We start from the raw sequence: 144,179 nt of genomic DNA on the forward strand, positions 1-144,179 counted from the left end.
AGAGAAGATAAAAGTACTTTAGTACTTTGAGCTCATCTATTCTTTGAAAGTGTGAAATTTACCAAAGCAAAATGCCTCCTAACTTTGTAATAGAGTTGGACTTATAAAAAGTCATACCACTATTCATTTTGCTTTTATCAACCTCTGAACTATTAAAACTTAAAAAGCCATTTAAACTTTCTATTATGTCTATCTGTCACTGACTGCTGTAAAACATAACATTTTAAGAAAAGATTTAGTAAGAAAAGTGACAAGGCATAAAATAGTGAAAAAGTATAAAGTACATCAGGAGATTTAAAAAAAAATCAGTGACAGAGGAAGGGCAAACTGCTTGCTTAACCAGCAAGCTTTCTACGTTAGTTATCCATTGCTGTGTAACAAATCACCTCAACACTTAGCAGCTTAAAAGAATGAAGACTTGTTATCTCACAGCTTCTGGGGTCAGGAATCTGATGTGGTTTGGTTGGGTTCCTCTTGGCTCAGCATCTCCATAGGCTGCAATCAAGGTGTTGGTCCAGCTTCAGTCACACCTAGATTGGACTACAATGGGATCCACCTGCCAGCTCACTCAAGCAGCTGTGGCCTCAGTCTCTCATCACGAGTCACTTTCCACCAAAACTGTCTCAGGATACAGCAGGTGGTTCTCCCCATAGAGAGTGAACTGGGAGAAAGCAAAAGAGAACCACCAAACGAGAAAACACATTTGTTGGTACCCTAATCTTGGAACTGATTCCCTCACCTCCACCACATTCAACTGGTTAGAATTAAGTTTCTGGGTCCAGCCCACACTCAAGAGATTGTGGCTATACAAGAGTATAAATATCTGTCAAAGAGGATCATTGGGGCCCATTTTAGAGACTGCCAACCACACTGTCTAAGATGGAAAATGTTGGATCAAGGGTTAAGTGCTATATTCATGAATTATTGGGCAGTTTGCATTTCGGGTGCCCTAATTCAGGCGTCCCCAACTCCCAGGCCACAGACTGGGACTGGTCCCCGCAAGCCCCCTGCTGTCTGTGGAAAAATTGCCTTCCATGAAACTGGTCCCTGGTGCCAGAAATATGGGGGACAGCTGCCCTAATTATTTCTTCTCACACTATCACTCTTTTTCATCATGAAAATCATCCAGATTTATTGGAAACTTCTCTGTTTAGAATTCCTTCATCTTTCTTCTGGATAATGATCATTTCCTCCTAAATGGTGTATCAGCAGCTCCACTAGCAAACCCATCAGATCATCCTTCACACGATAACCAGAATGATTTTTTTTTTGAAACTCAATTGGATCATCCACTACCCTCCAACCCCCACTCTTACCCTTTGTTTTAAAATTCTTCGGTGGATTCTTATTGCACTTTGGACAGTAGACCAACATGTTTAATATGGCTTATATATTCTTATATGGCCTGGCCATAGGCCACCTTCTCAACCTCAAATGACAACAGTTCCGCAGGCTTTGTTTCATCCATACCATGCTGGCCTCTATCTTATCCTTAAACTGCCTTTCCAATCCCGCTGCTGGTGTCCACATTTGTTATTCTCTCTGCCTGGGTTGCTTTGTCTCCTCCTCTTGACCCCTTATCCTCAACTCCTTTACCACTTACCTCTACATCTGCAAATGGAAAATTTTTCCACTTCAGCAGAACTTGCCTGGAAGATATCAAAACTAAATTTCATGACAACTCTAACTGGATGTTAATTTCATCTCTAACTGGATGAAACTTGTAGAAGACCATGAGCTTTGAGTGACCTTGGTATACCAAACCATTACTGGATCTAACTGAAGACCCTGCACTGGTCAATAAGCTATGAGGGTTTTTTTACCCAACCATAGATAGACCTTGAATTCCTTCATCATCTTATCCAGAGAGCTAGTTTTTAATCCTGACTTATCATACGGTCAAGAATACCCTTTAGCACTCAAAAACCATAACTTTGCCCTGTCCCTGAATGACCTAGTGAAGTTCTTCATTGGTTTGCATTCCCTTGTTTTGCAAGTTAGGAAGACACAGTCTTGACCTTTTTTCTCCTTTTTATGAGTTCTGGTGGTCTACCTTTTCCTCTCTAGGCCTTGACTTTAGAGCTCTCTATTAGCAAATTTTGTGATGAGTATTTTTCTGTGCCACTCTACTTCAGGTACCCAGGAGGTGGGACCACTTACCGTGATACCACTCAGCACTCAACAAAATGCCAGGAAATAAATAGGTTCCCAACACATATCTGTTGAATGGAAGAGTACACAACTTTGCATTTTATGACCTTGCATTCTAAACGAAGAAACCACATACCGTGAACTTATTCATTTCCTTTTCCACTGGTTTAGGTCTTCATTTTCAGGCAACAGCTGTCATTTTTTAAATTTAATCAAGATTCATCTATCTTAACTGTTATGTTAGTTTGTGTTTACCAGTTGCAAAAGGCATTTAATGGTTTGGAGAAGGTGGTCTCTCCTCCCCTTCCTTCTGACATGCCCAGTAATGTGCTTGGCCAGCTGTGCAGTGCTGTCCGTGTACACAGAAATTCTTTTCTGAAAAGCACAGGTGATCAGGTTACACCCTGAAGCCTGAGATCTGATTACTCTTATTATAGTAGCTTGAAAAGTAACACATGTTATTAGGAGTCCTTAAATTACTCTCTTTGGCTCTCTAAAAGGAGCTCTGGTATTCGACTCAGCGATCTCACATGGCTGTAAATTCCACATTTTAAACATGCATTTTCATGGGACTTCATATTCTTTGACAGATTCTATGTGTTATTGCTCTGAAAGTGACTCTCAGTAATGAAAGGAGAAACTGAGCCCAAGTATTCTAATGGAAATTTATGGAAACCCAAGTCTTGGAATTAAGTGTGTGTGAGTGCCGGCCTGACCAAATTGTCTTCTCCACCCCTTCAACTACCCTCTTCTTTTTTGCTGTGTTCAAGCAATTTAATTCTGCATCTAATTTTAATCTGTAAACCATATCCTCTCCTGGAGTTGTAAAGCATGTTTTAGCACTTAACCAGCAGGAGGGGTTTGTCTAAGGTAGGAGGACTGATAGCACAGAACAGGCATCTAGAAATGGCTTTGTGTGATTTGGCCCCACTAGCAAAGGCTTATGTGCCTGGGTCCAAGCTGTCTGTCCAGGGCTTAGAGAGATTCAGGCAGGGAATATAGTGGAATCTTTTATTCTTATTATTTGGTGTTGATTTTCCAGAAAACTTTGCATGGGGAGGGGTGGTTTAAAGGACTCTGAAGGTATTCACAGAGGGAGCAGGAAGAATGAGTGAATTTGTCTGAAGAGGAAGTGGGACTGACTTGGAAAATGTGATTAAGACCTGTTAAAATTATATTGAATTGTGATGGTGTCGTGGAAGGTAAAAGAAAGGATTTGTAAAAATAAAAATTTAGCTGCTAGATAAAGGCTAGCTCTTCTTACTACCTATAATTTATAGTCTTAGAAATTAGGAAAAATTTGTTTATACCTAGGAGTTATTCTTAGCTTAAGGTCAAGGGGAAAGTTAGATTTTTAAGTCAGCATCTAGGATAAACATCATGTAGAGATCAAACAACCCTTGGAAATTCTTAAAAACACTTGTAATCTTCAAACTGTGCATTTAATTTGTGGTCAATGGTGGGGAAAAATTAAACCCATTCCCAAAATCTTTCCATCATTTTTTTCTTACTTGCATTACCTTTTCAGGTTTGTGTCTATTTTTTAATAGAAGGAATGCAACCCAGTGGACTTCTGGGAATAAATATTCTATTTCATTGATTCTAGATGCATGTTTTATATTTTAACATCTCTTAAATTGAGATGTGTCTTATAATTGATGACATTTTAAAATAATGGTTAGAGTTCTTTTTCTTTCTTTCTTTCTACTTTCTCTTACTACTTTATACAATGATGGTCTGTGTTGCCGTTATTGGTCTATTAGCTGGAAGAAATATTGTAGTTAAATTCATATATGGTAAATATATAAGAGAATGTTAGGAATCCACTCTGGAGGCTAGAAATTAATGCCACTGTTGTACATGTAGTTTTCTGAAAAAAATTACAGTCTCTTAGCCAAGACTCAATTTTGACCCGTAGTATCTGGCATAAAGCATCGTATCATATGAGTCAGTCATTGAGGGCTTGGCTTGCTATGTAGCCATGCTTATGACTCATTCATTCACATAATATTTGTTGAGCTCTTATCATGTCTTTGACATTGCTCTTTGTGCCAGTTTGAAGCAGCAACCAGAACAAGTAAGTTTCACTGATGAACAAGAAAAACCAGGTCTCAAATCACTTAAATTATAGTGCCATCCTTCCAAATATGGAGTCTGAGAGGACACACCTTGTTCTCAGACTGTATCTTTATATTTCACTTAAATCCCAGGGATACTTAACTTGGGCTGAATTATTGTCTTGAAAGGAATATACTATTCTTTCTTTTCTTAGAAGTTGTTATGCATTAACGGCTAGATTCTCAAAAATTGGATATAAATGAAACGGTAGAGTTTAGTGCTATCACTCCACCAGTTATGACAACAGATATATGATTTATTGTCTTGTCCCCACCTTCAAAATTGTATGTTCTTCCTCAAACGGTTCCTATGAGGATTAAAGAAGACAGTATACCTAGATCATTGTGTGAACTTAGTAAAGTAAATGATAATTCTATTTAATTTTATTTCTTTTTGCAGTTGACTAAAAGTTAAGCATAATTTGTGGTGTGACTTTTTTTGAAACAAGACCTAGAGTCTTTTAGGATAGTAAAGAGGTGAATGTTGTCAGCTTGAACAAATCAAAGAAAAACAAAGCAAAAAAAAAAAAAAGAAAAATTAAAAAAAAGATGTCATGCATATGAGAAGTAAAAGGACCACAATTTCAGCAATAAGAGTTAAATAAAAAGAATAAATTTTACATAATGGGATCCTATGATACATAGGATAGAGTTTACTACCCTTACTACTACTGAATGTTTATTGTGTCAGGTATTGAGCTAAAGTCATTGCATAAATTATTCCATTTATCCTCAGAAAACATTATCAGATAGAAAATATTATACTAATTATATAGTTAAGAAAATCGAGTCTTAAGAAGCTTAATTAATTTTGCCAAAGCTGCTTCTTTAGTAAGTTGGGATTTAATCCTCAGTTTGAGTTTTACTTAATTATAAGCAGGCTCTTCAGTCATGAAAACATTCTTGGGTTATTATTATTTTCTATCATATTCCTGTTATAATTAATTGCCGCATTCCCCATTGTTGGACATGTAGCTTGCTGTCATCATTAAATTTTTGAAAATAATGTTGCTTTGAACGTCTTCATACATACATACATTAAAGAGAATCCTAGAATAAGAATGAAAGATTCAAAGTTTACAAACATTTAAATTTTTTTTAATAAATAGTGCCAAATTGTTTCCATAAAGTTTACATGAGTTCATATTCTCATGAGCACTGTATGGTTTTGAAGGCAAAGAATAAATACCAGTGTTAGCTAACAAATAAGCTAGGGTAAATTTCAAGGCTTCAATCAACTTGTAGATATGTAAAAGCCATCCAAAAGCATAGCAAAGACAGCTGGGAAAATGAGTGCTGGACTTGGAATTTTGTGGATGAAAGCTGCCCTGTCCATCTTTCAGGGAACTGCTGTTCTTCACTAATTACCCTCTGCTTCTGACTTACTGACACATAAGTAAAGTAAAATGAAATCTACCCCACATCTTCATGACATTATAGATCTCTTACACACCTACTACCTCCTGACTGATTTAATAGATTTTAGCTCAAGTTCCCAAGGGAAAAATTATGAAAGTCGCTGCCAAGCTTATGGATTAGCTCCCCTTGGGACAGGTGTGTGCCATTGGTCCAATCAGCCATCAGTGGGGAGGTCACAGTTTCAAAAAAGGCAGATCAAGCATAAAGTGAGTATTAGCAAAAACCAAAGATAATCATACATTATACAGTACGAGTACATTTCTTTCAGCATTAGTGGCTTCTATGTTCTTTTGTTCATCAATTAACTTTACTAAAGATAAATTACATCTCATTGTTTTAAACTTGAATTTTCATGAGTGAAGCAGAATTTTACATCATATATGTAAAATTTACCTCTCTCATTTGCATTTCTTTTGTGACTTCTCTGTTCAGATCCAATGTTCTTTTCTCTCTTGAGGTGTTAATTTCTCCTTATTGAATTTTCTATATTAAGAACATATATTTTTAAATTTTACATATTAAGCATATTAATAATTTGTCTTATTTATTTCTCATATTCTTTTTCATTTGGCAACTGCCTTTTCATTGTATGTTTTTTTGACATGCTAAAGATCGAAGTTCAAGTAGTCAAATCTTCTCATTATTTTGTTTTCCTTTTTCCCCCTTCTTTGTCATTAATATTTTAAAAGTTCTTCACCATTTTAAGAATAGTAACTCTTCAACCTCACTTACTTTAGAAAAATTTTTTAAATTGCAATTAGCTCCTTAATGTACTGAAATATAACTTGAGAGCTTCTGTGAAGTTTCAGGTAAAATTTCACTTTTTCCCACTAGGCTAATTTTCACATTTCCCACTAGAACAATCCATCTATTAAACATATTAGGACTTTTTATTCAGAGTGCATTAAAGGATTCTGTAACACAATTAATTTTTTTAAGGATTTTTTTTTCAAATGCTATGGGGAAAGTATATTGACCAGATGGCTGATTGTAGACAGAAAGTTAGTTAGGTGACTATGGAATAGTCCAAGTAAGAAGTGTGAGTTTCTCAATGACACAGGAGAAGTACATAGAAAAATTGGACTCTTAGCAGGATAGTGAGAAGTGGACATCTTTAGGACTTCATGATTATATGTGCATGGAAGAACAGAAAGGAAGAGTCAGGAGCATGTGATGGTGTCCAGATTTCTGGCTTTGGTTGCCCAGGAGATGAAGGTTGTTATCCCTTGGGGAAAAGACGATGAGTTTGCTGTGGTCATGGATGGACAAGGGTCTATGGGAAGAGCAGAAGACAGAGCTGCAGATTTGGGATATCTTGACTGGAAATAAACACTAGAGTATCAGCAACATCTAAGCAGATATAAACATCGTACAGGTGACTGAGATCCCTTGAGAGATTGTAAAGCATGGGAAGAGAAGCAACTTTGAAAACCAATGATGTGTCTCACAAAGAAACTAGTTATGCTAGGTTAGGCAGATTAAGATGGGCCTCTAAACAGTAAGACTTCACTGTAATAAAGACAGAAAGAAATTCCAATGAGAATAGGCTCACATCAATGGAGACTAGAGTTTAAAAAAGGAACAAATGTCAGTAGTGACAGACAAGAAGGGGTGTTCAAGTGGGATCACTGACAGAAAAGTGTGGTTTGTAGTATTCGGCTCTATGGAGCTTGCTGGTGATTTGGTCAAGAGCAGCTTCAATAGAATAATGTTATGCATGAGTGAGAGTAATGTTAGACGCAGACAAATTACAGACAATTAAGGTGAAATAGAAAGTCATCAAGTACAGAAAGTGCTGTAGCTGCCACATCCTATGTCCAAAGACCTAGCTTGAAACAGCAGGAAAGAAATGGGATGATTATTCGGAGGATGCAGCGGTACAGAGATTTTTCTTAACTTTCTTTGTTTCTATTTGAAAAAGGAGAAAACTGAACTGTGTTACACGTTAAATGAAAAGAACAAATATGGCGACAAAGGAGAGAGATATTAGGGAGGAAGACCTGTCCTGAGCAAGGAGAAGGCAGTAAGAAAACCACAGGGCAGAAGCCTGGGCATTCAGAGACCATGAATGAGGAAGTGGGGGAACAGTCAGATGAACTAAAGCTTCTCGGTGAAAACCAGAGGTCACTATCTCTGCTGCAAACAAGATGGTGGAGAAGAGCAGTTGAGGAAAAAGGAGAAGGTTTAGGCTAATTCCTGGGGAGCAGGCTGGGAGAATGCAAGGTCGGAGTTGAGGGACCAAGGGATTTGGAAACCCATGAATACATCCAAACACAAAATCATAGGATTGTGTGATTGTTTTCAGCAACGCTGCAGCTGAAAGGACAGTTGTTTTGGGGATAAGAGAATGAGAAACTAGAATAGTAGGAGATGATAGGCTGAGAGTGGACTACCACAGTTTAGGTACTGGATGTGGTGAAATATTTGATGGTCATGACGAGATCTAGAGCAGAGGCTCAGGAATGGGCTTCTGCAGTGAGAGTTGAAGGTAAATGGAACTGAAAAGGGCAAGAAATGGGAAGAATAATGTATGTGACAGATTTTTAAAAATAAACATTGAAGCCTTCCAGATATTCCTAATATGGACACTCTATAAGTATTTATATTGTGAGTATTGTAACAAGAATATAATGGTTATTATCATTACAAATGATAAGCTTAAAACTGCTGTGATCAAATTCAAAGACAGTTGTACTAAATAAAAACAGAGCCAAACTAGTTAGGAGAACAAAACCAGGCTGTATTATAAGCCCCACAGACTTATGAGGCTGTGGTCCTAAGTCTAATGATATAGATAAGGTTCTTAGAAGGGAAAAACACAAAGAAGGTGGATAAAATTTCATCTTCAAGCTGGATTTAATTATGGAAATTAATCTGCTCTCTGACTCTTAGAAGTGTTCTGACAGATATATAGTTATATATATTTTCTTCCCTCCTTAGCAAATTCCATGACAAGAGCAAGTATTCTTTGAGTCAGTCCCCACCCAGAGCAGCAGAAATAAAATTACCTGGTGATTATGTCCCAATTTATCAGGAAATCTAACAAAAGATGCAGAGAATGGATACTGTTAAGTGTTGCTGTTTTAAGGGCATCGGTACCAATGACAAAGATGCTGATGGACTTCTCATGCTTTCTTTTACACCCCTGTAGGAAGATGTGCAAACTTAGATGGTTATGTTACAGATTCCATGAGCCAAACAGTTTACCTTTTTAAAAAAGTGCTCTATTTATAACTTACAGAAGTGTAGAAGTGTTATTCTTGTTTAAACTAGTGCCTTTTTCATCGAAATCTGATCGTATGGTATACATTGAATAAATAAACCTGAAGACTCTGCAGATTGGAAAAGTTAAAGTAAACCATATTACTACTTTCAATGCATCTTTCAAGGATGAACTAGCTCTTGACTGCAAAATGCGGGGCCACAGTTGCATTCATCGTTCAGTGAGCTTGTCCACACAGCTCAGCCCACCGACAGCAATGAATGTTGATTGTGACCTTTTAAGAAATAACCTCTGCCAGGGGAAGAGAAGGTCCTGGTGTGTCCTGTTTTGGTTTCCTGTCTTCAGCAAATTCTGAGGCCACGGTGGAGATGGTGGTTGGCCATAGGGTACAATCAACGGTCGATGGTTTTGATTTTAATTCCAAACTCACCGACAGCGTTGAATGTTCACTGAAGCAACCTCTAAACTCAGAATTCTGTTGACTTTACAGGATCTGTGAGTATCTGGAGGGGGTGGGAGGGGAGACAGAAACAACAGAGTAGCTGTAGTCATACATTTGATGCATTTTAAGCCATTTCTAAAGAATCAGAAAGAAGCAGCGTGATTTCTCCAACGGAGACTTTGGCAGGTCTCCACGTCACATTGTGAGAGAAGGATCTGTTTTATTGAGCTAAAAAAATGCCTATCCTGGATTAGTTCCAGGGATGAAATTATCTCACTATTGATGACATGGAGAATTTGTTATTCAAAGTAGCTTGAGGTATCAAATCAAAACAATATCTTCTAATTTAAATATGGTTATTCTTATAGTAGGTAAACATGATGTATTTAGATTATACAAATTAAACAGAATTTCTTACATTTCCTAAAATCATATTAATGTTAGTCAGTGTTATCCTTTTATATTTAATGTATTTTTTCCTAAAATAAGGTTGTAAAATTAGTATCATTTAGAAACTACTGAACAAATAATAAATGAAGAAACCAACTCAACACATTTTTCGTAGCTTATGACACAAAGACTTCATTAATACTATGAAAGGTACAATCTTGGTATGCTTCAAAACCATTCATTTCCAAGGTTTTGGATATGAATATCCTGTTTTTTGTTTGTTTCTGTTCTTTTCAAAACCATTCATTTCCAAGATTTTGGATATGAAAATCCTGTTTTTGTTTGTTTTTGTTCTTTTCATATCTCCTTTCTCCAAGAGTTCTTTGTGATTTATACTTATTTTTAAATTATTGTGAACTCCAGTGAATGTATTTTTAGGACTGCTTTCAATAATTTTCTATCATCAATTCAAAAAGTCACTTTGCATGTATCAAAACCAGGGTAAAAAGTCACTATTTCATGCATTAAACTGGCATCCAATGTGGTTCTAATTATCTGTGGGTGAGACAACACACAACAATTTGGGCTACTACTTTGAAGGTGACCATAGTCTATTCAATTAAGACAATTGTTCTTGAAATATAAGTGAAACATGTCCTCTAACCTTTTATACATTCTAATATTCACTCGGTTAAAATATTTTAAAGCCACTAATTGTTTAATACCTTCTAGACAATCTTTTTTAGGGGCAGAGGGCTTAATGATCTATTGGGAGTTCATACTGAGGTGACAAAATCTTAGAATATAAAAACAGTGACTAATCTGGATTCTGTGGTGTTTATTGCTTTTGAAATAAGCAAATTTTTCCTATGGGATAACACTCATTAGGAAGGTGTGCTTTATCAGTAGGTATTTCTGTGTTGCTGCTGGAAAGAATATTATCATGGGCCTGGGGACTCACTTGTTTGCATTATCAATTACAAATGAAAGCCTATGACTCCTGCTCTGTTGCCTGTCTGTTGCAATATTAGTGTCAGGTCAACATACAACCATTTTCAATCATGCCTATTCATCTCTTGGTACATCTGCTAACATTTGTATAATAGGGGTGCTATGAAAAAAGGCTCTAAATTGTGTATTTTGCATTAACACAAAATATGCATTGGCCTACTAATAAGCAAATCTCTAGGGCAGTTGGAATGAATTGCAACACATAAACTTGTTTTTCTTTGTATTCCAACATATTTTCCTAGAAGTCCTTAGCAGAATATAATTAACTTAAAATTCTTAAATATAAAAATGATTCACTTATAGCAATAAGAAATTCCATTAAATGTCATATACACATAAAATAACAGTAGTAAATTCAGTAATGAATTCTTTCTTCTTTCCTTGGACTAAACCAGATGTTTCACACAGTTATAGTTGGTTGAAGATAATACCTCATCTCTGAGTAGTTTAACTTTTCCACAACTGGAAAATAGGATCTTATTCTTGCTTGCAGGTACCTAGTGCCAAAAAAGAGAGTAAACTTTAGGGCCATATATTCTCCGATATTTTTGTTCTGTCCTTGGCTTTACTTGCTGGTTCAACTTACTCTTTCACTGATTCAAACGTGGCTTTCAGTCAGTACTTTACATCTTCCTATGTCTTCCACATCTTTATTTTCATGACATAATCTTTAGTTGTCAAATATTTATATTTAAAACATTGAGATTCAATGGTACCGAGGTTTTACATTTTCTGTAAGGAAGTGTGTAGTGTCATTCTGGGGAGAACACACTGTCCTAATTCCAGAACTCTAAGTGGATGGCAGCAATCTGAATTCTTGCATAGTTTTCCTTGAATGAAAAGAGCCACAAGCAATAGGTCATTTATGGACAAATATCTTCCTTTCCACTTTCCCATAACTTTGGAGGGTCGTGTGGGCAGAATAAGACCAACTTGTATCAAGGCCAGATTTATTTTAGCCTTTATTTCTCCATTCCTAAGCTTGTGAGAATATTAAGTATTTCAGTTTTCCTTAAGCTTAGTAGGTCATAAATAAACAAAAGCAATTTCTTTGCTTTGAGCAAGAGGGTCACAGAATACATGAAATACCACTTTTAAACACAGCCAGTCCTAATGTGAATTGACAGAGGAACACCAGGAGGTAGTGTGATGTGCCCCGCTAAAAGGCCATAGGGATTTGGGATGCTCGAGTTGTCTGTTTTAGCAATAGATTATATATCTTGCCTGATGACCTGTGTTTAATTTAAGTGACTGTTTCTGCCAGTCCTTCCAGAGGGCAAGTGTGTGAAATAGAGCATCTCAATGTCAGTCTGCAGTTCTTCCCTCTGCCTGACGCCTTGACCTACATTGAGCACCCGGGCTCTGATCTGGACAAACGAAAGGGAAGGAGACTTTCCTACCGCATGAGTCTTACCCTTCATTCTACTTTGTTTGAATGTTTTAGGGGAAGCTCATATTCATGAATATTTATAGTTTAATCAGCTTTACTTTCTGTTCATGGAAATGAATATTTTCAAAATAGAAAGAGTGAGAAATGTTGCTTCAGAAAAACAGCCATTGCTGTTCCCCCTCCCCTCCCCTTCCCCTCAAAGGACATAACGCTCTCTCTGAAACCTATAAGACATTGAGAGGCCACTTAACTGTTATTTGGGGGCCCCCACCCCTTTCTTAAGTCGATTTCCACTTTCTTAGAGGATTTCTTCCTCTTTCTCAGATATGAAATCTTATGAAATGTTTCAGCACTGGTGCTTTCACCTTACCAATTATACAGTTAAAGTGAAATATAGATCAATGGAACAGTATAGAAAGCCCAGAGATAAACCCATGCACATATGGTCACCTTATCTTTGATAAAGGAGGCAAGAGTATACAACAGAGAAAAGACAGCCTCTTCAAGAAGTGGTGCTGGGAAAACTGGACAGTTACATATAAAAGAATGAAATTAGAACACTCCCTAACACCACACACAAAAATAAACTCAAAATGGATTAAAGATCTAAATGTAAGGCCAGACACTATAAAATTCTTAGAGGAAAACATAGGCAGAACATTCTATGACATAAAACACGCAAGATCCTTTTTGGCTCACCTCCTAGAGAAATGGAAATCAAAACAAAAATAAACAAATGGGACCTAATGAAACTTAAAAGCTTTTGCACTGCAAAGGAAACCATAAACAAGAGGAAAAGACAACCCTCAGAATGGGAGAAAATATTTGCAAACGAAGCAACTGACAAAGGATTAATCTCCAAAATTTACAAGCAGCTCATGCAGCTCAATATCAAAAAAAACAAACAACCCAATCCAAAAATGGGCAGAAGACCTAAATAGACATTTCTCCAAAGAAGATATACAGATTGCCAACAAACACATGACAGGATGCTCAACATCACTAATCATTAGAGAAATGCAAATCAAAACTACAAGGAGGTATCACCTCACACCAGTCAGAATGGCCATCATCAAAAAACTTACAAACAATAAATACTGGAGAGGGTGTGGAGAAAAGGGAATCCTCTTGCACTGTTGGTGGGAATGTAAATTGATACAGCCACTATAGAGAACAGTATGGAGGTTCCTTAAAAAGCTAAAAATAGAACTACCATATGATCCAGCAATCCCACTGCTGGGCATATACCCTGAGAAAACCATAATTCTAAGAGTCATGTACCACAATGTTCATTGCAGCACTATTTACAATAGCCAGGACATGGAAGCAACCTAAGTGTCCATCGACAGATGAATGGATAAAGAAGATGTGGCACATATACACAATAGAATATTACTCAGCCATAAAAAGAAATGAAACTGAGTTATTTGTATTGAGGTGAATGGACCTAGAGACTGTCATACAGAGTGAAGTAAGTCAGAAAGAGAAAAACAAATACAGTATGCTAACACATATATATGGAATCTAAAAAAAAAAAAGGTTCTGAAGAACCTAAGGGCAGGACAGGAATAAAGATGCAGATGTAGAGAATGGACTTGAGGACACGAGGAGGGGGAAGGGTAAGCTGGGACAAAGTGAGAGAGTGGCATGGACGTATATACACTACCAAATGTAAAACAGATAGCTAGTGGGAAGCAGCCGCATAGCACAGGGAGATCAACTCGGTGCTTTGCGACCACCTAGAGGGGTGGGATAGGGAGGGTGGGAAGGAGATGCAAGAGGGAGGGGATATGGGGATATATGTTTATGTATAGCTGATTCACTGTGTTATAGAGCAGAAACTAACACAACATTGTAAAGCAATTATACTCCAATAAAGATGTTAAAAAAATTAAGTGCCTATTACAGATGCTCATTCTGGGTAATTATCATGGTAATTATTGGGACTTCTGGCTACTTCAATAGAAAAAGTGGAAGCATTAAAGCGTCAGAGTCTGAGTCAATGCAGAGAGAGCCAAGTTGAATACTTGGACATGGTTCTTCACCGAGAAAGCAGAAAAAGCAGGGCAAGTCATGCCAAAGCTTGGCTTGGGTTAGACAGCTTTTACTACTGAAACACTGACACCCCAGAGGGGCTATAATTTTGTTTTCCAACAGACTCATAATTACTGATAGCCCTTACTCCTGTTGACGGCAAAGGGCCAGAAACGTTTCTCGTTTTCCTTCTCCTATAAACTGTGGAAATAATTCCACACTACTCACTTTGTAAAATGTCTTTATGAATTTTTTTTGGAGAAGAGATGCATTTCTAGCACTACCTTTGTACTATTTGGCAAAGTTATTAGGAAGGAGGAAAAAAGTGTTTGATGTTTAATATATATATTAACTGGATATATACATATGAAACCCATACTGTATATATGTTCCAAAATACACTGTAAGTCATTGAAAACTATTTTTTTCACAGGTAAATCGGTCTAACTGACATTTATGGAGCCCTTATAATTTTTTTTAAAAATTGTATTTTCTGGAAAGATTTGTAAATCTACTGATGTGATGTTTGTTTTTGGAAGTATTCACAAACATATTTATGTCTTTTGTATAAAAAACATATACTACCTCAAATATTTACAGTTTCATTTAGTAGAGAAGGTTAACAAAGAAAGAACCAAATCGAATGTTTTAATAAAAGCCTAGAATTATTGATATTTTGTGCTTATCTTACTTTCCTTATATTAACCATTTATTATTACAAGTTGGATTAAAACTGTTTTTTTATACAAACTATGTGTATATGTCTAAAGGTTTTCTCTGCATGGGAATTGCAGCAATTTAAAAGATGTACCTTACTGGGAAACACAATATAATAGTTAAAAAAAGAGCAAAAGAATTGGGTCATTGTTCTGGGGTCTGCCACTCACCGGCGTGGTTACCGAACCTCCCCGAGCTTTCATTTCCTAGATCAAACCTGGATAATAAAATCATCCTCATGTACACTAGTTCACTTTATTTCTAAACAATCCTGTATAATAGATATTCTTCAGGGGATAGTGTGATACTTATTATATAAGGGGTAAAAGATTTAAATCTAGGTCTTGTAAGATTTTAATGCTTCTTCCCTTCAGAAACTGCTGCTTTCCCACTTCTAAGATTAAAAAAAAAGAGAAATATTAGATTTATTTTCTAAATAGCCTCCTAATATGTCATTCTTTAAAGACCAACACAATGACATTCCCAGTAAGATCAGCCCTTTGCTCTGTCACCCTCTTACCTGGTAGGTGGTACTGCCTGACAGGTAGGGAGAGCCCTTCCAGGACACGTGGTTCTCAAGAGAATCGATGTTGACCTAAAAGTTAAAATTCATCTCAAACTCTCCTAAAGAACCATTGATTAACCTAATGTGTCTTTGTCTTCATCACCAACGTTAACACAGAGAGTGGGGACCAGAGCACAGTCAAGATGGCTTTTCCTGATCACCTTTTAAATTGTTTCTTGTCCTTGACCTCCTGTCATAAATCATTTTCAATCGAATAAGTGTGTCATGGGCTCTACATAGAATTAGACCAGTGTTTCCATATTGTATATTTAAACAGTCATCAAATCTTCATATTTTTTAATGTTTCAAAGTTTGTCTACTGGAAAAATATGTCAGCATTTCTTTGCTCTGAAATTTAGACTTTTTTCTGAAGCAGAAAAAGGAAAGAAATATATACATTACTACATTTTTCCAAAAACCGTGAGCTTATTTTTTAGTTATACTGAGCTATCAAAACTATTCCTTTATGAACAATTAATCATTTAAAGAACCAATTAACAAGAGCATTTTAAAAAATAGACTAAACCTTCTTTACAGAAAAAGGAACAAGGATGGTGTTCATTTTGGAGTGAACTGAATATAGTGAAAAATTCAAATCATAGTTGAAGCTAGATTGTTGTTTGTTTGTTTTTTTTCAGAGTGAAGAACCATTATGTCAATAGTACAGCCATCATGACTTCAACAAATGTGCCAATGTCATGTTCAGAATGTTTATTTTTAGCAAAGAAATATAATGTCTGTGATCTCAGACTTTGCAGGAATATTTGATGCATCCTTCAGTTTGGAAAGGAGATATGTGTTGACTGGTATTCAGAATAATTTAAAAATTAACTCCCAGGGAACACTATCATGGTAGTAACTCAACTTGTCTTATCCTGGTTTATTATTAATCATGTGAATTAATCTTGGAAAATTAAGAGCAATATGTGTGTTACAGAAAATAAGTCTTTTTCTAGGAAACATGCTAATTTTTGAAAAGAGGTAGACCTTTTGCTTACACAGATTGTTTAAAGTTTGTCAGCAGAAGAGATCAGATATGCATAATAAAAAAAATGCTAGATTTTTAGTTTTCATGTAAAGCAATCAAATACTACTTTATAATTGTATCATTACATTATAAACTGAGATTACAACCATATTTTTAGATTATTGATAGCATCTTTTGAATTGTCTATGCTCCATTCAAAATAAGGTCTATGACTTCGAGTCTCCCAAGCTTTTTGACTTCATTCCCCACTAACTGTGTTATTAGAATATCTTACTATTTTTGGAAGATATTGTGAATGTATTTCTGGCTTCATAAATTATACAAGCATCTGTTCTGTTCTTTCAATCAGGTTACCAAATGTTTTTTACATCAACCTGTGTGAAACAATATATATAATACAATTTTATTTCCCATGAGTTTTTAGTAAGCACTGACTTTGTAGCAAAAAAGAAAAAAATCTTTGAATGATTAGGAAGGTGAAAGGGAGATGAAAAACAGTAAACAAAATATGTATTATAAAGTAGGATCCATGGGAATTATAAAAAAGAATTTATGATATAAAAGTGGTTTATAATAGTTTTCTAGGGGTCCATTCTACCTAGAAATTTTAAAATAAATGAGATCAGCAGAACTCGATAATTTTTAAGTACAAGCTGTATCTCTATCAAAAGATTACTTCTTGTGGCTTTAGTATTATATAAAACTCTATATTTGGAAAATATGAGAGTTTATAAAGATTTTTTTATATCAAGTTCTGATATGCAGAACTTGATATAAAAAGTTTTGTTGTGCCATCAAAATCACTTTTTATTTTTTCTTTTTGGCTATACCTTGTGGGATCTTAATTCCCCTACCAGGGATCTAACCCAGGCCCCGGCAGTGAAAGCACCAAGTACTAACCACTGGACCTCCAGGGAATTCTCCAAAATCACTTTTATTAGAATTTACCCTTAAGAATGAATAATCTAAAGGAAACTTGAACATGCAAGAACATTACCTAACTTGTGGCTGAGAAAAGATTCCAACCAAAAGTCAAGAGTCCATTAAAGTTAACTAACACATTGCTCAATAAATCTTATGAAAATGAAATACCTTAGCACAGTTATTCATCAGATAGATGCCATATGATATGTTTGAATTAATTGTCTAAGGAATTTATGCACTGATTTTGAATGCTGATTAATGACCTCTTCTAGACATGAAATTCTATGTTTTAAAATTCTACATTTTAAAAGAACAAACAGGCAAACCCCCAGTATTTAGTTAACAGCTCACAGTACTTTTTTTAAAGAAATATTAATAGATCAGCTTGTTCCTTGAACAATAGGACCATGTGGCAACTCAATTTGTTGAAATCATAATTGAAGAGAGAAAAGACAAAAGACTTCATTCAGAGATTACTTTATGTTTGTACCATTGTAAGAATGTTCCTTATTAAATGTGTAGCAATAATCCAGATATTTTTACAATTTTTAAACTACTCATTGTATTCTTTATAACTGTTTCTCCTCCAAAAAAAGTTACACAGACATTATTATCTATTAAAGTACCTCTCCAGAAAGAGAGGCAGAGACAGAAAGAGAAAGAGAGAGAGAGATAAGAAAGTAAGAAAGAAAGTTTCCTTCTATCCAAATTTTCAAATCTTCACTGTTGGGTTGCTTTCCTTTCATATTGACATATTTACAGAAAATCAAATGGCTTAAATTTTCAAAAAGGACCATATGATAAATGAAAACTTATGAGAGATGGAGTTAAACCATCTTTGATGTTACTAGGTAATAGTGGAAAATTATGATTTGATTTAAGCAATCTTTATGAAATTACTATTTACAACCCTGTAAGGACACCTCACCACCACTAATCCAGGGAGAAACACCTAGTTTCTCGCAAAGATATGTGATAACTGTACCATATTTTTCAGAACTATTCCTTTTGAACTTAATTCACAAGCAGCCTCTCTCCTGTATTAATCATAAATGGTTATTGGAGACTAATGCAGAGGGAAACTGACACAACGACACATTTGTAGAACTGTTTTTAACAACCTTTATTTACCATGTATAATAGAGTGGCTCTAGAGCTTACAAGTTTTTAATCAGTGAGGGTATTAAACAGATAATCTCGGAGCAAAGTCAATGTAGGTGCTTTTTTTAATGTCCTCTCTGAAACTCCAATTAAATACACTACTCTTCCCAGTTTCCTGTCTTAAAACTAGTTTTTAGTGTTGCCTGGAGGCTGGTGAACAGCTGCAACATTCCAGCCATGAAGCTAATGCTTTTTAGTGATGAGAAAATTACACAAATACAAATACTGTTACGTATCTTCTGGAAAAGGATTTACAAATACATAGATTTGGGGGAAAAAAAACCCTTAGATATCAAAGGATTTCAGGCATAAGGGTATACATATGCCCATATGTACCTTAACTGCTTTATGGAAAAGATGGTGATCATTGTACAAATAAACACATCATATAGCCATAGGATGGAGACAAAGTTATTCTTTAAAAACATGAAATGTTATGCTCAATTGACATAGAGACTCAGATACACTGAATAATTGAGGACAAGCTATCGGACAGTGACAGAATTCTACTCCCTACCCCAGCCCCTTTTCATCATCCTATGTATACAATGTATTAGCTTCTATTTTTAACACCTTTTCGTTGCCCAATTATTAGCTACAGATTTTTTAAATCAAAATTGCACAAAAAGACAATATAAATGATTCTGTATATATACTTTGAGACTTAAAGGCCATTTGCTATTTCCCACTGAACTTGAAAATGAGAGGAGAATAAGGAAGGATAGTAAGTTAAGGACAAGTACACCAAGAGATGTAGAATTCTAGTTTCAATACTGAATCTTTTTCTATGTGACATGACTTTCAAGAATAAAAAATAGATACACCCATCATTGCATGAAGGTACGTTGATAATGCTTCTCTTCCTTTGTCTGTTCTCTCACTAGACGGTGAGACCCTTGAGGTCAGAAACTGTTTCTCAATCATCCATGGACTCTGGGGACCTAACGCATCTCCTTGAATACAGTAGGCGTTCAATGTTTACTTGTGTCTTCTTTAATTTTCGAGCACAGGTCTATATCCAGCTGCTCCACCAGACACAGTCTACACCCCATCCATCCCTAATTTACCTGACGATGAAACACGGATGCGAGCAGCTAACTTCCACGTTGGGGCCCCATGCGTCTGGATGATGTAGAACCTAAAGTCGGTCACAGACGCTAGTCATCCTCCAAAATTTTAACACGGAAACATTCAAACAAGTTAGTGCTCATCGGAGATCTTGGCCACCACCAGAATCACTGATATCAAGCAACGCCAAGGGCCAAATTTCAGACAAATAATTCTTTTTGGTTCTTAAATAAGGTGTTTCATTAAGTTAGGAATTCTACTCTTCTATGCAACAGACCATATACTTTCTTCTAACAATATAAAAAGGATGACACTTTTCAAAAACTTATACTCATGAACATGTTTCTAGACCTTGATGTACTTTTTGAGCAACTGTATACTTCTTCCAATAATATTCTCATTTTAGAAAACGTTTCTGTTGTCTCTACTGATCCAGACTAGGGTACTATGGAAAGTATAATAATTTGGGGCCTATTCTTTAAGTTTTCCAAGTTTTATTTAGTGAAAGCCTACATAATGTGCTCTGGGTAGACCAAAGTCCTCTGTAGAAATGAGCTTTTCTGCTTCTGTTCTTACCAAAACATACCTCTGGCTGTGAGTTTTGGGCTCCACTCCCTCTTGTGTCTAAATATTTTAACCACATACTGTTTCCCCATTGAGGAAAGGTCCAGTTAAAAAAAAAAAAAAGATAATCTGATTCTGTCCATCAAAATGACCTTCAGAGTTATTTCATAAACACAGGTGAAAATTCGTGTTAATTTTTTCATTCCAGTCCGTGTGAATTAATCTGATCAACTATTATATGCACCAAACTTTGTAACATTAAGGATATTTCAGCTCTTCTGAAAATTGAATCAGAGGAAAGTTGTCATCTTTCAGAATCTTTAAAAAAGTAGGGTTAAAAAATAAGTGGGGCTGGATTTAAAGACAATTCCAAAAAGTGATTGGGGGCAGATCTCCTGGCTTGTGTTTCCACCATCTAAGGCGATTAATTCTGAAGGCCCAATGGAGTTTGGATTATATACTGGGATACGTTTATCCAAAAATCAGTCGCATTAACATAAACTTGACATTTATAAAAAGTCTCAGCAAATGGAAAATTAGCTCCACAGTCAATTTAAAGAAACACAAAGGTTTACTTACTAATGGTTAAGATGCTATCAATAACAATGTTCTTAAGGGAAAATGTTCCACCCTTCTTGGATTTTTTTTTTCTTTGTTAAAATTATGTTAGCTAGAAGGTATTTTGCCCAAAAGATACCATTAGAAAGGCTTTTAAAAATATCATAATTTATTCTAGAGTCTTCTTTTTCCAACACTTCTTTTGCTGTTATTAAATTCAGCTTCTATCAGTGTCTAAGTTGATAATCACTCCATTGTCATGTTATTACTCTTATTTTATTTTTCAGTACAACTTTCTCAGGGAGATGCCTGTTTACATTGTGATCATCATATTATACCTGAAGTTGCATTTCTTAATGTAACTTTGGATTTCTGCTTATTGCTCAAAAGAAGAAACTCTGAACAGAAATCAACAACTTATATTGCATAGTTACCTAAAAGGCTAAGGATTCCCCAAACAGTTTCAAACATATTGACTAATTTGAGCATTCCAATTAGTTTCTCCCCATACCACATACTTTTCCACAGGGAAGGCATATTTTACATAATGATATTTACAGAGAAAAATCTGTCTTTTGGAAAGAAAGCTATAAAATATAGTATGTTTCAGTCTACTTTCAGCTTTTATTTTATGGTAAAAAAGAAAAATAATTTTGGCAATTACTTGTCAAAAAATCCCTTCGGTTATTTTCACTGTTTTAGGGTAACAAAAATATTTTACTAAATGGGGTTTTTGACCTAAACGTTAATTTAAAAATAGTTTCCTTCACATTTTCAATTCTACATTCTTCCCAGTTATGTTAAGATCACCTGAATGATACAAAGTGTTGCTAACTTATGCTGACTTAAAAGAAACCATAAAAGCAAAATTCTATGGACCGAAACTACACAACTGTAATTCTAATTAACAAGATTAAGTCCATGGGATATTTTTCAATGAGCACTTTTAAGTTACCACAGTTTTCCCACACTTTACTGAAAACCTCTGAGGGCACTGTAGAGAAATATTACCGTTTCTTTGGGATAAAAAATTAGTATCAAAAAGCTAAAACTGTCCTTTGGAGGCAAAAGATATGAACAAGATTTCCTTTCTATTATGGGAAATAGCTTGACGTATATGGCAGAAGGAATGGCATAGGGCTCCGTTTTCCTAATGCCTTTAAATATAACTTTTTCTTTAGCTAAAGCCAATCTTACATTGAAAGTACAATTTTTGTAAACCTCTGTGGTTACTAAACATACATTACTGAAATGGACAGTAAAATTTCAAAATTAGCTGTATACCCATTATCACAAATCTGGAATACTTTGGGAGAAATAGTGGAATAAAAAATATACACCGTACACTGAGAAATCCAAAACAGATGTCTCCTAAAATTCAGTATATTTACATACTTGTAAATAGTATATCTTTCCAAACCATGACATTTCTTCTTTAGGATAGTTTGTGTGTGTCCATGGGATAGTGGGGTGGGAGAGGGAGAATATATTTAATTCAAACTTAAATGCTTGATGAAACTAAGATCGAGTCCTTAAAGTTATTCCAAGAGCAACAGAACATTTCTATTTGAAGCAACATTTGAGTGAATAAAGATTGTTGATTTGATTTAAGTTGATTTATTTTCACACTTTTGCATGCATCCTGTGGAATATTTGCTCAATACCCACTCCATGGTTTTTATATTTTTAAAGATTTCAGAGATTGATACATAAAAATACAAGCCAGGGCTGTTTTCAAACATCTTTCTGCAGGAAGATGGCTGAAATTAGAGGCTTCATCCCTTCTCTTATTTTATGGCTTCCTAGCTTGCTTTGGAATTCTCAGCAGAGTATCGTCAGGTAGTAGTTACAAAACCTTGGAAACATAGGGAAAGTCTTCAAGAATCTGAAGTTAATATTTCCAAACAGGATCAACCCATTTTTTTCCTTAGATTTAGAAGCTGACATGAAAACCAAATGATAACTTCTATTGCTATTTTAGCAACTGCACATCAAAGCCCAAATACAAATTGATAAAGTATTTTTCCATCTAAAGCTACCCTTGCATAAATTGTTTTCTTAGTAAAATAACATAATAAAGAAAGGAAAGAAGAGATGGAGGGAGGGAGGGAGGGAGGGAAAGGGGAAGATTTCTAAATGGGCATGTTACCATCCTAACAGCAATTTCATCTTAAAAGAAAGGGAAAACAAACCAACAAACAAACTAAAAAAACTTTTTAACATTGCTTCATCTTTGTTTTTCTTTGTGAAATTTAAAGTTATGAAAGCCTATGGTTTAGTTACAGGGAATATCAATGTGAGAGGTTGATACCAAATAGAGCACATATTATACTTTAAGTAAGTGGCTCTGCAATACTTCTTTGATTACAGATTATTAACTGAAAGGGATCATAAATTTGGATTATTTCCAGTTTAGCTAAAACACAAGCATACGCTCTCTCATAAGAAGAAATCTTAAAAAGTAACTCTAAAATTAATGATGATTTCATGAAGTAGCGTTGACAAATGATTCGAGCTCATTCTATTGATATTTCTTTTATTATAAAGAATATTCTAGGATTATGTTTCCTATCAAAATAAATTAGTACTTAAACTCCAATTCTTTTGATTTTTTTCTTCACCTAGTCTAATCAAAACACTTTATCTCATAAAAGAGGAAATGGATGCTTAGAAAATTTAAGTGACTTTGCCTGAAACCCACTAAAAATATAGAGTTAGAGCCCGGAGTCAATTCACAGTCACAATCGTGGACCAGTTTCAATCATCATTTCCTCTTCTTTCAGGTGCTCCGAGAAGCTCATGAGGCTACAATTCTTTTTCCAACTTTCAGGACTGTCATTATTGCTCCAGCCTTTTTTCTATTTTTTGGTTCATCATATGAATTTATTTTTATTTTGTTTTAGCCAAAAGATAACACCTAGAGTTTTATAATCTTTCATTATAACATCATGTATCTCCTAATTGTTTTTAATCTCCTTTACCTTTTGGTTTTAAAAAATACATTTAACGGACTTCCCTGGTGGTCCAGCGGTTAAGACTCCATACTTCCACTGCCGGGGAACGGGTTCAATCCCCACCCCCCAAGATGCATTTAAGCACCTAGAACTTCCCAGTTCCTTCAGATCAATGTCATCACACTGGTGCCACAGGGACAGTGAATCTCCTGTCCAGCCCTCCCTGCCCATCCACCCCAAAGCCACTGGCAAGTACATTTGATCTCAAAATGTCATAAAACATCAACCTCCATTCATCTGCATTTTGAAGGGCAAGGATGCTTAATGAATTTTTTTCTTTGCTATTTTTTTTTGGGACTAGGAGTGGAATGCTTTCTGTTTTGTAATAAATAAAAACTTTTAATCCTTTAATCCTTAAACCCCTGGATACTTTTTCTTCCTTCCTTCTCCCCCTCCCCTGACCCTCTCCCTCCTCCTGTTTCTTCTTCTCCAAAAATAGCTACCTTATTTTTCATTATTTGGAAGGAAGAAGGGGAAATATAACTTGGAAACAGAATAAAGCATTACCTGCAGAACTATACATTGGACCTTAAAATTGTATGTTCTCAATATATCTTCCCATTATTGAACTGATATTCAAAAAAATCAAAAGCTCAAGTTCCATTTGATCCACGTGAGAGATACGTAACAATATATTGTGCGAGATGTTTACCAACATGTGTTATTAATATAGACATTTAGGTTATGGAGTAACTATGACAAAAGTTCGGATTTTGTTATTTACGGCTTTCCCTCTTGCCTTTCACCTCCAACCAAATCTGTATACACCAACGTGTAGATCATTGGATTCTTAAAATATAAAACTATTCTAAATATCTAGAAGAGTGGAATATGAGAAGTGGGAAGTCCATAAAAATGAAAAAATAAATTTTCTGAAGTCTTTTCAGACCAGCAACAAAGCTCATCACAGAGGTCTGCGACTCTTCAATAGAGTCTGTGCTTTGTCAGACATCAGAAGCTGTCCTTGGCCCCTGTCCTCTCCTGTGACAGAGTTGTGGCCCCATTTTTGCCTCTACAACTATGAGAAGAATCCATAAACAAAAAGGTGTGTTAGTTTTTTTTTATCTGTGATCCTTGGTAAGAAGATTGAGGGAGTAGGTTTCCCAGAAATAAAAGAAGTACTAGGTGACAGTTAAGTTGGGTTGTTTGAACACATAATTCATTGAAAGTGATTTTCCTGCATCATTTTATTAAGTGAAAGGAAGATACTTAGAAAAGGTCAGGTAGAATACTTTTTTAATTCTAAATGAGAAATAACCAAATTAAAAATCATTTTCCTTCCATTTGAAACAGAGCAGTCACCTAGTAAGATGACTCTGAGAGCCAACTGCAAGGTGACAGCCGCTGACCCTTTGTGCTGTCAAGGCCGGAGATGGCTGTGCTCACCTAACGATGTTCCTTCACTTCAGGCTGCTGTGAGGAAGCAGCATCAGGACCCCGATGCTTGGGTTTGAAAGGGCAGATGTAACCTAAAGGGGCTGATTTGGGGGTGGGTTCATTTCTGTTTCTTTTTTTTTCTTTTTTTTTTACTTCTGTTTCTTTTTTCCCTTATGTATTTATGTTTTTTTTAATTGAAGTATAGTTGATTCACAATGTTGTGTTAGTTTCAGGTGTACAGCACAGTGTTTCAGATATATAAGTATATATAAATTTTTTCAGATTATTTTCCATTGTAGATATTACAAGATACTGGATATAGTTCATTTCTTCTAAGGAATATTCCAAGGGACCTCTTAGCTCTCTTCCAGGGCTCAAGTGACAGTTTTCAGGTGTAGGGCCAAGGGCCAGAACAAGTCCTCTGACCTAGGGAGGTGCCTGGTCCCTGGCCAGGCATTCGTCTCAAGGAGGACTCAGCACATCCATTAGAAACAGAAAGTCTGTCTCCAAGGAAGCCGAGGGGCAGCAGAGTGCGCGAAGGAGCCCTTGTCTGCAGCTCCTGGCTGTCTGCTGAGGGTATAATTACAGGCTGGAAAAATGCAGCCCCACAGAGGTACACGGGCCTGAGTTACAACATAGCAATTAATTAGAGCAGCCCATACTCAAAGTCCTGAAATATGAACACGTTTTCAGGACAAATGGAATTAATTTATAATGTATAGTAGGCAGTGTGCCCATTGCCGTGCCTTTTGGACAAGCAAAATAATTAAAAGCCTACATATTCTACCAACTCTACGTGAATTTTTGGACCAATTTCTAGAACTCTTTTTGGGATTAAATATAGCACATGCTTTTTAAACTTGACAAGTAAAATCTGTATAGCACAGGGAAATATGCTAGATATCTTGTAATAACTTATAATGGAAAATAATATGAAAAAGAATGTATCTATCTATATGTAAACATATACATGTATGTATGTATAACTGAATAACTTTGCTGTACACTTGAAACTCACACAACATTGTAAATTAACTATACTTCAGTTTTTAAAAATCTACTAAATAGATTAGATTCTCGCTATCATACATAGAATTAGACTAAATAATGAAGTATAAGAAAGGCCCAAGACTCCTATTTGGAGTCTTTTGAAAAAGCAGCTTCCTTTCTCTGGTGAGGCTGAAAGGGCATGCTCTGGTGTTACATTGAATCTGTGGGCACCTTGACAATGAATTATTAGGTGATTTGAAAATGTTCTTTTCAGAAATGCCATCATATTTATTGAAAATTCCAGAGAATATGCTGAATGTAGAAAATTATTAATAGAAAATATTGATCAATAAGGTATTTAATAAAGCACAGTCTTTAATGCTACCATGTACCCTCTTGCTGGGGATGATTATAAACATACCCAGAATTGGGGTTGAGATTATCAATAGTGATAAATCATTTCCTCCAAAGGTGGATAGTTTATAGAGGTTACATGATCTGCCTGGTAATGTTTCGGTGTGCTTGTGAGACCAAACAGTAGTTTGGAGTAAACAACTTCTGTGACAGGAAACTATTTTCATTTCACTGATTGATTATTTGATAAAATACTGCTATATATTATGAACATAAGTGCAGAAAAATCCGTAACACAGACTAGGACTAAAATGTTTCTGGTTCTGTTATCTACAAAACAGAAACAGACTCACAGACAAAGAGAAGAGACTGTGGTTGCCAAGGGGGGATGGGTGGTTGGGAGGGATGTAGTGGGAGTTTGGGGTTAGCAGATGCAAACTATTACACATAGAATGGATAAACAACTAGGTCCTACTGTAGAGCACAGGGAACTATAGTCAATATCCTGTGATAAACCATAATGGAAAAGAATATGAAAAAGAATGTGTGTGTGTGTGTGTGTGTGTGTGTGTGTGTGTGTGTGTGTGTAACTGAATCACTGTGCTGTACAGCAGAAATTAACACAATGTTTTAAATCAACTATACTTCAATAAAATAAATTTCAAAAGATGTTTCAGGTTCCATGAGTGGGATGGCTATGCATGATATGCCTTTTAAAAAATAAGCCTAGGACTTCTCTTTTTATTATTCTTTATGTATTTTCTTAGGTAAAACTCTCCTCGTGCCCCTTTCTATCCTCAGTTGCCTTCTGGGTGTTGAGTTGTTGTTGTCATAAGGGCTGTAGATTGGGAAGAAACTTGAGCATTCATTTTGTTGTTTTTCTTTTCTTCGACCTATAACCATGAATCTATCCATGGCATACAGTAAGTAACTTGTACTGAATACTGTGTATACATCAGATATTCAGCTATGTGTGTTAATTCTCTCAACACCTGAATTTGTCAGGCTCTCTTATTATCAAATCTACATCCTCATCAGGGTTTACATCAACAGTCTGGATAATTCCTCTCCCTTTGTCGCCTAGCTCTCTTCTCCTTGTTCACTCTGCTCCAGTCACACGCGTCTTCCTGCTGTTAATAGAATGTGCCAAATACGAATGACCTCACGGCCTTTGCACGTGTGGTTTCTTCTGTCTAGAATATTTAGCCATCAGTTACCCCATGGCTCATTTTTCTCACTTCATTCATGTCTCTTGTCAAAGATGGCCTTCTGAGAGAGGCCTTCCCTCACCACTCTATCAAAATTAGTACCCAAGTTGGCAGGACTAGTCAGGAGCTAAGCTGGGATTCAGTCTTGGCCAGTGTGATGCCACAATCTGTGCTAAACAGGGGTCAGGAAACTACAACCCACTGGCCAAGTCCAGCCCAATGTTTGCTCTTGTAAATAAAGTTTTGTTGGAACACACACATACAAAAAATAAAATAAAATAGTACCCTGGTTACTCTCTCTATCCACTTACTCTATTTTGCTTAATTGCAGATATCACCATAGGACATTATGTTAGATTTGAATGCAGTCATTTAATAAATAGATCACAAACCCCTGATAGATACCAGCTGCATTCTAGGGCCTTGGGACAGAGTAGAGGATAAAACAGACAAATGTCCCTCCCCTCCTGAAGTTTATCCTTTAGTGAGGAAGATGTAACATAAACAAGACAAATAAGTAAAGATAGGGTATGTTAACACTGAGGACCAAAGATTTTTTAAAAATCAGGCAGAAAAGGCAATAAAGATGTGACAATGGTGGAATTGAAATTTAAAGTTGGTATCCAGTAAAGGTGACTTTTACGAATCTTAAATTCTGGGAAGGGGCTAGCCCTTTGTCCATCTATAGGAAGAAAATTCCAGGCAGAAGGAAGACCTCACTATAGGTGGAGGAAGCAGAGGGCCCACGTCACTTATCAGCTGATTGTCCCCTAGCACGAGAATTCACCACCAAGAGAGCAGGATTTATCGTTGTCTGGTTCACTGATAAATCCCCAGAGCCTAGAACTGAAAGCTCCCACTAAGCATGTTTGAATGAATTAAATACGGTAATTACGCACAGTTTACAAGTGAAGAAGTCGAGGCACAGCAGTTCAGTAACCTGCCCAAAGTACCCAGCTGGACATAAGTATCCAGTTGGACATAAGTGGTGATACACACTTTGAACAACACCAAAAATCTAAGCCACAGCCTGAGTTCTCACTATTGTCTTCAGATGTTCTGGGAGTCCCCAGTTCTCTCTGAAGGTAAGAACACAAGGTATGGAGACTAAATGCTGAACTGGGAATCAGAAAAGATGACAAAAAGAAGAAAAGAAAGGAACTATCCTGGATTATCCATTTCATTCCCAATTTTAAATTTAGAGTCAGATAGGCTAACACATGTCCAAAGTTTAATTCGAGAATTATCTGAATTGAAGACTGATGTGATCACCACTGGAGAGACTGGCAAGAGATGGGCAATTGGTTTTGGGCCCACCATATCACTTTATGACTTTGGGCAATATTTTCTCTCCGTGCCTCAGTTTCTTTGGCTGCAAAATGCAAAGACTGGACTAGATAATCCCAACATCTTTTTCCATTTTAATAGTCTCTTTTCTCTAAATATTAAGTCCCTGAAAATACTCTGGAAAGTTTTGAACAATTCTTGTCCATTAAAGAGATAAACAACCCGATTAAAAAATGGGCAGTAGAATTGAATAGACATTTTTCCAAAGAGGAAATGCAGATGGTCAACAGGCACATGAAAAGATGCTCAACGTCGCAAATCATCAGGGAAATGCGAATCAAAACCACAATGAGATATCATATCACACCTGCCAGAATGGCTATCATCAAAAAGAACACAAACAACAAATGTTAGCAAAGATGTGGATAAAAGGGAACACTTGTACACTGCTGGTGGGAATGTAAATTGGTGCAGCCACTATGGAAAACAGTGTGGAAGTTTCTCAAAAAACTAAAAATAAAACTACCACATGACCCAGCTACTACACTGCTGGGTAAATATCCAAACAAAACAAAACAAAAAAAACTCCATAATACTAATTTGTAAAGACACATGCACCTCAGTGTTCATTGCACCACTGTTTACAATAGCCAAGACATGGAAACAACCTAAGTGTCCATCAACAGAGGAATGGATAAAGAAGATGTACATATATACAATGGAATACTACTCAGCTATAAAAAAAAATGAATGAAATTCTGCCATTTGCACCAACATAGATAGACTTGAAGGGCATTATGCTAAGTAAAATAAGTCAGACAGAGAAAGACAAATACAGTATATTACTCATATGTGGAATCTAAAAATTACAACAAGCTAGTGAATATAACAAAAGACAAGCACACTCACAGATAAAGAGAACAAACTAGTGGTTATCAGTGGGGAGAAGGAAAGGAGGAGGGACAATACAGGGGTAGGGGATTATACATGCAAACTATTAGGTATAAAATAAGCTACAGGGATATATTGTAGAAGACAAGGAATATAGCAAATATTTTATAATAACAATAAATGAAATATAACCTTTAAAAATTTGGAATCACTATATTGTACACCTGTAAGTTATATCATATTGTACATCAACTATACTTCACTTAAAAATAAATAAAGAAAATAAAAATGAATAAATAAAGAGATGAGTAGAAATTATCCATAAACAGAAATGGATAGAGGTGTTCCAAGGAGAAAGGGTTTTTTTTTGAAATACATTTTATTTTTATTTTTTAATTTTATATTGGAGTATAGTTGATTAACAATGTTGTGTTAGTTTCAGATGTACAGCAAGGTGATTCAGTTATACATATACATGTATCTATTGTTTTTCAAATTCTTTTCCCATTTAGGTTATTATAGAATTTTGAGCAGAGTTCCCTGTGCTATACAGTAGGTCCTTGCTGGTTATCTATTTTAAATACAGTAGTGTGTACATGTCCATCCCAAACTCCCAATCTATCCCTCCCCCCCGAGAAAGGGATTTTAAGAGAAGGCAACAGGGCATAACAATTCACGTGTTAGGGAAATGGTACCCAAGTATTAGATGGGTAGGGCTGGAATATAAGGCGGGGAGAGAGGCAAAGAGGATGTTTGAAGAAGCTAAGTTCCTGAGCTCAGAAAATAAAGAGTTTTCCACACCGTGGTAGGAAGTTTGGACCCTATTTGCTGGGTAGCAGAAGTATGGACACTTTCTACAAAGAGTTCACGGAGTGTTGTTGTATATATTTCATGTGGTCACTGTACACTACAGCAACAGTTGATCGGTTTCTTGTCCTAAAATGCTTTCTTTGACATGAATTGTTTCAATGAGAAAGAAGAAAGAAGAGACAGAGCTTTAAAGACTGATTGGAAGAATTATACAGATGTAAAAAATAGCATCAGAAGACCACTCTATCTCCCTTCCACTCTGTCCCACGCGAGGTCCTTGTAGACTGTGAGTCATGTGGTCCATACTCTCACACAGCTCATCGCCAAGTGGAAGACAGTGTTAAACAAACACAGAAACTTGCTCTCCAAGTCACCTAACAGTATATAATGTCTAAGACTTAAGAGAGCAATTCTAAGTTGAATATGAAATTCTAGAATGTTCAAAAGGCCACCAGTACATGAGAAAGGTAATTGTTAAAAAGAGTTGCATTTATATGTGGAATCTAAAATAAGACACAAAAGAACCTATCTACGAAGCAGAAACAGACTCAAAGAACAGACTTGCCAAGGGGGAGGTGGGGGGAGGGATGGAGTAGGAGTTTGGGGTTAGTAGATGCAAACTATTACATTAAGGATGGATAAACAACAAGGTCCTACTGTATAGCACAGGGAACTATATTCAACGTCCTGGGATAAACCATAATGGAAGAATATGGAGAAGAATGTATATATATGTATAACTGTGTCGCTTTGCTGTACAGCAGAAATTAAAACAATATTGTAAATCAACTATACTTCAATTTTAAAAACTGGTGTTAAAAAAAAGAGTTGCAGGTCTCCTTTAAATGGTTGGTTCAATGGTCAAGAAATTAAGGAACAAGAAAAGCTGCTTATAGACAGTCCCCCTGCCTACCTCCACCCCCAAACATCATTTATTTTTCCCATCCCTGCCTCTCCCCTCCTCCCCTTCATTCCTTGTCAGGCTTTGCTGCAGCCAGCTGCATGAAAAGCTCAAAAAGCTTTCTTTACAGACTGAGATTCACCAGTCTTTACACAATATTGTATTTCTTGAAGACTTACATGTCAAATAACCCATGTGTGCCCTTCATTTTTAACCAGAAATTGTGCTCTTCCCCCAGAATTATATATAATTCATTTGGTTGGTAACACATTAGCACCTCTACAATATAGGCCAATAAAACATATTAAAATACAGTTTCTAGTAATAGCTTGTAAAACGCACTAAGAGAATTTTGTAGAAATCCATTTCTGAACAGATAAGTCAAAAAGACAAGAAAATACTCTGGGCTTGGACCATATTCGAAAATTCCAGCTACTTTCAAATCTAAATATTTAACTCATAGTGGATCAATACATTTGACTTAGGGCAAACCAAGTTACCACTGTAAAGAAGAGTGACCAAATTCTGGAAATTACTACAATGTCTACCAGAACATTGAATTCAAAAAATGAAGATCATTGTGTGTAATAGTGATTGTTTCAAAGAAGAAAGGGGATTATTGCATTGATGGTTTTGATGTGTCTGTGTATCACATACATCAATATTTTGGTAACATACTTGTATATATATTTTAAAAATAATATCATTGCCTTGCTGTAAGTAGTGAATTCTTTTCAGAAGTAAATTAATGTCATGTATAAGCTTTATCTTCCCCTTCCCATTAGATCCTCATATTTCCTAAGTGATGACAATCATAGAACCCACTTATTTTCCAATATTGTTCTTTCCCCTTCTCGGCCTTCGTGACTACCATTCATAATTTTTAAATTAAAGCCTTCTTTTACTCACCTACCCTCCTATATTTTTTTAGAATATATCTCTTACCTTCAAATTGTTCAAAGTTTTTAAGAACATTCTGGGTCTCACTTTTTGTGTACCTTTGTACAGTGACTATTTGGAAGTGACAAGAAGAGCATCACTATAAAAGAAGAGCCACTTCACAACCTTGAAAACAGGCTCTGGAGAAATGTCTTCTAAGAATCAGAATGTAACCCTTCCACACATGAATGACTATATCAGCGGTAAATGGCAGATTTTTTCTTTTTAATGGCAGATACTTTTTGCAAAGTGGATGACTGAGAGATAACTAGCTCAACCTTGTATGGAAAAAGACTATGCAATTAGTTAATCCATCATAACAAAATCAAATTTTATTATTTTAAATGGAGAAAGTGAGGACAAATAACCATTCTCCTTTGGAAATGAAATTATCCTAATATTTCGGAATGTTTGAATTTTTAAAATGTGTACAATACTAAAACTATAAACATAGGTATGTTTCTATTTTTCTCTGGTGAGCTCTATTTTGCTTGCATCTGAAAATATTTCCAAATTATTATCAACTATCTTTTAACAACAAAATAATTTTTTAATTCCTTTATTTTAGGTTTAAGTAATGATTAAGCTCTGCTCTGTTTTATGCTAATAAAACTGAAATGTGGAGTAAGTGAAATCAATTGGATAAAAGTAAAGCTTACTTAATAATTCATACTCCAGGAAAGAAGGACCATAGGGGCGTGGATGAGAGCTTGTTCGGGCACAGGCATTAGTGGCGGATTAGTATACAGGAGTCTCTAGGCTGAAATGAAGCCCCATGGTGGGAGAGGTGATAACAAATACACTTGTAATAAGAGGATATGATATCCATTTTCTTAGCAGAAACCTAGGAAGGTATGGGTCTGGATTTTTTAAAAGCACCTCATTGGGCTTCCCTGGTGGCGTAGTGGTTGAGAGTCCGCCTGCCAATGCAGGAGACGCGGGTTCGTGCCCCCATCCAGGAAGATCCCACATGCTGCGGAGCGGCTGGGCCCGTGAGCCATGGCCACTGAGCCTGTGCGACCGCAGCCTGTGCTCCGCAACGGGAGAGGCCACAACAGTGAGAGGCCCGCGTACCGCAAAACAAAAAAAAAGAAAAAAAAAAAAAGCACCTCATTTATACAATTATGTATTTTAACATTTACAGCGCATTTCTCCCCTTTCTTTTTGGAAGGACATTGCACTAAAAGGGGCAAAGATATTTTGATGAAGTGACTACAGGGTGAAATTTTTAGGCCAGACAAAATGAAAGTTCAATTAATCACATTTGTACCTGTTCATTTGCATACGAGTGTATGGAAACTGCTGTCCAGTTCTTTGACACAAACTGGATTAATCCAAAAGATAGTGAGTAGTTAACTTTAGGGGATTTCCCCCTGTGTCGCACAAATGACATTTTTATTCACTATAATTCAAACCTGGCTAAATTAAAAATATATCTAGTGATAAGCACTGAATTTTTCTGTGGATAGATGATTACCATGTTGGAAACTACTAAAAAGTGATATTACTGGGAGTTGCTAATAAAAGTGAGCTGAGGTGGCAACTCCTTAAGGGATCCAGATTAAAAGCACCCATGAAATTCCTACTATATCAGATCAGTACTAGCAGGATTGTATCTAAGCTTAAAAATATGTTTAATACTACAGAATACACATGTGCTGTAAGCTTATACTTAAGGAAACATCTTGCAGTAGATTGTCTTAAGTGTAATGAGATTAAGGTCCAGATGATGGAGATCCGCTCTCAAACTCAACAAATCTAAAATGTGATACTTGTTCTCTAGGTAAAAGAAGTATGGCACAGGGCAGGTTTTATCCTTTATGTAGTTTCAAAAATATCCATTCTATGTAGAGGGTTCAGACTTTATCTCTGGGGGGAAAATGCTGTATATTAACTTCAACAAAAACTGATGGCACCCATGGGATGCATAGGTTAAAAAATGAACCAGAGGACCTGAGTTTTTGCTATACCAGCTATCAGCTATGAAATCCTTATCAAATGATGGAACCTCTCCCCTCCTACACTGTCTGTGGGAATGTAAATTGGTGCAGCCACTACGGAGAACAGTATGGAGGTTCCTTATAAAACTAAAAATAGAGCTACCATATGATCCAGCAATCCCACTCCTGGGCATATATCCAGAGAAAAACATGCACCCAATGTTCGTTGCAGCACTGTTTACAATAGCCAAGACATGGAAGAAATCTAAATGTCCATCGACAGAGGAATGGATAAAGAAGATGTGGTACATGCATATAATGGAATATTACTCAGCCATAAAAAAGAATGAAATCATGCCATTTGCAGCAACATAGATGGACCTAGAGATTGTCATACTGAGTGAAGTAAATCAGACAGAGAAAGAGAAATATCATATGACATTGCTTATATGTGGAATCTAAAAAGAAATGATACAAATGAACTTATTTACAAAACAGAAATAGACTCACAGACTTAGAGAATGAACTTATGGTTACCAGGGGGGAAGGGTGGTGGGAAGGGATAGGGAGTTTGGGACTGACATGTGCACACTGCTATAGTTAAAATGGATAATCCACAAGGACCTACTGTGTAGCACAGGGAACTCTGTTCAATATTATGTAACAACCTAAATGAGACAAGAATTTGAAAAAGAATAGATACATGTATATGTATAACTGAATCACTTTGCTGTACACCTGAAACTAACACACATTGTTAATCAACTATATTCCAATATAATATAAAAAGTTAAAATTTTTAAAAATTTAAAAAAAGAAAAAAAAAAGATGGAACCTCCATAATTTCATTCCTCAAGAGAAAATGAAAGTCTGCCAACACCCCAGGAGACCTCATGGTGTTTGGGTAGGGATTAGGTTAGCTAAGGGAGGACAGACTCTATCACAGTTAAATGGACTTTGGTACCAGGAAGACCTGAGTTTGATCTTTGACTTTGCTGATTTGTAATCAAAGGACCTTGAACACTTAACCTCTCAAAACCTCAGTTTCCTCTTCTATAAAATGGGTATGAAAGGGTTGAGCCAGTATTACTGACTGGTTATCTGTCTATCTATCTATCTAACTATCTAGCTGTCTTCCTACCTACCTATCATTTTATGTATCAAGTAATCATCACATTGTGAGTTCTGCTAAATATTAATACGGTAAAGTACTGTGAAGATTAGTATTCCACACAAGTGTAACCTGTTATTAATAGAAGTAGCTTGAGAAAAATTGCATATCTAAAATGCATCCTTCAAAGTATCAACATTATACCTATAGTTAAAACTCAAGCAATTTCATATTATTGGAGTATAGCAACCTGCATATTATATCAATATCTAATTTTTATTCCTAGATGAAACGAATGCATTTAAGTAACAGAAAAATAATGTAAAATAAAAAAAGTATGAAAAGTGTATTTTCTCTATCCTTCCTTCTTTCTATCTAAAGAATGTATTCTTAGGATTTTCTTTTAACACCTAGAGGAGTAGCTGCCCAGGCTGCTGATTCACGGGGGTTCTTGAAAAATCTTCACACCTAAAGAGAATTGAAAGCAGGGGCTCAAGTAGATACTGGTACACCCATGTTCAAAGCAGCATTATTCACAATAACCAAAAGGTGGAAGCAGCCTACTGTCCATCAATAGAAAATAGGTTAACAAAATGTAGTCTATACACACAATTAAATACTAGTCAGCCTAAAAGAAGGAGAAAGTTCTGCTATATCATGGATGAAGCTTGAAGACATTATTCTAAGTGAAATACGCCAGTCACAAAAGGACTAATACTGTGTGATTCAGCTTTCTTGACGTGCCTAGAGTAGTCAGATTTACAGAGACAAAAAGTAGAAGGGTGGTTGCCAGCGGACGGTGGGGAGGGGAGGGGGAATGGGAGTTTTGTTTTTGAATGGGTGTGGAGTTTCGGTTTAGGAACATGAGAAAGGTTCTGGAGATGGATGGTGGTGATGATTGCATAACAATGTGAATATGTTTGAAGCCACTGAACTGTGCGCTTAAAAATGTTTAAAGTTTATGTTATGTGTATTTTACACCATAAAACATCTTGCGATCTAATAATTTTCTCTATGTTTTTCTGCCTCCTTATATTTAAAATTGTAATCGCAATCTTCAGTTTTTGGTACGTATATTCAGTATCTCCAAAAATAACTTGAATGGATTGAACAGGGCATGGAAAGGGGAGTAAAATAGGTCATTTTTGCCTTGGCTGAATCCTCTAATTTTAATCCTTCTTTCCTAAATTTAAAATAAATACATTTAATCCATGTTAAGATAACCAAAAGGGTTTCTGGCTTTGCTTCCTCTTCTAGCTGATGGATCTGGATAGAATGATTAATTGATTGTTTCAGCAAGCCAGGCATTTTATAGAACCACCCAAATAGCTACTTATCAGTGGAATTGATGCAGAGCCACAAATAGTACTTGTACACATATTGCAAGTATTAGAAACTTTTTGTGTCTTTTAAAGAAAGTCCTATCTAGCCCAAAATAATAATATTATTTACATAGGAGTTTAAAGTTTTATTTTTCACATATATGACCTTAATCCACACATAAATCTTGCGACTCAGAAACCCCTATTCTAGTACATACCTTAGAGCATTTCTTGCCCATGCATACCAAAAGACATATACAAGGATATTTACAGCAACAGCGTGTGTAATTGTCAAGCAGATAACAACCCAAAGTCAAAGAAGAGAATAGAAAAATAAATTGAGGATATGGACATAATGGAAAACCACACCGAAGTGAAGTACAAAAACATTCAACTATATGCAACAATGTATATAACTCTTAGAAACATAATTTTGAGTAAAAAAACAAAACAAACTAGTTCTAGTAAGACCATATAGAAAGTGTTACTTTTATAAAGCTCAAAAAAACAAAACTATCAGGTATATGAAAAGAATCTCAAAGCAGCCCATGAAAGTGGCAGAGCCATTGTGCAAATCTGTGTAGGTTACACACTGCACACTTCAAGGGGCATAATTCACATGAGGCTCAGCTGGATATGAGAGTCAGCATCTCTTAAATTTGTAAAGTGCACACTTTGCACAACTTTCTGTGGCAGCCTTGATAATAGCAACTTCTGGGGAAGTAGGGGAGATAGAGGAGAGGCATCATTTTGGTACTTTTCTAGTTCTCAAATTGGATAGTAGTTTTACAAGTGTTCATTATATTGCATGTAATCTTTTGTATTTATCAAATAATAGACTCCCCAAGGTATTTCTAGGCTATATCTTGGGGTTTGAGGCAGAAGAGAATGGGGATATATAATTAACTACTTTACATATAAGGAGAATTTTTCATTCTATTCTGTTCTCTTGCCCCTAAAAATCATTATACTTTTGGCCCCAATACAAGAAAAATATATATTTCAAATTAAAATGGCCCCATTTAGCTACATCAAAATCTGATGGGAAAATATTTGCCATGATTTTTTGTCAATTGTCAACAAACTGTGGAGACATCCAATTCTGATTCCATGAAAAAGTGATATATTAAGTTGTGCCCCTTCTCAGTGAATCAACTGCAGTTCCTCAGGTAAATTAAAATATGTTGAAGAATCCCTGGCATTTCCAGGTGGTGAAAAAGACCTTATTCTTCAAAGCTACCATATGTCCAGTGATTCCCTTCCTTCCTACTCTATGTGTAGCATACAGAATGTGTGATTTTCTACACAAAAATATTAGGAATAAAAGTTGGTCAAAATTGTTTGGAAGATTAGGAATCAATTTATTTGCAGTAAATGGCTTTTCCCCAAACAGATACATATTAAAATATATCTATCTGTTTGGGGAAAGTTGAAGCTTAACTGAAGTACTGTCACTTAAATTAAAAAAAAAAAAACAAAAAATAACAACATAAATGTCTCCCATGGGCACATTAAAGTCACTTATTCTCAAACAAGCATCTTGCAACTCAATCTTAATATGATTTAAAAGTTCATTATCTTTTCAAATTATTTAAATCTGCTTGAAAATGCTTGAAGCTTCATGTTGTATTTTTGAAGCATGAAAGCGAAGTTAGCCATCAGTTACCAATCAAACATATGCTCCTAGACAAAATAAGTTTCACTTTTTTGAATACCTGTAATAACTATTTAACAATATATATAACATTGGGTAGCAAAAAAGGTATAAGATCACTGATTGCATGTTCCTGCTTATATCTATATGTAAGAAAAAGCTCACCACTTCTGTAGAAATGTAACATCTCATTTTTATATCTGCAGGAATATTCTAAGTAAACTGCTAATTTTATTGTTAAGTCATTATAATAAACATTCTATTAAAGTACACATTCAAATTAAAACTTGTCTCTCTGGTGACATTTGAAACACACCATCTGCATTGTGTGCTACAAAAGAATTCAGATTACAGCCCCTTTCACTTATATGTAATAGTCACTCTCTTATATATCAGTTTAAACTGATATAAAACACTTTGCTTTGGGGAAAAAATATTTTAGCTATAATTCCCTAATGGACACGCATTCTTGATGTTCATTTAATATGTGTCTATAGTATACCATGCACCATGTCATATATAAGAAAGATGATAATACTAAAAACAAACAAAAATGTGGAGGAGGGGCTTCCCTGGTGGCACAGTGGTTAAGAATCCGCCTGCCAAAGCAGGGAACAGGGGTTCGAGCCCTGGTCCGGGAAGATCCCACATGCCATGGAACAACTAAGTCCGTGCGCCACAACTACTGAGTCTGCGCTCTACAGCCGGAGAGCCACAACTACAGAAGCCCTCGCACCTAGAGCTTGTGCTCCGCAACAAGAGAAGCCACCGCAATAAGAAGCCCGCGCACCACAGCGAAAAGTAGCCCCCGCTCACCGCAACCAGAGAAAGCCCGCGCGCAGCAAGGAAGACCCAACACAGCCGAAAATAAAATAACTAAAATAAAAATAAATAAATTTATTTTTAAAAATGTGGACGAGGTATTGCAGAAAAAAAGGAAAACAATCTATAAATTGGTTTAAATTAAATTAACATAAAGCAAAGTAATCTTTTTGTCTCGCTTGACTAGGTCAACTCGTAAACCCAGTTTAAAAGACAATTTGTTCAATTTTTTTCTAGCAAAAGAGAAAAATGAGGACAAGTACAGTATGGAAGGGTTTTAAAATGACATACTGACAGATTATAATATGGTGTCTCATCAGATGACGTGGTGTTTTGACTGCATGGCTACAGAAGGGCTATAATTTAAATGCCATTAAAGACACATAAACTCTAGCATGGAGACAGGAATACTGAAAAAATTTTCGGTCTATAGTCACAATGCAGATAAAATTGTTTCTTTGATCTTGCAGTGCCAAAATCTGTTGTCCAGAAGGGAAATGTCTTTGTGTTTCTCTCTTAAGCTAAGACAGATTTCATTTTCCATCTAAGTCGTTTCGTTAACACCACATAAAAAGTAAAGTGTATTTTATCAGCAGAACTTAGTTTTCTTCCATTGTTATTTTAGGTTACTTTATGATCACGTAGTGCTCAGAAAATGTACCCAAAATACACGCATCTGGGTTTAAAGTGACAAAACTCTAACCTCAAATGTTTTCATAGGGGCAGTTTAGTAGCATTTCTATCTGAGGAATTAAGAACAACGCAATCTTCTTCTTTAATACATTTTTCTTTTTAAAGAATAAGGACACATTTTGTTTATAAGACTCAGCAGAACATAAACACTCATATTTGACCTTTGTGAGCAATGTTAGCAGCTAATAATCTGTAATAAAATATATACTACAACCATTTGCAAAGCAGAGTGAATTCTCTCCTGAGCAAGTTTCTAAATTATTGAAAATCTTGTGAAATTTTAAGATTTTTTTGGCTTTAAATTGTAATTGTAAATTATATATTACATTTTAAGGGAAATATTTCGTGTGGAAAATTTTCATAATTGATTTATTATGTCTTATTCTTTGGAAAACCAGACAAAAGAAAGCAGTCACCATGATTTTCACTTAGCCTCGATGGCTCATTGTACAGGACCTGATTACATTTATGTCAAAATCATATATTGTTTTGGGACCACAGTATGCCAGTGATAGTTTCTAGAATTTAGTGAACTTTAAGACTTAAGGATTTATATTTTGATTCTTTTATATTAAAATATGAGGAATAATCTTTTAAAATATAGATACTGAGTTGGAAATAGTTTTGCCAAGATTGAATCTAATATTATAAATCTAATTTGTATCTATCTCTCTCTATTCTCATTATACTTAAGAAGTAGATCCAATTTCTCTTCCAGGTGAAATTTTGGGGATGATTGAAAGCAGTATGTTTAATGGCCAAAAATAACATTTTTATCCTGTCAAATTTATGCCATCAAGTAGGGAAAATCTTGATAATAAACTACCAAAGTCAAGTTTGAAAAGCTTAAAGGCAAAATGTCTACTGCACAAACAGTGCTTCTTGAAATTTTTTCTGCCTTGATACATATTATTATAACATGGCATAACTAAATTCTAAAGTCAATTTTTTTGATTAAGAATTCTTTGGAAAATTAAAAGTTATTTAAAAAGTGAAAGAAAAATGTTGAAAAGCTTAATCAGCACTATTTCCGGCACCTATCCTGCTCAGGGTAAAACAGCTCAAACGCATTGGGCATTTCTGCAAAACACCCATCAACAAGCAAGCGAACAAAATCAAAACCCAAGCCTGTGACTGAAGTCTTCCTTAATGCTGTTCTTCTATATATTTGAGAGAGTGGTTTGTATTCAGTAGAAATGGGGGCTTCTTTCTTTTGCTGCCCATCCCAACGTGCAGACTAGGGGAGAGGTTTCTGTGTAAAACTCTTTCCTAGCGTTTACTGTCACCCACCTGCAGCACCTCATGAGGAAAGACTCTAGATTGTGATCCCCTCACCCGGACCCCACGCAGTGTCCCAGGCATCCTTCCTTGCAAAGCCCCTAGAGCTCATCAGACCTGGACCAAAGGATGAAGTCGCCACCTGCTGAACGGTGGCCCAACCCTCCTTTGTGCAGATCGATTCCTTGACAATAAAAAGCACATCACTGGCATTCTACGCAAACCTCTGCGTAACATAAAGGCTGTGTTAAAACTCCATCATATAAAAATAACTATGCTTTTGAAACTATTTCATCTGCCTATGAATGTCCAGGAACAACCCAAGATTGATACAAAATGTTCTATTATTCAGTGCCTGCTGATGAAAAGTGAATTCTAGTTAACATCAGAAGAAAGGCAAGTGGCGTGGATGGCAACAAAAGAACAATCCTAGGGAATATATTGAATATTATGTATCTGATTTTGAAATGTTATTTTTAAAAAATTTCATAGCAGTATCTTTCTGGAATCCATAATTGTTAACGGTTACAAGTATTGGCCCCAGGCAGATTGCCTAGCAAGGTTTTCTAGAGTAGTAAAGGTAAACAAGCCAATTACTATGCAAACAAATATTGTTTTTTATGGTTATTTAAACACTCAGTGTACATTGGAGTATTAAAATACTAAGAGGAAGCACACTATCTTCTGGTCATCATAGGAATGATTGGATAAAACAGAAAAATGCTTAAGCATACATAGGATCAGTAGCATAGGGAAAATACATTAAACACAGATCAAAGACATTTCTAACCAGAGGGGTATCAGAGATTACAGTCACTAGAATTGAAGGCATAAGTAATTATTTAGAATCAACTCTTAAATTACGAGAGAGAGGACTGATTTCATCACTATGAGTTTAAAATTCCACAAGAAATAGCTAAGCAAAGAGAAATATTTTATTAAGTTGGAGTTGAATGCCAACACAAATATACAGTGGTAAATATTGCTATGTTTTGGAGGAAATGTAAGAAAGAGAAAACACATTATAAAATGTGTAAACTAAATACAAATCATCTGTCATTGTATTTTTGCAGAGTTCTGCTCTGAATCAGTGCAGTCTTGAATGAGTTCTGCAGCAAACCAGTTTGGTTTCAAGGAGATCACTGGTAATAATTTCGATTAATAAGGTAATTGTAGGGTGTTACTAAAATCCATTTCATTCTCAATTTGATGAGTAAAAAGCACTAATGTTCTTACAATGAAGGTAATAATTATTTGTAGCCATTTCAATGATAAATTCACAGTAAATCCATCTAGTAGTTATTCCCTTTGATTCTTTTAAAAAATTAAAGCACCGTGAATAAACAATATATAGATCTTATCAGCTCAAAACCAAAATCATTTCAGACATTTAGTGAAGCCAAAATACAGTTGGGTTTGCCCAACATTGAGTGATTTTGCACTTCTTTGGAGCTCTCTTGATTTCTAGAAAATTGCCAAGTACCTGAAAATCTCTGTTAATGGAGTATTATGAGAGCAAACCCAGAGCATCATGATTCTCACAGTACTGCAAGAATCGATTTCTAGACTATATTGATCCATTTTTCTTCCAAAAATTTAGATTATTACTTGAGAAAATGATAGCAGAGGGAGGTCATCAAATAAACCATGGAGAGTACTGTATGAACAGAATCTCTATTAATTCTCTCACAAAGCACTCTATATTTAACATGGTTACATTTGGAATTTGATCACCATATGCAGCTATAGGTCATTAAGAGAAAGACAATATCCAATACCTATAAGTAGTTCAGGTTGTGACAAGTTACGCTTTTGTGTATGGTTCCAAATGTGGTTGGTACAGAAGAGTGTGTTCTCCAGGATCCAAGCTTCTTGAGCTGCCAGAAAATATCAAAACAATCGGGGCTCTTTGGAATGCGTAGTTAACTTCCTGCTGTAGGACAGGAATGCCAGCTGCTCCTGTAGCAGTGGGTTTCCAGATGTCAAGGCTGTATGGATAGTGAGGTAATTGCAGGAAGGAAGGGATACAATTTTGTTATCACAGATTACCATCCCCATTGAAAACCATGGCTACAGCATTAATGTCAGTGCTTTGGAGACACACAGTATGAATGGGAGGTCTCTGTGTTGAAGTGTAGGGGTTTGTACATTTGCTTCTGTGGAAGAGGATAGGCCCAAATTATTAAAATGCTTGGCAAACAAAGAGAAGGAGCCTTCTCAAAGCTGTAGTGTCGGAGTGATAAAGCATCTGTAAGGCTACAGGCCTTATCAGCTAAAGTAGGTCCAAGAACAAAATAACAAGGTTTAACTATAAGTGTTCTGGAACTATGGCTTGCACATTGCGTTAAGAAAAATAAAATGTTTGGATGCAAATGAATTCATCAACAACTCTATTTAGGGCTGTCTTTTGGTATTAGTGCCTGAGTAGGGGAAAGTGGATGATGATTTTCCAGTATTCAACCAAGAATAACTTATTTCTCAATTTCCCCTGCTGTGTTACCAATAGACCATAAGTTATCAAAAGCCCTATAAACATTTAAAAAAACATTTTTATTGGCACGCAGTTGATTTACAATGTTGTGTTAGTTTCAGCTGTACAGCAAAGTGATATATATACATATAGTTCAGATTCTTTTCCCTTATATGTTATTACAAAATATTGAGTAGAGTTCCCTGTGCTATGCAGGAGGTCCTTGTTGGTTATCTATTTTATATATAGTAGTGTGTATACATCATTCCCAATATAAACTTTTATTTCAAAGCCAGAATCAAGATGCCACATTTCTATCTGGGAATTTTAAAGGCTACCTTATTTTGGCATATTCCACTGGCAAAACCAGTCCATATTTGTTCCCAAATTATGGATATTAATTGAGAAAATTTAATGTAACAATTTCTTGGCTTTCTGTCTGAAGCTCCCGATTACCTACATGCTGAATGTAGCACATGTGTGTAATGTTGTTTGTAAATGAACAGAAGAGTTGGTGCCTTGGTTCTCCTACTAACATAGCAGGGTTGAAGATGATGTCTGAAAAGTCCTTGATTCTGGAGTCATTCTACCATCCACGAAGATAAGGGACTTCTCATTTTCCCTCACATCAGAAACTCTGTCCTACTCAGACACCAAGATGTGCATGGTTCTTCTGGGCAGTTGCGTATTATGATTGGCTTAACACTGAGCTAAGAGCAGTCAACTAACTAGATATAAATCGCATGTGCAATTCTTAAGCCAGGTCTCCCCCACCCTGCAGAGTTTTGTGGTTATGCCTGTCCTGTTGAACCTGCCCTATTATATCTGACTAAGGCACACCTGATGGCACAATTCCAGGAGTTCCATTTACATCATCACCTCTGTCAACGGCACCTCCTGGAGTTGTACTGTGCACAGTTTCTATGGCCATAGGTGACAGCCCTGCATACCCTTGAAAATATTTTTTTGAATCCTGAATAATTTATTCAATATATTACACATCCCGGAGCTTAATGACATCCTAAATATCATAGGATCTTGCCAAGTGCAGTGCATTGAAGCTACGAGATATATAAGGACAAGAGCTGTTGCATACATTGGGAGGGGGGACGTTGAGGGTGGAGAATGATAAAATCTGTTTCTGGCAGGTGGGAAAAGAATGAATAGGGAAAATATAAACAAAATATGGATAGCTAAGTGTTTGCTGGTGTAGGAACATAAACTTTTACTTTGTAGTACGCATTTTAAAAAAGTTTTTAGCTCCTTTAAATCCCTGTTTGGGAGTAGTTCATCAGTTTTGTTTTTCTTTTAAAGTTTCCTGTCTTTCAGTGGTATGTGAAGACTCTTGTATTAAAAACATGTGCTCTCATAAGTCATTCTTTCCAGTGACAAAGCCGATTTGGTCTATTGCAAATGAGTAAACCCAAATTTATCTTTTATGTCTTTGTATTTATAGCCTCTGCCATTTTCAATAAAGAAAAAAGTTATCAAGTCAGACTAAGAAGCTACATCTGAAGTTGAACTTGTCTCTAGGGCAGTGGACATCTCTGGTTCTGGATCACCTGAGAACTTGTTAGAAATGTTGGTTCTCTGGCCTTGCCTACTAATCAGAAACTGGGCAGGAAGCCCAGTAATTTATATTTCAACAAGCCTTTCAAGTAATCTGATACAATGAAAATTTGTGAAACTTTGACCTAGAAAATCTGTGGTAATAAAAATGTTTCTTCAGTAATTAAATAGCAAGCAATAGTCGCAGAGTATGTAGGTAAAAGAAATGGTAATTTCTTTTTAATTTCAACATAGTTGCTCTAAAAGTGTTTTATATTTTTCAAAATTCACTGGCAATGATAATTTCTCATATCCACTTCTCCCCTTGTTTTCATCTTATATTATTTATTACCAGGGAAAGCTTCCTCTGTTGTTAAAAACATGCACATGGAGAAATAAAGCATTATCACACTGAGCTCCTACAGTCTTATTTTTTGTATCTGCAGAAAATATTTGCATTACAGAACTGTTCTTCTCTTGGTACACATGAGTTCTTTATGCAGAGTTTCTACTGACGGTAAAGTGAAGAACCAACGTAACTCATTTTGCAGTGAGATAAGGGAAGAAATGAAAAATGTTTAGACAAGTGGTTCTCCACCAGGGGCAATGTCTGGAGATATCCATGTGGTGGGGGAGGGATGCTGCCCACATCTGGTGAATGAAGGCCAAGGAGGCTGATAAAAATCCTGCGATGCCTAGGAAATCTCCCACACCCATAATTATCTCGTCCAAAATATCAATAGTGCTTCTGTTGAGAAACCTTGTCCTAGAGAAAAATAAAGTCCTATTTCATCAAGTTAAGTTAGTCATAGTTACTATAATTTCCATGTTACCCACTTGGGAAGCCAAAGCCTTCCATCATAGCTGTAAAACCCTAGAACATGAATTAAATTCCCTTTCTTATAATCAAAAGCCCCGCTTCCAAACCAATCCTCAAGCCCTGAAGAGAGCTTTCCTTCTTAGTGCAGAAGATACGGCTAATTATTACAGACCAGTATTGAACCCTCTTTTAGGAGCTCACATTTTCGCACTGGCATTTTGAGTTCCATGGCACATTGCCTTGTGGGAATGTTCAGCTCTTAGTCAACTTCTTTTTCTGAAAAACGTTGCTTACTTGAAATAAGACTTCATCATGAGAAAACAAGCATTTATTTCACTATCTGCACGTTTATTGCTCCGCACAAGATTCCTTTTTACATTGCATCTTTTTCTCAATTTCTATTATGATTGAACCCTATCGATCAGGTTGATAAGATACTAAAGCACAGCCCAGTTTCTAAACAAAACATATTTTCCATTAGTAAACATCTTTCAGTGGTCCTTTCAGCAACTTCTACAACAGCTCTGAAAATGTTTTCTGAAGGGCATGTGATGACTTTTTCCTTTCTTAGCCAAAGGATGTTTTGGGGCTTCTCTGGCTAAAGAAGCCATTCAAAACTTGGTAGAACTGTGCAACATAAAATTTAACAAAGGACAAATGTTGTGTGTGTATGTGATTTATCTGGAAATATAAAGAGCAGACTAGGAATACTGTATTTCTATGCAATCTGATTTGAATTTTCATGAAGTTACATCCTTTGGGCACTGTCTGTAGAAAGCAGGCAGGTGACACACAGCTGCATCCCCCCTGCTCCTGAAGATTCTAAGAGAGGCAATTTGACACGAAGCCTAATTAACTCGGCAACGTTTGATCACAGATATTTTTATTAAGAGCATACGTACCACCCACCTGCAAACTCTAATGTTAGCCATGGATCTCTTCACATAGCATTAAGACAAGAAATACCAAACTCCATTGTAACAGAATTGTCTACAGAAGTACCGGGAAAATAACCATGCAAATCCTCACGTGTGCTGATTCCTCTCACTTTTTGTCTTAGGGAATAACATTCTACCCTAAATCCGCATTCGTGATACTACACTGCTCTGTGTTTTCCATACTATTATGTAAATGATGACAATAATAGGGGCAATTCAGATCTTGATGCTGTTTAGCTGTATTTGGAGTCCCTGAAACATATGTCAAAATTTAACATGAAGATGATCACAAAATAGCTGTTTAATTCTTTTTCAAAAAAATTAATTTCTCCTAGATGTGTCCTCGATATTTGGGGACTGAAATATGCCCTGAATAAGGAGCCAGTGTTTAATAATCTCCTGATTTTTCCTATTTCATTAAAATGTCCACCTTTAACTGAGGACGTGGCCATCTTTTAAATATTTTCATCAAAATGTACTTCAAACTAAAAAGTTAAACAGCTTCTAAGATCTATGTAAGATTTGCATTTTTAACCTTAAGGCAGCGGGTCAGGCTTTTTGCAGCCAAGACCTTCTACATGTTTAATTTATAAAAATACTCATTTCTAGTAAACATCACTATACACATTTCCATATGACGTTTCAAACATTAATCTGAGTAAATATTTCTTTTTGAGCTGTTTGATATCCTAGAAAAACTAGAAAGCCAGTTTAGGGGTATAATTAAAAATTTAAAAGCTTTGTTTCATAAACATACTTTAGGGTGTGTATAATATCTTGCTTGTTTGTTTATTTTAACATTAAGTCTACTATGTCTTCAAGAGCAAATTTTATTTTCTCTAGAATACTACTGACTGCCTTTAATAATAGGATCTAGCTGTTTATCTGCAGTAGGTTTCTTCCACTCTTTCACTTCTGCCAGTTCTTTTGAGAATACTCAGAAGTGGAAGATAGGGATTTTTCTTCTTCATTTTTTTAAGAGTGCAACGTTAGTGATGGAAAACAACTTCTGAATTTCCAATATGCTTAGGACAACTTACCTTCTTTTCTTCTGGGTGATCCTTTTTGTTCTAATTATAACTATAGAACTATGAGTAATATATAATTGTAATACAAAAAAGGTCAAAAAGGGGGTTGTACTTGTATACAAAAATAATATTCATTCATGTGCATCATTTGTATATGGTTTACATACTTTATACAATGATTAAAGGATGTTTTGCTATATGAAAATATCCCCAGGTAATTTCAATATATATTATAGCCTATTGAATAATAGTGATATTTTACTGCATATATATTTTCATGATGCTGTCTCTTCTCAAACATTTCTAACCAGTTTTGGGGAAAATATATTCTTTATCTAAAAATACGTAAAACTACAATTGAACCAATGGCACTTATAGACAAGCAGAACGACTTAGATTATTTTCTGGGCTTCATTTTCTTTGTTTCAATTTGAGAGCTGTGTTACAAAATTTCTATGATTTCAAAATTTCTATGATTTCTTCCAGACCTATGACTCGGTTAATTCCAATAACAGATATTGGGTTATAAAGAGAAGGCCAAATTATGAATTGAAACACCCAGGATCACAGCGACTGTGGCATCTATATCTCATCATTTTATGAGCGATTTGTTACTATTATAATTTATTCTTCAAATCACTCTACATATGGACGTTTGATTGCCTGATATCCATATGTGCATACGTGTTCTTTAAAACCATTCCAGAGGAGGGACTTTTTCTGAAAATCTACAGCCACAGCATGTCCAAAAATGAACAAGGTCAAGTAAGGATGCTCCTGAGATGCAGTGTCTCTTTTGAAAACACGTTCTTTGTTGCCTGGGAAGCCCCAGCATGGAGCAGTGGTCAGAGGCCAAGCCACTAGTGTTTCAAATAAAAAGTAAAAAAGGTGAAAAAATGGGAGGAAGGAAAGTAATATGTGGAATTGCCAAATACAGGGATGGAGTCAACTGGTATGGGGAAAGGAAACATAGACAAGCAGGAAAAGGACCCAGCAAGTAATCCTGACCGTGTAGTGAGTCTATACTGCTGAGTCATGGGTATACTGTAAAGTCCCCTCTTCCCAGACTCTATGCTTAAGTGACTGTATCTTTAAACTGCCTGATCCAACAGCTGATTCAGTTGCAACCACAGAAATAGAAATTATAGCTTTCAACCCTTTATTTTATCCCTCTTACCTATAATCCTCTAGTTCCAGCCTGTCTGACCACTTGACAACGTTGTTGTTTTTTTTTTCTTTATTTTTTCTTTTTTTTTTAATTAGCATAGCTTTGGGGGACCACTTAAATATGCTTTACACATAGATAACAGTAGACACCCCTGGAAACTCTTGATGAGAAAAAAAAATCCTGCTGGGAATATAAAATGGCACAGAGAACACACAGAAGGGATTCTCATAATTGAGATTGTCATGTGTCTTATTAAAAGCCATCATTTACCTGGAGGTCTTTCTTTAAAGCCTAAGATTCTTCACAGATTTTACATAGGGATATCTTTTCAAAGGCTCACTGATCTACTTTCACATGTGTGTTGTTTGCTTGGGTCCTTCAAAGGGCTTCAAAGTTTACTTTCATATTTAAAACGAGTAATGATGAAGGCTATTATTTGAATGCAATGCCTTCAGTGAGACCAAGATGCTTATTATAATTGCCCTGATGAGACGGTCAAAGCCTCTCATGGCTCGCAGGCTCCTTAATGTGTACTTAGGTGTGCTGCCGGATGGCTCGCCTCAGTGATGTGGCATAGATTTGATGAAAGGACGGTAAACAACATCAATTATAAAAGACATATGTTAATGAGAAGAAGGAAAAGGAAGAGAGAGAGGGACTAGGGGAATAAAAAGAAGAATTATCTGCAGTACAAAGAACAAAGCATTTCAACTGAACTCAAAGAAATGACATACCTGAATCACGTCCTAATTTTAGGGTATAACTATGCTCTTTGGAGTATATGTCTTTGGAGACATAACATATTTCTTCAAGTTTTGTGGGACTGTTATTGAAGGTGTAGATCAAACTGCCTTCAGTTTCCGTTATGGACTTATTGGTAATTTTGCCACGATCCCTGTACAAAACAAAGATGTTATGTAAAACTCAGGTCATGTTAAGCAAATTAGCTAAAATTGATTTTTATCCTCTTATGGAAATGTTTTCCAATCCAGCAATCCATAGAGATCTGTCAACTTTTCGTATACTACATTTTCCTTTTTCTAAGACTACTAATTTAGCCCAGAAAACATTGTTTGCCCACCTCTCCATAAAATAACAACCAGAGACCCCTGAAAAGGTAAAACGAATAGTTTTGCCTACCTCCACTATGCTAATTAATTATAAGGATTACTTTTCCTTTGGAGGTATTTCTCATGTGTAAAAAGGTTTTAAAATATTAAATACTATTAGTACAACTCATAAATAAGTCTAGATTTTATTCCCAAACCTGTTAAATATATTGCTTTATTTTTTATCTAATATCTCTAAAGAGAGTAACTTATCTATCTAAATAATACAGTGCTATATTTATATCATTCTTCTAGTCTATGATAATGGTTGAATCTTCAAAAATAGAAATATTGAATGTGATTAAGCCATGTGGTTTTCTGCCTTTCAATGAAACTAAATGAAGACAAGCTAATGTGGGGTTTTTTCCCCCCTTTTTACTGTAGAATCAGAGAATCCTGGTATTATGTTTAAAAAAAATACTGTAAGAGACAGTGTTTAGAATTTATGAGTTTGTTAGACAATGTTAGACAACTCATTTCTTCAGTTAGACAATGTATTCTCCCCTTAGGAATGTATTTCTGCTTTTATTGTAAAAGACTATCAATATTTTCTGTCCACATAACAATATGTTTCATTCCCGTACTTTTCCTCTGTGCTCCTTGGCACCTGGGGTGAGGCTCTCGAGAGTGCTCAGGGGTACAACTGAAGGTGTGTGAATACCCCTTGACTGAAACTACAAGGGAGAAGAATGTTGAACAGCCTCCCACGTGCCCCCTGCTATTCCCAAACCTTCCCAGGCAGAGGCCGTGGGTGTGTCAGTGAGGGGGGTGGGGTGCTTAGCACAGCTCCTGTTTTCTGGCTGGGGTTTTGGGCATCACTCTGTGCATACCCACTTAGCAGGAAAACAACTGACAAGGGGAGAAAGAGTTCATATAAAGAAATACGTCAGATATGCTTTAAGAAACTTAAAATCACTCTGTCAGTTTTAACATTACAGAAGGTTGAAACATTCTGAAAAGGCCATGCATACACCCATCAACTGGTCTGCGGTGTGGTGATTGCCTAGCTTTTGACTAATTTATTTTCCTGAATTCACCAGGGACTTCCTATTTCTATTTATGACACTGAATTGTTCTCCATGTGAAATTTAAAGTTTTCAAACACAATGGAAGTTGAATACACCCCCTCCCCCTATGCACTCACATATGTCAGCATTTTGGAGTCCATGCTGCCTTTGCAGGTTCATCCCCAAACAACTTTCTATGACTGGCAAAATTCCTCCTATGATAGATAGGGAAACTGAGGCTCAGAGATTCACTAAAGTTACAGAGTGATTGAAATGCATAAAAGGTTATGCTCCCAAGGGTGTGGAGAAAAGGGAACCCTCCTACATTGATGGTGGGAATGTAAGTTGGTGCAGCCACTATGGAAAACACTATGAAGATTCCTTAAAAAAACTAAAAACAGAGCTACCGTATGATCCAGCAATCCCACTCCTGGGCATATATCTGAAGAAAACTCTAATTCAAAAAGATATATGCACCCCAATGTTCATTGCAGTACTATTTACAATAGCCAGGACATGGAAGCAACCTAAATGTCCATCAACAGAAGAAGGGATAAAAAACATGTGGTACTTATGTACAATGGAATATTACTCAGCCATAAAAAGAATGAAATAATGCCATTTGCAGCAATATGCATTGACCTAGAAATTATCATACAAACTGAAGTGAGTCAGAAAGAGAAAGACAAATACAATATGATATCATTTATATGTGGAATCTACAATATGGCACAAATGAACCTATCTGTGAAACAGAAAGAGACTCACAGACATAGAGAACAGACTTGTGGTTGCCAAGGGGTAGGGGGTTGGGGGAGGGATGGAGTGGGAGTTTGGGATTAGCAGATGTAAGCTTTCATGTATAGAATGGATAAACAACAAGGTCTTACTGTATAGCAAAAGGAACTATATTCAATACCTTGTGATAAACCATAATGGAAAAGAATATAGAAAAAAGAATGTATGCGTATATATAATTGAATCACTTTGCTGTACAGCAGAAATTAACACAACATTGTAAAGCAACTATACTTCAGCTAAAAAAAAAATTTTTAAGTTATACTCCCAAACAAGCACTCCATGCACCATACTCCCTTCTCATGGCAAATAAATGGGTGCTGGGGACACTTAGATTATTGTTAATGCCACAAATAAAATCTCAATGTTATGAACTCATGTTATAAATTTACCGTATTTTGATTAGATTGGAAAGGATAGCTAGAAAGTATTTTGACCCGAATACTGTGATGGGAATGAAGAGTGTATGTGAAACATTTTAATGGTCATAGAATTTATCTACTATTCTCATTTTCCACTCAGCCATCCTTTATTAGATTGCGAAGTCAATTTTTGGTTGTTTTTCTCTCTGCTATTCCTATTAACTAAAGAAATGTAAGAATAGCAGGAGATTGGAAGGGAATGGTAGAGGACAAAGGATGTCCTGAATTTTTTAAAAAATAATTTTTGTAAAGTTTTTAAATTAAGTCTTCCCCAGGGCAATGTCTTGGTCTATAGCCCCTGACAGCTACTATTAATTACATTTTAACCTGTTAATGGTCTGACACTTTCCAGTGTATTTTAAGCCCATCCCAAGTATTCCACAAGGATTGAACCCATTTACGAAGAACAGAGAACTGTTGAATGGATTGGGCTGGGGATGCAAGCAGACTCATTTTGGGAGAGAAATATTTACTAAAGGTTTCAGTGGAGCCATCAAAGCCCAGGATATTTGAGTAAGACAAAATTCTATCAAATGGTCCATTTAAATCTTCTTATAGTGTTCTCCTGTTTAAAAGTGGTCCCATGGTCGCTTTTCATATACAACTGAATGTGCCTCTGCATGGTGTATGAAACAAAAGAAGTACAAAGACACACAAAAGTTGACAGGCCAAGAAGGCAGGTGGGAGAAATCTTCCTCCCTTGCTTTAAAAGATTATGATAAATTAAAACTGCAAACTTTGGGGACTTCCCTGGTGGTCCAGTGGTTAGGAATCAGCTTTCCAATGCAAGGGATTCTGGTTCAATCCCTGGTTGGGGAACTAAGATTCCACATGCCACGGGGCAACTAAACGTTTGTGCCTCAACTACTGAGCCCACGTGCTGCAAACTACAGAGCCCACGTGCTCAGGAGCCCTCGTGCCACAACAAGAAATCCCACATGCGGCAACGAAAGACCCTGTGTGCTGCAACTAAGACCCGAAGCTGCCAAAAATAAATAAATAAATAAAATGTAAAAATTTAAAAAAGAACCAACCACTATCTATAAAAAAATAAATAAATAAAAAAAAATAATAAAGCTGCAAACTTTCTCTCTCCCTCTCCCTCTCTCTTGCTCTCTCTACGTATCTACAATACATTTAGAGCATCACTTGAATATATGTTATAAATTAATTCCCTAATTCATTTTGGGAGTTTTTTTTCACACATTTCTCTTTTCACCTGCAAATGTCACCCTGAATTTAGAGAGGAAGAAAAGCATGACCTTCCATAGTCAATGATGATCTTTCTTTGTTTCCCAGTCCCAGCCTTTGCACCTACATACTGCCCCAGCGCAGTATAGAGGCCAACCAGACAGCTCTCACTGCTAGATGCCAGAGAGACTGTGGAAGCCAGAGACCCTGGGCTCACAGGCTGAAACTTGCTTGCTTGGCAAGGCTCAGATGCCATGGTTTGAATCTCTAATAAACAGCTCGCTGCCTCGCCAGTAATGTACCCTGGGGCTGCTGGGAGGGGATTCTTTTTATAGAAAACATAAGGATTTAATATCTCTACGAACTCTTTGATTTAATAGAGTTTTGGGTTTTTTTTTTTAAACTTTCCCCTTTATTTTGTAGACCCTGTGATGTGAACCAGTGTTAATCCTTGATGCGGCAGGAGGATGTAATCAACATCTCTCTACTGGGCTCGAGATCCTTTTTCCTTTTTAACCATGTGCTTAAAAGAAGCATACGATATCTTGCCACCGAATGTCTTTTTACAGACTGAAAAGACTTTTAGGTTAAACAACATTTGTGAGGTTTTTGATGCAATCAAATGCAATTTCAATCTTCTTGAAAGATCCAGCCCTGCCTCTCGAAAACTCCTCATATGTGTCAGCTTTCCATCTTTCTCACTGGTGTTTTACACATGAAGTCTATTTTCAGTGAGAAAATGGAATCTTTGTGTCTTTGTCTCTGAGAGTGCTGCTCTCAGGCATGTTCTGGCAGGGGCTTTGACTGTCGAGGCTCTGGGGGAGGGGCCTGGCAGTCATTTGTCAGCTGTTCTTGCATCTGTAATTTCTGGCCACTCAGCAGTATTAGGGGGTCTCAGAAAGGGGGTGAAGAGGGTTGAGAGGAGAGCTTGTCACTGATGAAAGCCAAACTCCGCATAACTGCCTGAATTAATGACCAAAGAGAGAGAGAGAGGGGGGATTCTGAAGAACTTTTATTGTGCCTTAATGAAAAAGATTTTTTGGAAATGGCTAATTTACAAAATTGCACATGGTAACATTTTCAGATCTCAGTTGAGAAAGCCCCTGTCCATATTCTGTTACCGATTTCATTGCTTTTAGCTTGGCATTGGCTCATGAAACTATTTTAATTTTCCACCAGTGGCTTCTGGTGATTTCTGTCCTTATTTCCTCGTAACGTAACTGACAGGCCAATTAAACATCTGCAGTTTTTTAATCTGGATTTTCCCCCATAACTATTTTGCTTTTCTTCTAAAACTTCCAGATGTTTTGGCTCCTTTAGGATTTGACGGCATGCAACTATACTTGCTCCTATTTCAAAGACAGAGAATCAGATGGACCGGCCAGATGTTTCTATAGGAAAAGCTTGGTAACGCACCAGTAATCGGGTCAGTATTTTTGTCTCTTTATAGATACTTTTACCCTAGTACATATCTTCTTGTCTTTTAGCATTTTACTATTTGAGTTGATCTTGGAAACATTTTTGTAGGTGATTAGAGTTCAGAATTCATGCTGTTATCTGTTAAGTAATTTGTTATGGCCAATGAAGAAAGTATCCAATTCTGTTATCTCAGTGTCTAGCGATGGGAATAGAAGCTGCTGTGATTTGTTTTTTATTATTTCTTTTTTTTCCCCCTTGTGGGAGATAAGAAGTTGTAAAACTATTGGAGGCAACAATGTATTTTAACTCAGTTTCCGGCTTTGTACAAACATTAAAGGAATCACCGATATCTTGCCTTGTCTGGAGAAGAGTTAAAAGAGTCTCTAACGTACTTCAAGAAAACCTGTTTCCCATAATTAATAACAGGAAGCCGGGTAAACAGACATTTGCTGACACGTGAAACTGAAACAGTAACATATACACAGAAACCTGGGAAATGAAACAACGCAGCAGCCCTGTATGGTTATACCAGAGGGCAGCTCGGTTGCGATAGATTTATTCATAGTCACATAAAGTCCAGGGTAAATGATCATTCACATTACATTGCAAGGTGACTTCTGACCGTTCAAACACACGCTCATAGAGTGCAATCATTTCTCCCACGGTTAGTATTTGGAAATGATCTCAAGCTATTCATACTCTTAAGATTTAAGCAGAAAATCATTCTTTCCTGGAAGATAGATTTTCCGGACAATCAAGTAAACATGAAGGAAGACAAGCTTTTCTTTTTTAAATATTATTATGAGATTTTAAAACCCATTCTTGCTACACTTCTGGAAATGAGAACACTTAATGGGATAATCTTGGTGTATGTAAGGTCGCTTTATCGGGGTTGGGGGGTAGTGTGTATTTGTGAGGTCTCAGGAAAACTAAAGGCAGCAGTTATTAATTAGACACATAAAGGATCACTGGGCACCCTGGCCCAGTTGTGATTACAGCTCCAGACCAGCTTCCCGGGGAAGTAATGTGTCTTTATCTTCCAGTTGTATCAGAGAGTGGGGACTGTCTGTGCTCAGTACTGACCTTGAAAGCAGCAAACTGATGCAAACTGATGTGATGTGTGGTTTCCCTGCTTCTTAGAAGACACTGAGCTTGATTTGAATTTGGGGATTTTTGTACAGCGTTAGCCACTTAATGTGCAGTTAATTTTGAGGTATGAGTGGCTTGATCCTTTAAGTGAAACATTTTTTATTACATTTTAAAGTTGACTTTCTGAGAGCTGTTAAATGTAAAATGAAGCTTCATCGAATGTTTATTTCTGGTTTGTGGGATGAATAGGAGAATAAGGAAGGATGGCAGAAGTGAGGAAATGTGTGTGTTTTATGATGTACATATTGCAAACTAAAGGATGTATTTTGACTATTCTAGTGTAATAAAAAGAAACCTACACTGTTTCACACAGAGTTATGTGTCTTCCTGGTAAGCTCCCAGTAAGTCACATCTTAACGCTAGAAAAATGCAGTGTCCTGAGTACCAGAATCAGAGGATTTTGCATCCACGTAACTTATCTCAAAACTGAAAGCCAAATTTATTGTTTTCTTAACTATATCTGCAGCAGATATAAATTTAAGGCAGAGGTGTTATACTCAGGTCCAATTAAAAGTAAACATAAATTGTTTCATGTTTTATATACACATGGTTGAAGAAAAGTAAATAAGAAACACTTTATCTTCAGAATCTTCTATTCGTTGTGGAATTTGGAACCCACCCAATGAATATCTTGAATTTCAAGAAACAATTGAGTTGCAGTGAAGCTTTTTTAATTGCAAGCAAAAAAGGAAGACATTTTCTGAGCTGCAAGATGTTAGTGAGTTTATAAAGGCGCAAGAAAGTATGTAGACATTTAAAGTGATTAAAGTGTACTTACTTATTTGGACTTTTGTTAAATATAGGATGGACTATATATTGAATATTAGGAGTATACCAGCTATCCAGAATATTTTTTGTAAGAGAAACAGAAGTTAATGAATTACAAACAACAACAACAGCAACATTGCTGTTCTCTTTGTTAAGCCTTATGGAAAGAAAAGGAAAGCCCAGCAGGTTTGGTACTAGAATTATGCCATTTGCAAATTGATGCTGTGGAAAATAGAAAATATTTTTTCCAAAATTTTTTAGATGAGGATCGTCTTGGAATACTTTCAAGTATAAATTATAAACTTTCAACTATTAACCATAAATTTTAACCATATGGAAACAATGACGATGCATTAAAAAATGATTTTCACAGGCAGACTCATTATTGTACACTCATGTCATGATATTTAAAGTTGTTCTTGGAAATGGTTCGTCCTAAAGATCCTGTAGATGATCTGAGTTACATTGTTCAGTGAAGATCCCAGAGCCACCTGAGATGTGGTTACTCTTATTCCTCAGGTAGGTTTGGTTGAACAGAATTAGCAAAGTCTGGTAAGAGTAGCGTTTCCCTTCCTTTCTTTGACTCCATCAGAGCACAGTGTCGTTACATGAACCTGATGGAGAAAACCTGGTGAATTTATTAAGAGAACAATGAACTCACAATTGCGACAGAGTCAGTAAATCCTCTTGCTTTTGTGGAAACTACTAACTAAAATTTCTTAAAAATGAGATCTGGAAGCAAAAAAAAAAAATTTTTAAGACATGAACCTCAGTGTTATATTGAGCTCAGACCAATATTTCGAATAAAGAGCTAAAACATATAAAGCAAACTTACAAGTTAGACCTGTGTACATTTTCTAATAGTATCTTTTGGTTCAAGTGGTTTGTGTGTGTATGTGAATTTCGCTCATCTGTTTGCTCTTCATATAAATGTCCACTTGATGGTTGTTCTGTCACACTGTTTTCTAGTTTCTATTTGCTTTATAGGAACATGCCCAGAAAAAGCTGAACATCTATTTCCTGACTTTTGCCTTTCCCTCCTTTATTTTTATTTATGTATGTGTTTACGTATATATTCAGTCCTTTGTGAATTTTCTCTAAGAGGTATTTCATAGAGATAAAATGTATGGATATGAATGGAAGCTGGCAAAATTATTTATTGATGACTTGGTGACTCCTGCTTCCTACAGCTTTAGTAATCGCTGTAGTCTATCTGGTACTTAGTGAGTTTCCAGTACAAGCTTGGAAATTTCTGTTGTGACTGCCAGGTGTGACCTGGGCAGTGCTTGTTACCAGTGTTGACTAGGAAAGAGTTGGGGATATTGGAAAATTTTTTGTCAGAGAATTTAGCAGTTTCAACATGGCCTTTCCTGTACGCCCTTAAGCTTCATTGCTATGATCAAACAAAACTCTAAGCCTATTCCACACTTCTCAAAACAAGGAAGTGCTTCAAACTTCAACCAGGTTTCTGGAGATCTTTCTGTCTTGCGTTTTTGTGTGCTTTAGTTAGCGCTTCTCAATATATTTCCTGTCATTGTCATCTTTCTAAACACTGCAACTTGTGACACACACTGAACCCATTGCTGGAAAACCTATTATTTTGCTAATAGTGAGCTAGCAGCAGAAATGATTAAGATTGAAGGGCAGTTTTTAAACATGTACTCGAGCATGAATAAACGATGGTTTTGATGGGACCTCTATTGAAGTGACAATTAAAAATGTCTTTGTAGTATAAATATAGGTCAGACCTGGACAGGTATATGGTCTATGAATATTAGGAATGCTGATTCCTCTATTAAAAAAAAAACACAGAAATTGCCTAAGATGTAAAGATCAACCTCCTTTTATTTTTTGCCTTACACTAAAAGAGTGAAATATCACTGCCAACCAATTAGTATTCTTCTTTCTTTCCTGTCCTACCACTTATATGTCTTCCTCCTTCAAAGGGAACCAGATTTGCTTTGCTGGAGGGGAAATTATGTTTATAAATTTTAATTTTAGAAAGTAAAAGCATAAAGTTTGCCTTGGTGGTTTAACAGGTCGAGTATGTCTCACGCATAATATATTTGCAAGATGATTTAGTTCTGCTTTACAACGTCCGCCGATATGTAAGAATAAAAGTAATTTTAAAGTGTAAGTTACACTTTAAAGTGAACGTTACTCTTTAAACGAAAACTCTGAATGATGTTGCTTAAGAGAATTCTTAACTTTAAAAAAAACTGTGGATTTACTTATCAGTTGCTTAGAAAATCTAAGCGTGTATCATGAAGTTTGTTGAATTTTACTGGCTTCCAGATAAAAACTTTATTGAAACTTTAAAACCATGGTACACAAATTCTCCATGAAAGAAACCTAGAACAATGCACAGGCAACTTTTAGGAACTGATGCTGTTCAATTCTACTTCTTCTATTCTGTATGGGATAAAATCTCCCTAAAGTTTTCAGCTCACTTGTATTGAAGTGGTATAAACAGGCAAGTCAAATTGTACAGAGAGAATAGGACACGAATCAACTCTGCCTGTTTCTGCCGTTTCTTCAGCAGAATAGTTACTAAATAAGTTGTATCTTATTTAGTATCTGGATACTAAATAAGATACAATAGACACTAAATAAGTATCTATTGCATCTTGTAAACAGGCTGTGTGCCCTTTCATTTAGCAGATCCTGTAGCTTCACTGACCACATTTCACAGGATGGGAATATAATCAACAGTCTTTTATATATCTGGGAAAGATTGATTTATTGAGGAGGAAAACCACAGATTTTTTTTTTCTCTTTGGTATGTTTTCCACTTTCTCTTGTAAATTCAGTGGCAGCCAGCATCATTAGGTCAAATTTGGTTCACGAGTTTAAATTATAATTTCACGTAATAAAAATTCTTGCTTTAACAATGTTTATTAAGCAGAATCATTCAACACTGATTTTTCTTTCAGCATAACATACACTTTTAATGTTAATCAATTTAATTAACATAATGCAGCAATATCTTTTTTAAATAAATAACTCTTACCAAGTTAACACGATCGAATTGTGAAATTTATTGTCACTATATTATACAAAAAGAACTTCTTTAATTTTTATATTATATGAGTAAATTTCTATGTGTAATTGCAAGAGGGATTGTTTGGTTATGGCCTTAAAGCTCTATGAGAAAATATTTCTAATGTGAATTATTGGTTTCATAAACTAAAATATTTGAGGCATTTGTGGTTTTAAGTGGCAAGGTACTTTTTTGTTAATGGGATTAGAAAATGTTGGACCCTGGAACCTAACAAAATGACCAAAAAACCATTGCATTGTACTCTCCCATCATGTTTAGTATAAGCATTGAAAACAGAACAGAACAACAAGAAACAGAAGACACAGAGGATAATACACTGTGATTTCTCCTCTCACATAATCTTTTGAAAACAACTAAAATATGCAAGCAGGGTTGAAGCATGCCTGACTTTCAGACAATCCAGTTTACAAGGGAGTGGGTTTGAGCCTCAGTGCCTCTGACAGGATAAATTATTCTATCCTGCTTACAGGGAATCTATCTACACACATCCATTCTAGCATCTTCTAAGACAGGAAGAGTCACCTGTTCCCCTTAACATATGTGTAGGAACATGAAATATTTTCACGGGACAGAGCCCTAGACACCATCTAACCAATGAGACTATTCCCAACAAGTATGTGCGGCCATCTTGAGTGCCCTGGGAGACTCTACTCACTTAGACAGAGGCTGCTCATTTCTGTATTTTAATAGAGTCTTACTCTAGTAAGTATGCACTGAATGAATACACCCCCAGCACCCCCCCCCACACTCACATCTGCAAATTCTCCTACCATCAAGGTTTAGCACAAATGCCAAGGAACGAAATGAAAAGAAGACTCCAAAAGAAAAATACCTGAGAAGAGATGACAGAACTCATCTTTGATGGAACAGAAAAAAAGGTTAAAAAATTCCATTTGGACCGTTGAAAACATGCTCATTTTTTTTCTTAAAGAAGAAGAAATCGGTAGACTTTAACAAGTATCATTGTTTAGACTTTCAGCTTAACAGCAGGCTTTTCCTCAGATCATGTAACCTGAAGGCTTATTCGGGAGTCAGGTCTTCCGAGAGCAGGGGCTGTGTCCAGTTCTAGATTATTCTTCCTACCTCTTGGCCAGAAGTGCAACCACAGGGACCATCCGCAGATGCACAATGCATTCAATTCAATTTCAGTTTCCAGAGGACAGGGTTGGGGAAGAGAAAGAAAGAAATTCTTGACTCAAGAGGCTGAGAGTTTATTTGAGTCAGGTGTGGGTCTAGGAGAAATATGCAAAAAGAAAAAGTCTTGTGGAGGAAAAATGAGTCACAACTATGTGAGGAGGAAGCATCTTTAATGTCAATGTCCATATTTCTTGATTAAAATATGGGTATTTGCATCATGCTGTAGCATTCTAAATATAATAGCAGCCAAGACTCTCTAAGAATAAATTCTCATTCAAGAACAGGAAGGAAAGAACTGGTTAGAACCCTAATGGTACAATAAGAAGCACTGTCTAGCACAATACTATTACTTCAATAAACCCTGTTAGCTGATTGGTTAATGTCTCAGAGTAAATGCACAGGTGACTGAGAAATTTTTCAGGATTAAAAAAATAGGTCATTGGCTAATATTTCAGAATACATAAATATGTGAATAGTCACGACTAGCAACACACTTACATTTTTACTCTTAGAGTTTCTTAAATGGTATTTTCAGGTAGGCTTCTGATAACATTTACATTTTTAAACACACATATTTAGAAACAGGGCAGCACAGAAAATATCACTAACCAAGGATAAGCACTCCCACACACAGGGTGCTTACTGAAACTGCTCAAATATAAACTGTTGCATTATTGTGGTGGCTACAAAATAAAAGCATTGCTAAAAGTAAGTACACTAATCCTTTGAGAATAAAATGCTAGTAAGCTTTTTATGGAGCTAACCATTTAGTCAATATTCAGAATTTTTCCTAATGCTAAAATTACCTTACATATGGCCTTTTGGATCAAAGCTCCTCTTGGGTTTGCAGAAGAACACTGGCAAAATGTGAAATGTAGTAGAAGGAATAGTAGCTTTGGAGCTCTGGGATCTGGCTTGACTTCTGACACAAGGCCTGTCACCCAGCCATCTCTGAGAACCACCGTTAATCCTAATAGATACTGCCCCTAGAGAATAAGGTGGGGCGTGATTGCCAGGATAAATTAGATACCACAAAGCCTCCTTAGAAAAGAGACTTTTCTTTCATCTACCTCTGGTAGAATCCTACTTAGTAAAAGTCTTAAAGAATAATTTGACCTTGGTTCTAACAAAATATATCCAGAATCCAGCCACTTCTCACCACTCTGCTGCTACCATCCTAACACAAAGCACCCGCATCTCTTGCCTGGGTTCTGACTAGACTGTCCTAACCAGCCACCATGATTCATCACTACTCATCACCACCAGCCTAGCCAGCCCTGCTCTGCACACGGAAGCAAGAGTGACCTTTTTAAACCTGGAGCCAAATAGCATCAAGTCCACTGCCCAGACTCACCCCAATACATCCCCATCTCACTCAGAATAAACTCCCAAATCTTAGCCGTGTCCTGCAGGGGTCTGCCCACCCAAATAATCTTCATACCTTCAGAGCCTTTGCACTTGCTGTGTCCTGGTCTGGAAAGTTCCTCTTTGGATATTTCGACTGCTTCCACGAATGGTTCATCCAAGGCTCAGCTCGAAGACTACCTAACCTAGAGGTCTCTCCTGATAGCCTCTATAAAAATCTCATACCCTGCTTACTGGCACCTTATTGATTTTATATGTTTACTGTGAGCAGGGAATTCATTTGTTTACCATCTTTTCCTCAGCAACTAGAAGAGTGTTGGACTTAAAATATAGGTGTTTTATAGTATAGTTTGAAGTCAGGAGCCTGATTCCACCAGCTCCATTTTTCTTTCTCAAGATTGCCCTGTCTCTTCAGGGTCTCTTGTGTTTCCATACAAATTGTAATTTTTTTTGTTCTACTTCTGTGAAAAACGCTATTGGTAATTTGATCGGGATTGCATTAAATAGGTGGTTTGCTTTGGGCAGTAGAGTCATTTTCACAATATTGATTCTTCCATTCCAAAAACTTGGTATATCTCTCCATCTGTTGTGTCGTCTTTGATTCCTTTCATCAGTATCTTATAGTTTTCTGGGGACAGGTCTTTTGCCTCCATAGGTAGGTTTATTCCCAGGTATTTTATTCTTTTTGTTGCAATGGTAAATGGTAGTGTCTCTTTAATTTCTCTTTCTGATCTTTCATTGTTAGTGTATAGGAATGCAAGAGATTTCCGTGTATTAATTTTGTATCCTGCAATTTTACCAAATTCGTTGATTAGCTCTAGTAGTTTCCTGGTGGCATCTTTAGGATTTTCAATGTATAGTGTAAAATAGATAACTAATGAGAACCTACTACATAGCACAGGCAACTCTACTCAATGCTCTGTGGTGACCTAAATGGGAAGGAAATACAAAAAAGAGGGGATATATGTATGTGTATTGCTGATTCACTTTGCTGTACAGCAGAAACTAACACAACATTGTAAAGCAGCTATACGCCAATAAAAATTAATAAAATATAAAAAACAGGGCTTCCCTGGTGGCGCAGTGGTTGAGAGTCCGCCTGCCGATGCAGGGAACGCGGGTTCGTGCCCCGGTCCGGGAGGATCCCACATGCCGCGGAGCGGCTGGGCCCGTGAGCCATGGCCGCTGAGCCTGCGCGTCCGGAGCCTGTGCTCCGCAACGGGAGAGGCCACGACAGTGAGAGGCCCGCGTACCGCAAAAAAAAAAAAAAAAAAAACATAAAAAATAAAATAAAATAAAAAACATAGAGGTGTTCACTAAATAAATGTTGAACAAAAGAATGAGTGGATAGCAATCAGTCTCAGAGGTATATAAGCCATAAAACGTCTTAGGATTACATCTAATTACATCTATTTCTTGCAGCCTAAGGTCTCCTCTCCTCCTCATCTTAAAATGGAACTTCTGTTTTACGTATTTCACTTATTTCTCAAGGTTTTCTTTGATGAGCTCTTCATCTGTAGTTTTTAATGATTAACATATAGGGCATACTCCCATGTAAAGATTTTTATATTCAGCTTATAAAGAAAATTGAGACTGCTTGATTATTACAATTTAGAATGAGAAAATTTAGTGCTCTTAAAATTATTAGAGTTATTTCAGTCCTAGGACCAACTCATGGATTTCTGAAGGGGTTTTTCTCAGTTCTTACCCATTCATTCAATATTCCAGCAATATTCCCTTTGCACGTATTAAATGAAGAGCACGCTTCTGAGTGACTGAGATCCTACCTTCAAGGATTGGTCCTCTAAGGATGAAAACAATAACACAAGAAACAATGTGCTCAGTGCCCTGAAGGGGTAGAGCTAGGTTATTAGAGTTTAAAGAAAGGATTAAGTCCAGCAGAGGTAGGGGATGTGGGTTGGAGAAGGCGGCGTTTGAGTTAGGCTACATTTGGACATTCAGAGAAGAGCAGGGGAAAGTCATTTCAATAGGAGGAAACAGCATCAACAAACCAGGGAGGTATATGGAAAACAAAACAATAGGCTCACATAATAATGGGAAACCTTGTGCAATGGATGTTTATACACTTAAATTCTCTGTATAGGAGCACACTAGCTCTAATATACAGTATGGCCTAAATTTAAATACACTTCTGGGTGCACTTGAAAATATGCATTTAAAAAAATAAAACCTTGGGCTTCCCTGGTGGCGCAGTGGTTGAGAGTCCGCCTGCCGATGCAGGGGACACGGGTTCGTGCCCCGTTCCGGGAAGATCCCACATGCCGCGGAGTGGCTGGGCTCGTGAGCCATGGCCGCTGAGCCTGCGCGTCCGGAGCCTGTGCTCCGCAATGGGGGAGGCCGCAACAGTGAGAGGCCCGCGTACCGCAAAAAAAAATTAAAAAAAAAAATAAAACCTTTCCATTTTTCCCTGTTGTATAAAGTAAAACAAAAAGAAATCCTCAATGATCAAAGTAGATCAGAAAATTCCGTAAGTAATCATTACATACTATTCCAGGCAATGTATTCAAATCTAGCTTTGAGTCCTTGCAGGAAAAAAAAAAAAAGAAAAAAAAATACATAAATTTCTAAACCATTCCTTATCACCAGTGTCATTAGGAAATGTGCCACATACATTAGATAATGTTTTAAATGTGTTATCGTTGTCAGATCTTTGCTTGCGTGGCAAGATACCTGCCTACATGCGCACATTGAGATGTGTTTCATGCTTTGTACCCAGTGAATATAAACATGGAGAACTCTCTAAGAAACCCTAAGGTAAAACTATTCTTCCATGTCTATATTTTTAGTGAGAATCAACATTTTATCTCCCATGTGCAATTCATGACTTGACTACAACTTTCTTGATCCATTGCATTACTGGCAAATATATGACAAAGGAAGGGAATTCTACTTTGAGTTAGAATGGCAGCTTTGTGTTTTCTCCACATCAAAAGCCTCTTTCAATTCATATAGTTTCATTTTCAGATGACGAACATCAAGATTCCTGTGCAGAGTGGATTTTGAGATGGGCAGAGCAGTGACACTGGTGCTGGGAGCCAGGCTGAGCTGTCCCTTACGTGGTTTGTGTTTGCTTTTGACATTTCCAACCTTAAAGTTCTACCTGGCCTGAAATCGCACTGACTTAAGTGTGTGCTCCTAAGGTGTCAATAAGCACTAAGACAAGGAGGAAAATAAACAGCTGCTTGTTTTTAGTATTTTGTTAGAAGAATAAACAGTTTGGGGGAAACACAAGTTCTATTTCATGCTTGGGTCATTATTTAATTTTTGGCAATTACAATGTTACCTCATCTGAACTGAGGCCTCAGTTATCCTTCTAAAATGCAAATCTGATCTTATCATCTGTCCTCCCCTTTGTCATCCTCAGATGGCTGTCGATGCTCCTCAGTGTGTAAACGGACCATGTATTTAGGGACCATGTGTTTAGGAATGAACTTGATGGGATTTCCAGAATCAAGTGCTCCATGTGTACAGATTGGGTTTCACTCCAAGAATGGAATGTTGTGTATATTCCCCTGTCAACCCAGGATGTTTTGTGGGAATTCTGTAGCTGATAGCTTTGCACTCCCACTGCAACTCTGCCCTGGGTCTCCAGCCTGCTGTCCACCCTCAGGACAGGGGCTTGCAGGTTCCTTGCCTGCAGCAGTGAGACCTTGAACACACCTTTCTCTCTCTCCCCTCTCTTTCTTTTCTTTCTCTTCTCTTCCCATTCCATTCCCTTCCTTCCTTTTCTTTCTTCTTTCTTTCTTTCTTTCTTTCTTTTCTTTCTTTGCTTCTTTCTTTGTTTCCTTCCTTCCTTCCTTCTCTTTCTCTCTTTCTTCTTTTCTTTCTTCTCTTTCTTCTTTCTCTCTTTCATTTCTCCCTTTCTTTCTTTTTTCTTTCTTTCTTTCTCTCTTTCTTTCTTCCTTTCTTCCTCTATCCCTTCTCATTCTTCTTCCTCTCCCTCCACGCCCCCCCCATATATATCATCCACACCAACCCCCTATTGGTGTCTGGGGAAACCTAACTGGTCCAGGAATGGTGGGTGTCTTAAAGATGGCTACCTGAATACTGAGCAGCCTCTTCACGTGTGTTTTGCTATGTGACTCCTTGGCAAATCCTATCTTTCTTAGAATTATGTTAGAACTAGGTCAGTAGAAATCTGTTTGCTGTGTCAGCTTCACCTGTGCACCAGAATTATCCCACAGCGTGGGAGTGGCTGTCCCAGGCATCACTACAGCATCTCTAGAACGTCTGTGCAGAAAGGCTGCAGCTTTGAAAGTTATTTCTGCTCCACATGCAGCTGCCCTGTTGGAAGCTGCCCCCAAAGGCAGAGGGTTGGTACTAGCAGAAGGGCCAAGAGCAGAAGAATATGCAGGAGAGACAGGAGGGAGTCCCAGGCCCTGTCAACATTTCCAGCAAAATTGTCTCTATGCCCTGCAGAAATTCATGAATGCTACATGGAGAAATGACTTGGCTAAAGGTGTTTTCTTCTTGTGACTATGATGAAAGACTTAAATATTTGGAGAAGACTTTGATCAACTATGACTCTCAGGCCACAAAATGTTCATATGACACATTATTGAGGGAGTTTTAGAAGAAGCCTTGGTAGTAGATATTTTGAACAGAATCCTTTATTAAAATGATGTGATACTGATGGTTGGAACGTAAATTGATACAGCCACTATGGAGAACAGAATGAAGGTTCCTTAGAAAACTAAAAATAGGACTACCATATGACCCAGTAATCCCATTACTAGGCATATACCCAGAGAAAATCATAATTCAAAAAGACATATGCACCCCAATGTTCATTGCAGCACTATTTACAATAGCCAGAACATGGAAGCAACCTAAATATCATCAACAGAGGAACGGATAAAGAAGATGTGGTACAAATATACAAAGGAATATTACTCAGCCATAGAAAGGAATGAAATTGGGTCACTTGTAGAGACATGGATGGACCCAGAAACTGTCATATAGAGTGAAGTAAGTCAGAAAGAGAAAAACAAATATTGTATATTAACACATATATGTGGAACCTAGAAAAATGGTATAGTTGATCTTATTTGCAGTGCAGAAGTAGAGACACAGACGCAGAGAACAAAAGTATGGATGCCAAGGGGGAAGAGGGGAGTGGGAGGAATTGGGAGGTTGGGATTGACATATATACACTATTGATACTATGTATAAAAGAGATAACTAATGAGAACTTACTGTATAGCACAGGGAACTCTACTCATGCTCTGTGGTGACCTAAATGGGAAGGAAATCCAAAAAGAGGGGATATATGGGTACGTATGGCTGATTCACTTTGCTGTACACCTGAAACTAACACAGCATTGTAAAGCAACTATACTCCAATAAAAATTACTTAAAAAGATAAAGTAAAATGTGTCCCCTAAAAAAAAAAAAGAAGAAGACGTGATTAATGTGATGGTGAGAGCAGAGGTGAATTGTTGGCAGAGGGGCAGGAAGGGGAGGGGTGATTTTCTTGGGTCTGGCTTGGGTGGGAGATCAACCTTTTCTGCCCTCTACAGTTTGGAGCCCCATCCATAAACCCTGGATGGGACAGAGGGAATTTTTCTCTGGTGAAAACCCCCAAGGGTTCTCCATGAAGACTGGTGACAGTCACTTCAGCCTTGGTCCCTGCTTCGCTGTGGTGAAGTCTTGCCTTATGACCATGTGTGTATAGGTATTTGTCAGCTGCTTTGTAAATATCAATTTAGATAAAGACTCAAAGATGGAATGTTTTCTCTCACCTTAAATCTACCTTTTCCTATTTTATCTACTTTATATTCTACTTGTATTTCTTTCATGCATATCTTTATGAGAAAGAGTTTCTCCTCCTGACTTTCGTGTGTGGGGTGATTCTACCATCACAATACTCTTAGCTCTCTCCTTTCTTCTGTTCCAGACAGGCATCTAATTGGAAAGTTTGGAAGGAAAAACTGGGCACGTGAGCCAGCAGATTTCCATATTCCCTTCTTCTGTGTGTGTGTGTGTTTCTGTCTCTCAATCACTCTGCTCCTCCCCCCGAAGAACTGCTCTGCCTGCAGAATTCACATTCCCTTGTATGACCTCCCTGCTGTGATTTTCAGCTCACATGCTTGTAGGTATAAGGCATAGTCTTCAAAATGATCAGCGGCAGCAGTAATAGAGGTGATATTGTCTCCATCTGTTTTATTTTTTACCTTATTTCAGAACTTGAAGGGGAAAGAAGGGTGTAATGTCTTGAGAATCCCAACTATCTAATGCATCGCTTGAAACAAAGCCTTGTCTTCTGCATGAAAACCAAGCATCACTAATGTATATTTACCCGTATTTCATGCTATTATTATGATATCCCATTTCCTTTTTTAATGGTGACTCAGGGCTGTGTGTGTAGTAGGGCCCAATCTGACACACTCTCATTTTTCCCCTTAAACAACATAAATCAAAGTATTCAATTACAAGTGCCCATACTTCATTTTCTTGGGGGTAAAAATGATAATCTGTACCTAAATTAGGTTAATAAGTCACATGCATACAGATTAAGACTTTTGATGGCAAACACCTGTATCATGCCTTCCTTTCCTCTTTTAGGAAATATAAATTTGACCCAAAACAAAGCAAACAGTTTTACCGATTTTCTTTTTCTGTGTTTTAGCCCTGATTGTGCTATTTTGCAGAACTGACATATGTGGCCATTACAAATCTTTTAAATTCCTCATTACCTTCAGACCCACAAGGAGCTGAGGTAAAGGTTGATGATTCTGCACTGAGTTATGATTTCTTTACCCTTCCTGTAGTGTTCCCATTAATTCAGAGAAGGTATTTCCCTCCAATGAGAAAAACCATTAAAGCCAAGAGCAAAATAAAAATCTCCCTTCTCATTTACTTTCTCAGCAACTGGAACCACTACGTGACTCCAGTATCCTAAATTTCAACTATATAAGAGTGATAGCAATTTAGTCAAAACTCTCAAAACTGGCTGCATTTGGGTCAAGGAGGTACAGTAAGGAACTAAAAGCCAGTATTCATACAGAGAGGCTCATGAGGGACGAGGCACAGGGTGACAGGGAGGGAGGTGATTCCTGGGGAGCATCCTGCTAGCTGTTCTCAGAGCTGCTGGGGATCCCACAAAAACTAGCGAAGAGCACAGAAGCCCAGGAGCTGCCTTTCATGACCCTTGAAATCTCTTTAGAGGTAGCAGAGCAAACCTGAGTCTCTGACCATCTAGAAATGCAGCTTCTGTTTCCGAAAGCCTCAACAGCTTCCTCCTGATTCCTGGTCAGATGGCCCCCTGGCCTCCCTCAGTCTTCACAGTGTGCCCCTTTGCCACCTCCCTGCAATTCTGTTTTCATTATAAAACAATTCTATCTATGTTATCTTGGAAACTATCTTGGCTTAACATCTTCTTAGCAGTTTTCTTTGGCACCTAACCTCCCAGGACCACACCCAAAATGAATCAAAACTCCTGACGTTGATGTGGCAATTTCTAGGAAGTATCTTCTGGCTCAAATATCCCCTAAGGTTAACAGTGGATGAATCGAAGTCAAAACAAGCCCCTTCCCATCTGCCTGGTACCTAGGAGGGAGTAGAAAAATAATGAGGGTGGTACTGATGGATGGGATGGAATTAAGATGAGGCATCAATGGTAAGATAAATGTTTTAAGAAAGTAGACCTATGTTTCAAGGAGACAAGGGGCAAGAATTCACTTGGCCATTGGACCAATGGCTTTCAAATCAATGTTTCCATGAGCTACTACTGCTACGAGCCTCCAAGTCATTCCAGAAATGACAGTTTGATGGGAGTATCCTATCTCCACTTGTCTAGCCCCACAGGCATCATGGCATCCATCAAGTCCACTGCTTGGAAATAATTCTGAGACCATTACTTTTGTGGTTCTCAGGTCTGCTGAAAAGATTGTACAGTATGATGCATTCAAGCCACAAGAAGAGCCCAGCCTGATTGCGAAAATTCTTGAGACCATCCCAGGTGGGACTGAGTTGACCCAGAGCATGTGGTCAATGCTTATGCTAGCTGTCTTCAGACCATGCTACCCACACTCTCAATAATATTGATTTGATGGAGATGCACCCTGGGACACTGAGAATGACATGAAAGAATTCCAAGACCCCAGGTGTTATTTGAAATGTATCTGAGTTCTTCCAAATGCCTGCAGATTTATTGGAACAAATTTCTGCAGCAGAAGCTACTTGTTTGGTCACATAGAAAATATTCCTACTTGGTGTCTCTTTCCTTTCATGACAAGGGCTTACTCTAGGAATCGAGGAGAATATGATTGCGGTCCGCGAATAATGACTTGACAGCACTTTTTATACACTATTAAAGCAAGCAGTTAATTACCTGATTTAAAAAATTCCTTCAAATGACATGAAATGGGAAACGTTAATACAGATATATCTATTTTTTTCTGCAAATGAACTGACACATTTGATTAATCCTTGGATTATCATTTTCAAATATTTTAGGAATCAAAGAATAGACTTTATCCAAAAATTATACTGAATACAATCCAGTGTTTACTTTTATAATTCTGAGAGTTTAGAATATTTACTCCTTTGGTCTTCATGATGGAGATCAATTATCTTTGAAAAACGCTGAATAATGACAATTTTGAAACTGTAATTTCGCCCTGTGTCTGCTTCCTAATAAAATAATAATGTGACCAAAAAAAAATGTAATTCCCTGAAATGTCTCCTCCTTTTGGATTGTGCATATTTGAAATGTTGCTCTCCTCAAACTTAAGATTTTTATGATAAAATTTCTTGCTATTAAAAAGAAAGATAGTTTTCTTTTTTAACCTCACTCTATATTTTAAATAAAATAAATGATAATTACTTTGAGTATTTTTATTTGATTTTGAATCAAATTATGAACCCCTTGGATTATGAACCCCTTGAGGGTGGAGAATATTTTTCTTGTGTTTTTGATATACTCCCTTCTGTGTAGCCCTGTATTTAGAGTAAGTAAGGGCTCAATAAATAGGACCTGAATTAAAGTAACACAGTGATCCAGTTTCTGTCTTTTCACCTTGACCATAATCTATAAAATTCAGTCAGCATCTCTTTTGCATTCTACTCCTCAGGGACACAGTGTTAGTTTAAATTTACTCTTTCTCTATGTGGTAACGTTGAATGATTGATTCAGAAATCACTTATGAATATGAAGGTCAAAGAGAAAAATGGATGCAAATTATGGACAAGCATTCAAATATAAAACTTTTTGACAAGAGTTTAATGACTCTTGCAATAAATAATCAACAACATTTGAAAGACTGATTGGAGCACTTATTTTTCAGGGATAAATAATGGAACTTCTTCAGGAGAACCCACATAACTTTAGAAAACAATTTCAAATTATTGCAGTATTTCTCAGAATTGGGAGCAATGCTGCAGATAGGAAATTACCACAGTAACCTCCAGCCCCTCGCTATTATGTTACCCTTGACCTTCAATAAAGTTTTACTATAGTAGGCTCCAGTTTCACACAGACACACTAGATTAGTGTTTTAAAGTGAATACCTTATGAGGTAATTTCAAGTGAATGAAAAATATTTGGTAGGAATCCCTTCAGATGTAGCATATAATAAAAAATACTCTACTGCTGTTTGTGGAATGAATGCATTTCTGTAGCAAGTTTCACTACCTGACATGAAATCAAGAACTTTTTTTTTTAGAAAGCTGAGAACTAAAAACAAAATTTTCTGGCAATGACTTACATTTCTTCTCCAAGAGAGAAGTTGATTTGAGTCAGAGTTTCACATCTAGAAATACCCAGTTGATTAATGCTTAAAGAATCACGAGAGAGAGTCTTATGAGTCCAACCAAGTCTCCCCATGAAACCAAATTTTAGTTGTTCACACAAATTTTAAAAAATGCCAGACAAAATTTGAGAGGTGCGAGATTTTAGGATTTCTAAGTACACATTTTTAATCCTTGACAGATCCTATTAACTTTGATCCTCCAAAATTGAGATTGTCTACGTTTTTTTCTTTTTTTAACCATGAAATCATGAACTATGTTGATGGCCAATGTCTCCCCCAGAGCTAACATTCAATAAACTTTTTAGATTGATTATGAAATGGCTACATTGTAGCAATTTGACAAGCACTGTCTTTGAATAGAATTTTGCCCTTTTGTAAGGATTATTGGTGGCTACGTTCATTTGGATGGAGGCCATGATAAGCTGCACTCCTGTGCTACTATAAATTGTCTTATCGCCAAGTTCAGTGCATTCGTTAAAATGCTATGAGGTTAATTTATAAATTTGCAACTATTACTAATATACGTTAAAAAAACAAAACTTTTATTTAGAAAGGCTGAAATGATTGTATGCTAATTTGAACAGGTAGGTTGTATAAGAAAATTCCATTTTTGATATCCTTCAAGAGTTGGATTCCATATGTGTGCTTTGTTCTTTCTTCAGACCTCTTAACTTCAGACTGGAGTTGAACAGAAATATGGCTTACTCCTCTCCCTTCAAATCATTCTCAGGCTCCAGACAAGGAGCTGGACCTTTGAGCAAACAAGCAGGTAACTGGCAATGGTACCTTTTAAGTCTGGAGGCTTTCTAAGAGTATACAGGAACAAGGAACAAGCTGCTCCTGAATGAGAACATCATGTAATTAGCAAAGTATCTAAAATAGCCAGAATTATTCCAGCTAGGGTTAATGGATAAGCCAAGAAAAGCTAAGCAAATGATATCTGCAGGCATTTGCTGTACCTCAGACAGCTCCTTATAGAACAAGCTTTCATTCTCTCTCCCAGTTAGCCCCAGTGGATTCACCATTACTGGCTCTGGGGCTAGAACAGAGGTAAGACAGGATGCTTGCTTTCCTCGTTGGCTAATATACTTTTTTTGAGGCATTACTCCTATTAAGATGTAATAGAAGAATACAATATGTTGATTATCTAACAGAGATAAAAGCAGGAAACTGATGAACCACAAGGAAATATGACTGAGAGCAAACTGATTTCATAAAACAAATATAATTGGTGTGGACATGAAGTTTGTCTTATCCACACAAGTCAAATTCTAATACAGTGAAGTTCAAGAGAGCTCAGTGCAGGGATTTTAGATAAATAAGTAGAATAAATGGGCTTTTCCATGGTGCTATGTATGTTCTATCTCAATCTTTCTTGTAATAGAGCTCATTAGAGAGATCAGACCTGCACATTTATGGATTGATTACCCAAGATGATGTGAGATAGACCCAGCATCCTTTCTAGTATTAATACCATCTTGCATTTGTAAAATGTTTCAATACATTGATGTTCCCACACACACATCTATTACTTCATATTTTAGGACAATAAGGGAAGAAGAGCCAGGAAAAAAGCAGTTAGATGCACAAGTGAACAGTCTGGCCTTTGGGTTCAAATGTAGCCCTACCCCATAGGCTTCACGGCATCTTAGACTTATTACTTAGTCAACCTGTTTCTAAGTGTTTTCATTTCCAAAATAGGGATAATAATGGGGCTGGCATCATATAAATGTTGATGAGAATTAGGTGCAGAGTACATGGGCTGATGACTTACTGGGTGTAAGCACGTAATAAACATTCCTAGTATTGTCAGATGTATAGGGTATGTGTTGGACTGTTTACAAATGAGGAAATTGACTAAGAGGTTAAGTGCTTCTGTAGGAACTTTGACGTTCCTTATTGTAACAAATTGACTCAGCTTTATCTTTAGTAAGACTTTTATCAAAACAAATATTATGAACCAAATGGAATTGAGGTGCTTTCCTCTCTATGCATTTTCCTTTATCCAGTCCTTTTTGAAGAGACACCCGAGAAATGGAAGGAAGTCTATACTATCACTCTAGATAATTTATTCCATGAATTTGGATTCCTTTCTTCTCTTTCCAGGCCTCAGTTTCTTTGTCTCCTGGTAATCTCTGAGGCCCTTTTCTGAGTGGAAAAAACATTATTTCACAAACTAGAAAATCAAACTCTTGACCTCTGATGTTTGACTCTAATAAATAAATATCTTAAATGAAAAGTAAAAAGGATGCACATTTTGATCGTAAAAAGATGTTGTTACATTTTATTCTATGCATATTATTTAGGCACTGACATTTCCTAGGTCAGTTCTTCCTTTGGTTTAACATCCCATTTCAAAAAATGTTATAATGGAAATTCAGATGCATAAATTCACGTTAGTATTGACAGCAGTCATGGAATTAAAGTTTTCCCTACCAAGTCCAAATAAGACTATTAATAATGTATTGTGTATTAATGTGTGCATATGGTATAATGTATCACAGCTTCACATAATGACAGACAGTATCCAAATCTAAGTAAATATTTCTGAAATTCTACATGATTTTCATTAAATACCTAATTTCACATTTTCAGCTAAAGAACTACTTTCTAGATTTAATATGATCTGCTGTTGTATCTTTTATTTTTCTCCTTTATTTCTTCCTTTCTAAAGCTTAGGCTTATATGGGTATTTGAATACAGTGATCTTTTTTATTAAAGAAGGATTAAGAAAATCACAGACATTTCTTCAATTTCATACTATGGCTAGTTTGATGACTGTTGATACCTGATTTTTGTATACTATGAATAGCTACAAAAGTGATTTAATTTGGATCTATTCTTTGTTTATACACTATTCTAGAGGCAGACATAATTTTGGTGGACAAATAGGTTAAGGAAATTTGTTTCTAATTGCTTTATGAGATGATCTGAGTAGTTGTTGATTACATTGGTATTTGCAATTTCCTAAAAGAATAAATTAAATCTTTTGTATAGGCTTTAGTAGAAAAGAACCCTCAATATTTTTACAACTCTGTATATTTCAAGTGGTTTTTTTTTTTGTGATTCATTTTATATTTATTATTTAACTCACTTGATGTGGTAGTTTCCTCCACAGTCTCTCAAAACTCATGCTGCACTCTTGATTTTTGGATTGTTATTAATATCCCTGCTTCTGATATTTGAAACTATAAGTTCAATTCCTTTATTTTCATTCCCCATGGAAGTTCAGTGTATGTACACTACAGTTAAAAGCTCATGTAAACATAAAGCATAGCGTGAATTAGCGAGAGATTTTACAACTTACCTAAGTTGTTCATAAACAGAAACCTGAGTCAATTTGCTAAAATTCAGGGTAAAAATGTTGGCAAAGTTCAACAGTCTCTCAATGATCAACTTCCCTATCATAAAAATAGTGGTAGTGCTAACTCGAAATATAATAACTTTTGGTAATACCTTGAGGATGTCTATTATGTAACTCTTAGTGTTAATGACTAAATCAGCATTTGGAAAATCCCCACAGTCATATCAGATGATTGCAATAATAGCAGTTAAGATCCATCCCGCAGCAAATCCCTTTTTTTGTTGTGCAACTCAATGGTTCAAGATTTTTGTGGAGTTTGCAAAAAAGTCCCACTCAGAAAGGATCTGTACAAAGAAGTGACCATGTTGTTCCCTGACCTTACTGGGCTCATCAGTAAAATGTATTGCCAGAATTGTCCAAGATTTCTTTAAACTATACAATTTTACATATGATAGCTTCACACCAAAAATCAGCTGTTTTAGTTGAAGAATACCCTTCAGATGGCACATTTAGGAATCAGAGTTTATACACAGAGGAATTTAAAAAGTGAAAATTAAATACTTAAAAGCAATAGGTATAAGTGTGACTACATTTTTAAAAGGATGGACCACTTGACCCATGTGTAACATATTGAGATAATTTTGAGAGCTCAGAATTCATCAGAGTCTCAATTTCAGTTAATCATGCAGACATATGTCCCAGGACTCTGGAGATCTACTAGCTCTAATTCCCCAAACTACTGAAAGGGAAATTGAGGACCAAAAAGAGTCAATAAGATATTTAGTAAAATGTCTTCTTACTTCTTACCCAGTGCCCTTATTTGCTGTATGACTATGATGAGAAACAGACATAAGAATACTAAAAGGTAGTTAATGAATTGACCAGAATTTTGGAGAAATGTGAATTAAAAAAACCCCAATGAGTGGCACCGACTGTCAAGTTATCTGGGGAGAAAGAATATTGGTAACTTAAAGGCTAAAGAACATGATAGGTGGCTGAGAAGAAGAAAAGAAAGAAAAAGTTGAAAAAATACTAAGTCAGTATATTAGAAGCTCTTTCTGACTTATAATAAGAGAAGACTCTTTAAAGATAGATTTCCATACTCCTGAATTCGTTTTATACTAAAAATGTGATGTCTTCGAAAAAAGACTTTGTACACAAAACTTATAAAGAAATGCATTTTAAATATGTTATGTAGCAATATCTTCTTTTAAGAAATGATGCCAAGAAAATCACTGTGCCATCTTTTTAAACACCTAGCATAAAAGATCTGGAGTGATATTTATTGAGGGCTACGATATACTCTGATTTGAACCTGAAAAAAAGGTGTAGTCTTGCATACTTTCCTGTCTTTATCTTTAGACTGTGTTAGCCTAAATATTGCCTGAGGTAAATATTACTAGTGGCAATTGTCCAATCTTGAAATAGCATATAGTCCATAAATGCAAGTTGAAAATAGTTTAGCAATCTCAAGTATCAAACCCAGGTATGTTAATTGCATCTTTTCCATTTGGGCATTAAGATTGTGACTTAAGTTTTAAATTGACTGTACGTATCTCTTGATATATTGCTGCCTAAATAATTAGTAGGGAAATGATAGGGAAAAATACATTTAAACTCACCTTTGTGTTACTCTGAACCTTTCTCTCTGAAGATTATGTTTAAGATAACACAGGACCTTAAAGGTGCTGATGTAGAGTTCTACTCTGATGCCCTCAGAGAGATGTGTGAGGGTTAAGAGGTCTCTGGCGATGCATTGCCGCATAGTTCATGCAAATCCACAGTAATTCTGTGTTCAGATAAGGATCTCGGTTTCAATATACTTTTTCAGAAACGCATTTGCTTCTTTTTTAAGGGAAATCTGGCTCCAGAAGAAGAGGCAAAAAAAAAAAAATCCTAATGTCAATGCTCACTTATTTAACTCTGACATTGCTGATATTTTCTTAGCAAATCAAAAGAGGTAACTTTGCTGACTCCTTAGAATAATTTAAAATAAGCATCCTAACAAGATGCTATGAGTGTATTTTATGAAAATTAATATCCATGCATGAAGCTGCCTACAGCACATGCTTTTTTATGAAAACAAAAAAATGAGAGCAATGGAGGTAATAAAGTATAAATCTTTAACCATATCACCAATCCCGTATGCAGCATGAAAATGGTTAAAATTTAAATGACCCAGTTCTAAAGAATTTGAATAAAAAGGAGGTAGGAGGCATATTTGTCAATTTCTGCAACCAAGGAAATTTGTTGAGGCAGGAGAATGAAATTTTTTCATTTAAATTTTTATATTTAATCAGCATTATGGTTTTTTAACCAAAAATAAATAAGTAAATCTGTTTCCAACGAATATGTTTGTTTGAAAATTTTCCAATAATTTTAAGGTAAATTTAGAAACAGCAAATTTAGGAACTTCATAATTGATACCTTGTTCACTTTTTGTTTCTGTTTTTTGATACATAATTAGGTGATTACAGTGTAAAAATGGAGATATGAAAAATGACCTATCAAATGAAATATAGTGATTATTTCTATAGCCAGAGGGACATCAGGAAATGGAAAGGGGATTGGAATCCTCAACTGTATATTTATTTTTTAATGGCTTGGAATAAATTGAGAAAAATGTTAAAAATTATAAATCTTGGCGGTAAAAAGATGAGGATGTTTATTACATTGCTTTTACTTTTCTGTGTAGTCTGAAACACTTCTAAATTGAAAATTAAGTTCTTTTCTACTTTTTAAATTCTAGCTAAAAAAGACATGTTCATATATGACTTCTTTAGTGAAACTTAAAAACTTTCGTTTTCCTCATTAGTTAGAGATTTCATTTTCTTCAGAGTTCAAATTTTATAATTAAAATGAGTAGATTTACGTAATTTAGAGAGTTGTTTGCTAAACAAAACACTCAGCAGTAAGAAAAAATAAAATCCTAAATCTTTTTAATATATTCTGATACCAGAAGACCTTTATTTCCCCCTTTTATATTTGTATAGTTAATTTGGGGTCATTTTATGTGCTTTAATGCAAGTTAACTAACATTTCAGAGGCATAAATATGACAATTTTATCCAAAATAGCAATTAATAAGTATGTATAAATTGGTTTTCTCTTATATTTATCAAACACTATGTAAATGCAGAAATATGTTTTATGGAATTGTTAGAGCAGGAAAAGTTTTACTATACTTCAGGATAAAATTCTAGGGAATTTTATGTGTTTCTTATGTGTTTCTTTCTCTTAGTTAATGCAATTTTAAAAGTCAAGTCAAATCGTTTTAAAAAAGACAAAAACAAAACCTGGAATATAACAGCCTCTTGTATTACTAAGAGTGGACATGTGAAAATTTTAAAGAAATCACTATATATGTTTTTCTGTGTTTACTTCAAAGAGAATTTTTGTAGACAGGAATCATTATTTTAAATATTCTTGCAAAACTTCCTTATAACAGCAAAGGGACCATGCTGGTTTAAATGTAAGTTGCACCTGAATAGCCTTAGTTATATCTTGAAGAAGAGCTATAGTCTCTGTTTATTAATTATAAAAGGAAGTGGATTTAAGTTTACAGGTCTTCACTTTTTTTTTTTTAATGTGGGCATCTTAACTCCTGGATTGTCTACACGCTCAGCATATATGTTTATTCACAATTTGAAGTTTGCACATAGTTTCCAGTAACGGTAAAGCCCTTGCAATAATGTTGCACCTGGACCAGGCAGGCGGAAGGGGAGCAGAGGTCAAGACCAGCCCTTAATGAGCATTGACTCCACAGACTTAAGACTCCGTGAAAGGTCCAGACGACCCCTGCAGCGTCATCTTACAGCTCTGATTTTCTTCTTTTCAAGATGTAGTATAATCCATAAATACAAGCAAATCACGAGCAGCTTAGTCTTTGGTTTTTATCTTCCAGGTTTGGTCTTTTTTTTTTTTTCCCTCTTCACAGAGGTTTGAAAAATTAACCCTCTTCTGTCCTCAGACTAACCAGAGAATGCATTTCTTCATCCTCACTGTTGTCAGCTTAAATCTTTAAGTCCTTTCAAGGTAAGAGGCACTTTGTAAAGTGACTTATAACAACCAGAGAAGCGGCCAGTGGTTCATTTTCTCCCAATTAGGTGAATAATGTCTTGATAGGTGACTAAGAGTCACAAGGCAAATCAGTGAAATATGTCTCTTTTATGAAAGTTTCTAAAGCAATAAGCTTAGATACTTAAAACCTTAAGTGGAATTTTTGTTTAGCTCTGATTTCCCATCACACAGAGGCTATATTTACGCACAGGCTTCTAGATAATCCACATGTATGATAAAAATGTCTCTAATCACCTTTTCTGACATATTCTCTTCATATTGGATTATCTGGTGCAGCTCACACTCTCCTATTCTGATGGACATAATCTCTTTTCACAGTTACGTTTTGTTTCTCTAGCCCAAACTTTCCTGAAAAAGAAGTTAGGCCCTTATGATTAAAACAGTCATTTCCCTGCAGGAAATACACCCAATCACATGTGCATTGCAAGGATGAACAGAATCCAGCTCAGGTGCATCCGTGGAGAGAAGCCTTCCACCCTGAAATGGGCATGGTCTACGTGCTGGAAGCAAGGGCTAGCCAATCAAATTCAGTTTTATTCCGTCCACTTGCAGAATTTCAGGATGCCAGAGACATCTGCCTCTACCTTGACATAGAGTCTTTTGATGCCCTGTACACACTGAAGGCCCCACTCTCTCCACAGTTTAAAAATATAAAGTTTAAGGTCCTACTGTATAGCACAGGGAACTATACTCAATATTTTATAATAACCGATCAAGGAAAATAATCTGAAAGATTATATATATATATGTACATATATAACTGAATCACTGTGCTGTACACCTGAAACTAACACAACATTGTAAATCAACTACAATTTAAAAAAATTATGTATATATATATATATATACATATATATATAACTTTAAAAACTACAGCTCTCCCTGGAAAAAAAAAAAAAAAAAAAAAAAAAACTACAGCTCTGAGTGTGAACCTTAGCTGTATAATTCATGGTGAGGCCAAGTGTTACCCAAGCAGAAATAGCTGAGAATCTAGCACAGTGGGTGGGAAGTCTGGAGAGTTCAGACATTTGCTAAGGGCCGGGGAAAGAGCCTTTAGAAGGAGCATAAAAATGGATCCAAAGGGGGTCCTGGGAGAGCCAAAGGAGGTCTGGTTCCTCAAGGATCTCTATCTCCGACAGACACAGTATCACAGAACAGGAAGGGGACAGAGTGAGGGGCAGACATTTTACACAGCTCACAGCTTCAGCTCTGATCATACTTTCTCCCAGCCTGTTCCCCTAAAGCATCAGGACACACAGGAAGCCCTCCACCATGACCCCATGGAAATAAAAATGCCAACATTCACTTAGTATTTGTGACTCTCTATGATCCTGCAGAAGCAGACCTGTCTCTTCTTCAGAATAACATGGAAGAGAGAGAATGGGAGGAGTTCAGAGTACTATTTCTTATTCACACCTGTCTGTTTTGAACATCTTAGCTTCAACCATCCGAAATTACAACACCAATATAATTTTAATAATTTTTTCCCAAGATTCCGTTATCCATCACCTCCTCTCACATGCAGGGCTAAATTCATTGCTCATTCAAATCTGTTATTTTAAAAGTAAACCTAAGCTAAACAAGTGTCTAATTTAATACCTTAGACTCTGTATTATACTGTTTATATTTTGACTTCCGTTTCTGACTATATTTTATTCATTTAGGGTAGTGGAACTAAATCACTAACATATATATATTTTTCTAATGGATTTTTATAATTCATAGCTCAGTGGGAAGTATCACCAAATATGAATGGTACATAGAAATCAACATATACTTAATGACATAGTGAGAGTTCTAATATTTCGGTAACACAAACTGACTCACAGTTGTATACATATATGTATATATGACAATCATCTCAGAAATTTAAATTACAAGGTTCAAAGCAAACTGACTTCGCATGTTGGTGGCTTAGAACACGCCTTCATAGCTGTGAATTCCATGGCCAGTTCCACTTTAGTTTTTGTGTAATTTGGAGGCAATGAAATTCTAATTGATCTTATCAGTCACAAGACGCATTTTGCAAACAATTCCACTAGTGTGGCTTCTGATGAGGTATTCCATTTTTGACAACTAGTAGACTGGCTTGAGATAAAAGGTTACCTGAAGAAGAATGAGCAAAGAATTCCAGAGACAGTGCTGCTGTGTGGCCAATACATTTTCAATACCACTGGTAGTTAATTTGGGGTTTTTCTTATCTCTATCATACATTTTTTAAAATATGCCCCTTTGGTATGTGTTTCTTTCTATCGTTATTAGTCAAATTAATTAGTTTCAGAAAGAAAACTTGTTTTCATCTAACACTGTTAAAATTTCACGTAACACATTCTAAAATTATATTTTTCAAAAGAGAACATCTTTGACTCTTTGCAGTAATAAATAAACTCTGAAGAAAATTGATTCAAGAACTTATCAAATAGAAAAAAAAACGCTGAGAACTTACATGCCTACTTTTACAGCAAATGTGATTTGCTAAGCTACATTGACTCTGCAGATTATCTTCATTTCTTGATATATCTTTTACTAATCCAAGTCCAAATGAAATGTTCAGAAAAATATAGTTTTCTTTATATAATAACTATACATATAATGAACAAATAATTTTAGATAATGGATACTTTCATGGTAAATTAAAAAAATATATATATATACATATTCCAATAATGATAATTTATTCAAGTGACAAGAAAAATAAATTTAGCATCATCACTTTTTCATCTTAATTCAACCATTATGCCAAATCTCAGTGCATTTTTTAACCAATACATGGCTTTTCAGCTAGTTGAGAGACTGTGGAAGTGCATGATAACTTTAAAAAAAAATGACTTGTGATGAAATGGCAGAAACAGCCAACTCAAATAATTTATATTGAGGATTAACCTTGCAGCTATATTAATATGAGTAAAAATTAAATATTTTAAATTTGTTTAGATGCGCTAGCAAGGGGAAAACACAAAGACAAAACTGAGGCAAGGAGGCTCACAATGACTCCACTGATTTCTCCATTGGTCCTTCCTCTGCACATGGTCAATTAGAATTGAAAATCCTGTGCTGATTTCATTCGCTGGAATTTTTAAGCAGGTCAGGAAGAAAGATGTTATTGAAAGGAAAAATCTCATCTAAATAAGAAAGGAGCACAGGGCCATCTGGTCTGAGCTATACATATAAAAAGTTATTTCAGCTGAACTGCAGGCTTGATGTTTCAAAAGAAGTGCCAAAAATGAACCCCAAACCTGTTTACGGTAAAATATCCCCAACGTTCCTCTTTAAGCCTCAAATATGCGATACACAGTTCATTTCCTATCTGTGATTCATGAGCCCATCTGACCCCAGCACCTCCCTGGGCTTCACTGAGTCTCAGGCGGCGATAGGGGTGTTCAATCACTCTTCAGATACATCTCCCTCGTGGGGCATCAACGGGACCGTGGACCTTTTGAAAATTGTGAAAATGACTTTGATAGTTTTCCCTCAAATGGATTTTGAGTGCAGCCTGCATGTGGGCTTGGAAGGATAAAATCTGAGGCATGAAGCAACCAAACCAGTTTCCCTTCTTTCCTCCTTGAGACTGGCGGTAGGTTCCTGTGCATTCTCTGTGCAGTGCCCAGGCATCTACTCAGAATAATTCCAATCCCAATGCCTAAAGGCTAAGTTAAAAAAAAAAAATCCCAAATCTCTCTTTTCATTAAAGAGAAATTATGAGTGTGAGTCTACGCTCAGAAATCATCTTCCTAATGGTAACAGAGATTTAAATATATATATATATAGTGTGCTGTTTGTCAAATGAGAGTCCTATGTTTTGATAGAATTAAAATATTTTTGATATGAGGCATTTGCAATAATTATATCATCAATACCTTAATTTAGCCAATATCTGACCACAGACATAAGTGGCTGACATTGCCATCAAAATTTCATCGTATTAAAGTGTTAATATTCTAACTCAAGAGCATTTTAAAAACTCTGGTTATAATACAATACTAACAATTATTTTTGGCCATAAGACTATGTTCAAATGTATCATTTACATGTACTGTATGTACTACATACATGTCCAAAAATACAGCATTATAATATCAGCCCATGTTAAGCAAGAGGAGAGGTTTTAACTAAAGTCTTCCAATAAATAATTGAATTAAGTATATTCTAATATATGAAACACCAGAATCTTGATATATCCCTGACATCAGATGTCATTGGTTGTTTTTGTATATTTACTATGTTTGTTCTGCCATTTCAAATAAATCATTACTATTGTGTGAGAAGAATAAACTGTCCTATAGTAAATTGTTCTTTCTCCGTTATGCTCTGAAAAACCATTTGTTCTTGGCGTTACGTAGTTCAACTATTTCAATCAAGTCCATTATCTTCTTTTCTTTGAAAGATGCCTTTTTAGTAACCTGTATCCCCAGTGGGCCATGTTATGTTTTGTTTTTAGAAAGTAGGTGAAATTTAAATCTAACTATTTGCTCACTTTTTAATCTTTGATAAAACAATTTTATAATTCATCCTCAGGCAAGAACTCCACTATATTTTGGAAGAACTGTTTATGTAAAAATTATGGAGTCAGGTCCAAGGATTTCTCAGAAAAGTTATTTATTAGTTCACACTGCAGTCTTACCCCAGAGAATGTCACCTAACTTGTGTAGCTTGCTTTTTCTAACTACAAAATGTGTTTGTTCTTTAGGCTATATACTTTTGTCAATAATAGTAACACGAAAGCAAAACAGAACAAAACGCTTTTTCACTTGTTTTAAAAGAATCACACACTACATCAGCAAAATTAATCTCATTAATTTGTGTGTTGACAAATAAATACTGCTGCTCATGTACATATGACTTGCAAATCCTTTCAAAATTAATCCTTTAAGTATGCAAGAAAGAAATATTAAGAGCAAACTCCAAAATCAAGAAAATAATGTGTCAAATACTTCGTATGTAAGAACTGGTAAGTATACCCAGTCATTCTATATTAATGAAGATTAATTTAAACTACAGACCAAAACTTGGTAATTGAGACGTTACATATATACAGTTGTTCTATGTTTATATCTCAGATATGGCAATGTATTTTGTTAAGATTATTAAACTTTGTTCTATTTGAGTTAAGTAAAATAAAATCATGTACTTAAACATACACGTCATTAAAACTCTGAACACTTGCTTGGTGAATAACTGTTTAGCCTAAGACCCATAAAATAGACTTGAAAATAAATACAAACGCTGTACCAGCCCACAAAATTTTAATCCAACTATCAGCTAACCCAAAGCACATGAAAAGAGCATTACTTCTAAAGAATCATTTATATAGGAATTCTCTATGCAATAAGTAAATAGTAAAACTGATTTAATAGGTTACAAAAATTTGAGTGTCAAATAAAAATCACCAAGTCATAAGAGATATCAGTGTCATAGCGTTTTCTATCCAAATGATTTCAAAATGCTCCCCATTTCCACATCCTATTCGCATCATTGAAATTCAGCCACCTCTGAAATGTTCACCCAGCATGTTAATAAGGCTTCCCAGAACCAGGAAACTCCGCCTGACTACATATGTCTTGATAAATATGGCCATACCGCCCCATAACACATCTTCAAAAGAAAGATAGCTGCAAATAAAATAGTCCTTTCCTGTGGGTGTCGGTTAACCCCACAGACATGAGAACTTCCTACGGGCACACACCCAGCATATACATTGGCAATTGATTAGGTGATTGAAAATGTTGCCCACAAAGGCGAAATTTTATATGTGATGACATCATCAGCAAACCTGGGTTTCTCTGCGATAGAATGATATACGTGCCTGGCTGAGTGTGTCTCTGGAGTGTGTGTGTGTGTGTGTGTGTGTGTGTGTGTGTGGAGAGAGCGAGACAGAGAGAGAGAGAGATGCTTAAAGAAGAGCATCATCAGAAATGCTATAACCTTCCGCAAGGTTTGCAAGAATCTTTCCACAGACCTTTGACTTTCTTCAGATTTCACACAGCTCAAGTTCATTCAAAACTGCATTTCCCACACCAGCAAATCGTGTTTTGTTTAGTGAGCACTGCTGTTAATCCTAAAATACCCCGGTGGGTCTGTGGAGATGCGATTTCTATAACCCAATGAGGCGTGGGCATCTGTGTAATAGTGTGCGTGTGTTACAGAGTCCCCGGGGACTTGCATTGGAACGGAGAAGACGTCTTGGTTTTCCAGGCAAGGAAAGGGTTAAAAATTGAGGCTGTCTGGGGTAGGAGAAAGGGGATATTGTTGTCTTTAATCTTTCCGCAGTCTGTGTAAGACTTCCATCCCGGATCTGCACGGAGCAGTGGGACAGGCCGGGCATGCATTGCGTGCAGGCTCCTTGATTGTAGAGGGGGGACCTGGCTGGGGTCCAGACAGGCTGGGGCTCTGTTGATCATTATGTCTGGCCTTCAGGTGTCTCGGCGCACAGTGGGCGGCGGTGGGGGAGGTGTGGATAACAGGAGAGCAGACAAAGAAAAAAAAATGGTGTATTTAAAAAAGATGATGCGAAAACGTGTGTCCATGTCCTCTTTAAAAAATGACTCCTAACGTCTTAGACTTTTATAATGAGAACACGAGCTCTGCTCTGGCAGATCTCTTTAAGCCATAATTAGTTATGTCTGGAGCCTTTGAATAATTCCTTTCCATAATTGATGGAGTTAATATTCTCTTTCAAAAATGAGGAGGACAGGGTATTCTCCCAAACTCCCTTTGGGTCGAAGGTTTTGCCGGTCCAGATCTTCATCAGTGAAAGATCGCATCGGTTTGATTTACCTTTTAATTTCTTAGGAGACTTAGCTTATAACTTTTTAAGGATTTGGATGATTCTAGAAGTGAAGGCATAATGCATTGCTGGATTCCCCTCGCTGAATGTAAAAAGAAAGCAATAGTACAGGATCATTCTCCCCCATTTGTTTCCAATTATTTTATAAATAATAATTTAAGAAAACTGCTTTGTATGTTGCTTCTGTTTGAAACTCCATCAAAAAAACAAAAATCTTACCACGAATGTGACTTCGATGCTAACCCTACCCTTGCGTGCCAGTAGAAAGAAATCCCAAATTCCTTTATTCTTTAAGCATTTCTTCTATAAAAGCAGCTTCCGCATGCTTCCTCCCCACCCCCACGTCCTCACTCCACCCTATTAGGAATTTCAAAAAAAAAAAAAAAATCTTTATACATGGAAGGCTGAATCCCGAGACAGAAAGCTGTCTTTTTCTTCTGCCTTTGCACTGGCCGCTTTCAGTAGTCTTTCCCTTCTTCCGGAACTTGATTTCACATTTTGTGGATGAAAATCCTAAAACCAGTTCAGCCTCTTATCATGATGAGAACATGACAAGTGGTGGTTAAAAAATAAATAAAAAGAAAGCCTTGGCTTGAAGCCATTGTTCAGAATTTAAGAGCTATTTGCCCCCAAGTGTCTTAGCCGTCTTTCATAGCTAATTATAATAACTGTCAGATGTCTGGAGAGTGGATGGTGCCCTCATCAGTAAAGTCAGCAAAGTTTGTCTTTTATTTTTCTTGGGGACAGATCAAATCTGATTAGGCATTAAGAGCGAAAAGAAGTGAAGTAAGTACATATGTGTGTGCCTTCATTTTTTCTTATGAACAAAGCAGCGCGCTGGAGCGATGTTTGAGGTGCAGCCTCCTGCAGCTACTCTTGGAATGCCTGACTTTTATTTTTCATTCTTTCTCTTTCACCGAATCAAGCATGCAACAATTGTTTCTGAAACCTTCTCCTGCCAGCTGAACACCCTTCAAGACACACATATAACAGTAGCTCAGAAAAAAAAAAAAAATCTTCACATATCGGAAGCTTATGACAGAAAACTATTCTCATCAACACACTGGACGGAAAGCAATGGATACTTACAATTTCCAAACGGTTATTTGTGCTAGTTCCTTGTCCCCAGGGGCACGGCCGAGGCTCTGGCCAGACTGTCCATCAGGCAGGTGCAGAATCCTGGTTTCCAGGCAGGAGAGAGTTAGCAAAGTGTTTCCCAAAGTCCCTCGGAACTCAGGCACTTGTGCCCAGGCATCCCTGGCTGCTGTGAAGGCTGTACTATCTGCAGTTCTGAATTGAACTAAATTACAGCCCATGTGAAAGACAGGGGCAGTGAGTCATGTGGGAGATACACAGCTATCCTATTGGCCACTGAAACATAGCTTAGGCATTCTGCCTTCTCCTCCATTGGTGAATAGTTAAAAATGAAAGCATCTGGGTCCTCCTCTCCAGCTTATTTGTCCTTTATGTGTGGAAGAATGACTGTAGGATTTTACAGTGACAGAATTAGTTAAGAAAGGGACTGAAGTCATCTTTCACAGAGGCTGGTGGGAGGGGATTGGAAGCCCAGCTTTTTCAAGATTTTTTTTTTTTTCCTTTTTATCCCCCTGCCCTGCAGTTTTGTCTGTGATTTGCCTGTTTGCCTGTCAGGAAAGTGTGTGTGTGTGTGTGTGTGTGCGCGCGCGCGTGTGTGTGTGTCTGTGTGTTTCCCCAGTTAACTTTGGAAGTGACAGAAAGTAAATTATCTCATTTCTTTGCAGAACTCAGTCGTGTTTGGAAGCACAAAATCAATTTTTCTTCGATGATGAATTTTCAGAGTTTATTTTGATGTTGAAAGAAGCTTAATTGCAGTTCTCAACAGCCTAAGTTGTTCATTATTGACAGTCAGAAACAGAATTAACTTTTTTTGAGTGGCTGTTACAGTTTGGAGAATGTAGGGGGGAAAATGACACTGGAAAATATTAAAAGACAACAATAGCAAAGAAGCTTCAGCTAAGCAGGGATGAAGAAGAAGTATACTTTTCCAAAACCATTCTTTGATTTACCTCTTTTGCTAATGCAACACGACCATAAAATGGACAGGCAGAAGGTGCTTTTCGGTTATCCCAGCATTATTTAATTCACCTGATTCGTAAAAATCTCTGGTTTCTAGATTTAGATTCAGAGGTGTGAGTTCCCTTAGAGACCGTCCCATCCCTAGAGACCATCACATCCCATCTTCCCAGTGTAAAGGTTGTCAAAGGTGAGGAAGGTGGACTCTGGCAGGTAACACCTCACTATTCATTTACCTGGATCCACAATTCACAGAGTTATGTAAAGTAAATGAAGGGGACACCAGAGTGAGTAGTACTGCTTTGCTTTTTCTTGCAAACCTACTACGAGCCAGTCACTCTTGTTTAATTGCTACAACGACTCCTAGGGTCAGTTTTATCACTTTCATTTCTTGGTGGCAAAAACAGACTCAGATGCTTTACTACCATGGTAGTTCTTGATGTGAACCCATATTGGACTGATTTCATGTCAACTTTTTCAGCCAGGGATATTGCCTTCCAAAATGATAGTGGTCATCCCTTGTAAATACCTTCCTGTTGTGTGTGCCAGGTAATGAGCCAAGCACTTCACATCACCTTGTTCAATCCTTACAACTATCAACGAGGTAGCTATTCTATTATCTCCATTTCAGAGAAGAGGAAATGAGGCAGACACTCAGTCTCATAAAGTTGGTAATTGGTGGTACTTGATTCGAACCAACTTTCCTCTAGTTGACACACTATATGGATTTTCATCACGGTGTTGAATAAGTTTGTTTTTTTCCCTTTCTGGTGTAACAGATTTGAATATTTCATGTATATGGAGACTATCCACTGTAGTCGTATAAGTGTGCTTGGTTCAGACCCACATCTTACTGTTAAGTGGCTATAAATCGGCCTTAGAGGGGCAGCTGTGGAGCCATATTTGCCTTTGCGGCCCCTCAAGAGGCCTTGCACAGAATCCTACAGCAATAGAAGCTTCCACATTTACTGAAGGAACAAATTCACCCAGCACATCATTCTGAGCCTTAGGTGCCCTACGGCCGGTCCAGAGCTTGAAAACACATCAAAAAGCAGGATAAGGCAAATCCTGGGTCCTTTCCAAAATAGCATCAAAATTCCATGTCAGCCAAGGCAATATCAAGAGTCCACGTGGAGTTTCCTTAACGTGTCTCCGCTGCAGCCCCAATCACACCAATTAAAGGACATTTCCATTCACACCACCTGCCCTCGTGGGGTCTGTGTGGAGACTGGAGATAATTACTCAAGGAATATGACAGCATCCTCACCTGTGGTGTTGAACGTACACACTGCTGTCGCTCAGAGGACAGGGTGGCTGGGCTCAGTTAAACATAGGTAGATAGGTGGAATTAGAAGATCATTTTTGTCTTCTTGTTTTTTGACCTTTTTTTTTTTCTTTCCTTGAGTGGTACTTAGTTTCCCCCAAATTGTCATCACCTCCTTCCATCCAGAGCTCTTCCGAGTCTGCCTTCTCATATAGCACCCATGTGATCATGTTATGTTATCCTATTTTCACTAAGTTTCTCTATTGAAAATATTTCAAGGACTGGGCTGTATCTCACTCTTTTTTTCATCCCTCATAATGCTTACCATAGTAGAGATGAGATAAATATGTGTTGATTTTTTTCCCTTTGTCTTGCAGTGATCAAGTCACAAGTAAGCTATCGGATCTAAAATAAATCGGGTAAGATAATGCTAAGGTGTTAAAAATAACATTTAAAAATAAACTCTACGGGGACTTCCCTGGGGGTCCAGTGGTTACGACTTTGCCTTCCAGTGCAGGGGTTGCAGGTTCAATTCCTGGTCGGGGAGCTAAGATTCCCACATGCCTCGTGGCCAAGAAACCAGAACATAAAACAGAAGCAATATTGTAACAAATTCAATAAAGACTTCAAAAATTGTCCACATAAAAAAAATATTTTTAAATAAAATAAAATAATGTCAAAGTAAATGAGTCCGACACTGGAGGACAGGAGGGAAATGATTTTGAGAGCACAGACTCTCCCCACTTTTGGTCTAGATTAACCATGGGGCGCACTCACATTGGCCAAGCTGAGGTTCCCAGTGTTGGCACACGCTTACTTAGCTCCTCCTGGCCATCACCTATCAACTTCTCTGTCCTTCTCACCCACTGGGGACCGGACATCCGGTTCTCTTTATCGCTGGTCCTATTGCTGTCTCTTATCGCTGGTCCTACTGTCCCCCCAGTTTAGTTCAGTGTTCACAGAGCAATATATCCAACTATCTACTATTTTGGTTCACTGACCTCTTCAGTGCTGATGATTCCCACCTCCACTCCCACCGCAGTCACCCCTGCCTGCACCGTAGAGGTTGGGACAGTTTGCTTTTGAAATTGTCAAATGAACCCACATGCTCTGTAACCACCACCTTCAACCTTTCCAACTTGATCACTACGCCTCCCTCTCACCCTTTTTGGTCTCTCCAAACTCTCTGGCTCCTCCATTTTCCCCGTATCTATCATCCATTTCCATTTTTCTTTCCCTTTCCTTTCATACTTCCTTCCCTGTGAGAGTCCACATTTTATGAATTCCTACAGCATCTGGTCAATAGCCCCAACTTCCTTGCCTGTTTTCCTTCTGATGCCTCATCCAGTCCACCAGGTAAAACCCATTTTTGGATTAATCCAATTGATTATCTCCTCTAGACTAATCTGGGCTTCTAAGAACTGCCAAATCAAATTCTAATGTCTGTAAAGGGTATGACTATTATAAACACATCATGTCCAAAGTTGCCTAGTTCCTGAATAACACCTGTTTGTCCACTCAGCTCCTTTTCTCACTGTCTACAATGCTCTACACTCTCTCTCTCTCTCTCTCTCTCTCTCTGTCTGTCTCTGTCCCATCCATCTTCCTAGGTTTCATTGCCTTCTCATTCCCAGGGGCACCAGTAAACTTACCGAAATGAAGATTCGTCCTTTCCTCATTTCTTCCCATTACAATGGAAAAGCTGTTTTCAAATCTGTCCAAGGCAAATCACTCCCCGTGTACAAGGATGTTACCTCCCCTGCCTGCTCAGAAACTTCTTCTTATATGTTTCTACCCTCCTCACATTGTCAACAGCTCCCTGCCTACTCAGTCTTTCTTGCTAGCATTTAAAAGTATTCAGTTCTCTTCAATACTTAAAAATCCCTGCCTTGGGTACCAGGTCCCCCTTCTGTATTCTGTCCTTCCTGGACAAACTTCTTGAAAGATTTAGTGACACACAATTTCAACTTTCTTTTCTATCATTTCTCTGCCTGCTGAAATCTGGCTTGTGTCTTCTCTCTGCTGTGCTGATAAGACCACCAGGACTGTGTGTTGCTAAATCCCATGGCTTTTTGCTACTTGGCTTCTCTAAAACTTCTGTGCAGTCGGTCACTCCCTCTTTCTTGAAGCGGTCTCTCCTTCTGGCCTTGTGTGCCCCTGGTTTTCTTTCTATCATTTTATGTCTTCTTGTTCTCTTTGGTAAACTGTGTTTCCTCTTCTTGTTTGTAGTGTGTTTGTATTTTTCAGCCTTTCAGAGGCTCTATTATCTTCTCACTAATTCACCTCCATGGCTTTGATGATGACTGTACAGATGATTTCCATCCTTCTAACTGCAGCCCAGACCTCTCTCCTGAGGAACTGTAGATCCCCCACACCTTTCCCCTTGAAGCTCTCATAGAACCTCACACTCAATATTTTCATCATCTCTTCTGATCTGTGTAACCTTCATTACTTTCATCTCCATGAATAAAACCACCAGGGACCAAAGACAGAAAACTGGGGCCGAATATTTAAATCTTCCTTTTCTTTTCCTAGGCTCATATCCAACTCATCAGCATACCCAGAGACCTCTTGACTCTGTCCACTTCACTCCATCTATTTCCTGGTGAGTATGCTTCAATATTAGTAATACTTCAGATCAGATTCCCCTCTGCTTCAGCCTGGGTCATCCCCGCTCCATGTCCCCTCCTGTAATAAGCTTTTCTCAAATCTTCCATCTTTTAAAGGGAACACTTCAGTGGCCCTTATTTTCCTTAAGGCAAAACCTGAAGTCCTCAGAGGAGCCTGTTTTTTAATCTCCTATTTTATCTAGAAAAAATTCATGGACATATTTAATTCTACCTCATAGTTTACAAATGCTACTATATATGACATACATTAAAATTAAAGCACGTAAAATTTAAAATAAATTTTAAAATGAAATATATAAATTGTACATACTGAATACATACATTTAAAAATTAAAATGTATAAATTAAACTTGGCTTCCCAAGCCTTTAAAATCTTTGAGTAAAATTGATGGATCAGCAAAGCACTATATTTGTCTAGTGGTTTAGAGAACACTCAAGGGAACTAATATCCTAGTTCTAGAATATAAAGACAGAGTGGATTCAGTACCTTTCTTCTGAGGGAGCCTTGAAAAAGCCCATTCGCACACTCGGAGGGACTGGGTTTCCTTTCCCCTGGCTTAAAATCTGTTTCTCTTGAAACTAGAGGACTTCTGAGAAATCTGAGTATTCTTACATACTTCCTCCTCTTCCAGGGATCTGTAAAAGTAAGGGCTTCCTACATTTAAAAGAACTAATTGAAATTATGAGGTTGGTCAAGTCACATGGCTTTCTCATTTTTTTGAGTCTCCTTTCCCCTGAGTTTCCACGGATAAGTGAATATTGTGAGGCTTACCTTCCAGATAGTCCTTAAATGCAATAGCCTCTCTCCACATCTTTCACTGCTATGCATGTCCCAGCCACTATTACCTCTCACTTCCATTACTGTAACCACCTTTATCTGGTCTCTCTGATTCTGCACACGTACTCACTCCCACCATGATCTGTGTTCCATGCAGCAGCTAACTTTTAAAATACAAAATATACCTGGTCACTTTCTTACCTAGAGTTCTCCAGTTGCTTCCCATAACATTTCTATTAACCTCCTGGTTCCTCGCTGTGACCTGTAAGACACAGCTTCACCCTATTACTGTTCCTACCTGACACTCTGATCTCACCTGGTATCCACCCCACTTTCACGACTTGCAATCACACCAGCCTTCCTAGTGTTTCAGGATTTCCTCAAGCTGTTGGATTAGCTGTTCCATCTGTCAAGAACGCCCTTCCCCTCAATCTTCCTGGGCTGACTCCTTTATGTCCATCACCTGTGTTTCTCTTCAAATGTCACTGCTCAGAGAAAACTTCCTTCTAGAATGGTGCTCATCTATTGACGTATATAACTTAAGGTCTGGTTTTGTTTTCTGTTCATAGAAATTAATACTATCAGAAAATATCTCATTTTAACCCACTTTTCTATTATATGTCTCCTTTCACCTGAACATGACTCATACGTTTCCCCCAGTGCTTAGAACATTGTGTTGCATAAAATAGGCACTCGTATATTTGCTGAATGAATGAATGCATAAATAATTATAAGGGAATTCAATTAATGTATTTGAGGGGAAAGAATCACCTAAGTGTAACAATAAAAAATTATTAACGTAGTTCCATAGTGAAAACAATAGAGAAACTCTTGCATAGCTAAAAGCTAAAGTCAACTGTACAGATTAACTAGAATATATTGCTATTGAACGTTCAGTGAACTATCTAACTAGAATATGTGTCTGGAATTTGTTGTGTCTATGGTTCAAAGTTTGAGTCCCCATATTCTAAGTATAGTGTACAACCATTACATATATTCATTTACAAAGGAATTAGTTGAGAAAACAAAATTGAATAAAATGCCCAAATGAGATAGTGATGAAAATAAAATAAAGACTAATAAATGAGTTTTGTGATTATATGTTCACTCACTCTTTCAAAGTTGTAGGTATGTGCTTTTATAATTGTTCAAGGCCAGTCACGTAAAGTAAAAAAAGAAAGTAAATCTATGTTTTTGTCACATAAAGATATTTCTTTGTACATTAAAAAGGTCAATTTCTGTTTTCAACTTACTAAAGGAAAATCTATTGAAGAATGAATGTTATCGATGGCAGAATTGGGCCTGTTAAACTGCATATTATTAAATAAGCCCAGAATATATACCATATTATAAATCCTAAAATGTCTTTAAGAAAACACACTCACCAATGACAACTTCTTCTATTTATACAGCACTCAACACACCTCAAAGCTATTTCATTGCCACTGTTATATTTGATATTTACAATAACACAATGAGAAAGGCGGTACAAGTATTGATATTCCCTTTACTATGTATAGAGAAACTGAGGTCTAGGAAATTATGTGATTTGTGGAAACTCCTAATGCAACATAGAAAGAGCACCATGTCTCTGCTCGTCAACACTTACAACCATAACGACTGTGAAAATGTAAGAAGTTCTGTTAAGACTTCTAACTTGGCCTTAAACTTGTATCCTAAAGGAGAGGGTTCACAGACAGTCCTGCATTTCACACATTCATATACAAATTGTTTTCATTATAAAATTAGCTCTTGGTAGCAATTTTGTTTGTTTGTTTGTCATGGGTGGTCTGAATCTTGGGTGGGAAAATTGGGATCAGATGAAAATGAAAGCTATCTGAGCAGGAAGTTTCTCCAGCATTCTGAATTTACAATGAGCCCACATTGGGCTATGTGGTCAGCTCTTAGATAGTTACGCCAAGCATAGTAAAAAGGGTGCCTCTTTTTTCTTTTTTGAACTCTGTAATAGACAAACCTTTTCACGAACTTAGATTTTTGGCTTTAAGTGACTGAAATGCTTTTGACTTTTCTTGGTTTCTTATCCTCTCTTGGGTGTGATGGCCACATTTCCTACAAGTATGTAAAAGTCAAACATTCAGACATAGAGGATTTCCCAAATATGCATATGATTCATGTAGAACAAAGTCAAAACTCACTATTTTGGTGTTCCAGTTTTCCTGTGGCTGTTTTGTCATCAGGTAGAAAAAGGAAGAGAAGTAGATTGATCTACCTTTGTCTCAAATTTCTCAATTTCCAATGCCTTAGCTAATGAAAGGCAAAGTATATTTTCTGTTTTCTTCCAATCATAGGTAAATAGCTACATAGACAGCACACAGCCTGTGAACAGAAACTCTAAGTTTTAGAATTAGATTAACCAAAATATATATATATATTATTATTATCTGGTCTCAGATTACAAGAACAAAATTTTATTTATTTAAAAGAATCATTACTTTATTAGAGTTTTAAATTTATGTATCCGTACATCCTTTGAGATACTGATTCTGTAGGTTAGAGGCATGGTCTTAGCGTCTGCACATCCCTCTTGCAATCATCCCAGGTGATGCTGTTATGCTGGCCTGCTGAGCACACTGGAGGATCAAAGCTTCAGAAACCATTTAAATGTATCAAATTAGTACATAAGATAGACACCAGCTACTCAGCAGGGCTTACTGACCATCTCAAATGAGAGAGAGTTTCTCCCATCCCCGGTTTTCCTTTTTCTCCTCTCTTGTCAATTCTCACCCTCACCCTCTAAGTTTTGTCCTATCTTGCTGGCATTTGATACCTCAGGAAGTTGCCAAAGTCCAGGTGATACCGTTAGGAAGGGTCTCCGCAATCCTTCTCTGCAAACCCACAAAACAGAATCTATAAAGATTGACTTGAACCCCTCCACAGTACCTCATCAAAGTCCAGCTCCCTCATTTACCTATTCAAGGTATCACATTTATCTTTCATCCACAACTTTAACTCTGGAATGCTTTCATTCAGCGCTTGGACTGTGGGGCTGAAAAAAATAATTTTTGCTCTGTTTGTGTTTGTTGTGATGCCAAGATGAATTTGCAAATAACCTACTGTTTTTTTCTGAAATCTTTGCTCAGTGTTCTGCTGGCTTGATTTTGTTAAAGATCATTCCCCAGTAGTGTTGTTCTACTAGAGGGTACCTGTGTGAATAAGTATAATGAGGTAAGACATTTATCTATTGGGAATCCAGGGGTGAACATCTTTGGCAATGACTACTTGGAGAGGAAACATTTTGATAAAAGGTGAGATTGTTTTATGATCTTCAAATAACACCATTAAGTGACTATCTACTGCATTCTGCTTTGGGCATTCATGTTTCTTCTAATATCACACATATGATTAATTTAAGCTGTTCTACCTTCCTTGGCATAAATTGAGTATCCATGTAATTGTAACAGGGTAGAATGTCAGATTGAAATATTTTAATCCTATTTGGGGGGTTGTAAGTATTTATAGAAACTTGTGCTGAATGCTGTTTTAGTCTTCCTGGGTCTTCCTTTTACAAAGATTTATTTTCTCTTATTTCTTATTTATCTTCAAAAATATCACTCAGACCATGACACTTTATTGAATGAAAACAAGTGTTTTACGGGCAGTTAACTTTAAGAAATTACCTACTGAGCTTGGAAAATAAAATAGAAAAGGCACAAGGAATCCGAGTTCACTCTACAACTCCAGCCTCTTGACCTAGGTAAGTACGTGGCTTTTACAGACACACCAAATTACCCAGTAAGGTCTTCAATTATGAAAATTGTTAGGCCTTCCAGACATCACATTACGTTTGAGCTGTATCTATATATTCACTTCCAACTCAACTCCCAACTCTTGGGTGGCCTAAAATTGAGATAATTAATTAAACCCTTTGAAAAGCATCTGCCATCCACATTTTGTCTTGGATGAAAGAAATTATTTCATGCTTTACTTAAGGAAAGTTAATACACAAAGCCCGCACATTACCACCGTCTTGAGTTAGAACTTACCAAAGCTGAGAACTGGCTATTCACATGCAATCTCCTTTAATAACTTATGAAAATTTAAATTAAACTGGATTAATAATTTATGTAGAAAGTTCCACCAATGAAGCTCCACATTTCTAAGCTTGAGACTAAGCAGTGAAAATATCAGTTAGAAAAATGGGTGGTTGGATGTGCTCTTTCAAAGATAGTTTTAAAAGACTTTAGAAACAAGGAGAAAAAAAATCCTTCTTGGGGACTTGTCTTAGAGTAATATACAATATAATGGGAACAATACATTCTTTGAAAGAAACGTTTAAAAGAAAATGGAACCATTCTTTCCCCTCCCCTGAAGAGATAATTTTTTTCCATGGGTATGGGGGTGGGGTATGAGGGGAATAGTAACATTAGTTGGCTGCTTTAATGGGCGAATGTTATGTTGGAAATTTCCAGTTTGAGCTTTTGCATTAGAGATGGGCTCAGGGAATGAAAAGCAAATGACAAAACTATGCTTCTTAGTCAGTGGGGACGGAAATGACTATGTAGTGAGCACAACCATCAGTGAAGTGTATGAGAACCTGAGCTGTCGGTCTAGATAGGAAAAAAAGAGAGAAAATGGATGGGGTGCCAACTTGAGTACTAAGGTGATTGTAGACCTGGTCCTACTACTACATCCAGTATGTATACATAGAGCTGATTCACTTCGTTGTACAGCAGAAATGAACACAACATTGTAAAACAACTATACTCAGAAAAAAAAAAAAAATCCACGCACTCAATCTATCCAAGGGAATCCAGAAAGTAATGGAGACATGGAAATCATACAGGATGTATGTCTTCTCGTTTAGGGCAGACCTCCTGCCAGCAGCTGGCTGCAGGAATATCGTAGATGCCTGTTGGATTGTTTCCCCAGGCTTCTGGGAAGTTCCATTCACATATTTATTTGCATCTGGAGCAGTCATGTTCTTATTACCCAGCACAATGTGAGGGTCCAGGAGTGGGACTTGATCTAAACACAGTGTGTCACAGTCCTTTTCTTAGGAATTTGAAGCTGTGACTAAGAGATTTCCACTCCAGTCTATAGACTAAGAAGGAAAGTCTATTTTCAGCAAGAATATAGACTAGGAAATCAAGAGAGTCAATCTTCAGCAAGAACGGAGAGTGATGCAGTCTGCAGTGTGGATGGTAGACTTCTTGAATTTTCTACAAAGCCATAGCTTGCTTCTGTCTTAATACTCAGCTACATTCTGACCACTGGGTTTCCTGACATCTTTCCTTCAATCCCCCACACATCCGTTCCCTGGATTGAGATCTGACATGGCCTGGCCATAGAAACAAACTTCCATTCTAGACAGATTTGGTGCAACTTCTGATCATAACCACCAGATCAATGTATACAGGCCTCACTTTCCCTATGACTTATATAAAAAGTTGCATCTTAATAGAAAAAGACACATCTCTTTTATTGGAGGGACTTCTTACTTCCTGGAGCAACTGAGAAGTTGTCCTAATGTCTGCCTGAGACACCACGTGGGGCCTCACTGTTTTCTCCATTTATAATATGCACAGTAAGATTGAATCAGTCAGCTAACAAATATTTATTGAGAATGTACTATTTTCCAGCACTATCATCAGTTGGGAAAATAAAAGTGAGAATAATGCTTTTTCTTACCCCACAGGAAGAGATAACAAGGTATAAAATCATCGAAGTGCATCTAAATATAATAAATTCTTAGGCCTCTTTTAATATACTGAATAATATGTAATCTACTATATGTAATCTAAAAACAAGAAGCGGATAAGAGAAGACAGCTTTGACACTAAACAAGTAAAAGTCTGGCCAACACAAATATTAATGTTCTCGAACTCTGGAGAACATTGCTCTGCAAATCTCTCTTATGACTATTTCCCTTTGGTTTTTCATGTTTTCTGGTGCCTATAAATGGCATGATTTTCATTAAGTTCTATGGGGGAGCTTCTTGTCATTGCTCTTAGTTCATCTACATCATTTCACATTCACTGATCCTCTCCTTGATGTAGAGTCAAATCAACTCCTACGGGAGGGAGGGAAACTCAAATGACACTGATATATTTCATCTGATTCTGACTTTTGACCCTAAATTAGGGGTTTGCCTAAATATTCGGGGTTTTACAAATAATAAGATATCAGTTTTCTCATTCGCTTATATTCATGAAAACAAAAGTGAGATCAAACTTTTCATCCCCAAAGAATTTCAATTACAAGAGCTTTTCTTTCTCCTTCTACCCTCTTTCCCCAAAGCCACATCCTCTGCAGCCCTGACTCATTCCAGATAGCTGTGAACCTTGATCTCTTCAGATCCTTGCTATGAAATTCAAGATCTCTGCCTCTCAACTTTGACGTCCATTCACTACTGGACTTCCTGTGCTCTGCAGTTTTAGGGGAGAAGAAATTTCCTAAGACCCCTCTGTAGTCATGAGCAGAAATGAGGCTATCATAAAGCATTCTGTAAGGACACACCTCTTCCGGCTATAACACCTCTAAAATTCAGAACTGCTAAATATATTTGAGCTGCCCTTTCATGCCATTTTCCAGAATATTAGGGCATCTAATTAAATTATGCATGCTGCCTTGACCAAATAAGGCATTTGCTTCATTTTAATGGGGAGTGACATTTATTTTCCTACCCTAAAAGAATTCCACAGAGCTTTCATTGGAATAAAGGTTAATTTTATCTTTAATATGGTAACTATATAGACATAACCATACTATTTTTTTTCAGATCAGTCTTCTTAATTTAAAGAGGTAAATTTTCCTTACCTGCATCTTAAAATTAACAATAGATCTGATAACTAACTTCAACTTTTCATCCTGGTTTTATGGCATATGTTCTTGTCATATCCCCAATCTGTGAACTGAACATATCATTTGAAGGCACAATTGAGAATCAACATAATTATTTTAAATGGGTTCTTTCGATGTTTTAGATGACTATTGAAATTTGTACAATGGGGTCAAATTGCAATTTACAAACTTTTGTGCATTTTGAAAGTGATTTCTTTGGCAGTGATGTTTTCAACAGATGATGATGATGGCAGTTATCCTCTGCTGGTCTGAATTTAATTTTAGTCATTTTTATTCATGATATTCTAACCCATGGCATATTAAAGAATACATAACTTCCAAAAGTGCTGAATTATCTCCGAGCCGCAGTTTATCTCTGTTATATACTATACATCACAAGCAAACAGTTCATGTAGAAAAATGTGCCTGTTCTTTGGAGGGAAGTAAATAGATAAGCTGTCCAAGGTACAAGGAAATAGAGCATAGATAATGCAGGTCTGAGATACTCTCTTGCTTAAGTGATGCATTAAATCAATATTCTGCAAAGTCTTTTTCTTGTTATGTTATTTACTTGGATACTGTCACAATTTCCCATTAAATTGTCTATTTCAGAAGAAATATTTTTTCTCAGTTCCCAATTTCATTTGATTAGTATTCTTTAAACTCATTCACTATATATGCAAATGATCAACTATTTCCATTATGTCACTCTTCTGCTCAAAGACCTTCAGTGGTTCCCCATCTCTTGTCACATCACATGTGACCATTTTTGCCTGATTTTCAAAATCCGCAGTACCTGCGTCTTCCTCTAACTAAGCAACATTATTTTCTAACGTTATCCTACATTTTCCCTAATCCAGCCAGCGTTGCTTCTGACTATCATAAACACATATCATGCTAGTCTCATGGGCCGTCACTTCATCCCCTTCCTCCTGATGTCTTCCTCCTCCTGTGTGTGTGTGTGTGTGTGTGTGTGTGTGTGTGTGTGTGTGTGCCTTTTCTCCTCTTCCCTTTCTTTAGTCTTTAAAGGCTGAAGAACCTTCTCTTTAAAGCCTTGTTTTACTCCCTAAAAGATAACTGATGGCCATCTTTAAAAATTCCTGCACACGTAGGCACATGTCGTCTCTAACCATGTAATGTAATATAGGTCTTATTAAATATTTTTATTCCAAGAGCCGTTATCATATACCAGGAGGTCTGTGATGTCTAGTTACTTGGGATAAACGAATACAGCATGGTAAATGTTTGTCCACTCCTACATAAGTGCCAGAATCAAGAAACAAACCCATATCAGAATCCCAAAACTCACTCCCCTTTACCCTACCAAACTGGCTATATCACGTGAGTGATTTCTCTGTGGTTAAATTCCATGGATTAAATGAGGGAGTCAACACGAAGCACTGGTAGGAGTAAGATAATAAGAATCAATAAGTTCATGCCTCGTCTTAAACTCACTGTGCTGGCTGAGGGTCTATATAGCTCCGAACTAGATCACTTCTCTCTGTTTCCTTAAAGTTCTGTCATTCCTGACAATAGTTAATGGTTCTTTACTTTTCGAGAAGATGATAAAACACTGAGGACATGCTTGGCGTTCAGTAAAAATATTTTCAGTAAGAATGTGCTGATGCAAGTTGTGATTCTAAAGAATCTGGCAAATCAACTTGATTTATGTATATTGGAACTTATGAAGAAATACATAATTGGTGACATCTGTCATAAAATCTTCAGGTAAGAACTAAAAAATTTTCCAACACAAGATGGGTATTGAAAAATATTTCTTCATGTATAAATAACCCAACTTTAAAAATGAACAGGGTATTGTACTATACTTAAGAAAGAAAAGCCAAGGCATTTGTGACAAATGCATAAGCTGAAGTTCAAAAGTAATCACAATAATCCATAAATATTAATAAGATAGATATTTTGTATCTTTATTTTGGCCATGCCTGAATGTTCAGTGAAAGTTTCACGATACTGGGTAACTTTGTTCCTGCCCCTGAAAAATGATTGAAACACATAGGCTCCCTTGGAAAATATTTTCTTTAATATTTAGTTTTTTTTTTTTTTTTTTAAGGTGATAGGCCAAATAGGGGGCTGATTTTGAGTTCTAATCTCTGGAACCTGTTAATACTACGTTAAATGGTAAAAGACATGATTAAGTATCTTGAGATGGGGAGTATCTGGAGATTATCCAAGTGAAGCCAATGTAATTACATGTGCTCTTATGAAAGAGAGGTACAGGGAAATTTGAAACAGAGAAGACACACACACATATACACACACATGCACGCGTGCGCACACACACACACACACACACACACACACACACACAGAAGAGAAGGCAATGTGAAGATGGAGAAAAGATTAAAGTGATGTGGCCACAAGCCAAGGAAGGCCAGCAGCCATCAGCGGCTTGAAAAGGCAAGAAACAGAATGTCCACTTGAGCCTCTGGAGGGAGTGGGACCCTGGCTGACACCTTGATGTTGGCCCAGGACGCTGATTTTTGATTTCTGGCCTCTAGAACTGTGACAGAATACCTTGTTTTAAGGGACTAAGTTGTGGCAACTTGTTATAGCAGCCACAGGAAGCTAGTGTAAATGACCAACTCTTAAGATTAAGCTCTGTCACATTAGGAAAAATTAAAACAAGTTAAATGTGATAGAAGAGCTACACTATGCTTCATAATTTATTTAACTCATCCATACATTCTTATACATAATTTTTAATTTTGGTGTACAATATCATTTGTGTTTTTTATGTAATATTCTCACCTATTAAAGATATAAACTATTGATTTTAAAATTGAGAATTATTTTAACAATCATATTGAATCAATTGTAGAGCTTAACTAGCAAGTGTTTGTAGAAATAACCCTCAGAGAAAAAATCAATACCACCATAAAGTGTATTGCTATGCAAATACATGCTTTTTATAAAATCTGATGATAAGACTAAGAATTTTTTAATAAGGATAATAGGGAAGATTTGATTACAAACCACATATGCAGGATGTTTTTTTAAAAAGGAAGGTTTTCAGTGAAGTGCTGGTAAATGTTTGACTCTGGGAGGGGGGTGAGGGGGAGGAAGGAAAGAGTCCTGATTTACAAAATTGGTTGATTTCCATGATGCAAAAACACTTAATGTGGCTGATATGACGTCATTGGACAGGTTGGTAGGAGATATGCAAATTAGCTCCTGCAAACCTGTCCAGCTGGGTTTTGACTCCAACCGCTAGATATTTTTCACTTTTACACTAGATTTCAAAACAGGTATCTTGGAAATGTGCTTTACTGTGGTTGTTTCTATTCAGAGTTTATTTTCATATGTTGTTACCTGTTTCTATGAGTAATTATCTACACGCTATAAAACATGTCCAGCAATGCACATGACTAAATAAGACTTGCCGAGACAGTGAAATATCAAAACAACCCAGTAACTAGACCGTATATTCTTTTTTTTTTTTTTTTTTCCTGAAAAGACATCATAGGAAGAGGAGTGACTAGTTTCAGGCAAGTTCAGAGAAGGCTTCATGTAAGTGGTGTCTTTGAGTTAGGTCTTTGGAACAAAAAAATTCCAATGGTCAAAGAGAAAATGTTATAACACTTCATACAGGGCATGAAGGGCAGGGAACTTTGAGGGAAAAATGAGACATTCAAATCAAATGTATTGATTATTTTAGGGAAATACCTCTGGCGGCAGCGTGGAGATTAAACTGAGGTGGAGAGCAGTTTTGTATTAAGATAAGCAGTTTTAAGGGCTTTGCTGGCATGGCTCTCTGAAAGACCTTAGTCCCTTTACTAATTGGAAAATCCATTTCTCATTAGAAGCTCTGAGTTGGAGAGTTCCTAGGTATGGAGGCATGATTCCACAATTCACAGTTTAAATGTTGACTAAATGGCTCCCGGAATTGGTTTCAAATAAACAGTTAAGATCAAGGAGACTTGCTACTCCTCTGAGCAGGGGAGACACCCCTACTGACTGCACAACCCCACGCAGAAATTTGCTTTTGGGTGATGTACACGTTGCCCCAACGGGTTGAATTCCTCTTTTTTGTGTGATAAGTAAATACAACCCTGACGACTGTATGCCATCACAGCAATACCAATCAACTGCTCCTTGGGGTACAGAGGTGTAAGAGTTGTGGGAATAAATGAGATATAACAGGTTTATCAAGCGGACCAAAGGTGGAATAGGAAGATGGAGAACAGGAGGGGGCAGAGGAAGCCCACTGTGTCCCCTGGCTTTACTCCAGTAAAGGAGAGGTAGCAGAGGACATGCTTTGCTAGAGGAAAACTGTGCATGCGAGTGTTTAATCAAAGAGCGGACAGACATTGGAGAAGCTCTCAGATGACCTAAAGATGGTAGGAGGAACACCCAAGTCCCTGCACAGAGCTGTGTGAGCCTTTCTGGAGAAAATGAGGGGCTTAGAAAAGTAGAAGGTCAAGAAGAGAGATGAGGTGACTTGGGAAGAGCCTCCCTCTTTCTCAAGGTAACGTCCCGTGTGCATGTTTCTAAGGGGAAGAAGGTGTGTGTCCCTCTTCCCTCTTCGAGGGTGCCCGACCTTCCTTGTAATGCAGGGTTGAGGTCCACCCTGCAGTTACACAGAATCCAACCACACAGACTTCCCAGTCGTCCTGCAGCAGAGAGAGGAATTGCAGACTTACTGAGGGAAGGAGTTGGGCCAGCTTTAGGAATAGTACTTCCAACAAGCGGAAGAGACCTCCACCACTGGGCTCTGGAGGATGTCGGCAGTGCTGTCCCATTGGAGTTCTGTGTTCCTCATTCTCTAACTCATGCTTCCCACAAATCACGTTCAACATAATCTTTGCATTTCTGATGGCTAAGGCATACATGTCCAAATGGTGCCCAGTAAAGTGGCTTCTCTCACTCTTTTTCTGACTTTTGTGGTTTTAATTGAGCATTTTTTATGATTCCATTTCCTCTCATTTCTTAGCATAGCAGTTATACTTCTTCTTTAAACATGTTTTTGTGGCTGCCCTAGAGTTTGCAATACACAACTACAACTAATCTAAGTCTACTTTCAAACAACACTATGGCACTTCACGGGCAGTTTGAGTACCTTGTAACATCAAGATAATCCTAAATCCTTCCTCCTGTTCTTTGTATCATTTCTGTCATTCATTTCACATATATAATCTTACATAAGCATAAAGATATACATAGGACAATGTATAGATATATGGTATATACATAAGCATACATAATCAAGTACATTGCTGCTGTTATGATCTTGAACAAACTGTTATCTGTTAGATTACTGAAAAATAAGTTTTATTTTACCTTCACTTACTCCTTCTTATATGCTCTCCCTTTATTTCTGTAGAGCCAACTTTCCTTCTCTCTAGAAAACTTTTAACGTTTCTTGCAAGCCATTTCTACTGGCAACAAATTCTCTCTCTCTCTCTTTTTTTTTTTTTGTCTGAGAAAGTCTCTTTTTCTCCTTCACTTTATTTATTTATTTTTTATTTTTGGCTGGGTTGGGTCTTCGTTTCTGTTCGAGGGGTTTCTCTAGTTGGCAGGTGGATTCTGAACCACTGTGCCACCAGGGAAGCCCTCTCCTTCACTTTTGAAGGAGAATTTCATAGGGTACAGAATTCTAGGTTGATGGTTTTGTTCTCTCAAAGCTTTAAATATTTCATCCATTCTTGCTTTCGTGGTTTCTGAGGAGAAGTTGGATGTAATTCTTATTTTTGTTCCTCTATAGGTAAGGTGTTTTTCCCCCTCTGGCTTCTTTCAGGATTTTTTTTTCTATCTTTGATTTTCTGTTATTTGAAAATAATATGCTGATGTGTAGTTTGTTTGTCTTTTGCATTGATCTTGCTTGGTGTTCTCTGAGCTCCGTGGATCTGTGGCTTGGTGTCTGACATTAATTTTGGAAAATGGTCAGTCACTATTGTTTCAAATATTTCTTTATTTCCTCCTTTTCTTCTCCTTTTGGTGTCCCCATTTCACACATTACACCTTTTGTAGTTGTCCACAGTCCTTGAATATTGTCTTTTATTTTTATTTCATTCTTGTTCTCTTTTCAGTTTGGGGGAGTGTATTCTAGTTCAGAGAGTCTTTCCTCAGCTGTGTCCAGTCTGCTAGTGAGTCCATCATGGATTCTTCATTTCTTGTAGTGTTTTAGATCTCTAGTCTTTCTTTGTGTTTCTTTCTTAGGATTTCCATCTCTCCGTTGACATTGACCATCTGTTCTTGTGTGCTGGCTACTTTGTCCATTAGTGCCTTTGGTGTATTAATCATAGCTGTTTTAATTTCCCAGTCTGATAATTCCAACATCTCCACCTCATCTGATTCTGTTGCTTGCTCTGTTTCTTCAAATAGTGTTTGTTTGTTTTTTTAACATTATGGCATACCTTTTAACTCTTTTCTTGATAGCCAGACATGACATACAGAGTAAAAGGAACTGATGTAACTAGGTTTTAGGTGAGGTGTGACATGAAGGGAAGTGTTCCACAGTCCTATGATGAGGGCTCAGGCTTTCAGTGAATCTGTGTCTCTGGGCTGTGAGCTTCACAAGTGTTTATCAGGTTTTTCTCCCCTCTTAGGTGGGACAGGAAGGCTAGAGAGGCTGTGGTTGTTGACTGCCTTTCCCCAGGTCTATTAGGCTCTGATAACACCCAGCAGGGCTTAGCTCTGGTTAGTTTCTCCTGAGGGCACGCCTTGTTGAGAAGGACAGAGCTCTCTGACACTGTCCAAAGTGGTTCCTTTTCCCTTCTCCCTGCTAGAAGCCCAGTGGATTGATTCCCCCTGTGATATGGAAACCTGGCCGAGCTCCTGGAGGTAACCCTCACCATATTGTGCTCCACGCCCCATGACTGGGTTTTTAACTCTCAGTATCGTCTTCACTGAGCACCAGCAATTCAATTACAGATTAGGGTTTCCTAGCCTGGCTCAGTGTTCCTAAGGCCATTTCTGCTGGCAAGTCACTGCTCCCATAAACCATGATTCCCTGTATTCACCTATCTCTCCAAACGTTGGGACATCATGTTGCCATGTGTCTTTCCTGTTCTTCTGGATCTGAGAAGAGTTGTTGTTTTTTCAGTTTGTTCACTTTTTTTTAGTTGTTCCTGGGTCAGAGTGTTGACATCCAAGCTCCTCATGTGCAGAACCAGAAATCAGGAGTCCACACATAGCAGGGGAGGGGCACGGTGACACAGACTCATGCAGGAGGTCAGTGTGATGGTTTGACACCAGCCTCTTTGCTCTACTTTAGTTGTGACAGGCACTAGTGTACAGGAGACACTGGTGGGCTCCTGTGTGGTGTAGCCCCTTGGAAGGATGTTTTCTGGGTAACATCTAGGAAGCATTTGTAGACCAAATCCATCACAAGAACCATCTGAAGGAGGAACACAGGGGAGACCCCCGGGGACTCAATCAAGCTCATTCATAAATGGATGGGGGGGAGGGGTGGTTATCCTAACAAAGGAAAAGGAAGTGTTGGGAAGTACCCAGCTTTTAAAACATGAGTTCAAAAAGTTGAAATTAACCTTCACCCCTAGACATCCCAGCTAGGAAATCCTAAGAGAAAATGAAGGGAGGAAAAATCAGGATCTGCTGCCCTCTCCACTCCATCTTCAGATCTTAAATACAAATTTTAAAAGGTGATGACATAACTGCCCCTCTGGAGGAGGCCAATGGTCCAGGTTAGAATTCTGCCCAACTGGGACCACTTTTGTCTAAAAATCATAATATTGCTCTAATTAGAAACATATTGTCATGTTCTGCAGTTATCATGTTTAATTTTAGCCAGATCAACAGATGCGGGGGGCAATCTGGCTGTAGACTGTCAGGGGTGATTTCACTGAAACCTAATAGCTGAGCAGGTGTCCTCCCCCACCCCACGCAAGTTCCACCGAAGAATACGCCAAACTTGTCATACCCGGAAATCCCTCTTCAAGCGAAGTGATTCCCGTTAACCAGCAGAATCTGAACCAGGTTTCCTAGTCTGTGAGGACAGAGATCCTATCACCAAGTCCACGTGAATTTCCCAGAGTACCTAGCAGGAGGTGGGGTACAGACTAATGATTCATCCAACTTGATTTCCACCTGTAATTGATTATCTTTGCCTTCTTGGACTGGAATTAGATGAATGTGTCGTCTAGTTGTTACCAAGTCTGCTAGACCCATGTTTAGTTTCCTATTTCCCTAGAATTCTCAGTTGCCTGAGAATTCTACTTGTTATTGGTTATTTTTCAGCTGAATCTATTCTAAGAAGATGCTTTATTCAAGCGTTTTTGTGCATCTGGCTGTGGGTATTCACTCATCACATCAGATATTTCTAACAGTTTGAGTTGCAATCTAATACCTTATTTCCTTATAAAAAGGTTTAAAATGAAATAATTTGGAGTTAAGTTTTATGATACTTCTTGGTATTATTTATAGTGCTCTGATATATAACAAAATCAGTACTGAAAATAAAGTTGTTATTCTTTAACAGTAAATATCTACTTGTAATTGTTTTATTCATTTGAATATAAAACTCAGGAAAATATTCTAAAACATCAAAGATAATAAAAGGATTCTAATAGTGTTTTTTAATGCTCAACTTACCTCTTGTTGAGATATTTTTTCAAAAAATATTTTACTTTAGAAAAGTTATACTTGAAATACTATATTCCACATATATTATCTTCCAAACTGAAATATTGATAATGCTTGGTTTTTGCTACCAAAAGTAGATACATGTTTACATCAAATACTTGTGGGCATATTATTTGCTACTCAGATATTAGTAATTTCTGGGACAATATTTGGTTTTTATATTCAAAGTCTATGAATGCAGGTTGTCTAACAATTTGCATGAGACCATGGCTCTCCTGTAATACTAGTAATAGTAACTTCGATTGTTATGTATATTTAAATACAGGTGGGTGGGATGCCAAAAAGCATCCTTCAATTATTTTTAAATAATTATATATTTCTCAAATGTGCATTTCTATAGCAAGTATTGGATATGAAAAGGGTTTTTTAATGTCAAGAATTTCTTTTTCTAGGAATTCTTATCACTTGGTATCGCGGAGCGGATTCTTTAGTCATAATTTTACTGATATGCATCTGTTAAATTATCTTGAAGAAAAAGTGAACATTTTCATGCTTCTTAAAGTGTAGTCATGTGATCACTTTAGTACAGCTTTCAGTTTGCCCAAGAGTCTTGCTCTGGTTTTTTCCCATAATTGGCTCTCATCCAGTTAATGTATGACCCCTTTTAGCCCTTGTAATATCTGTTCCATAATGAGAAGGAGGAAGGAAAAAAAACTGTTGAAACTCTATCACGTAGTAACTGTAGCAAGAAGATGAGGTGGTTAAAGGTAATATGTAGCATTACTAACCAGTGATGTGAAACATTCACCATAAGTCTGCACTCCCAGGTCGGGGGGATGGGTGGAAATATTCCTTACCTTTTTCATCCATGTAAGAAAATAAATCTCAGCTTTTCATTATATGGAGGAAGGGAAAGGGTCATAAATTACAGATTAATATGTATTTCATAGTCTTTCCCCCTTTTCTCTGTTAATGGTATATAGTTGAGGCCATGCAATATGGATTAATTAAACTACTTGAAAATCTGGTTATGTATTTTATGAAATCAGACATTTGTTTCTGGAGAGAAAACAATGTATATTAATGGGATCAGCTTTATGGGCAGGACTCCAGCATGCTCATGTAATTTTCATGCAGGACAAATTCAAATTAGCAAAACATAAAATAATAGAGAAAGAGATTGTCTGGATATTTTAAATTTCAGCTGGGCAAAAGGCACTTTGACAGTGATTCTGATGAGAGGTTTGGTTTGTGTTCTTTTGTTTGTTTTGGCGTGCTTTCAGATTCTCATCCATCTAGGCTTATCTTCAATCTGGAAAAGGCTGACAAATATCATTAAAGGAAAATTGGAACTCACATTGCATTATGACAAAAATAAGGAATTTCTTTTTGTTTTAAAATGAGTTCAGATTTTCATGATCAAAAGAAATACACGAAGGCACTAAGATAACTTTCAAACATGACTCCAGAACCTTTGGGAAAATTTAGAGAAAGTGGAAATGTTTCCATACAAATTAAGAAACATAATTGTACAGATTTTCATGAAGGGTAAATAATGAAAAGATTCTGGAAACTACAGAGTTGCAAATTTGATGTGAATTCCCGATAATGACCAAGAATAAATGCTCAGGAAAAAAACTGGACTGATTAAGAATCACATGAAGAATGAATGATCGAAAAGAAGCTTGAAAACAGATTGACGTAGAAAAGTTGGCCAATAGGACACAATAGTAAGAAAGAGCTTTCCTCAGAAGAGGTCACATGGAAGAAGAATTAGATTTCAACTTGGTTCCAGAGGACAGAGCATGAACCAAACTCTTGGGGGAAAAAAAAAGAGTGATAGGTTTTCCAGACGTTTGGGCTATTTGTACATGTAATGTGCTATAAAAGTAAGGATTACCCAGTCCCTTGGAGTTTAAGCAGAAGTTGGATAAATACAGCTATGTTTTAAAATAATAACAACAACAACTTCTCCCCTCCCTCTTGCAAAACTTCCTGCATTGTGTCAGATGAGGGAGATGACTTCTAATGTTATTGTTATTTGAATGCATGTCAGTTTCTTTTATCTCAGTAAAATATTTACTTCCTGTTATGCCATTTTTAAACCATATATAATGTGTTCTTTAAATTTTTCTTTATAGTAATTTAGCTTTGATGGTGAGATTTTAAATTTATTAAGTCTAGATCATGACTTAGCAGGTAAGGGATAAATCATTGGATTTTTATATCTTCACAAATGATGCCCCCAGAAAAAAGGATTTTTTTCTGTTTTTGTATTTTGTTTTGTTTTGTTTGTCATTGGCTAGTCATATAGAGAATCATATTGTTTCACACAAACTAGGAACATAGGAATTGCTGATACTCGACTTTATTATTTTCTTCTCTGAAAACGCACAAAAATGTAAAGAATGTGAGAATTGAAATGTAATTATTTTAAGAATATTTTTATGCTTGGGCTTGAAGCTGTTTTAGGCAGTGTTGGATAGTCTCCAGAAAAAAAAAAAGTAAAAATCTTTATATGTTCACAGGATCATGGGATGCTGGCCACATGGTTGAAATTTCAAATTTGGTTGCTGTGGCTCTTTCCCCTCTGAATTAACTGTAGCATTGAATACATTTTGAATCGTCTAAAGAAAAGTGCTACCTGCAAGTAGAAATCCTGCTGTGTATGATTTGTTTTGCCTCTGGAGAGCAGACACCACGGTACCCTGTCTTCTTTGGCAGGTAGTGTAATCAGGTAAATGAATTAGTAAGTTCCTGTCCTCCCAAAGAGGAGGCCATGGAAGACAGTGTGAGAAGGAAAAAAAACTCTAGGCCAATTCTGATGATACTATCAAAAGAATTTTCTGATTTTTCTTGGGTGGGTCTCCAGGTAAAGGAAGAATTGGAATTGACTGCTGAACAGCTAGGCTTGTGTTGGTGTCTTCTTCTGAAACCAAAAATTCAGGGAGGAAGACGTGGGTGCTGTTTTAGTGGGGGGCTGGGGGAAGAAGATCAAATATAAACATGTGAATGTTTGGATGGTGATGAGGCATTTATGAGGACCTGTCAAATGAGATGCATGAGTCTGGCTCGTAGCAGAATTGTCTTGGCTGTAGAAGACAAATTGAGAAATCTCTATCTTTATGTGGTATTTAAAACTTTAGAAAAAGTATTAGTTCATCTGGGAGAGTTTAGAGAGAGAGAAATGGAGGCTGACCTGTAAAAAGGTAGATAGACAAGGTTCACCTATTTTTCTCCTAAAGAGATTTAATCAGAGAAAGGGACACAAAATTTGCCCAAGAAATCAATGACAAGAAGTCATATAATCTTGGGTTTGCAAGATTATATGTGATGACAATCTATGTGTATATGCATATGCATATATATAATATAGCTGATGCTAGATTTTTCATAAATACTCCATCTACTGTAAATTTTGGTGCCTGAGTTGTTTTAGAAAATTTGGCGCAATGTATTAAAATCACGTTAGGACATTTCATGGTCTTACCTACACAACTTTTATTTTGGAATTGAACTATGATTAAATTGCATCTAACTCTGGACTGCAGTTTAATTATACTCAGTGCTTCTTAAGGCTTCATTTTTCCAAACTTTAGGGAAAAAAAGTGCTTAAACTCTTCCCCAGACACTCCTGAATGGACCCAGGAGAACAAGTGAATTCCAATTCCAAGCTTGACGAGACTGGACAGATTACAGAGTTGAGAAGACTAGGTTGGAAAGAAATACCAGCCATAGCATGAGCTTGGCAACCAAGGCACTGAGTCAGCTGCAGGAGGTGGGGATTGTGTTTGGGAGGCACACATACACACACACACAAACAGGCCAGCACATCAGGGTCGAGCTGTATAGCAGAAGTCGGGAATGGATTGTGACGAGTGGAGCTTGGTAAGAAACCGTTGCCTTTGATGACGCCAGGACACCCACAGATGACAAGAAGCAGTCAAACCTCGAGTGACTCTCCCTTCCATTTGGGAAATCCGTGGTGCCCAGAAGATCAGCACAGGGTCACAGTCACCAGTTCTGAATTCGATGACTAGATATAACAACACTGATCTCAGTACAGAAGCCACACTGGCATGTGGATCTCAACATCTGCCAAAGTGGACATCTCATCCCTGCATCCCAGTGAACCCTCTCCCCCTCTGTGGATGTGCTTGTTACTCTTCTCATTCACCCCGGAAAGCACTCAAGTTCATAACTTAAATGTCAATCAGTTCACATCCTTCTCCCCAAGAAACTCCTCGAAAGCCTTCCTTTTGCATTTATAGTAAAATCCATGACTTCAAAGGATGTTCACATTCGGATCCCTGATCTACTTTCGCCCCTCATATTATCCATGAGACCTCTTACTACCTTATGGACAACCAAGCCGTCACACAGTTAGATGCACTAACATCTCATCTTGGTTCTTTGACTTAGTTCCCTTTGCACAGAATGCACTAGACCCTACTCTTAAGGCAAGTCATGTTCTTCCCTCAGATTTTAGCATAAATATCTCCTTGTCAGAGGGGTCTTACTGAAGGTCTTACTTAAAACACTTCCCCTCTTTTATCCCCTCAGCTCACTTTGTTCTTTGTAGTAGAATATTTACTACTATATGTTGACTTGCTGAATGTCTCCCTGTTCATTAGATTATGAACTCCATTAAGGGTAAAAATTATGGCATTTTGATTCACCATTATATTCCCAGTATTTGGCATGTGGGATATTAACATTAGCAATATTTACCAGAGGAATGCATAAGTACATGTAGAAGTGAATAAATGAATAAGTGAATGAATTAATAGACAAAGGAAGAAATTTTCTCATTAACATCTGGCTTTTTAGTGCATGAACACCAGCCATCAGCAACAATAGTAAGGTTCAGGCAATCAACTTCTTTCTACAGTGTGTGAAACTACAAAATGTTGTTAACAGTCCTACTTCAGTAAGTAAAATGTCATGACAACATCTGTCCCTGGATTTTGATGTTTTTGAGACTTGATTTAGGTTTTTTTTCATATTGTTCTAAATTTTAAATTACGGTTGTGAGTATAGTTAATGCATGTATATCTTAATTGATGTAGAAACTTACTTCTATTTTCCACGTTGTGTCCAACCAATAAAGAATAATTCATTTGTTTACTCCAGACTGAATGTGATTCAAATTTCACAACTTACTAAATTTCACTACTCCTTTCAGAATTAAGAAAACTTAATTGTTCTCTTTATCCTAGGAAATTACTTGAGAATTTCAACTTTAGTCTGAGTTTATTATTAAGAAGCAAGAAAAGATATGTTTGGACAGTAGATTCCACACTGGTTCTTGTTTTTAAAACTAGTTTGTTTTCACATTAAATTTATATGAAAGTCCTAAAGAAATGAGTGTGGAAATGAGGCCAGTGTTTTGCTCTGGTATCAATAATATTTGTTGGGATAGTTGTTGTAAAGCATGCTAAAATCCGTAGTCTGAGGAGGAAAACAATATATCAACTATTTTTCATTCCAATATAAATTTTCTTTAAAGTCACAAGTTATCTTGACTTTTGCACATGCTAAGTCATGTCCAGTATATAATAGGGACTTAATCGATGTTAAATAATGGAAAAGAGTCTTAAATCAAAATTCAAACACTGATGTAGCCAGTCCTTACTCTTCATGGTCCCAGTACACATGGATCTCAGTTTCCCATGGTTTAGTTATGTAACACCCGTCCCCAAATGATGTGGCTCAAATTTCAGTTACCAGGGCATATTAACTGTGAATAATTGCACAGAGTAACACACTGCTGCTAGCTCTTCACTTCACAAATCACTATGTAAATAACAGATGCAAATCATGTTCACGAGTGTCCAATCATAGGTCAGTGTTTGGTCACATGCATCTACTTTTCTGTCCACACACAGACAGGAAAATGTGTAGCAGTGTTACCTCCTGGCCTCCCAGGACATGTGACATTTGACAAAACAAATAATCAAAAGAGAGCCTTAGACAACAAAGATGAAATTTCAGTAAAAGAATGAAATATGATCACCCTGGCAGTGAAATGTGCACAGATGGAAGTGTGGATGAATATTACAGAAGGGTAGGGCGTGTACGGCTGTGCATCCAGAGGGGCTTAATAAGGGTGAACTTAGCAACATAAGAGAAAAGGATGCGAGGGATGATAGGAAAGATAAAGATGTCCTAGAGGAAGTGACACCGGCAAAAAATTCATGTTAAAGGGATTCTCGGAGATAGTCATGACTTTGAAATGCAAAGGATAAAATGTTGGAAGCTGATCCAAACTTAGAAAAGAACACGACAATTCACTAAGACTTCTAAGATGCCCACTCTGTATCTTACATATAAGCTACATTATGTTATGGGATGAAGGCCAGCACTGTTTAAATGACAGTTGAAGATTTTTTACAGAGTTATACAACACTTTAATTCTCAATGATTTTAGTGCTTTAAATTACAGTGTTATAAATAAATATTAATTTCACTATTTGTTTTCATTTCCCCATACATTTATAACTATTAGAAAGAGGTTTTAATGTTTTGGAGAAAAACTTTATAATCATAGAAAAAATTTTACTTTTCCCACTGATTATTAAGATCACTTTGTACAATTTCTGTTTGTCTTATTCACAGTCCAAGACTATTGTGGAAAGCAGGGACTGCCAGTACTAATTTCTTTACTTCATCTGAGTGATCAAGAATCAAGTTCAGTATATTTTATCAGGTAACAGGTACTGGGTGATTTACAAATTATCACTAATCACACTTACATAAAAACAGTCTATAGTTTTGATATGTTTTGGAAGTTATGAATGATCTAAAATTAAAGACAATTACTAATAAAAATTTTTTAACATGGGCAGTAACCGATCAACATTTCAGGACTGATAAAACCTATAGAGTTTGGTCACATATAATTGGAAAATATATCATATTTCAACACTGCAGAAAAAGTAATTTAGGAAGCATAATTTAAGGTTTGAAAGACATATGCAAAAGCTCTAACTTATTATTTTGAAAAAAAAAAAAAAAAGCTCATCTACATGTTTGCCTGTCCCTAGAAAGATGTCATGATTTTGGAGAGAAATGTTATAAATTATTATCATAGCTCCTCCGGTCATAAATAAATTAATTGTGCTAGGATTTGCTCCAATTATAGGAGCAAAGGGCTAAATTAATAACACATTTCAGTGTTAAAGAAGTACAAGTGGTGGCTTATATTAGCCTTTATATTAGCCTAAACTGAACCACAATCTGGTAAGCAGAGGAGAAACATTCTGTACCAGTCAGAGCCAAGGCTGGAAACAGAACAGAACTAATATGGTTTAAGAGATGTTAATGAAGGGTTTGAACAGAATTAGAAGAACCAACAAGGTTTGTTGAAGCAGCCAGAGATTAGCAAAGTGAGAAGCCTTTCTTACCCTTGACCTAAAGGCTTAAATAAAAGAGGAGTTTAACAGCCCAGTGAAGGGATACAGGTTCCTGGGCTAGAGCCATGGTCCCAGACTATCCAGCCACTGCCCAAAATGTGGCCTAAAGAAGGAAGAGAAAAGAGCAAGAAACACCCTGAATCTCCTACTAACCCTGCCTGCAATCTCCCACCAGTGGATCCCATTGGCCAAAACCTACTGGCAGCAGCCAATCAAGAGAACCCATGATAAAATTAACTTCCCGTGGCCCTGAGAAGAGAAAAAAGTTTAGTTCCAGGGCTATGTCAAACAGAATAACCATCAGAATAGCCAGCATCATAATAAAACCTTATCAATACACTTCCGTCCCACTAAATTCTGTTTCAGAAGCAGGATCTCAGGATTTGAAAGTAAGCAGAAGTTTAGTAAACTCTACTTGAATTCTGGGGAAAAAATATGTTTTATTACATATTTTTATTGTTTTATTACAATAATGTTAAAATCTCAAGGAGGTGTGATCCCCATTTTTCGATTTAATTTTGTTTAATCTGCATTTCCCACTTCATTTAAGCTATGTTTCACATACCTTTATTTTGAGAAGCTTGTAGGCACCAACGTGGAGTGGTCAAATATACATACAAAATGGTTGAAATGTAGCACGGCGTTACAGAAAGGAGTGGGTTCCATGTTGCCTGCCCATTAAGAGGTGGTCAGGGGCTGTCCTTCCGTGTGATTATTACAGGTGAACAGGCACCTGCCATCTCCAGAGAGATGAGGCAGTCTGTTCAGAGGTCAGGAAGCAGGAAGCAGCATGGTGCTTTCTTAAACCAGCAAGCAGTTCCATATACTGGACACAATAAGAACGTGACGTGATACACACTTGAAGAAGAACACCCTTCTGCAAAGGATGCTGCCTTTTGTGTCTTGAAAGTAACATTGGATTTTATATTTTCAGAAAAATGGAGAAACACGAAAGAGTGAGAACTAGGGGAGAACTAATTACTTTGAAATCGTGCTCTGCTGGCCAGATAGATTCTGGCTTCTGTTCAAATGTTGGAGCCATTTAATTCAGGATTAAACTGTTTTTCACTCTGGGGGGAAAACATGAAAAAAAAAAAACCCTAGAAATGGTGATTATGTTGTTTCTATAATAATAAATAATGGCTACTAAAATGTTTTACAATGACAGGGTCAAATATTTGATTAAGAACTATAAGGAGGGAGCTATAAATGTTGCACCAGACCACGTATTTGGCAGTGGCTATAGCATCAGTCTTTAGGTATCCAGACAAAATACGTAAAACGGTATGGACAAGCATGGTTGCCACTTGAAGCTCCATATTTGTGTGAATCTGGGAGTTCTGACACATCACGATGCAAAGACATAGAAGAGAAATCGTGTGGATAATCGACCTGATATGCAGCGTCAGCTCTCTGGCTCAAGGCACGTGAGAATGAATTCTGAGGTGGTAGAAGGAGGAAGGCAGAAATCATTTTACATAAGGCTGAATGTATCAGCTTTGGTGCCCCGAGCAGAGAATCTAGTCACAATGGTTAGTACAAGCAGTTGTGAGCCGTTCAAATTGCTTGCTAGTTTGCTTTGACTCAGAATGGTTGAGATGCCAGACACTTCCTGGTAGAATGTAGAACAGAATCCAAAGACTCTGGAGATCCTGTCCTCTTCAAAGACCTACATACCCTTCCCTTCATCCAGATTTTATTTATTTTTTAATGGTGATGGGTATATTGTCATCTTTGAAAAATAATTTTGTGGAAATTTCCTAGAGACCGAGATGCTGATGGTAGGTGCTGTGGCTGATTTCAACAAGAGTGAGAGGTGTTGTTCCTGCTGGGCAGTGGTGGTGAAACCTTAACTCCAAGAAGGAGAGGTAACCAGGATAGGCAGCAGGAAGAGCTTGCCCACTAGAGGGTCTGATTGGCAAAGACTCACTGATTAGAGCATCCCTAGGGTTGAATGAGATGGGCCATCCACAAAAACCTTCTTTGTGGTATATATTGGGGGAAAATTTATCCAGTAAATGTGCCTGAGATGAGATATCAAAATAGAGAATTGTTGACCCCTCACTCCCTTTCCTCACGTAGCCAATTCACAAGATGCAGCTCTGTGAATCAAGTGCCTTCAGGAAAGGCTCTGTGAAAATATTCAAAGTACATATTCTGAAATTTCCCCCAAAGAGACTGGCTTTTGTTACTAGGCAGTTATGCACTGGGGGAAGGAAAATACCTAGATGTTGTTTCAGATATTATTGGCCCTGGAATCTGAGGTTGTTTCAATTCCTAGGGATTCAGATGCCTTCATAAGCTCTCACTCAGGCAGGGAACTTTCTTCCTTGGGGTCATTTAATGGTGGACTTTTGATTTGAGCTCATGTTAAACTAAGCTCATTGGGTCCTCAAACCCATTTCTTAGCCCAATCCTCAGTTCTCATGTGTGTAGTAGAAATAGAGATTTTCAGCAACTGGCAGAATCCTCAAGTTGTTCTCTGACCAGTAGATATCTTGTTAGAAAGACTAAGGAACTCCTACTCTTCACCTAAATATTAACCCAAAGCCATTCTATGAAGCTAGAACAGTCACAGCGATGAGGGACACCATCAAAGACTTGAAAAACGTGTGGGTAAGGATTCCCATCACATCACCATCTAATTCTCCAGTTTAACAAGCACCAAAGACAGATGAGCTTGGAAACTGGCGATGGATTATGGACTATTTTCAACTTAGTCAGGTGGTGACAACAATTGCCATTGCTATTCCAGATGTTGGCCTTAAATGTAGTAAAACAGGAGTCGAGTAAGGATTATCCAGTGAGTCAGAGAGGAAGATTTAGGAGAAAAGAACAGAAGAGACAGGGAAAGAGGGCAAGAACCTCCTACACTGTCTGGCCAAGTTTATCCACAATAAGTAGAGGAGGATGCTTTCTACTGGAGGGGTGGGGTGATATTAGTCCAGGAAGAATGGACACAACAAGATAGAAGGAGGTAAGTGACTTCATTACAACCTCTACCCCAAATGTGCAATGTTTCATATATTTCAAATATTTTCTCTTCCCTCTCCTTTTGTGAATTCAATTCCATGTAGGTAAAACTGCTTGTTATTGACCTATAGATTATTGAGGCTCTGCTCATTATTTTCTTAGCCTTTTTTTTTCTCACTGAGTTTCAATTTGAATAATCACTATTGTACTGCACAGTGACTGTTGGGGTCTTTTCTTTTACAGAGTCAACCGCAGCTAAGCCCACCTGGTGAGGCTTTCATTTCTGTTACTATGTTTTCAGTTTGAGAATTTGCATTTGGTCCATTGTTATAGCTTCCATGGTTGTACTTAAATTCCTCATCTTTTCACTTGAGATATATGTGTGTGTGTATGTGTGTGTGTGTGTGTGTGTGTGTGTGTGTGCGTGTGTGTGTATTTCGGGTTGGCTAAAAAGTGCCTTTTGTTTTTCAGTAAAAATAAAGGACACATTTTTCATTTTCACAGAGAACTTTATTGAATAACCTATTCACCCTTTTGTTCTACTACCTTCTGCCATTTTTCGGGCAAGTTCATAATTCCATCTTCCAAAACTTTTTATCTTTTTGAGCAAAGAACTGTTCCAGGTGCATTTTACAGTCTTCCAGGGAATTGAAATTTTTTTCCATTAAGAGAATTTTGTAAAGACTGAAATAAATGGAAATCCGAAGGCGCAATGTCTGGTGAATACAGCAGATGAATCAGAACTTCCCAGCCAAGATGTAACAGCTTTTGCCTTGTCATCAAAGAAACATGTGGTCTTGCATTATCTTCATGGAAGATTATGCATTTTCTGTTGACTAATTCCAGACATTTTTCGTTGAGTGCCACTTTCAATTGGTCTAACTGGGAGCAGTACTTGTTGGAATTAATCGTTTCGTTTTCCAGAAGGAGCTCATAATAGAGGACTCCCTTCCAATCCCACCATATACACAACATCACCTTCTTTAGATGAAGACCGGCCTTTGGTGTGGTTGGCGGTGGTTCATTTCACTTGCCCTACGATCTCTTCCATTCTACATTACTGTACACTATCCACTTTTCATCGCCCGTCACAATTTGTTTGAAAAACGGAACGTTTGCATTACGTTTAAGTAGAGAATCGCATGTGGAAATACGGTCAAGAAGGTTTTTTCACTTAATTTATGTGGAAGCCAAACATCAAAGGGATTAACATAACCAAGCTGGTGCAAATGATTTTCAATGATTGATTGGGATATTTTGAGTATGTCGGCTATCCTCCCGCATGGTATAACGTTGATTGTTCTCAACTAATGTCTCGATTGGATCGCTATCAACTTTAACTTGTCTACCCTACACTGGAGCATCGTCCAGTGAGAAATCTCCAGCATGAACCTTCTCAAACCATTTTTGACATGTTCAATCTGTCATGGCACCTTCTCCAGACACTGCACAAATCTTGTTTTTTTTCATTTCAGTTGCATTTTTACCTTTCTTAAAATCATAAAGCATAATATGCTGAAAATGTTGTTTTTTTCTTCCATCTTCATTATTAAAATGGCTACACAAAAATTCACCAATTTTGATAAGTTTTTTTTTTAATGCACGCTGATATGACAGCTGTCACAATACAGTCTAACAAAATTTTTTCGAATGAAGCTAAACACAACTAAGCACTACTAGAGCCATCTTACGGAAAAAAAACAAAAGAACATTTTGGCCCACCCAATATATACACACACACACATATATACATAATGATGTAATTATATAATATATATAAGCTTCTTTATGTTTTAAACATATCTTAATAAATGTTTTAAAGCCATTGCCTGCTAGAGGCTCACCTTTTACTCCTTCTTCTCATGTCCAGTAATTTACAAGGTTTAGATTGTTAGGAGCCTATTTTTATTTTCCTTTCAAGATGACAGGTGTGTTGGCTTTGGTTCTGGAAGGCAGTTGCTAAGCTGGCAGATGAACTTGGTCCTTGCTTGTTAGTTTCTAGAGTATACATCACTCCTGGTCCAGAGCCTACTTCCCTCTCATCAGTGACTATCCTGAGGTCGCAGTTAAATGTCTGAGTTGTTCACTGTGTTCTCTCCACTCTGGGTCTTTGGAAAATCTCACATTTCCTGACATGTGAGGTGTCTAACTCTGTTCAGCTCACAGCTCCCTTGCTGGTTGTCTTTCTGCAGACCTCACATCATCTCCCCTAGCCGTGCACAGTTAACATCTGGATTGAAATACTGAGGGAAGTTCCTAGGCAGATTTCTAGATCACTTGCTCTGAATGACTTTCTTCCATGTGGTATTGCACCCTACACTTTCCATCTATCTCAACAGCCTGCTTTTTCTTGTTTTGTTGAGATATTGTCTAAATATTCTGCAAAATACAGACAGAATTATTAAGGCAAATCTGCAGTACAAGTATTTAATTTTGATAAAGAAAATTATAAAGGATATAAGGAAAATTATACATTGATAAAGAAATGGTATAAAAAATAAGAAATTAATTAAAATATACAAATTATATATATATATATATATAGAAGTATAGTTGAGTTACAATATTGTGTTAGTTTCAGGTGTACAGCACAGTGATTCAGTTATACATATATATCTATATATTCTATATACAAATATAGACAAAGAAGGAAATATGGGTAGCTGATGAGGTTTCTGGAGTGTTTGTTACATGGTAGGTAAAGAGCCAGAGCATTGACAGTCTGGTGAGGCATTAAAGTTATATCAGTAGCTCTGCCAGTTATCCATAGGGATGACTTTTCTCCCTGTAAATGCCATAGAAATAGTTGAATATAGTTACAAATGAATGTATTAATTTTTGGCAACAAACTATTAAAAGAATAAATATAGACATCTTTTTATGTACTTATAATATCTCAGAACATTCAACCAGACTTGTGTAATAAGCCAGACTAGTGGCATCAGTTTAAAAGGTATCATTGAATATTGATTTAGACTCAGGATTTTAAGATTAAATTGTGTTAAATGTATATTTAATATCAAAACATTTAAGAAAACATAAGGTTCACTGCATTATAGGCTCTTTTGTTATATTTTTCAAAAAATATTCAGTGCTTATAGATTTTATTTACAGTTCTGTTGGTTATACAATTGAGATACTTTAAAAGGAAGTAGAATATGATAACCATAAATTGTGCTTTGTCACCTACAAATTAGCACTAGCCATGTATCTCTATAAGGATTAAATTATGAGCTGCTGTAGAGCTGCTGACCTTCAACACCCCCTGAAATGAGCTAAGGGTGGAAAGCAGAAATGCGGCACTCTGTGCTCTGGGAAAAACTGGCAGAACAGGTCTTCAGATAGTTAGATATTTTCAGGAGACAATTTTATGAGTCCAATTCTTGCATCTCCTCATATCTAGAAAAGCACTAAAATCTTTCATGGTGACATCTGCTCCTTGTGAAAAGCAGTGACCTTCACAAGACTAGCAGAAACCTTCTGCAAAAAATATGTGCTTGATTGCATGTACTCCCCCTTCACTAAAATCACATATATACTGACCTTCCCCCCAACCACTTTGGAGCAGTTCCTCAGAGCTATGTGAAATGCTGTCTCCCAGACTATAGTCCTCATTTTGCCCCAAATAAAGCTTAACTCACAACTCTCACGTCATGCTTTTGTTTTTTCAGTTGACAGCTTAAAATGTTCAGATGAGTTTAAATAAAGTTTATAAATGAAACCAAACAATCAAGGCTGTACTTAAAACTATGCTTAAAATTAGCTAGATTTATAAATAGAATAAAATTTGAAAGCTGAACTTAAAAAGCTTAATACCTAATATCAAATTATATTCTAAAAAAGCATCAAATTGATACTGTTTAGTGCACAGAACCTGCCATCAAGGACACTTAAAATCTGATCAACACTGCTTATACAGCACTCTATGTACTTACAAATGTCGTAATTTTACATTTGTGTAATTAATTTCTGTCCCTCTTATTGACTATAAGCTTCATGAAGGCAAGACCAGGTTGGTGTTTGCTCTTATTCAGTCCCCAAGGGGAGTACTCAGAGTAGGACTTCAAAATGTATTTTTAGATATGATGAATAAATTTTAACATCACTTTTCCAATGTGAATGAAAAATGTTGCCTGCCATATCAGTAAACAAAGGATGTTGCAGCCCAAGCCAGCAGCCACCCCCAGCTGTGCACCCTGAAGGGATTCAGGATGAAGAAAAGCAGGATACTGGCCCTAGAGAGCTGAGGTGCATATCAAAGGAATGATTTTGATTAGCCCAGACTCTTGCATCTTCCCATACATAGAAAAGCGCTAAATTCATTAACTAGAGATGTTTGGTTTTCTTTAATTAACAGTAATATTTTGATGTTCCAATGACCTGGTTTTTGTTGCAGAACTCCTATGTATCCTGGCTCCTCCCTGATCTCTTCAGAGAAGTCCCTCAGAGCTCTCTGAGATGCTGTGTCCCGGGCTTGAAGTCTTCAGCAAGTCCACCAAATACAACACAGTTCTCAACTTTTAGGTTGTGTCTTTTTTTCAATCGACATAATTATACAAGTCTGAATCATCTTTATATTTAAGTAAACATTGATATAAGTGTAAAAGTAATGCAGATGTTCCATTTAATTTTCAGGTAAAATATAGAACATAAAAACTTTGAGCCTTACATCAAGGCAGCTTCAGGTACTTTCTTCTAATACTAGAGTATCTGACACTTACCTCTTCCCCTGTCTGCTTCTGTGGGAAAGGGCAAAAGTCCTAAAGCAGAACCATGGTTGATGTCGGTAAGGACTTTCTGGAGGAGTAGAGGCCAGAGGAAGGCTGCAGGGGGCTGGCTGCAGTTTATCAAAGAGGGTGGCTGTGATGGGAAGATACTGAGAATAGGGGTGTAGACAGCAGTGAGATTGCTTTTTTTATGGGCTATTTTTTTAAAAAATGATGGTGATTGGTCCTATTTACATTCTTATAGATAAAGAGATGGACCAGGCAAAAAGGAAATGTTAATGTTGTGTTACCTCCATGGAGTGGCTGGCCTGGTGTGTGTTCTGGAGGACTTAACCTTGGATATGAGGAGAGGGAATGTTTCCTCTAAAACAAGAGGAAAAGATGGGAGTGGATGCAAATATATGTAAATGTACACAGGTGACACAGGGGATACTGGGGCAATGCAATTTCAGGCTATCTTACTGCCCCTTCCTCTTTCTCAAATCCTCCTAACTCATTCAATGTTGCCTGAAATTCTGGTTTTTAGATATAAGACTGTGACTTCGCTTCTCAAGGTTTGAAATGAGATTTTTCTTAGTCATTTTTATCTTAGCTTGAATATTTTTTAGAAATATTCCTACTAGAATTTTTGAACATGACTGGCTTAACTAATGAGCATCAGAACCACATGTAGTGGGGAACAACTTATTTCTAGAATATCTATAAGAGTTTATCCTAGAAAAATTGGAAGGTAGCATAGAGACAGTTGAAGGACATCAACTGAGACCAAGCAGTGTCTCTTTCAGCTGACCCGTGTTTTCCAGAGTGCCTCCCTTATACCGGTTCTCAATGAATATTTGTTCCATTATTGAGATAGGAAACAGTTCCTTGACAGTTTTATGAGGTAGACAAGAAGGCTGTGAAAGGTGATATATGCAAAAAGTGTGGAGTCAAATGTATAGTAAAAAGAAATATGCAGAAAGCAAAGAGCAAATGTGTAATACAAAGAAAGAGCAAAAGAGGTAGAAAAGGATAGAAACCACAAAGACAATTTCTGTTTTACCCATACTCCTCAGCAATAATACCTAAGAACTCTTAACAAGTGCTCCATCCACTTTATACCTCCTGATTTACAGATTCCACGATGGAGCTGGGAACCCTGGGGCACGTTCGTCACAAGGCCATGACTGGTACTTGAGTTTCCACTTGGCTCTGAGCCATTGATTTGGGCTGTCCCCCTCAGGACACACAGGTGATTTCTAGGCAAACCTAGCCAACAGTTGACTACTTTACTGATCATCAATCTTCCGTTTTAAGTATAAGGGTCTGAAAGTAAATACTAATCACCTGTTCCTGGAAAGACGAAAACATCAAAGGTTCACAGAGAATGGGCTGGAATGACAGAGGGAAACATTAGGAAAATGACTCTGCAGGATGAACCCCCAAGGATCCTAACACATGATGCTCTTTTCATAAGACTCAGATTCTATATCTTGTTCTTACCCAAACTCATCACTCTCTATAATACAATGGTAGGTAACACTCCCAATCCTCACTGTTGGTAAATAGACTTATGTTAACATAAACCCATTGGGAAATTTTAAATCACGAGCAACGTGATAAAATCCTGTATTTTAAAAATGGAATATTTCCCCTTTCACGTAAACCCAAGGAAGGCAAAGCATGTTTCTGTCTTATTCACAGATGTAGCCTCAGCGTCTAGCATAGTACCTGACTCAGGAGAAATTGTCAGTAAATATTTGATGAATAAATGAATGAATGAGCTATATTTCATAAAATCTAATCAGTCAACCTCACAAGCCAGCAACTGTGCTAAGTACTAAAAGGAATACAAAAAATGTGCATCCTGTCTCCTTTATGGTGTACTAGGAAGAACATAAGAATTATGGAGATGGGAGATATGAAGCTGGAGACCCTGGCATTTAACAAGACTCTTAACATACTTGAGACTCTGCTCCTTGATCTGTGAAATGGGGACCAGTATGCTGAGTCTGATGGACATCCCATGAATATTAAATGATGTATGTTACTATTTCCAAGAATTTTCCTCCAGGGGTAGATGGAATTATTTTCCCCAATTTTTTTACTCCCTCCTCTCCTTACAATAGCATCATGCATCCCTTTCCTGATACATTATTGGCGACTTGTTTTGGCCAAGATGAAATTCCACTCCTGCTGCACAGGCAGTTAGCAGAAGCTTCTAGAAGCAGCACATTTCAGCTTTATCTCATGTTCTCTACCATGCCTCAAGCAAGGCCATTCCTGCAGCCTGATTTCCAGAATAAAAAGGAGGCAGAGCAGTCCTGATCCTGACTCACAGCCAGAAGCAAAGACGCAGCAGCCTACCTGCAGCTGCTGTGTCTAGTGTGAAAATAAATAGTTACTGTGGTGAAGCTCTGCGTTTTTGAACTCATTTGTCAGGCAGCATGAGCTCCTGAAATCTGACTAATGGGGTCCTTCAACCACAAAGGTGAGGAAATGTGTGCCCCTCCCTCTCCAGGGCATAATTTACACTGGACAGTTGAGGCCCAGAAGTCCTTTAAAGTCTTGTGCTCTCAAATAGTTAGTCCATGATATTTGCTTTTGTTAAGATATAAACAGTGTTTCAAAATCACAGTAATGTCATGGTCCCTTCTAGGGAGGTTTCCAAATATGTGTACAAGTGGAACATCACAGCTCTTGTGAGATTCACAACTCAGTGAAACTGTGGTGTATGGAAGATTGTTTTTTGTTTTTCCTAAAATAGAATAAATCTGTACTTACAACTTTTTAAAATGTAAAAATAAACATTATGTAATGTGAAACTTAGGAGATAGCTTGATTTTAAAAGTAGGTATGCAGAAAAAAACATAACTTACGTATATAAGCCGGGCTGAACAGGGCTAGCTGGCAGGCATGTATATACGTGCATGCTAACAAGGATGCATGTTAGCGTAAATTATTCGGTGGCGACCTTTTTCTTATTCTTAGGATTTGTCATCATGTCATCTCCATAGAAAAGTAGAGTTTCAACCGTTTTTCATTAGAAATAAACTATTTTCAGGTATCAATAACAAATGAGCCCTGGGTATTCCCAGAGCTTGGAGTCAGCTGAGCCTTTGTGGAAGCCTGATTCTGCTTTGTTGTTTGACACTTTTTTTCTTTTTAGCATTTTGACAATGGACAGTTTTCTTTTCTTTTCTTTTTTTCTGGTTTAAAAGTTTTATTGAGGTATAATTGACACACAATAACTGCACACATTTAAGTGTACAATTTGAGGTTTTCACATGTATATATACCCATTAAACCATAACCAAAACCAATAAAATAAGCACCCATTTCCCCCCAAGTGTTCTCATGCCCCTTTACTATCTCCCTCTAGATACTATCCACTCCTTCCACCCCTACCATCCTCAGGCAATCCCTAATTTGGTTTCTATCATTAAAGATTTGAGGGTATTTTCCAGAATTTTGTAGTAAATGAAATCATAGGGCATGTATTCTTTTTCGGTTTGATTTTTGTCATTCAACAAAGTTATTTTAGGATTCACGCATGTTTTTATGTGTATAAGTACTTCATTTCTTTTTTATTGCTGTATAGTATTCTTTTTCAAAAATATTTTTATACAATTTTTAAAGGTTAATTTCCATTTATAGTTATTACAGAATATTGGCATTATTCCCCAAGCTGTACATACATCCTTGAGACTATCTTACATCCAATAGTTGGTGCCTCCCGCTCCCCCACCCTTATAATCCCCTTCCCCGCTTCCCTCTCCCTGCTGGTAACCACTAGTTTGTTCTTTATATCTGTGAGTATACTTCTTTGTTGTTATAATCACTAGTTTGCAGTATTTTTTAGATTCCACATGTAAGTGATATCATATAGTATTTGTCTTTTCTCTGTCTGACTTATGTCACTTAGCATAATACCATCCAGATCCATCTGTGTTGCTGCAAATGGCAAAATTTCATTCATTTATGACTGAGTAGTATTCTATTGTATATCACATCTTCTTTATCCATTCATCAGTTGCTGGACACTCAGGTTGATTCCATATCTTGGCTGTTGTAAATAATGTTGCTATGAACATTCTTTTTGAATTAGTATTTTTATTTTTATCTTTTTGTCCATATACCCAGCGATGGAACTGCTGAGTCATACAGTGGTTCTATTTTTAGTTTTTTGAGAAACCTCCATACTGTTTTCCACAGTGGCTGCACCAACTTACATTCCCACCAACAGTGTATGAGGGTTCCCTTTTCTCTACATCCTGGTCAACATTTGTTATTTGTGTTCTTTTTGATGATAGTCATTCTAACAGATGTGAGGTGATATCTCATTTTGGTTTTGATTTGCATTTCCTTAACGATTAGCGATGTTGAGCATCTTTTCATGTGTCTGTTGGCCCTCTGCATTTCCTCTTGGAAAAATGTCTATTCAGTTCTTCTGCACATTTTTTAATTGGGTTGTTTTTTTTTTGACATTGAGTTGTATGAGCTGTTTATATATGTTGGATATTAATCCCTTATCAGTCATATCATTTGCAAATATTTTCTCCCAGTCAGTAGGTTGTCTTCTTGTTTTGTTGATGGTTTCCTTTGTTGTGTAAAAGCTTTCAAGTTTAATTATGTCCCATTGTTTATTTTTGCTTTTATTTCCTTTACCTTGGGAGACAGATCCAAAAAAATATTGCTGCCATTTATATTACAGAGTGTCTGCATGTTTTCCTCTAGGAGTTTTATAGTATCTGGGCTTACATTTAGGTATTTAATCTATTTTAAGTTGATAGCAATACAATATTACTTCAGGAAACAAGAAAAATCTCAAATAAACAACCTAAACTTATGCCTAAAGGAACTAGAGGAAGAACAAACAGAACCCAAAGTTAGTGGAAGGTAAGATATCATAAAGATCAGAGCAGAAATAAATTAGAGACTTACAAAAGAAGAAAAGATCAAGGAAATTAAAAACTGATTCCTTGAAAAGGTAAACAAAACTGATAAACTTTTAGACAGATTCATAGAAAAAAGGGGGAGAGGGTCCAAATTAATAAAATCAGAAATGAAAAAGGAGAACTTATACCCAAGACCACAGAAACACAAAGAACCATAAGAGACTACTCTGAGCAACTATATACCAATAAAATGGACAACCTAACAGAAATGAACAAATTCTTAGAAAGGTACAATCTCCCAAGACTGAACCAGGAAGAAATAGAAAATATGAACAGAGCAATTATCAGTACTGAAATTGAATCAGTAATTTAAAAACACCAAACATACAAAAGTTCAGGATCAGATATCTTCACAGGTGAGTTCTATCAAACATTTAGAGAAGAGTTAACACTTGTCCTTCTGAAACTTTTCCAAAAAAATTGCAGAGGAAGGAACACTTCCAAACTCATTCTATGAGGCCACCATCACCCTGATACCAAAACCAAAGATATCACAAAAAAAGAAACTTACAGGCCAATATCACTGAGGAACATAGATGCAAAAATCCTCAGCAGAATACTGGCAAACTGACTCCAACAGCACATTAAAAGCATCATACACCACGATCAAGTGGAGTTTATCCCAGGAATGCAAGAATTTTTCAATACCCACAAATCAATCAATGTGATACACCACATTAACAAATTGAAGAAAAAAACCCCTATGATCATCTCAATAGATGCAGAAAAATCTTTTGACAAAATTCAACATTGATTTATGATTAAAAACTCTCCAGAAAGTGGGTATAGAGGGGAAGTACCTCAACATAATAAAGGTTACATATGACAAACCCACAGCTAATATCATACTCAATGGTGAAAAGCTGAAAGTATTTCCTCTAAAATCAGGAACAAGACAAGAATGCCCACTCCCGCAACTTTTATTCAACAGTTTTGGAAGTCCTAGCCATGGCAATCAGAGAAGAAAAAGAAATAAAAGGATTCCAACTTGGAAAGGAAGAAGTAAAACTGTCACTGTTTGCAGATGACATGATATTATACATAGAAAATCCTAAAGACATCACCAGAAAACTACTAGAGCTCATCAATGAATTTGGTAACACTGCAGGATACAAGATTACTATACAGAAATCTATTGCATTTCTATACACTAACAATGAAATATCAGAAAGAGAAATTAAGGAAAACAATCTCATATACCATCACATCAAAAAGAATACAATACCTAGGAATAAACCTACCTAAGGACGCAAAATACCTGTATTCAGAAAACTATAAGACACTGATGAAAGAAACTGAAGACAACATAAACAGATGGAAATACATGCCATGTTCTTGGATTGGAAGAATGAATACTATTAAAATGACCATATTACCTAAGCCAACCTACAGAATCTGCAATCCCTATCAAAATACCAAAGTAATTTTCCACAGAACTAGAAAAAATAATTTTAAAATTTGTAGGGCCTGAACAGCCAAAATAATCTTGAGAAAGAAGAATCATGCATCCTGACTTCAGACTATACTACAAAGCTACAGTAATCAAAACAGTATGGTATTTGCACAAAAACTATTAGATTGATGGAACAAGAGAGAAAGGTTGAAATAAACCTACATGCTTATGGACAATTAATCTACAACACAGGAAGCAAGAATATACAATGGAAAAAAGCCAATCTATTCAATAAGTAGTGCTGGAAAAACTGGACAGCTACATGTAAAAGAATGAAATGAGAACATTCTCTAACACCATACACAGTTTCCTTATCTAAGCCTCAGTGTTCTCATCTGTAAAAATGCAGCAACTCAAGCATACCCCATAGATTTGTTTTGAAGCTTAAAAAATTAACATGTTTCCCGAGACAATATTTTTGTATCACAGACACAGAGTGAATGATATTTTTTTCCCTTTCCTTAACATAAAAGCCCTGTATTTTGTGGTTCTTGTATCTATTTCTAAGTGTTCTCCTATATACTATCACATTTCACCTTCACAATAGCATTCTAAGTATAAAACGCATTATGGTTTTTTTTACAGATAAGGGAATCGAGACACAGAAGGACTAAATCTTGCTTTAGCTTTTATAGAACTTTTGAGAGGGGTCCTAGAGTATGATGATTAGAATGGCTATCATTTAAGAAGCTGCAATTGTGAATCACAGCATTCTAGATAACTCTAGTCAAAATCGTGAAAAGTTGCATTTATGGAAGACAGCTGGAATTTTTGGCCTGCCCTGTAATCTCAGAAAGTTCCTTCAATACCCCAAGATCCAATTTCTTCACTTGTGAAACATGAATAATCAAGAACAGCTATTTCATGGGTTAATTGTAAGGATTCAGTGGACACATGTTTGTGGAATATTTAACACAATGTCGGCTTCTAGGAAGCATTTAATAAAGTTACCTATCTTCATAAATATTGGCTACTTAAAATGAAAACATGAATCCTTATTTTTATTTGTATTTTGTTTTCCTGGCTTTTTTGACAAATCTGCTAGGTATGCATAAACATTTATCAGTTTGAAGTCATCTCTTTTTGTAAAATGTATTGAAGTATATGTAGGACAATGATGTTTGATGTAAGTTTTCTCTAGATGGTGAGATTATAGGTGATTTTTAGTTTATTCTATTGCTTATCAATATTTTATGTAATTCTGATAAATATGTATTAATTTTATGATAAAATAATTATTATATTGTACAAGAGATTTTCAATTAAGAAGGTTTGAAAACCAGAATACACTGCTATAGGGCTCAAAGGTGTGTAATACAAGGACAGATTTAAAATGCTCAAGACTAATTTCAACATATCATAAGGTCAGCAAATCCATTTCCCCAGATGATCCTCTTGAGAATTTCAAATGTTTGAGTGACCTTTTTTTAGAACTGCTTGAATTGTTGTTATTTTCACCCCTTAACATGACTAATGGGTGACTATAACAGGGAAAGTATTAGCTCTGCCATTTTCTTGTTGTTTGTTTTGCTTTTATTTTTGTGGTCTCTTCAGGTCACTTTATTGCCAGAAATTTTTTTTTTTTTGGTTGCTTGCCCAAGTTTTGAGCATTTGTGTTTTTAAAATTTGAAAATATAGTTCATAAATAAAGCCATTCAACCAGGGACAGAGAAGCTACATCACAGTGCACTTAAATCAGCAAATAGGTAGGGAAGCTCTTGTGACAACTTTCCTTCATGAAGTGCTCACCTTCCCTTGGAGGGAGAGCATCATAGATGGTGGAAGACAGGTTTACCTGGCAGAGGGTGAGGAACACTGACAATACAAACATCAGCGATGTTTCATACCTTTTTAACTTTTTAAATTAATATGTGTATGTATGTATAGCAATTGTATGTGTATATATATATATACGTGTATATATATGTGTATATATATATATATATATATATATATTTCTTACTGAAACAGTAGAAAATCATGCTTACACTTTCAGATGTGGGCATTTCACTTTGGAAACTATTGTGATGAATAATTATTGAGCAACTACTATGTTCCAGGCACTGTACTAGATACTAAGACACTCGGCAAGTCAGATGAAAAAGGCAGTTGGCAAGAAGAGAAGCAGAAGGAGATGAAAGAATATCAAAATGGGATGAAGCTAATTTAGACATTGTGGTCGAGAAAGTTCTCAAAGGGGAGTGATGTGAATGAAGGCTTAGCCCTGAAAGATTAGATGCCATGAGTCACGGGAACAGTCAGGGTTGGGAAAGAAAAGGGTGTGTTGTAAGGAACTTTCCAAGTCCAATGGGCCTGTGATGTAGTGAACAATGAGAGGAATAGGCCAAGAATGGGTCAAGGAGGTGGGTGAGGATGGATTATAACACGTTTTGGAGGCCACTGAATGGGTTTTAATTTTAATCTTCATGCAGTGGCCAGGGCTGCATGGAGAACGGATTATAGGGATCAACAGTAGAAGATGTAAAACAAAGTTGGAAGCCATCTGTTTAGAGCAGGGGAGAGAGGATGGATGCTTGGGTGAAGGCACAGGATTGGGGATGGATTTGGAGAGTTTTCTGGAGACAGAACATCCAGGACCTGCCAATAGATTGAATACATGGTAGAAGGAAAACAGAGTTGTCAAGGATGATGACTAAGCATTTGGCCTGAGCAATCAGGTAGATGTAGAAGGCAAAGGCATCTACATTTATTGGGATGAGGAAAATTTGGGGAAAAATGTGCTTCGGAGAGTAAGTCAAGAATATGCTTTTACTTTGGAGGTATCTTCACTATTTTCATGTGGTCACGGTTTCATGAGCTTAGACTATGTCAAAACTGATCAGGCTACAAATGAACTTACCTACAAAACAGAAATGGAGTTACAGATGTAAAAAGTAAACTTATGGTTACTGGGGAGTAAGGAGGGGATGGATAAATTGGAAGATTGGGATTAACACGTACACAATATGTATGTGTTATATTTTGTACTATACATAAAGTAGATAACTAATAAGGACCTACTGTGTAGCACAGATAACTCTACTCAATACTCTGTAATGGTCTATATGGGAAAATAATCTAAAAAAGAGTGGATATACATATATGTATAACTGATTCACTTTGCTGTACACCTGAAACTAATACAACATTGTAAATTATTCCCCAATAAATTTTTTTTTAAAACCTGAAAAAAAAATAGAGTATGCTTTTAGCTGGATTATGATACTGCCTTGGTGGTGAGTTTAATGTCATGTGCAAGAGAGAAATTCAGATTTCTGTCTTGTGTCATTGGATGGATAGTGGTACAATTCACGGAGAAACAGGTTTCTCCTACCCTAGCCTGGTGAGATAACCAGGACTCTATTTTCAGAGCAGGCCTATGAGACATTTCAGAGAAGATGCTGTGTATGAATTGGGGCCTGCAAGTTTGACCTGCAAAGGAGAGATCTGGGCTGGAGTATTCATTTTGGAATCAAAATATAGAAATGCTATTTAAAGCAAGGGAAGTGGATGATGTAACTTGGGGAAAAAATGTAGAGATAGAAGGAAACCTGATAGCAAGACAGTAGCAGCATTTGTAGTTAAAACAAAAGAAACAAACAAAAACTCACTTCTATTCCGGAACCTATGTCTCATAGAAAAATCTTAAAATAAGCTATCAGGCTTTTATGTAAACTCCAGTTTGTTTGAATAGCATAACTATACAGGAGAGCATGCATTCTTCAAATCGCATATAACAATTTGAAAACTTTTGGCTACTTTCAGAGCCTATGTCACAGAAGCAGCCTGATCCTTTGTAACCTGATTTCTCTTGTTCTCAGTGACAATACTTTATTCTAATTATAGTTACTGTAAAACGATATCATTCACTACCTGCCAGGATCTTTGGTAGATGTGGTTAATTAGTATCCATCCTCCTTCTGTGTACCTGCCTCTTATGCAGAATACGAAAAGTTAAAATGTTGTACTTTCCAGTCCCCCTTACAAGCAACAGTAGCAGTGAAAAATTAGATTCCTCCAATGAGATGCACCAAGAGGCTGAAGTCAGTTTACTGATGATTCTGGCTGTTTCCTGTTGGGAAGTTGTGGAGGTGCCAGGTCAGCCTTGAGGATGTTGAGAGACCATGTAATAACCTATATGGAAAAAGAATCTGAAGAAGAATATATATATATATGTATTAATATATATATTAATATATATATATAAATTATATATATATATAACTGAATAACTTTGCTGTACAGCTGAAACTAACACAACATTGCAGATCAACTATACTTTGAAAAATATAAATTTTAAAAAATCCTGGAGGTAAGTAGGGTATCAATCGGAATTAAATTACAAAATTTTTGATGGAGGAGATACTCAGAATCATCAATTTTTTATCATTTAATTTAGTATAACATATCTATTTATTATGGCCTTACAGTGAGAAGTATAGCCGAACTCAGTAGCCAGTGCCCAATTCCACAATTTATGAGGTAATTCCTAGGTAAAAATAAGTGACTTGCAGTCAAGATGAACAATTCACAGGATTGTGCTTAATGCCCTTATTCATTACACACAAATTGAAGTAATTTATTTCTAAAAGCACTTTATTAGCAGAAAAAGGAAAAAAAGATTCATTTATGTAACTAACGCATAATAAAATTGTCGGGATCATTCTATTAGGAGAAACAAGCTACCTTCTTAAAGACACAAATAGATCCCTTTTGACGGTTAAAATATTTGATAAACTTGTGATTTATGGCATCTCAATTGGACAACCTAGGAATGTAAAATGTACTCTTTTCAGACTTTGTCATAAATATTCAGTGTTCTCAGCTCATAACCATTATCTTTTATTGCTATATTTCAGAAAATATTGAAAGAAGAGGGATTTGTGGCCGTCAGAAGTTAATCTTAGTGTTTTCTTACGTGGGAATTAAATAGAACAGATATATTCCAGACACAGCACGGTGCCGAGCAGATATCAGGTGATCAGTCATTATATGTCAAATGAATAACGACTTAGGAGAGTCTAAACAAGACAAAAATATGTGGTTTGGAAAATCACAACAGATGAGCCTAGCCCCAAAGATTTAAATACAATTACTAAGCAGGCGTTATGATAGAGAGGACCTAAATGGACTTTGAAGCCAGTTAAATTGTCTTGGGTTCCCAGACATGTCCTTTATATAATGTATTACATTTGCAAATCATGAAAAATCTATAAGCTTGAGTTTCCTCATCTGGAAATAGGGATAACAGCACTTTCCATGGATGGTGATGATAAAGATTATACGATAGGTGCTCAAGAAACAGTAGTGATAAGAATTAGATGGGCATTTTTTTTAACATCTTTCTTTATTGAGTATAATTGCTTTATATTGCTGTGTTAGCTGCTGCTGTATAACAAAGTGAATAGGCTATATGTATATATATGTCCCCTCACTCTTGCATCTCCCCCCCACCCTCCCTATCCAACACCTCTAGGTGGACACAAAGCACCGAGCTGATCTCCCTGTGCTATGCAGCTTCTTCCCACTAGCTATCTGTTTTACATTTGGTAGTGTATATATGTCCATGCCACTCTCTCACTTCGTCAGTTTAACATTCCCCATTCCCGTTTCCTCGAGTCCATTATCTACGTCTGTGTCTTTATTCCTGTCCTGCCCTAAGTTCTTCAGGACCATTTAAAAAAATTTTTAGATTCCATATATATGTGTTAGCATACGGTATTTGTTTTTCTCTTTCTGACTTACTTCACTCTATGACAGACTCTAGGTCCATTCACCTCACTACAAATAACTCAATTTGGTTTCTTTTTTGGCTGAGTAATATTCCATTATATATATGTGTCACATCTTCTTTATCCATTCATCTGTCAATGGACACTTAGGTTGCTTCCGTGTCCTGGCTATTGTAAGTAGAGCTGCAATGAACATTGTGGTATAAGACTCTTTTTGAATTATGGTTTTCTCAGGGTATATGCCCAGTAGTGAGATTGCTGGGTCATATGGTAGTTCTATTTTTAGTTTTTTAAGGAACGTCCATACTGTTCTCCATAATGGCTGTATCAATTTACATTCCCACCAACAACACAAGAGGGTTCCTTTTTCTCCACACCCACTCCAGCATTTATTGTTTGTAGATTTTTTGATGATGGCCATTCTGACTGGTGTGAGGTGACACCTCACTGTAGTTTTGATTTGAATTTCTCTAATGTTTAGTGATGTTGAGCATCCTTTCATGTGTTTGTTGGCAATCTGTATATCTTCTTTGGAGAAATGTCTATTTAGGTACTCTGCCCACTTTTGGACTGGGTTGTTTGTTTTTTTGATATTGAGCTGCATGAGCTGCTTGTATATTTTGGAGATTAATCCTTTGTCAGTTGCCTCATTTGCAAATATTTTCTCCCATTCTGAGGGTTGTCTTTTTGTCTTATTTGTGGTTTCCTTTGTTGTGCAAAAGCTTTTAAGTTTCATTTGGTCCCATTTGTTTATTTTTGTTTTAATTTCCATTTCTCTAGGAGGTAGGTCTAAAAGGATCTTGCTGTGATTTATGTCATAGAGTGTTTTGCCTATGTTTCCTCTAAGAGTTCTATAGTGTCTGGCCTTACATTTAGGCCTTTAATCCATTTTGAGTTTATATTTGTGTATGGTGCTAGCAAGTGTTCTAATTTCATTCTTTTACATGTACCTGTCCAGTTTTCCCAGCACCACTTATTGAAGAGGCTGTCTTTTCTCCATTGTATATTCTTGTCTCCTTTATCAAAGATAAGGTGACCATATGTGTGTGGGTTTATATCTGAGCTTTCTATCCTGCTCCACTGAACTATATTTCTGAATTTGTGCCGGTACCATACTATCTTGATTACTGTAACTTTGTAGTTTGTCTGAAGTCAGGGAGGCTGATTCCTCCAGCTCTGTTTTCTTTCTCAAGATTGCTTTGGCTATTTTGGGTCTTTTGTGTTTCCATACAAATTGTGAAATTCGTTGTTCTAGTTCTGTGAAAAATGCCATTGGTAGTTTGATAGGGATAGTATTGAATCTATAGATTGCTTTGGGTAGTATAGTCATTTTCACAATGTTGATTTTTCCAATCCAAGAACATGGTATATCTCTCCATCTGTTTACATCGTGTTTAATTTCTTTCATCAGGGTCTTATAGTTTTCTGCATACAGGTCTTTTGTCTCCTTAGGTAGGTTTATTCCTAGGTATTTTATTCTTCTGGTTGCAGTGGTAAAGAGGAGTGTTTCCTTAATTTGTCTTTCAGATTGTTCATCATTAGTGTATAGGAATGCAAGAGATTTCTGTGTGTTCATTTTGTATCCTGCTACTTTACCAGATTCATTGATTAGCTCTAGTAGATTTCTGGTAGCATCTTTAGGATTCTCTATGTATAGTATCATGTCATCTTCAAACAGTGATAATTTTACTTCTTCTTTTCCTATTTGGATTACTTTTATTTCTTTTTCGTCTCTGATTGCTGTAACTAAAACTTACAAAACTATGTTGAATAATAATGGTGAGAGTGTGAAACCTTGTCTTATTCCTGATTTTAGTGGAAATGGTTTCAGTTTTCACCATTAAGAATGGTGGTGGCTGTGTGTTTGTCATATATGGCTTTTATTATGTTGAATTAAGTTCCTTCCATGCCTACTTTCTGGAGAGTTTTTTATCATAAATGGGTGATGAATTTTGTCGAAAGCTTTTTCTGCATCTATTGAGATGATCATATAGTTTTTAATCCTGCAGTTTGTTAATATGGTGTATCACATTGATTGATTTGCGTATATTGAAGAATCTTTGCATTCCTGGGATAAACCTCACTTGATCATGGTGTATGATAATTTTAATGTGCTGCTGGATTCTGTTTTCTAGTATTTTGTTGAGGACTTTTCCATCTATTTTCATCAGTGATATTGGCCTGTAGTTTTCTTTTTTTGTGACATCTTTGTCTGATTTTGGTATCAGGGTGATGGTGGCCTCATAGAATGAGTTTGGGAGTGTTCTTCCTCCTGCTATATTTTGGAAGACTTTGAGAAGGATAGGTGTTAGCTCTTCTCTAAATGTTTGATAGAATTCGCCTGTGAAGCCATCTGGTCCTGGGCTTTTGTTTGTTGGAAGATTGTTAATCACTGTTTCAATTTCAGTGCTTGTGATTGGTCTGTTTATATTTTCTATTTCTTTCTGGTTCAGTCATAGAAGTTTGTTCTTTTGTAAGAATTTGTCCATTTCTTCCAACTTGTCCTTTTATTGGCATACAATTGCTTGTAGTTATCTCTCATGATCCTTTGTATTTCTGCAGTGTCAGTTGTTACTTCTCCTTTTTCATTACTAATTCTGTTGATTTGAGTCTTCCCCTTTTTTTCTTGATGAGTCTGGCTAATCGTTTATCAAATTTGTTTATCTTCTCAAAGAAACAGCTTTTAGTTTTATTGATCTTTGCTACTGTTTCCTTCATTTCTTTTTCACTTATTTTTGATCTGATCCTTATGATTTCTTTCCTTTTGCTAACTTTGGGTTTTTTTTCTTCTTCTTTCTCTAATTGTTTTAGGTGTAATGTTAGGTTGTTTATTTGAGATGTTTCTTGTGTCTTGAGGTAGGATTGTATTGCTGTAAACTTCCCTCTTAGAACTGCTTTTCTGCATCCCACAGGTTTTGGGTCGTCGTGTCTCCATTGTCATTTGTTTCTAGGTATTTTTTGATTTCCTCTTTGATTCCTTCAGTGATCTCTTTGTTATTTAGTACAGTATTGTTTAGCCTCATGTGTTTGTATTTTTTTACCTATTTTTTCCTGCAATTGATATGTAGTCTCATAGTGTTGTGGTTGGAAAATTTAACTGATACAATTTCAGTTTTGTTAAATTTACCAAGGCTTGATTTTTGACTCAAGATATGATCTACCCTGGAGAATATACTTGAGCACTTGAGAAGAAAGTGTATCTGCTGTTTTTGGTTGGAATGTCCTATAAATATCAAGTAAGTCCCTCTTGTTTAATGTGTCATTTAAAGCCTGTGTTTCCTTATTTATTTTCATTTTGGATGATCTGTCCATTGGTGAAAGTGGGATGTTAAAGTTCCGTACTAGTACTGTGCTACTGTTGGTTTCCCCTTTCATGGCTGTTAGCATTTGCCTTATGTATTGAGGTGCTCCTATGTTGGGTGCATAAATATTTACAATTGTTATATCTTCTTCTTGGATTGATCCCTTGATCATTATGTAGTGTCTTCCTTTGTGTCTTGTAATAGTCTTTATTTTAAAGTCTATTTTGTCTGATATAAGAATTGCTACTCCAGCTTTCTTTTGATTTCCATTTGCATGGAATATCTTTTTCCATCCCCTAACTTTCAGTCTGTATGTGCCCCTTGGTCTGAAGTAGGTCTCTTTTAGATAGCATATATACAGGTCTTCTTTTTGTATCCATCCAGCCAGTGTGTGACTTTTGGTTGAGGGCATTTAATTCATTTACATTTAAAGTAATTATCGATATGTATTTTCCTAATCCCATTTTCTTAATTGTTTTGGGTTTGTTTTTGGTAGGTCGTTTCCTTCTCTTGTGTTTCTTACCTAGAGAAGTTCCTTTAGCATTTGTTGTAAAGCTGGTTTGGTGGTGCTGAATTCTCTTAGCTTTTGCTTGTCTGTAAAGGTTTTAATATCTCTGTCGAATCTGAAGGAGATCCTTGCTGGGTAGAGTAATCCTGGTTGTAGGTTTTTCCCTTTCATCAATTTAAATATGTCCTGCCACTCCCTTCTGGCTTGCGGAATTTCTGCTGAAAGATCAGCTTTTACTCTTATGGGCATTCCCTTGTATGTTATTTGTTGCTTTCCCCTTGCTGCTTTTAATATTTTTTCGTTGTTTTTAATTTTTGATAGTTTGATTAGTATGTGTCTTTGCATGTTTCTCCTTGGATTTATCTTGTATGGGACTCTCTGTGCTCCGTGGACCTTGGTTGACTATTTCCTTTCCCATATTAGGGCAGTTTTCAACTATAATCTCTTCAAATATTTTCTAAGTCCCTTTCTTTTTCTCTTGTTCTGCTGGGACCCCTATAATTCGAATGTTGGTGCATTCAATGTTGTCCCAAATGTCTCTGAGACTGTCCTCAATTCTTTTCATTCTTTTTTCTTTATTCTGCTCTGCAGTAGTTATTTCCACTATTTTATCTTCCAGGTCATTTATCCATTCTTCTGCTTTAGATATTCTGGTATTGATTTCTTTAAGAGAATTTTTAATTTCATTTATTGTGCTGTTCAACATTGTTTGTTTGCACTATAGTTCTTTTAGGTCCTTGTTAAAAGTTTCTCGTATTCCTCCATTTTATTTCTAAGATTTTGGATCATCTTTACTATCACTACTCTAAATTGTTTTTCAGCTAGACTGCTTATTTCCTCTTCATTTGTTTGGTTTGGTGGGTTTTTACCTTGCTGCTTCATCTGCTGTGTGTTTCTATGTCTTCTCATTTTGCTTAACCTACTGTGTTTGGGGGTCCCCTTTTTGCAGGCTACAGGTTCGTAGTTCCTGGTTTTTTGGTGTCTCTCCCCAGTGGCTAAAGTTGGTTCTGTGGGTTGTGTAGGTTTCCTGGTTGAGGAAACTGGTGCCTGTGTTCTGGTGGATGAGGCTGGATCTTGTCTTTCTGGTGGGCTGGACCATGGCCAGTGGTGTGTTTTGGGGTGTCTGTGAACTTAGTGTGATTTTAGGCAGCCCCTCTGCTAATGGTTGGGGTTGTGTTCCTGTCTTGCTAGTTGTTTGGCATAGGGTGTCCAGCACTGGAGCTTGCTGGTCACGGAGTGGAGCTGGTCTTAGTGTTGAGATGGAGATCTCTGGGAGAGCTCTCACCAGTTGATATTACATGGGGCCAGGAGGTCTCTGGTGGACCAGTGTCCTGAACTTGGCTCTCCCACCTCAAAGGCTCAGGCCTGACACCTGGCCAGAGCACCAAGACACTGTCAGCCGCATGGCTCAGAAGAAAAGTGAGAAAAAAAGAAAGAAAGAAAAAATAAAATAAATAATGTTATTAAAATTAAAAATTAAAAAATATATTTTTCAAATAAAAAAGTAATTAAAAAAAAGAAAGAAGAGAGCAACCAAACCAATACACAAATCCACCAATGATAACAAATGCTAAAAACTAAACTCAGATAACCATATAAATCAGAAACTAGTCAGTTCGCATATAGCAAACCCCAAGTCTACAGTTGCTCCCAAAGTCCACCTCCTCAATTTGGGATGATTCACTGTCTACTCAGGTATTCCACAGATGCAGGGTACGTCAAGTTGATTGTGGAGATTTAATCCGCTGCTCCTGAGGCTGCTGGGGGAGATTTCCCTTTCTCTTCTTTGTTCGCACAGCTCCTGGGGTTGAGCTTTGGATTTGGCTCCGCCTCTGCGTGTAGGTCGCCGGAGGGCGTCTGTTCTTCTCTCAGACAGGACGGGGTTAAAGGAGCAGCTGATTCGGGGGCTCTGGCTCACTCAGGCCCGGGGGAGGAAGGGGCGTGGAGTGCGGGGCGAGCCTGCAGCAGCAGAGGACGGCATGACGTTTCCCCAGCCTGAGGCGCGCTGTGCGTTCTCCCGGGGGAAGTTGTCCCTGGATTACGGGACCCTGGCAGTGGCGGGCTGCACAGGCTCCCAGGAGGGGAGGTGTGGACAGTGACCTGTGCTCGCACACAGGCTTCTTGGTGGCAGCAGCAGCAGCCATAGTGTCTCATGCCCGTCTCTGGGGTCCACGCTTTTAGCCGCGGCTTGCGCCCGTCTCTGGAGCTCCTTTAAGCAGCGCTCTTAATCCCCTCTCCTCGCGCATCAGGAAACAAAGAGGGAAGAAAATGTCTCTTACCTCTTCGGCAGGTCCAGACTTTTCCCCAGACTCCCTCCCGGCCAGCCGTGGCGCACTAACCCCTGCAGGATGTGTTCACGCCGCCAACCCCAGTCCTCTCTGCATGCTCCGAAGCCCGAGCCTCAGCTCCCAGCCCCGCCCGCCCCGGCGGGTGAGCAGACAAGCCTCTCGGGCTGGTGAGTGCCGGTTGGCCCTGATCCTCTGTGCAGGAATCTCCCCGCTTTGCCCTCCCCACCCCCGTGGCTGTGCTCTCCTCCGTGGCCCCGAAGCTCCCCCTCTCCGCCACCTGCCGTCTCCGCCTGCGAAGGGGCTTCTAGTGTGTGGAAACCTTTCCTCCTTCACAGCTCCCTCCCACTGGTGCAGGGCCCGTCCCTATGCTTTTGTCTTGTTTATTCTTTTTTCTTTTGCCCTACTCAGGTACATGGGGAGTTTCTTGCCTTTTGGGAGGTCTGAGGTTTTCTGCCACGGTTCAGTAGGTGTTCTGTAGGGGCTGTTCCACATGTAGATGTATTTCTGATGTATTTGCGGGGAGGAAGGTGATCTCCACGTCTTACTCTTCCGCCATCTTTAAGGTCCTCCTACATGAGCATTTTATAAAACCCAGAAAACTGAGTGTTGTCTTTGCTTCTTTAAATAATAAAGCAAAGTTTTTTCTGGACAGCTCTTTAGGTGCCTCTGGCTCTGTCCTGTGATTCCCTTTCCTCCGTGCATGTCCTTCACCTCAACTGCTCCTTGGAAAGAAGATTAAATTCAGTACTATTGTGAATTCTTTCCGCAATTTAATTCTCTGGCATAGAAAGAGAAGTATTAAAACATAAAGCCATTGCTTCTTTAAATTCAACCTTAAGAGGGTATGTTTTTTCACATTTAAAAATTATGTTGGGGCTTCTCCAGTGGCGCAGTGGTTGAGAGTCCGCCTGCCGATGCAGGGGACACGGGTTCATGCCCCGGTCCGGGAAGATCCCACATGCCACGGAGCGGTTGGGCTCGTGAGCCATGGCCACTGAGCTTGCGCATCCGGAACCTGTGCTCTGCAACGGGAGAGGCCACAACAGTGAGAGGCCCGTGTGCCGCAAAGAAAAAAAAAATTATGTTAATGAAGGTTAATTGTATGTACATGTAAATATTCATGCCAAATGTGTTCATCCACATATATCATTATGTATGTTTTCCATTAAGTGGGTGTCTCATCACATGGGATGTGGGGCATCCATGTCCCTCCAGGACAAACAGAAAGGACCAAGCGTGGCAACTGTGTAGTGAGGAGTGACACTGGAAATGAGGAGGAGACAGAGGAATTTGGCTAATTCTCAACATGGGTTTGAAACAAACTCTCCATTTTAAAGCTGCAAATATATCCCTAAAATGCTATGTAAAATTTGACATTTCTTAATTTATTAATTCTGGAGTTCACACCAAGATTATAGCAGATTCTGAAAGAAAGTGTCTATTTGCCATCTTATCATCTAGTGAATGTCATGGTGATGACAAAAGAAGCACACATTGTTTAATGTTTGGAGTTCAATCCAAAAGATATTAAATAGAAGTATCTAGTGTGTGGGAAGCACTGTAGATTAAAGTTAACTTACTCATATTTATTTTCAAAATGCATTTATTAAAAACTAATTACATATGTAGGTTACTTCTACTAATTCTAACAGCAACACATTTCCAAGGACATCAGGGTTTTTCCTGAATCTAAATATTAAAATACCAGTACCTATTTAAAAGTAACTTTAAGAAATTTTGCTTATGGCATAATCACATGTGGCACAGTACAGTAACCAATGAAAGAAGAAATCAATGAAAGAAGGAATAAAATTCATCCAGGACCCATGGTGCTAAATGGGTTTTTTTAAATGAACTATTAAAAAGCAATAAGGAACTAAATATACATATTCTATTTCTTATGTATCATCATAAGAAATTTGGAAGAAGTGAAATCAGCAACTGAATTGGTAGTTGTCTTGTACTGTTGTGCCTTAGTTGTCTATAAAGAGTTTTATTGCTATATAAATATACGATGAAATTTGGAATGATAGTCCCATTAGGCAGTGTAGTGAATAATTAGTAAACTCAGGAGTACAAATTGAGTTACACTTCTGCAGAGAT

General features: G+C 37.0%; 1 long non-coding RNA gene and 1 other non-coding gene across 2 annotated transcripts; both read right to left on the reverse strand.

Moving 5' to 3' along the window:
• Positions 1 to 11,132: 11,132 nt before the first annotated feature.
• Positions 11,133 to 87,906, reverse strand: LOC132424987 (uncharacterized). Its single transcript, XR_009519318.1, has 3 exons — positions 87,741 to 87,906; positions 50,020 to 50,180; positions 11,133 to 11,250 (listed from the first exon to the last, which is right to left on the reverse strand). It is a non-coding gene; the product is annotated as an uncharacterized lncRNA (long non-coding RNA).
• On the reverse strand, positions 73,440 to 73,566 carry LOC132416348 (small nucleolar RNA SNORD22). The gene has a single exon (XR_009517567.1). It is a non-coding gene; the product is annotated as a small nucleolar RNA SNORD22 (small nucleolar RNA).
• Positions 87,907 to 144,179: the final 56,273 nt, after the last annotated feature.

Source organism: Delphinus delphis, chromosome 1 (genome assembly GCF_949987515.2).
Source record: "Delphinus delphis chromosome 1, mDelDel1.2, whole genome shotgun sequence".
NCBI lineage: Eukaryota > Metazoa > Chordata > Mammalia > Artiodactyla > Delphinidae > Delphinus > Delphinus delphis.